At 43.3% G+C, this 144,179-nt stretch overlaps 1 protein-coding gene across 1 annotated transcript; it reads right to left on the bottom strand.

Annotated features, from left to right (window-relative positions):
• Positions 1–51,652: 51,652 nt before the first annotated feature.
• On the bottom strand, positions 51,653–117,054 carry LOC126470978 (ataxin-8-like). The gene is made up of 4 exons (XM_050099024.1): positions 116,902–117,054; positions 78,545–78,616; positions 68,459–68,605; positions 51,653–51,682 (listed from the first exon to the last, which is right to left on the bottom strand). The coding sequence occupies exons 1-4, from the start codon at positions 117,052–117,054 to the stop codon at positions 51,653–51,655; spliced, it is 402 nt and encodes a 133-aa protein (XP_049954981.1).
• Between the last annotated feature and the right edge of the window lie 27,125 nt (positions 117,055–144,179).

The following is a 144,179-nucleotide window of genomic DNA, read 5'->3' as shown; positions in this document are numbered from 1 at the left end:
GGTAAGCTTTGTCGCACTGTCCCTGTCTGTGTGCTCACATTATGTGATTACTCATGGCTCATTACTTTAGTTCGTGATACTGGATTCCAGAGATTCATCTATCTTCTTCTGTTCAGTACTCTCGTTAGCGTCAGGACAAGTTATTACTTCTCATGTGGTTCTACGTCTTTTCCTATACATTTGGCTTGGCTCACAGCAAGCCTGCAGAGCGCTGTATAGTCTTAATTTCTGGGCTGACAGATTACCAATTTTTGTTAGGAGACTGCCTCGTATGTCTGTGTTTTATAAAGAATATGAGTGATTTATTTACAGTTGTGCGTCTGTTACTGGTCTGTAGCCCTATTTGTTCCCTTCATTAGTCAAGTTATTTATCTCAGCAATCGAATCCTCAGCTATAAGAGAAATTGTCTAGTGTTTCTACGGTTCACGGAGCAGAGGATTCACGGTAAGGATATTTTAATCTGGTAATGGGGGAAACTGTGAGAGGCAGAACTCCTCGCTTCTCTCAATCCGCCATCTCACACCACGCTATCTATAAGATTATGGGCAGTTGCAAATCGCTTCTCAACTCAGCACCAAACACGGCTGTCACCTGTAGTACTACACCAGTCTTGGTTCGTCTTGGAGAGTGGCGGAAGTCGTGACGGTAGCCACACTCGTCGAGTTCCAGGTAGCGATTGCTTATATTTAACGTACCTGTTAAAATTCTGATAATGAGTAGAACCTACTATGTCAATAATAAACAATCAAGACAAGACAATATTCAACCCTAGGAGACATCACGCCAATACCGTGAAACGCAGTTTGTAGCCGTGATAATGGTTTCAGTTCGGCGAGGAAGAGAGTCCACAAGTATCTTCGGGTATGCCACTTTCACCCGAAGCCGTGATGATTCGACACTGTTGTTGTTGTTTTGAGCTTTAGTCCAGTGATTGGTTTGATGAAGCTCTCCGAAGTACTCTACATTGTACAAGCCTCTTCATCCCCGAATAGCTACTGCAACCTACATCCATTTGGTCCTGCATGTTGTATTCATCTCTTCGTCTCTCTCTACAACTTTTACCTCCCATACTTCCCTCTAATACTAAAATAGTAATCCCTTGATGTCTCAGAATGTCCTTTCGCCCGATCCCTTCTTTTAGTCAAGTTATGCTACAAATTTCGTTTCTCCCCAATTCTATTCAGCACCTACTTATTGGTTACATGATCTACCTACCTATTCTTCAACATGGTTGTGTAGCACCACTTTAAAAAAACGTCTACTCTCTTCTTCTCTGAACTGTCTATCACCTGTTTTTCAGTTCCATACAAGGCTATATTCCGGAAAAATAGCTTAAAAAAAGACTTCCCGGCACATAAACCTATATTCGATCTTAACAAATTTCGCTTCTTCAGAAACGGTTTTCTTGCCATTGCCAGTCTACATTTTATATCCTCCCTACATCGGCCATCATCAGCTATTTTCCTGCCACAAATAGCAAAACTTATCTTCTACTTTAAGTGTCTCGTTTCCTAATCTGATTCCCTCACCCTCGCCTAATTTAATCCGGCTAGATTCCATTATCCTTGTTTTGCTTTTGTTGGTGTTCACCTTACATCTTCCTTTCAAGACACTACCCGTTACAATAAACTGCTCTTCCAAGTTCTTTACTGTATCTGATAGAATTTTATTGACATCGGCAAGTCTCAAAGTCTTTATTTCTTCCCCCTTAACTATAATTCCTTCTTCAACTTGTCTTTGGTTTTCTTTACTGCCTCCTCACGGCACTTATTGAACGGCGTAGGGGATAGATTGCAAACCTGTCTCATTCACTTTTCAACTACAGCTTCTCTTTCATGCCCTTCGACTCTTAAAACTGCCATCTGGTTGCTGTATAGTTTGATAATAACCTTTCGCTCGCTGTATTTTACCCATGCTAACTTCAGAATTTCAAAAAGTGTGTTCAAGTCGACACTGTCAAAAGCTTTCTCCTAATCTACCAAAGCTGTAAACGTAGATTTGCCTCCCTTAACCTATCTTATAAAATACGTCTTTGTGTTAATATTGCCTTGGATGTTGCTGATTTTTTCCAGAATCCATACTGATCATCTGTGAGGTCGGCTTCTACCAGTTTTCCGGTTCTTCTGTAAATAACTCATGTCAATGTTTGCAACCATGACCTATTAAACTGACAGTTCAGTAATATTCATTCGTGTCAGCTCCTGATTTCTTTGGAACTGGGACTGTTACATCCTTCTTGAAGTGTGAGAGTATTTTGTCTGCATCATAAATCTAGCACATCAGATGGAAGAGTTTTGCCATGACTGGCTCTCCCAAAAATGCCTGTGTTTCGAACAGAATTTCGTCTACTCCACAGACCTTAGTTGGAATGAGGCTTTCAGCGCTCTGTCATATCTCACTATCGTATCTCCCATTTCATCTTCATCAACGTCCTCTTCCATTTCTAAAATATTGCCTCCAAGCGAATTTTCCTTGCACAGCGCCTCTGTATACCTGCTTCCATTTTTGAGCTTTCCCTTATTTGCCTTTGACTGGTTTTTCATCATAGCTCTGTTTCTCTTTTTTCGAAATGTCTCTTTAATTTTCCTGTAGTCGGTATTTATTTTCCCATTGTTGTATACATTTCTGTAGCTTTGCATTGTCCTCTAGTTATTCCTGCTTAGTTATTGTGCATTTCTTGTCAGTCTCATTATTTAGTTTGTACTCCCTTTAACCTGGTGCATTTGCTACATGCATAAATCTTCTTCTTTCATCAGTTAAATTCAGTATCGTCTGTGATATCCAAGATTTGCTACTAGGCCTTGTGTTTTTAAGTATTTGATGCTCTCTTCGCTATTTCATCTCTGAAAGTTAGCTATCCAGTCGTCTTCCACAATATTCCTTTCCCCAGTTTCAGTCAGTCGTTGTTCTCCCTGAAATTCTCAGCAGCCTATGGTTCTGTCAGGTTATCCAGATACCACCTCCTTAATTTTCTTCCTTTTTGCAGCTTCTTCAGTTTTTATCAACACTTCATAACCAATAAATTGTGTTAGGAGTCCACATCTCGCCCTGGAAATGTCTTTCACTTTAAAATCTGATTCCGAAATCTCTGTATTACCGCTACATAATCAATAAGAAACCCTTCGGTGCCTCCATGTCTCTTCCCCGTATCAAACCTTCTTTGATGATTCTTAAATCAAGTGCCAGCAGTGTTTAAATTATGCTCTGTGTAAAATTCTCCCAGAAGACTTCATCTCCCATTCCTTTCTCCAAGTCCATATTCACCTACTACTTTTTCCTGTTTTTCTTTTTCTACTATCGAATTCCATTCTTCCATCAGAATTAAATTTTCTTGTCCCTTAACTATATGAATAATTTATTTCATCGCTTCATACATTTTTAAGACTTTCATCATTTGCGGAGGTAGTTGGCGTATAGACTCATACTACTGTGGTGGGAGTTGGCTTCGTGTCTATCTTGGATACGATAATGCGTTCATTACGATGTTCGTAGTATCACTTCGTGTTCCAATTTTCTCAATCATTATTAGACCTATTGCGGCCTCACCCCTGTCTCATTTTGTGTTTATATCCCTTACTCGCCTTACCAGAAGTCCTGTTTAACATGCCACCAAACGTCTTTAAAACTACTACATCCAACTTCAACTTCTGCATTTCCCTTTTTAAATTTTGAAACCTACCTGCTCGATTATGGAATCCAATATTCCACGCTCCTTCCCGTAGATTCCCAATTTTGTTTCTCCTGGTGTCGACATCATCCTGCGTAGCCCCCACCCGGGGATCTGAATGGGGGACCATCTGACCTCCGGAATATTTTATCCAAGAGGATGATATTGTCATTTAACCACACAGTAGAGCTGCATACCCTGGAAAAAAAACGGCTGTAGTTTCCCCTTGATTTGAGCTGTTCACAGTACCACCACAGCAAGGCTATATTGGTTGATGTTGTAAGCCAAAATCAGTCAATTATCCAGGCTGTTGCCCCTCTTCAGGAACCAAAGGTTTGTGTTGTATCACAACAGATAGCCCTCCATTGTGGTTGCACATGCGATACGGCTATCTGTATTGAGGCATGCAAGTCACCCCGTCACCTCAAGGTCCATGGTTGATACACTTACAATTCGGGAAGTTTTATTCACGGTGCGGTCGTCGGCACGTCCGAGTAAGATAGCCCCTTCTGCCATTCTGTTGCGTCACCGCGTCGACCTATCTTACCACACTGGATTGACTCATATAAAATGTTGAATCCTGCGTAGTTTTCAAAGATGGGGTGTCTAGGAAACCTGCTTCTCGGATCTCTAGGCAACAATTCAAGCAAATCGTATTAAAGAGTTTTATTACGAAATGAATCAATAACAATACTTAAATTTGACAATAACACACAAGTGTCGCAAGCAAAGGGTGACATGCAAATAAGAAATCTCTTCAGTATATACAGTTCCTAAGTCGCTGGTCTTGAAGTGCCTAATCTTGATGCTGCTGTAGAAGTGGACCGCGACCAGTCGATCCGACGCTTATATCCTCATCATACAGGGGCCGCTGTTGTTGCGTTGTCGTCCTCGAGAGGAGTCTGTCAGCGTGCAACTGGCTGACGCCTTTTCCACAGCCCTCTCTGCTCTCTCGTTTCCGACTTTACGTCGTAACATACATCACTTCACTGCCATGACTTACGTTAGCGTCAGAGTGACATCACCGGTAGGTACCAATCCTACAGCGTCGCCAGTGTTTCAAAGCAACCAGGATGCCCTTTTAAGCGGGTAATAATTTGTCAGGTGGTTTTAGGTTCCACGTTGGATCTAATCACAATTTTGCTAGAGTAGGATTCGTCAGCAAGAAACACCACGTTCGTTGATATCCAATAGGAAGCTATTTATTTCCGCGCTGCTCTTATTTCCTTTTTAATTTCATTGTTTCAGTCATTTGAAAACGTTTAGTAATATCCAATAATATTCATCTATTGCCTCACTAAGAAGCAGCCTCACAACTCCGTCTCGCTACCTGTTAGGCACAGACAATTGCTTACCGGCAATATATTCGTGCTTGAAGCGTATTCGAGTCATTCGAAAACAACGACACGGAGGCTCGGGACTCTGCATTCGTTCCATCTCGCAGTAAGTAATTCAAGAGTTACTTAGGGCAAACTGTGGAACATTTTCAGCTTTGAGCCTGTTGTGGAGAGTACTACTGTCAGCAGGCCTGCCCTAACGTGTCGCGCAAACCTGGAATACTACAGCAAAGTTAAGTATAGTACAATTAGAAACACTTCGTCCTTTAAATATGCTGACGGAAAAAAATTGCAGCAAAAAAAAGAAAATTAATGTACAGTAATGATATTTCGCTAGTACATCAGTCTAGGTAACATATGATTCAAAAATGGCTCTGAGCACTATGCGACCTAACTTCTGAGGTCATCAGTCGCCTAGAACTTAGAACTAATTAAACCTAACTAACCTAAGGACATCACACACATCCATGCCCGAGGCAGGATTCGAACCTGTGACCGTAGAGGTCGCCCGGTTCCAGACTGTAGCGCCTAGAACCGCACGGCCACTCCGGCCGGCAGGTAACATATGTCAGTGATTAACGTTGGCCGGCCGGTGTGGCCGTGCGGTTCTAGGCGCTTCAGTCTGGAACCGCGTGACCTCTACGGTCACAGGTTCGAATCCTGCCTCGGGCATGGATGTGTGTGATGTCCTTAGGTTAGTTAGGTTTAAGTAGTTGTAAGTTCTAGGGGACTGAAGACCACAGATGTTAAGTCCCATAGTGCTCAGAGCCACTTGAACCATTTTTGATCAACGTTGCAAGATCAAAGGTTAAGAGGGGTAGTAGGAGTAATCCATCGAACTACAGACCTATATCATTGACGTCGGTTTGCAGTAGGGTTGTTGAGCATATACTGTATTGAAACACTATGAATCACCTCGAAGGGAACGATCTATTGATACGTAATCAGCATGGTTTCAGAAAACATCGTTCCTGTGCAACGCAGCTAGCTCTTTATTCGCACAAAGTAATGGCCGCTATCGACAGGAGATCTCAGGTTGATTCCGTATTTCTAGATTTCCGGAAAGCTTTTGACACCGTTCCTCACAAGCGACTTCTAATAAAGCTGCGGGCCTATGGGGTATCGTCTCAGTTGTGCGACTGGATTCATGATTTCCTGTCAGGAAGGTCGCAGTTCGTAGTAAAAGACGGCAAATCATCGAGTAAAACTGAAGTGATATCAGATGTTCCCTAGGGAAGCGTCCTGGGACCTCTGCTGTTCCTGATCTATATAAATGACCTGGGTGACAATCTGAGCAGTTCTCCTAGGTTGTTCGCAGATGATGCTGTAATTTACCGTCTAGTAAGGTCATCCGAAGACCGGGCTACACTCCATACAAATACTTTCAGAAACAACTTCCTGACACTTAAATCAATACTGGATGTTAACAAATTTCTCTTCTTCAGAAACGCTTTCCTTGCCATTGCCAGCCTACATTTTATATCCTCTCTACTTCGACCATCATCAATTATTTTGCTCCCCAAATAGCAAAACTCCTTTACTACTTTAAGTGCCTCATTTCCTAATCTAATTCCCTCAGCATCACCCGACTTAATTAGACTACATTCCATTATCCTTGTTTTGCTTTTGTTGATGTTCATCTTATATCCTCCTTTCAAGACACTGTCCATTCCATTCAACTGCTCTTCCAAGTCCTTTGCTGTCTCTGACAGAATTACAATGTCATCGGCGAACCTCAAAGATGTAGATGTAAGCGCGAGAAAATCAATTCCAAATGTGAAATGGTGATACATCAATAACCGCTGTAACCGCCAGTATGTTCAATGTGAACGTCATGCATTGTATCGTGCAGGTGCCGGATATCAGTTTATCAGTTTGTTGGATGGAGTTCCATGCCTGTTAATGCTGGTCGTGGATGGCGCTTGTGTTGTCGTGCAAAGATGTCCCATACCTACTCGATTGGAGACAGATCTGGTAATCGAGCAGGGCAAGGCAACCTGTCGAATCATCAGACGTACGTACAAATCTGCAGTCTGAGTGCGTGGAATAACCGTGGAGAGCTTTTGCCGTCATACGAAATCGCACCCGAGACCATAATTCCAAGTGGAACCCCAGTTTGTCTTGGCTGCAGACACGTTGGTTGCCAGCGCTCACGTGGCTTCCTTCGAACTAACATACGGCCATCAGTGGCACCAAGGCAGAAACGGCGTTCATCGAAAACACAACAGACCTCCACTCCGTCCTCCAATGAACTCTCGCTAGACACCACTGACGTCTCAAACGGCGGCGGCTTGGAGCTAGTGAAATTAACCATGAATATATGGTCTAGTTAGTTCGCAGCTTACTTTATTAGTCTAGAAACGAGTTATTGGCTACAAACTGATTTTCTTAGTAACAAGAAACATTTAAAAACATGGTTACAGTAACGCGAGCTGTTTTGCCTATTTCAGCAGTCTTCGTGATGACCGTATATGAAATATGAATAATATATTAAAATATTAGCGTTTTTAAGTCTCGAAGTGGTCGCAGGCAAGTTTCAAAAACCATCTCTCTCCAACAAAGCTGTCACCTTCACATAATAGTAGGGATTGAAAGTTGGATGAAACCCTAAGTTAGAAGCAGGTAGCTTTTCAACAGTATGTGAAATATATATTAGAGAGAAAAATTAAGATTACCAGGAGTTAAGTGTTTATATCCACAAGTAGAAAAATTTATGTCTAGCGAGGTCTATAATACGTACTCCCAACTCAAACACGAGAGTGGATTTGACTTGATAATAAGATGTTTCTGAAGAAGGAAGAAAGACTTATCAGGTTTGAATGTACTGTCAAAGGCAATGTCATTAGACACAGAACTCAACTCCAGATAGTGCAAGAATTGGGAAAGAAATCGGCATTTTATGTTTTAAAAGAAACATATGGGTACTTGGCGAGATTGAACTGAGGAAAAACTGAGAAATGGAAACCAAGATGGCCAGTTTGGGATTTGTACTCCGCTTCTCCTAAGACATCATTTAAGTATATGTAGGTAAGCCCACGAATCGACCTGAAATAGGTTGTACGGCCTGAAATCAGTAGTGGGGAAGGCGAGTGGTTTACTAAGAGTGTGCGATGCAAGTGTAATGAAAACCACGTACAAAATGTTAATGCGACCAATTATGAGGTACTGTTCCAGCTTTGGGAATCTTTATCTCTTACGTATAACAGTAGAAATCAAACTAATTCAGAGATGCACTGCTACAGTTGTAACAAGTCGGTACCGCCCTTACGCAAGCATGATAGACATGCTGAGACAACTTAGAAGGGATATTTGTGGGAAGGGAGAGACTACAGTAGTACCGCCTCCATCACGTATCTCACATGGCGATTGTGAGAACAAAAACTGTCATTAAAGATTTTGTGTAAGGTGAAGTTGGAAAAATACATTGATTGTGTTGTGGCTATGAATCTTCCACTCGTATGTGGAACGTTACAACAAATTTTCTGCATAAAAACGAAATGTGGGGAAAGAAGGAGACAACTACACAACTGGGTATATGGGAGGTGAAAAGATACAAACCAAGACAGCAACAGACAACGTACAGATCAGATTCAGTAGGCGACGAGAAAAAAATTATCTGTTTTTCCAAAATACCTGAAGGAGAAGAAACACTCATAGTTGCTTAAATACGTACCTTCGTTTATAACTGCATGTGTACTCCTGAAGACACTGTAAGGAGGAGGAGGAGATTAGTGTTTAACGATCTGTCGAAAACGAGATCATTAGTGACGGAGCGCAATCTCGCATTAGGGAAGGATGGAGAAGGAAATCGGTAGTGCCCTTTCCACTTAACCACTGAAGCGATTTAGGGGAATCACGGAAATCTAAATCAAGATGGTCGGACGAGGCTTTGAACCGTCGTCCTCCCGAATGCTAACCACTGCGCCACCTCGCTCGGTGCACGACACTGTAACGTGGATGGTGGAGAGTAAATCATATCAATATTATCGATTTTCTTTTGTATTCGATTCGCATACGGATCGACGAAAGAATTACTCTTTGTATAACTCCATCACTTCCATGATCCATGCACATTGCCGAAGTGCCATGAGTACCTTGACAATACAGATAGCGGCAATGTAGGTGCAACCACAACGAAAGAGTATACAAGGAGAAAAGAAAACATGTAATTCCTGAAGAGGGGCAGCAACCTTATCAGTAGACTCCACTGGAGAGCCAAAAGTAAAAAAATTGGATGGACACAATCATCTGTGATGTAGCCATGGCGTAACAGTTAATAATAACGAAACTATCTATAAACCTCGTTTAACGTTGGAATTTTACAGAGCATAACTAAATAGCTTTTTGGGACCCATAGATTGTCTGACGTAAGTCCGAAATCGATTATCTTCAATGAAAATAAAATAGTGCAGCTGTGTACCATAAAATGCTATTTTAATCTTTTTAGTAGCTGCAGGGGCATCAATATGGATGACTGAGCTGACCTTGTAACGTAAGCCGATGCAGCCTTGCTGTACTGGTAGTGCGAACAGCTGAAACACGAGGGGAAAACTACAGCCGCCACTTTTCCGATGTGATGCAGCACTTCTGTATGGTTATATGATAATGGCGTCCTCTTGGGTAAAATATTCCGGACGTAAAATAGTCCCCCATTCGACCCTCCGAGCGGAGAAAATAATCAAGAGTATCTTATCATCAGAAAAAATAAAACTGTCAGTCTACGGGTCGAAGCTCGGAGTGTTAGATCCCTTAATCGAATAGTGAAAATACTGAATTTGGAACCAGGAATGGATAGGTACAAGTTAGATATAATGGGGATTAGTAAACTACGGTAGCAGGAAGAACAAGACTTATGGTCAGTTAAGTACAGGGTTATAAATACAAAATCAAATAGGGGTAATGCAGGGGTAGGTCTAATAATGAATAAGACAAGGAGAATTCGGGTAAGCTACTGTGAACAGTATCGTGAATGCATTATCATATTCAAGATAGACACCGTAGCGCTTCCACTATTTTTTCGCTTGACTGAGGAAACACCTCTGCCGCAGCTACGCAGTAGGCCATGGAAGAGGATCAGATCGGACGCGGCGAGACACAGTTAGTACAGGGGCCACCTGTTGATATTGCAAGCACTGTCTCCCTGGTGTCCGGTCGATTACTACGTTTTGCAACCGAGTGAAGGCACCAGAGGTGTAATAGCACTGACACAGCAGAAACCCAAAGTCACTGCGACCTGGGTGACCTAGTTGCCTCACATCCGAGCCATGATTCACTGCGGCTTACGTGACAGGAACTTACTTTGTAGCAGAACAAGGAAAGTCCGTATAAACACGCGTAAATTTTTGTTAAAGTTACCACAGTCTGACAATCATCAGTCTAACGAGGGACTACGAAGTACTGCGAGTCTACAAAGGTCCACAAGTCACCGCCTTTGGACTCTGCCGCTGCTAGCTGCTGCCCTGCTGCTTGTGCCAAGTCCGACGTTGTAGACTTGGCACCCTCGAACTGGAAACCTACCTGGGGGCCTACTTCAGCTGCTCCCGGACTCCTACCCTGGGGTCGACTATCGAGCCCGACGGCGGGCAGCCACTCAGCCGCCATCGCTTGTGCGTGGAAGCTTCATGTGACCTGCCTTTGCTCGTGTGGGCGGACAATGAAGCTTCTGTGGACCATGTCGTCCATGCCTGAACGACGGCATGATCCCGAGTGCCTCATCGCCCCTCGTCCGGTGCCGCCAGGCATCCTTTAAGGCAAAATCTCTCAGAGTGGAACTGCACTGCAGAGAGCTGCGCAGCACGAGGTGGCCAAATATTCTTTATAAGAAATCGTATGAGAGAAAACGCACTACGCGGCAGCAGAACTGCGTCACGCAGCGCTGCGAGGCAAAGTTGACAAACTGGCCAACTTTGACGCGTTGTGCTGCGTCGCATAATTTCGTTGTCGCTAATGCGGTATAGCACACTGCACATCATTCAAATCGTAGTTCTTCTGACGTGCTAAAGAACCAAAAAAGCAATATTTGGAAAGAAATTTCAAAGGAACTGGGAGTAAACAACGAGCGAGTAACTCTCTCTCTCTCTCTCTCTCTCTCTCTCTCTCGCCCTCACTCACATTTTCTCTCTATTCGTTTAGTCGGATCCGACTTTCCGTGAACCTCATGAGCTAAAGTACGCCAATTTCTTCTGTCCTGCACTTTCTCCCCTAGGCTTCTCAGCGTGGAACACATTACTTCTGCTATGCCATCGATCCATCTCATCCTCTGACGCCCTCTTCTAATAGTGCCTTCAATCTTCCCCAACATTAGTGTTTTTTTGGCAGTGAAACTTATCTTCTCATGATGTGTCCAAAGGAGGTCAGCTTCTGTTTCAGTATCAGACCTTCCACAGACCACTCTGGTTTAATTGCTCTAATATTGACCTGTACGTTCTCTTTGCTGTCCATGGAACTCTAAGAAGTTCCCTTCAACATAACAATTCAAAGGCGTTTATTCTTCGCCGTCCCACCTTTCTAATGGTCCAGGCCTCACATCACAATACAACAGCATTGTATCTTGTCTGAGGAAACTGTACAAGGCGCAAGTGGCAAGGCCGGCCTCTGTCGAGCGGTTCGAGGTGCTTCAGTCCGGAATCATGCGGGTGCTACGGTCGCAGGTTCGAATCCTGCTTCGGGCATGGATGTGTGTGATGTCCTTAGGTTAGTTAGGTTTAAGTAGTTCTAAGTCTAGGGGACTGATGACCTCAGATGTTAAGTCCCATAGTGTTTAGCCATTTGAACCATTTGAACAAGTGGCAAGAATCACGTTCTCTACATATTCAGAACTGTCACAGTTCTTGCGATAGTAAATCCTGGTTCCAAAAGCGCTTTTGAAACTCTTCAGGATCTGTTATGTCCGTAACTGTACACTTTTTTCGATTGGTCATCTAATAGTGCGCCAGGATAATTTATCATCAAACCGGGTTTTAATGGAAAAGCTTCGTTTACAATTGTCACATGAGGCAATCGAATCGTCGTGCCCATCGGGCCTAGTATATTCAAGGCATTTGTTTCCAGTTTCTTTGCAAAATCTGAAGGTGAGAAAGTTCCCTCATCGCTATTCTTTTCAAAGATCACCAACGTTTACATATATAAATTCATAGTCTTCTTCCTCACATAACAAAGAAATGATTATCACATCTATGTTACTTTCACCCATTTTGCTCGGAGATTGCTGAACGATCTACATACAGTATTTAGTACGAATTGCCGTGCCGCTGCAGTTCAAATGCGATATACTACACCGAAGTGCCAAAGAAACTGATATCGGCATGCGTATTCAAATACGGAATACGGAGTTATGTTAACAGGCAGAATACAGCGCTGCGGTCGGCAACGCTTATATAAGACAACAAGAGTCTGGCGCAGTTGTTAAATCGGTTACTGCAGCTACAATGGCCGGTTATCAAGATTTAAGTGAGTTTGAACATTGTGTTATAATCGGTGCACAAGCGATGGGACACAGGATCTCCGAAGTACGGTAAAGCGGGGATTTTCCAGTACGACCATTTCACGAGTGTACCGTGAATATCAGGAATCCGCTAAAACATCAAATCTGCGACATTGCTGCGGCCGGAAAAAGATCCTGCAAGACCGGAACCAACGACGATTGAAGACAATCGTTCAACGTGGCAGAAGTGCAACTATTCCCTAAATTGCTGCAGATTTCAATGTTGGGCCATCAACAAGTGTTAACGTGCGAACCATTCAACGAAACATCATCGATACGGGCTTTCGGAGCCGAAGGCCCACTCATGTACCCTCGATGACTGCACAAGACAAAGCTTTACGCCTCGCCTGGGTCCGTTAACACCGACACTGTAGTGTTGACGACTGGAAACACGTTTCCTCATCGGACGAGTCTCATTTCTTATTGTATCGAGCCGATGGACGTGTACGGGTATGGAGACAACTTCATGAATCCATGGACTCTGCATATCAGCAGGGGACAGTTCAAGCTGGTGGAGGCTCTTTAATGGTGTGATACATCTGCAGTTAGAGTGATATGGGATCCCTGATACATCTAGATACGACTCTGACAGATGACACGTGCGTAAGCATCCTGTGTGATCACCTGAATCCATTCATGTCCATTGTGCATTCTGACGGACTTAGGCAATTCCAGCAGAGCAATGCATCACAGTACATGTCCAGAATTGCTATAGAGTGGCTTCAGGAACACTGTTCTGAGTTTAAACACTTCCAGTGGCCACCAGACTCCCTAGATATGAACATTATTGAGCATATGTGGGATGCCTTGCAACGTGCTGTTCAGAAGATACCTCCACTCCCTAGTACTCTTAAGGATTTATGGCCAGCCCTTCAGGATTAATGGTGTTATTTCCCTCCAGCACTACTTCAGACATTAGTCAAGTCCATGCCACGTAGTGCACTGCTGCGTGCTTGCGGAGGTCCTTCACGATATTAGGCATGTGTCCCAGTTTATTTGGCTCTTCAGTATAAACAGAGCCACGCTGCTCTGCTGCACTGCAGTTCCGCGTAAATGCGGTCTTACCTTTAGTGCGCTGTGCTGGCAAACCGCTCGCCGCCCGCTGCAGTGGCAGTGTAACTGGTGAGAACGGAAACGATACTGTGTTGTGCACTATACTCACCATGTCTTCCCAGCTCTAAACAAGGGAGCAATGAAAAATCAGAACTGGAAGGCCAATAGGAAAGCACTATGTCTCACCCGCTTGTAAGTAACAACACCTGATTTTTTTACCGTCCATAGCACTGCTGCTTCTTTGAAAATCTGTCTACTTATGTTTAGCGTTTTTTTCTTACTGCTGTTTCAAACAGTGAAATCAGGTAAGCTATGCGCGTATGAAGTGAATGTGAAATGAAATGATCTTATGGCGTTGTTGGACGGGAGGTTTCATTCGGGTTCGGTCGCCAAGTGCATGTCTTATTTCAGTCGGCGCCACATTGGGTGACTTGCGGCCGATGATGAGGGTGAAATGATGATGAGGACAACGCAACACTCAGTCCACCTGCGCAGACAACGTCAGACGCGGCGGGGAATCGAACACGGTCCAAGCGCATGGTAGCCAAGCACGTCACCATACAGCTAAGCAGGCGGACAAGTGAATGTGAAGCTCCTAGAATAGTTTCTACCAAGACCGTTGAACGTTAGCGAAGTGGTAAAAACAAGTCCTATATCAGGAATGCCACCAAATGGGCACCAAATAAATTATGCGAAGTTCAATTATTTACACACATTGAAAAATGTTATGTAAAAACTGGTATTTTTCGTAGTAATGTATGATACATGCCGGGATGGTTCCCTTGAAACGGTCGATTTCCTTCCCCATCCTTTCCTCATCCGAGCTTGTGCTCTGTCTCATTGTTGTCGATGGGACGTGAAACACTAATCTCCTCCTCCTCCTAGATTTTGATGCATTTGTTGTATCAGATATTTTTACATTTTGATTGACATATTTGGTTAAAAAATTATTCTGTTATGAAATGTAGACTTTAGTCACTTAAACTGTACGTCTTGAAGTTCCTTAAACTGGCCCCTTACTTCTTCACGTTTAAAGCCTTCCTGTATTCGTGTACACTCTTATTACCTTGGAATTCTCTTGCTGAGAGGTTTCGAAAAAGAAAATGGAGTCCATCTAAAATAACTGAAGCTACTGATGTAGTTCAGAAACAGGTGAGTTGGAAGAAGGCCAATGAACTCCCATGAGAGCGTCCAACATGAAGTACAATAAACAGTCTGAGGAAGCAGCAAAAACTAAACGAGGCAGACCAACATTTCTGGGTAAAGATCTTGAAGAGGAGCTACTTTAGTGTTTCGTTGCTATGGAAGCTTCTTTCTTCATGTTTACTAGCAATAACTTGTGAAGAATGCATATACAACTGACAGAGAAAAATAACATTGAATACCCTTTGAAACGTCCCCTTATAAAAATTATACATGACTGTGCTTAAACTGACCCACAATATTTTTCTAGCGCAACGCAATCTGACTTTCAATAATCCCTACAAGACAATGGCCCTGACTAAATTAACCTATACGTTTCACAAATCACTTACCTCACAAAAATCTTCGTTACTCGAACTACTGCAATACAGCGAGCGCCACTACTGCCAGCTAAATACAAGATTCAAACTACTAAAGGCACTAACTACTGATAGGCATAGTTAGCAAAAGAAAGATTTTGATAGAGAACAAACAATGTATTTACTTTAATAGTGTTCAACAGTCATAATATATATATCAGTCCATGAAATCCAATATTACAAACTTACTCTTTCTGATGGACACACGTCCAGATTGTCCGCTCTCAAAATTCCGCCATCTCTCTCCCCACATCCACCACTGCTGGCGGCTCACCTCCAACTGCGCTACGCTACGAGCTGTTAACAGCCAACTGCCCAACACTACAATAGCGAATACTGCAACAATGCCGACCAGCCTCAGACTGCACACAGCACAGTCAGTGATTTTCATATAGAGCGCTACGTGGCGTTACCAATAGAAAAACCTATTCAGCCTACTTACACCTTTCGAAGACGTAATTGACGTTCTTAAAAGATACAAAGTCAAACTATCAGAAATAAATCCCTCAGGGCTCTTAGGTTCAGCAAAGAAAACATACGGGAGTTCTATAACTTTTTGGAAGATGTTATATTATACCTACTTTGAAACTAGATTATGTTTTCTCCGATTTAATACCTTTTTCCAATTTTGTGTGGTGTTATTTTGATTATTTGTACATGGGATTCGATTTTGGCAGCTATTTTTGGAACTCGCTAAGTGTAAATTTTTTAAAAGTGTTTTTTCATAATACCTTTTTGTTTATTTTCTCTTACTAAATTGTTAATGGTACATAACATTATAAAGTAAATATTACACACTTTTAAAACACAATTTGAACTATTTTCTAATTTTTTAAATAAAAACGAAATGGGTGTCCGCTTTTAGGCACTTTCCTCTCCAAACGTCATTGCTACTTGTTCACTCGCAATATGAGGCTTCTAAATACACGTCCAAACGTGACGTTAGATACGAAGGAACAAAGTTATTGTTCATGTTAGGATATCCTAATAACTTTTTCCGTCGACGTGTCGTTAGATGATATTTAATTATAAGTAATCCTACCAAGCGTGACATGTTTGTGATAAATCTTCAATGCACCAAAAACAACTTTTCTAAAAAACGAATATAAACCGGTGCTCGAGTGAAACGCTTTTCGACTGACCTTCCAGTCCTGATGTTTCATTGGTCACGTGGTTAGAGGTGGCACGACGTGGTGGCGATACTGCAAAATACTGTGTCGCTTCTGTTCTCGCGCTTAACTGCGGGGTCGCTGCCATCATCGCTGTACCATCCGCGCTGACGCTGCTGACGGTCGCATGTCCTCACACCTACAACTTTCGCCCAGGAGACGTTGACTCATCTGAACATCATCAAGACTGTTGTAGAGTTTGAGTAATAAATGAATTTACCAACGCATATATTTCATATTGATACGTCAGACGACTGAGAGGCATGCAAGCACACCTCAACTACTCCCCCGCCCACGACGGTGTACTATTGACTTCCTGACACTAACAACTCCGTTCCAGCACCCATCGCAGTGGCCATTCACTCCTGGCCATCACAACATAAAGCCAAAATCCACAACAGCAATACAAGTTTACATAACAACTAGGAGAGATCCAGGAAATTATTCGAATAGTTAACGGCGATGAAATTTAATTGTGATAAGGGACTGGAATTCAATAGTAGGAAGAGGAAGAAAATAAAAAGTAGTAGGAGAATTTGGACGGGGAGGGGGGGGGGGAAGGAATTTTATCATTGATAACTCTTGGTTTAAGATTCATGTAAGAAGACCGAGTAGGTGAAAAAGACGTGCAGCCACTGCAAGCTGTCAGATTGATTATATGGTAAGGCATAGATTTCAAACTATAAGTCACTTCCACGACTAGATGTGGTGTCTAACCATAATTTGTTGGTTATGAACTCCAAGGTGAAACTAAAGAAATTGCAGCTAAGGGAACGGGTCATGAACAAATTCAAATAACCAGAAATTAATGAGAGTTTCAGTCTGAGCATAAGGCAACGTTTGAATGAAACAGGGAAAGGCAATCCAGTTGAAGACGAATGGGTGGCTTTAAATGATGAAACAGTGAAGCGAGCAGAGAATCAAGTATGTAATAAGACAAGGCCCAGTAGAAATGAGTGAATAACACAGGAGACAGCAAATTTAATTGGCTAAGGAAGAAAGTACAAAAGCGCAATAAATGAAACAGGTGAAAGGTAATACAGACGTCTAAAAGATGAGGCTGGCAGAAAGTGCAAAATGGCTATGCAGGAATGATTAGAGCTGTAAAAGAATGTGCATCTAGAGGGAAGATATATACTACCCGTAATAAGAGTAAGGAGACTTTTGAGAAAATGAAAGCAGCTCTATGAATATCAAGAGCTAAGACGACAAGCAAAGATGGAGAAGCTGAAAGGTAAAAGGAATATATACAGGTTCTCTACAAGGGAAACGTACTTGAAGACAGTGTTATAGAAAGGAAAGAGGAAGTAGATGAAGATGAGATGGGAACTGTGAGCAGAATTTGACAGAGTGTAGAAAGACCTAAGTCTAAACAATGTCCCTGGAGTAGACGACATTCCCTCAGAAACCTGGGGTGCCCGGGCCATGACAAAACTGTTCCATGTGGTGTGAACGATGTGTCAGACTGGCGAAATACCCTTAGACTTCAAGAGGAACGTAATAATTCCAGTTTCAAAGAATTAAACTGCTGACATTTATGAATATTAGCAAACTATCGGCTTAATAAATCATGGTTGCTAAATATTAACACGAATTATTTACAGAAAATGGAAGAACTGATAGCTACCGACCTTGTGGAATGTCAGCTTTAGTTTCGGAGAAATGTAGGGAGAAGAGAGGCAATAATAACCATACAACTTCACTTGGCTGATAGGTGAATGCGTTTATATCATTTTCAGACTTTGAGAAAGCTTTTGGAAATGTTTACTCTGATACACTGTTTGAAATTCTAAAGGTAGCAGGGATAAAATACTAGAGTGAAAAAAAGTTGTTTACAAATTGTACAGAAACCAGACGGCAGGTCTGAGTGTCGTAGAAAAAAAAATGGTTCAGATGGCTCTGAGCACAATGGGACTTAACGTCTGAGGTCATCAGTTCCCTACTACTTAAACCTAACTAACCTAAGGACATCACACACATCCATGCCCGAGGCAGGATTCGAACCTACGACCGTAGCAGTCGCGAGGTTCCAGACTGAAGAGCCTAGAACCGCTCGGTCACAACGGCCAGCGAGTGTCGTAGATCGTGAAAGGGTGCAGTGGTTGAAAAACGAGTAAGACAGGGTTGTAGCGTCTCCACTGTATTATTTAATCTGGTCATTGAGGAAGCAATAAGGGCAACCAAAGAAAAAGCTGGAGAAGGCATCATAGTACAGAGAGAAGAAATAAAAATTTTGCGTTTTGGCGATAACGTTGTAAATATGTCAGAGACAGAACTGAATTGACAGTTTCTTTAAAGGAGGACATAAGATGAATATCAACAAAAGCAAAACAAGGGTAGTGGAATGTCGTCGAAATAAATCAGGTGATTCTGAGGGAACTAGATTAGTAAACGAGGTAGTAAAAACATTAAATGACTTTCTTAATTTAGGCTGTAAAAGAATTGATAGTGGCCGACGTAGAGAGGATATAAAACACTGGCTTGCAATGGAAAGAACAGCGTTGCTGAAGAAGAGTAACATCGAAGATACGTTTAAGTGTTAGCAAGTCTTTAGTGGAGGTATTTGTCTTGAGTGTAGTCTTGTATGGAAGTGAAACGTGGACGACAAACAGTTCACTCAAGAAGAGAATAGAAGCTTTGGAAATCTGGTGCTACAGAAGAATGCTGAAGATTAGATGGCTAGATCATGTAACTAGTTAGGAGCTACTGAATAGAATTGGAGAGAAAACAAATTTGTGGAATAGCTTGACTAAAAGAAGGGATCAGCTGATAGGACACTTTCTGAGAAGTCAAGGCATCATCAGTTTAGTATTGGAGGGAAGTGGGGGAGGGCAAGAGATGAATACAGTAAACAGGATCAAATGGATGTAGGTTGCAGAAGTTATTCGAAGATGAAGAGGCCTGCAGAGAAGAGAGTATCATGGAGAGCTGCATCAAAACAATCTTCGGACTGAATACCACAATGACAACAGCAACAGCAACAGATGCATCTGTATGTTCCCTAATCTGTCGTATCTTATTCTCACTGTCCCCATGCGAGGTATACGATGTTGACAGCATAATGGTTGCACTGTCTTTCGTCTCATAAAGGTTATCTAATTTTACCCAGCAGAGTTTTCCGAGACCTACGTTGTTTTTCTTCTAATGTTTTCCTTCAAGGTACCCGAGCATTTCTGTCATACATCAATATTTTACGTCTCAATATAGCGGTTGAATGTTCGAGTAACGTTGCTATGGTTTGCGCCAATTCGGCAGGCATCTTCCAGTGTCTGTAAGACCTGTTTCCCTGCAGTGACTATGCGGATGCGATTTATACTTGAAAAAACAACTGGAGGTATGTTAGAGAAAACTGTGTTCAGAAGCCGCATTTTCTCGTTTAGGACTGGAGGCATAACGTGCTCTACTAGGCAACATGGAGAATACAGGCTGACTTCTACCTCCATTACACAGGTAGTGGTATGTAGCAATTTCTTGTGGTTGAAAAGTATTGAGATAGAGGTTTCCTATAGAAAAATAATTAAAAAAAACAATGTAAGTCATGATGGTGTGAAATTTTTCAAGTAGCTTAACACATAAACAAGAATGAATGTGTTTTTCATTCAGATCAAAGTATGAAGCAGATTTTGTTATATCCTCTTGTGTAGATGGAAAAACCAGAAGAATGAAATAGATTGAATTAATGGCGGACATATAAGTAGTAATGTGTGGATAATGCTTACCGGTAATCAAATTCAACAATCCTGTTGAAATATACGCACTTGTAAATCTTATAATAAAACAAAGATACATCCTTCACTTGTATTACATGATATACTAACATCATCACTATATAATGGGTGAATTGCAAAATGCAAAGAACAGTAAAACAAAGCGTATGCCAGTTGCGCAGACGCTTAATGTACTGTGATTTATACTCACTCTAAAACGTTCTTGCACTGCTACATAACCCATTGCGGTGTTGTTAGCACCACTCAGCGACACAGCGCATTCGCTCTTTTCATCAGGGACTTAAGAGCAGCAACACTGTCATCAGAGCAGCGTCCTATCACCTCTAGCCACAGACCTATGAAGTTAGTTGCAACAGACCAAGAGATGAATACAGTAAGCAGGTTCAAACGGATGTAGGTTGCAGTAGTTACTCGGAGATGAAGACGACGCTGTCACAGAATAGAGGAACGTGGAGAGCTGAACCAAACCATTGTTCGGACTGAAGAACATAACAACAACAACAACAACAACAACATGTTACGTTATACCATAAATTACTTCTATACTCGAACAGATTTGGCACCACTTCATTAACCATCTGAAATACGCAACTTAACGTCAACATTCTACTCACCGAAAATTAAAAATATTTACGTGCCATCTAATGATTTTTAAGTAAGTACTTATTTCTATTGCTTATATTTGGGAACATTTCTATTACTCTGAATCTGTAATGGCCTAATGATCACAAATATTATCAATTTATAAACGAGTCCGTGGGTGACAATCCTTGGGTATATTAACACTCAAGAATTTTGTACATTGTTGTAAGGATTGAGACTGCCTGGTAGTTACAGTCATCTGTGAAGTCCCCTTTCTTATACGGAGTCCTAGCAATTTCATATCTTAATGGAACTGAGAAAATACACTGTGTTAATAAAGTATTACATATGTGACTAGTTACTATCATAGTGCCATAACCTTTTTCTTTTTTGTTTGTAATGATGTCAACTCAGTAAAATCTTATAATTAATGGGTTCGTGACAATTCGGGCTGATGTGTGTGAGGAGTTTTCATTTCAATAAATTCCCTGCGTATTTCTACCTCGTTGTACTGTTTTTCATTATCTTCTGAACTTTTGCACCAGTTTCCTTACCAATCTCTAAATAAGATTTATTTAAAATAATTGTTTTGTATAGATTATCTTTCACAATGTTGCCATTCACTTTAACAGAAACAGTCATTCTTTATGGCTTCTCTCCATGTCTCTCTCTCTTAAAAATATTCCGTATTGCTTTGGTTTTACTGTCTGCTATGTTAGTTTGTGACAAGATGTGCATATTGATTGATTTTTCAAAACTTTTCTTAATAATGTACACATCTGTTTCAAATATGACAATACCTCTTGATTATCTATTCTGTCTGCTTTGTAGATCTCCCTCTTTCTTTCTGAAGGCGCTCTGATATCTGCAGTGGTCCGTGGATTCTCTGAAGACTTCCTAGTATTGCATTCAATTATGTTTTTAGTAATTTCTTCCCAAAGATGAAATACATAAGTATTTAGAAATTGGTTTAATGCAGAGCTGGCATTAGGCTTAGTCTAAACTTAAACCCAGTTTCTTAAGCTTTTTCTAAAACTATCACTTGCTTTGACATTAATCATTAATCACCCTAATATCTGGACTCTACATGAAGGTAAATAATGTAATGGACGTAGCTATCAATCAGTTTCTGAAAATTCATCTCATACAGATACATTGATGTAATAATAATAAAAATAATGTTATTAAATTTATGTAATTCTAACACCTAGATGAGTGATATGCTTCATTTAACCATTTTGCTATATGTGAAACAATAAAACTTAAATAAAATAAAACTAAGTTACTGGTTAGTGTGTTACGTTAAAGTGCACTTTATTAGATAACAACTGCAGCAGTCTTTCAGTCTGCCATGTTTTGTCAAAGTATTAGGGGTTAGATCTCTTGAGATATTTTTGGTTTGTACTAGAGAATTTTGTCTGTCCTCTTTCGATGGATGGCGGAAAGAATCTGGTTCGATTCCCGGTAACTCTTCAGATTTTTCTTAGGTAGAGAGGTATGGAACGGGGTTCACCCACCTACCTGAGATCAACTGAAAAGCTGCTTGATAAAGAAGCAGTAGAATCATCAGGATTCATCTACTGACAATAACGGTTGTAGGGATTGATGGCATGCTGATCACATGTCCCACCATCATAGATCGATCTCCGTACTGCCTTGTAGGCAGCAGTCACACAATCGGAACGGGCTTAGGACCTAATCCTAGAGTGATCTTTACGTTACACTTACTGTAAGATTTAATTTTTAGAAAACATGTATGAGTAACTCACACAGCTAATCCTAGAGTGATTTTTACGTTACACTTACTATAAGATTTAATTTTAGAAAACATGTATGAGTAACTCACACAGCTTTGTAACTCTGATGCTATGTTATATTCTAATTTCGGTTTACATATTACGGTTGTGTAATGTATAATGAGAGAAAATAAACTAGACTGCTGGCATTAGTAAGAAATTATTTGCATTTGCTCTTCAGTGCGCGATATTTATCGATCTTGTATGGTGTCCTTATTGTTTGGCAAGGTTCATCAGAATCGATCATCAGCGGTAGCGCACGATTTGATTACTAATAAATTTTCCGCGGGATACAAAAATGGGGAAACTCCTGCACGATCTCCAGAAAAAGATTAAATATGTTTCGAGCAGTGGAAGGAACGAATACAGAAGCTTCTAGAATCAAGTAAGTTCAACCACTTACTGCAAGTATTAACAAGTACAACAATTTGGTCCACAGTATCGTTTCATTGTAATCAAACACGTCGCATTCTGCATTATACAGTTCACAGTCGAAACACCGTTCAAGCGTAAAACAAGAAGAAATTCTGAATAACCAGCCAAGTCCACCTCAGGTGTTAGTCTTCAACGGTTCTATCATCCCAGTTCCGGTCACAAGTGGTGATTTCATACGATCATAATGAACAATGGAGGAATTACAAATAAGAATGTGAGTCATTCAAGTAATTACTTATTTCTCCTTAACTAAGTCATCAGCATACACAGAATCAGTTTCATGTCAGTGGCAGTAATGGAATAACATAGATATTATGTCTGACATATTTGCGTCTAAACGTACCCAGAAGGCAAGTTAGTGAAACACCGAACAAAATTACGTATTCTGATTTTTTTTCATTTTAAGGTCTTAAGATGCACAAAGTTTCTGGTTTATAGGTCTAGTGGACATACGGATATCGTAGACTTTTGCTTAGACATTCATGGTTCCAAACATCTTGACGGTGTCCCTGCTGGTTAGAAGAAACTATAGGACAACAGTACCTCATTAAATCGACATTGAACGAAATCTAACAGTTATTTACACATTGAAATCGTGTTCCGAAACCGTAGGCCTCATGCTGATAAAATTTCCGCGGTTAGTCGACCTTCCATAAGATGGTTGGTAAGTGAGTTTCCTCCAGAAGCGCTCACTGAAGTGGCTTCAAGTCGAAAGGCTCGCACCTGGCGGCGAGTATTACTCACCGATTTCGAACTGGTGAGCTGTCCCGATGTGACCGAAGCCAGCGGTTCCGCTGGGCCCGTATAATTGAGCGGTGCGTCGAATATTGGCAGGAGCGCGCAAGGGATTCAATTTGGTGCGCGGTCGGCACGCATCTGAACTGTGGGCGCGGCGAATCGGCACACTGTCGGCGCTGTGGACGGCGGGGGCGGCGGCAGTGCCAGCGCCGGCACACACTCTTCGGACGCGGCTATGCCTTCCATTAATTAGCTCGCGGCGCAAGAAACTGTGAACCGCAGCCTCAATCGATTTGGGAAGCAGCTGCGTGAAGAACTGTAAGTACGCCGCGCCGCGACCCTGCTGTGTCATCCTTCAAGTGGGCCGCTGGGAACCGCTGCCCGCTCGCCCGGTAAGGTCCAGCCACAAAAACACGGCGCTCCAATTAGGCGCTCGCCGCTTAAATCATCCTGTCCGATTCCAAACTTTAATTATGAATTATGAAATCTGTGTCTCAAAAGTTGTTTCGTTACAGTATCTATACAGCCGTTGTGGGAGAATGTGTACGCTAGGTAAACACTGCAGCTTCCGGGCCCGCTTCTAGTGCTGTCGTGTCGCTGCCACGATACATCAGGATGTGCTAGTCGTAGACAGCACGATTCTGTATGTTTCTACTCTGATCTCCACGTTTTACACTACTGCTGAGGGAAACGTACAGTTGCCCCTACCGATATCATTTTATGCAAAGCGCAATTCTATGTCTGGCCACCAAAAACTACGCAAAAGATTTTCATATTCTCCCGCCCGCTACGCGATAACTGTTACTTCAACAGAAAAAATGAAAAGGATTTTTTTGTAGGGAATATAATATTGTTAAATTTTGTACCCAGGTACGTTTTCTCTGAACGCCAAAGTTTTCGAGTTAGTCAACAAAACGTAGAAAAGTGACTTTAAACGCACCTCTACCAGACACTCATTCCTCAACAGTCAGGACTTCTTGTACATGGGGCGTTCAGTAAATAATTCAACATATTTTCTTTCCCGGCCAATTTCAGTTGAAGGAATGCGGAATTTGCTGTGGGAAATCTTGGAATATTTTCACTTCAGTTTCATGAATTTCCAATTGGTGCCGGTGCCTTCAAAATTGTGTCTGTAACGGAGGTGCATTCTAAGCAGAGAGCTGTCACTGAGTTTCTTTTGGCGGAAATCCAGAACATCGGAGATATACATATGTGCTTGCAGGATGTCTGCCGAAACCTAGCAGTGAACAAAAGCAGGGTGAGTCGTTGGGCGAGGCTTCTACCATCATCGCAATAAGGTCGCGCAAGCCTCTCCGGTCTCCTGCGTGCTGGACGACTGCACAAACCAGTGGCTCCAGCAATGTTGGAACGTTCGGACACACTCATTCGAGGTGATCGATGGATCACAAGCAATCACCTCGCTGCACAACTGGACGTATCTGCTGGCAGTGCTGACATACTCGTTCATCAGTTGCGTTACTCAAAGGTTTCTCGCCGCCTGACAAAAGACCATAAAATTTCCATCTGTTTGGCTCAATGAAGGATGCACTCCGCGGGAATCAGTACGTGGATGATGGCGAGGTTATAGATGCAGCAAGATATTAGCTGCGACGTCGACCAGTAGAGTAGCACAATGCGGATATTAGTAAGACGGCATAAGGCCGTCGCATTGAACGGCGAATATGTTGAAAATAGGGTTTTGTAACTGAAAGAGAGGGGAATTATATAATGTACTGGAATTCTGAAGAAAACCAACCTGCTATCAGAAAAAAAGAGTTGATTACTTATTAAGCGCCGGCCGCTGTGGTCGAGCAGTTATAAGCGCTTCAGGCTGGAACCGCGCGACTGCTGCGGTCGCAGGTTCGAATCCTGCCTCGGGCATGGATGTGTGTGCTGTCATTAGGTTAGTTAGGTTTAAGTAGTTCTAAGTTCTAGGGGACTGATGACCTCGGATGTTTAAAGTCCCATACTGCTCAGAGCCACTTATTAAGCGCCCCTCGTATGTTGTTCGTGGCACTCTTTCCTATCACTGGAATTTCCGAATACAGGACTGGGTTCAAATGGCTCTGAGCACTACGCGAATTAACTGATGAGGTCATCAGTCGTCCGAATACAGGAGCTGTTCACGATATTCAACCTTTTTTTTGGTCTCTATTGATTGGGCAATTACGCTGCCACAATAGTCGGCTGCTTCGTTAGCGTTATTACTTTAAATGTGTCCGTAAACGTTGCGCTAAAACTAATTACGTTGAAAATTCGATAGAAACTCAGCCCTTGCAATCACAGCAGTTATGTGGTCAGTAGGCTTGACGAATAAAACGATGTAATTCTTTATTTTATGTTGTTAGAATTCAGAACCTTGACAGGTGAAATTTACACAAACATTAATTTTACAATATTCAAGTGTCAAATAACTTCATGGAATTCAGCCAGGTAACACTTTCAGCGACCGCCGATATTTCGGCGGGAGAACACCCCACCATTTTCAAGGCAAACTGCAACGGACAGGCGGCGTACACGCAAATTTAAAACCTCGGTTCTCGGACTGAAGCAGGAAAGATAACACACACACTGAACACTAGTGCCACCAAAGATGACCGAAGTCAGAGCTATCGATAGTGAGACTATGAATTCGCAGGTGAGGTAGCATTGACTCTGTACCTCTGTTTTTTGACAAGGGAGAGAGCCGGATTCCAAACAGAGTTTAAACAGAAACCTCCATCCCTGTTAACGACGTTGGTCGCTAATTTAATCTCAACAACCTCCCTAATAACACTATCCCAATAGCTGGACGTGCATGCCAATATCTCGGTGTTATTATACAGGGTGTTACAAAAAGTTACGGCCAAACTTTCAGGAAACATTCCTCACACAAAAAGAAAGAAAATAACTTATGTGGACATGGGTCCGGAAACGTTTACTTTCCATGTTAGAGCTCATTTTATTACTTCTCTTCAAATCACATTAATCATGGAATGGAAACACACAGCAACAGAACGTACCAGCGTGACGTCAAACACTTTGTTACAGTAAATGTTCAAAATGTCCTCCGTTAGCGAGGATACATGCATCCACCCTCCGTCGCATGGAATCCCTGATGCAGCCCTGGAGAATGGCGTATTGTATCACAGCCGTCTACTATACGAGCACGAAGAGTCTCTACATTTGGTACCGGGGTTGCGTAGACAAGAGCTTTCAAATGCCCCCATAAATGAAAGTCAAGAGGGTTGAGGTCAGGAGAGCGTGGAGGCAATGGAATTGGTCCGCCTCTACCAATCCATCGGTCACCGAATCTGTTGTTGAGAAGCGTACGAACACTTCGACTGAAATGTGCAGGAGCTCCATCGTGCATGAAACACATGTTGTGTCGTACTTGTAAAGGCACATGTTCTAGCAGCATAGGTAGAGTATCCCGTATGAAATCATGATAACGTGCTCCATTGAACGTAGGTGGACGGCGAAACTAAAATGAGCTCTAACATGGAAATTAAGCGTTTCCTGACACATGTCCACATAACATCTTTTCTTTATTTGTGTGTGAGGAATGTTTCCTGAAAGTTTGGCCGTACCTTTTTGTAACACCCTGTATAACATGGGGTGACCAGTATCCAAGCAATGTTTGGCAATAGCAGATCCACTTGGCTGCTGTAATCGTGTGCCGTTTATACTCAGTACAACGGTCCTCCACGGTCCTGATAGTTTGACCAATATATGCCATGCCGCAGCTACAAGGAATACGATATACACCCGCCTTACGCAGTCCAAGATCATCCTTAACGGAACTCAAAAGTGCTCTAATTTTAGGTGGAGGTCGGAAAACACATTTCACATCGTATTTCCGTAAAATACGACCGATCTTTTTGGACGTGTTTCCTACGTAAGGCAAAAAGGCAGTAGACTTAGATGTTGACTCAGAATTGTCATCAATCACCCGATGTACAGTTGGTCGATAGCGCAACGCACGTTCAATCTGTCTATCACTATAACCGTTTTGACGAAATGTAACTTCAAGATGGGACAGCTCAGCTGGCAAAGTCTCAGCGTCAGAAACGACATGTGCCCTGTGTACCAAGGTACAAAGTACCCCTTCACGCTGAGCCGGATGGTGACAACTATTATCCTGTAAGTACAAGTCGGTGTGAGTACGTTTCCTGTAGACTGCATGTCCCCAAGATCCATCATCCTTCCTCCTAACCAACACGTCAAGAAAGGGAAGGCAACCATACTCTTCCACCTCCATCGTAAAACGAATGTTCGGGTGGATCGAGTTCAGATGTTCTAGAAAGACATTAAATTTTTCCCTACCATGAGGCCAAACAACGAAGGTATCATCAACGTATCTAAAGAAACAGGCGGGTTTCAAAGGCGCCGACTCCAATGCACGCTCCTCGACGTCTTCCATAAACAAATTTGCGATCACAGGAGACAACGGACTACCCATCGCAACTCCATCTGTCTGCTCGTAATACTGGTCATTAAATAAAAAGTAAGTGGATGTCAATACATGCCGAAAGATATTAGTTAATTCAGCATCAAACCTGGCCTCAATTAACCGCAACGAATCAGACAGAGGAACACGAGTGAAGAGAGAGACTACATCGAAACTCACTAAAATATCAGAGTCATTAAACCGCAGTCCCCCCAAACGACGTAAAAAATCAGCTGAGTTCCTGATATGATGTTCACACCGACCTACTTGTGGACTCAACAGAGAAGCAAGATGCTTGGCTACACGGTATGTCGGAATGCCGATGTTACTCACTATAGGACGGAAAGGAACCCCTTCCTTGTGAACCTTCGGAAGGCCATATAACCTAGGGGGAACAGCATTATAGGTGTTAAGACTCTTGATAGTGTCCTGCGCCAAACCACTTTTCTTCAGGAGACTGTTGGTCTTTCTCTCAACACTTTTTGTGGGGTCAGCATCGATTCTACGATACGCTGAATCAGATAGTAAACGTTGCATCTTTAGTACATAATCAGGTTTATTTAAAACAACGGTGGCATTGCGCTTGTCCGCTGGTAAAATAACAATATCAGAATCAACTTTGAGAGAGCGTAAAGCAGCCCTCTCTGCTGCTGTTACATTACTCTCGGGTGGACGAGCCCTAATCAAAACACGGCATGCCTCCCTCCTAACCTCCTCTGCAGCGTCAGGAGGTAGTTTACAAACTGACTGTCCAATTGAACTAATAAAATCAACTACTGGCATACTCTTCGGAGCGGGTGCAAAATTTAAACCCTTCCCTAGCACGGATAAGGTTGCGTCGCCAAAAGATTTCTCTGTGAAATTTATTACAGAACGTCGAGATATAACATCCGACTCTACGCGATAAAAACGTTCAAACTTTGCCAAATGCCGGGGAGTGGCGGAGTTGTATTCCCAGTCAGCTTGAGTCCATGAGGCACCGTCCAACCAATCCGAAGTGAAATCAGACACTTCAGATGCAACCATCAAATGAAAACGATACAATTCTTTGGAGACAGAATCCAAACGTCGACGTATTCCTTGTAGCTGCGGCATGGCATATATTGGTCAAACTATCAGGACCGTGGAGGACCGATGTACTGAACATAAACGGCACACGATTACAGCAGCCAAGTAGATCTGCTATTGCCGAACATTGCTTGGATACTGGTCACCCCATGTTATATAATAACACCGAGATATTGGCATGCACGTCCAGCTGTTGGGACAGTGATATTACGGAGGTAGTTGAGATTAAATTAGCGACCAGCGTCGTTAACAGGGATGGAGGTTTCTGTTTAAACTCTGTTTGGAATCCGGCTCTCTCCCTTGTCAAAAAACAGAGGGACAGAGTCAATGCTACCTCACCTGCGAATTCATAGTCTCACTATCGATAGCTCTGACTTCGGTCATCTTTGGTGGCACTAGTGTTCAGTGTGTGTGTTATCTTTCCTGCTTCAGTCCGAGAACCGAGGTTTTAAATTTGCGTGTACGCCGCCTGTCCGTTGCAGTTTGCCTTGAAAATGGTGGGGTGTTCTCCCGCCGAAATATCGGCGGTCGCTGAAAGTGTTAACTGGCTGAATTCCATGAAGTTATTTGAAAGTTGTATACGCCAGGAGAAACTCAGGTCTCACAATTTTCAAGTGCTCTCCTACACTCGTGGCATAACAGGGTCATTCAGTGAAGATCAAGAATTGTCGAATATTGGAAAGAATTAGTGCAGTGGCAAATATTTGGACAGTTGTAGGAGGGAGTGCTATGAACAACATACTAGAAGTCCTGACCAGTGGAGGCTGAGTGTGGGCGTGGGGGTGCGCTTGAAGGTCAATTTCGTACATTTTTCTCGAATAACTCGAAAACTACGGCCCTTAGCGGAAACGTATCTAAGTACAAAATTTAACTACATTAAATTTACTAGAAAAAAGTCCTGTACATTTTTTCGGTAGAATAGAAAATTAGCGCATATCGAGTCAGAGAACATGATAATATCGGGAATTGCTTTTGAAGGCCAGCTACAAAATTTCTGGTTGCATGAAATAACATCGGTAGGGGCATCTGAATCACCCTGTATACGGGATGAATGAGAACGCCAGCGACAAGAGTCCGGAGGTTGTTCAGGAAACTTTTCAGAGTGTCTTGGTATAAAGGACCAGAGTCTCCCGTGGCTCGTTACAGAATAATTGCATTTCGTTTGATATCCTGTATCCATTTATCTTTGTATCTGTGCTGCACTGGAAAAATCTGTACGCAGTTCGTAGTCTAATGGCTAGCGTTGCTACCTCTGGATCGCGGGGTCCCGGGTTCGATTCCCGTCCGGGTTGGGGATTTTCTCTGCCCGGGGACTCGGTGTTTGTATTGTCCTCATCGTTTCATCATCGTCATTCGTGATAGTAAGTAGATTGACTGTGAAAAATTTGGGACTCTGTACGGGCGCTGATGACCGTGCAGTTGAGCAGCCTACAAACCAGACACTGAAAAAAATCTAGACAATCGCGCAAAATTTGATAGTATAAGCTATTTGTTTTTTTGTACAAACTTCCATTCATCACGGTACTTGCAGCTGACAACAGTAACTCCCACTTTACTCTTCGCCCTCAAGCATGCATTCCGTTCTGCTCAGATTTGTCTCTGGTTTGCTTTTTCCGGCAGTGTTGGCTGCACGATAACATTGATACGGGGCTGTAATGACAGATTTACCAATGAAGAGTTGGCCGATATGCATTTGGTAGGCGGGTCTAGTGAAGGCAGTTAGAGCGGCACATTGGCGCTGTGCTGAGCTGTTACCGCAGCGACGGCAACCCCATCACGGTAGTGAGCGTTATCGTATTACTATGTGCTGTACGTTTTGGTGACTGCATATTGGAGACTTCTTCACTGTTGTGAAGGTATTTCCTTGGTAACAGAGCTGACTGGGGTAACAAACTGAATAAAATATAATTACATTATTACTCGGCAACGAGCCACCGGGGACCACGTGTTCCTTACGACAATGTTATCAAAAAATATCCCTGAACAGCCTTCTAAATTTTGTCTCTGGAGTTCTGGTTCACCCCGTATACGCACTGTACGTCGTACAGGAATGGTTTTATACACTGTCCCAGAGGATGGGCAATATTCCGACGTTTGAAAGAAATAATCCCAACAGGCAGAACGATTGATACAAACACATGCTTTATTTCGAATCGTACAAGAGATCGGGGTTCGTAAACCTATATCATCATTATGAAATGGTTTTGTGTTGGTACTCAGGTTAAAAATAAGTGCGGTCACAATATACATCCTCGCCCGGAGACTAAGTCGGTAAGAGTCAAGCTATAAATAGAAAGTTCGGTGTTCAGTCCTACGATATTTTCTGTTATTTATCATTTCTTTTACTTCTGTGGTAACCGTTAGTTAAACAAGTTAAGTTGCACCGTGTTTCGGAGTTCATGATAATGTGTATGTCCCCATATAACTGTCCGGGTAATTTCATTCAATGGCTGGAGGAAGATAACGAAATACCATCTCAAACAGAAACAATGCTTTATAAGGCATTGCCTCGCTACCTTCTTCAAACCAACTTCCTGTCTACGGAGAGCCTTATATAATTATCTTCTCCAAAGCATTGAATATCATTCTTTAACCTTACATTTTCGGCACCTATATGTAGTGTTCCACGGATTTCTCTTTTATTTCTGAAAGAAATGGTACAAATTTATCTGATTTGTTATTTTATTACTTTACGTCTAAAGCAATAATCTTCGCTCCTATTTTTGGACTCATTCAATAATACGGTTGAATAGGTAGTAATGTTGTTCAACACTTTACCGTACGCGAGCATACAATCTGTAACGTACCAAAAATAGTCCATCCGTGAGATAAAGAGTTTTTCAGAAATTTTCCGAGAGTACTGTAGAGGATGTTGTTCGGCACTTAAATTACCTCCTCACTAACCTTTACACCAGCTCCAGATACAGTTTCGAGAGCATAAAAAACAAAGATTCACGAAATAGTTTTACCTGGCCAAAATAAATTTAGAGCAGTTGGTATCTGACAACATAAGCAACGCAGCTGGCTGTGGTTGTCTCACTGGAAGGCTGCTCGCAACCGTCGTTAGAAGCTACTGAACTAAATCTTCGATAACTGGTTTCTCAGCTTCAATGCAGGTAAGAACTGAGAATTTGCACCTCAGAACAAACGTTCAAAAAGTCTACTGTTAACTTCAGTAATCTTTTGTACTGAAACCTGCAAATATTGTCTTAATCAACCTATTACGAGGGTTGCCCAGAAAGTAATGCACCACCATTTTTCTTCAAAAATTTTTTATTGAACATAATTACATTATTACTCGGTAACGAGTCACTGGGGGCCACGTGTTCCTCCTACACGAAAGAATGGCGTTTTATCTACACACCCCATTTTTCCAAGTAATTTCCATCCCGTTCTATGGCCTTCCTTCGGCGCGATATAAGGGCGTGTATGCCCTATCGGTACCTATCCTTGCCCTGGTGGCGGAGCCAGTACTTCACTGTGTGAACTTCCTATGCTGACTAACATATATTGCCGGCCGGTGTGGCCGAGCGGTTCTAGGCGCTTCAGTCTGGAACCTAATTTAGGTTGCTGGTTTGTGAATTTTCATGTTAGTAGTGATTTGGGGATTTTGATCCCGAATTCTCTTGCGTTGTAGTTTCCAAGGGAACTTATCAACGCATTCGGGGATTGCCTGGCTCCATCGTAGAACGCTTCGGCGAGATTTTTGAACCTGGTTTTAAGCGGTTTTATGTTGACGGCAGCTTGCAAGTCTGCTGTGGGGAAACGGGAGTCTACATGTATGGCTCTTTTGAAGGCTCTGCTATGTATTCCTTGCAATATTTTGATGTGGGTTTTTGCAGCTTAGCCCCATACAGGGCAGGCGTATTCGAGGATAGGGCGCATTAGACTGCAGTATACCCTAACCCCTACACTGGCTGCTAGGCTGCTCTCTCTGTTTAAAATGGGGGCCTTTGACTTTATTTTAACCTCAGGGCTTCTATATGCCTACGCCATGTAAGGCGTTGGTCCATAGTCACGCCGAGGTACTTTACATCGGGCTGTCACTTAACGTTGCGCCTGTGGAGACGGAGGGTGGTGTGTGGGCGGCGTCGCGGAGTCTCTCTCCTTTCCTGTGCGTAAACATAATAGCTTGAGCTTTTTCACTGTTCAGGGCTATGTGCCATTTCTTGGCCCATCTGTCTGTTTTGCCAAGGACTTTTGTAATAGTCTTGTGCGAGGTTCCTGTTTGAGCTCTGTGTGAAAAAGGCAGTGTCATCATCGTATTGCGCTGTTTCTACTGCTGGTTCGGTGGGGGTGTCCGCTGTGTACAAATTGTATAGAATGGGACGTATGACGCTACTTTGGGGTACTCCTGCTCTGATGCTTCTTTTTGTTGAGTGTGTGTTGTCGACTTCTACTGCGAAACTTCTACAGGAGATTAGCTTTTTATGAGTTTGACTATGGGCCCCCTAAAACCCTTCGTGTACAGTTTACACAGTAGTCCCTCGTGCCAGGCGTATGAAAAGCTTTGGATACGTGTGGTAGGACCGTTCTACAGTAACCTCTGCGGTTGAGGGCTTGGGTGACCGCCTCTGTCACCCTCATTAGTTGTTGTGGGGCAGCATAGCCTCTCTGGAAGCCAAACTGCGTCCTGGGGAGTATCTGCTCACCTGCTATGTGCTGCTGTATGGGGAGAAGCAGGAGGCGTTCGTATAGTCTGCTTAGTAATGGTAGCAAACTTATTGGCCTGTAATGCTGTGGAAAGAGTGGATCTTTGCCTGGTTTCGCGATCGCGATCACTTCTGCATGTTTCCATTCCTTAGGACTTGCGTGATCTCATTGAAGATTTTCGCGATGTGCGTAATCGCTACCGGGGGGAGTTGTCTCAACAGCTCGTTTGTGACTTCGTCGTGGCTAGGCGCCTTGCTGTTGGTAGCGATTTTATGACTGCTACTACGTCTTCTGCGTTGAAGAGTGGCAGCGAGTTGTCTTCATGGTCTTCTGCTGCGAGGAAGGTGGCCAAGTGCCTCCTGGAAATGGCGTCGTGTTCCATATCCTGTGACTCTGCCGGTTGGAATTATTTTTCGAAAACGTCTGCGAGTACGTTAGCCTTGTCAGCAGCACTGAACGCGAGGCCTCGCTTACCGTGCAGAGGGGGCATTCTTGCGCGTCTTTCCGTAAATTGTTTGGTTACCTGCCACAGGCTGTTGTCTTCCACCATAAGATTGGAGAGAAGTGCGGACCATTCCTCATTTCTGTGTCCTATGATGGCTGCTTTCAGATCTCTATGGAGCTTGTTGAGCATTCTTCTGGTGTCTGGGTTTCTTGTTGATTTCCATTCCTTCGCGATCCTGTTTTTGTGCCTAATCTAAACAAGCAGGAGCGGTGGGAGCTGTTTAGAGTGAAGGTCGCTTTCTGCAGGCCTGGGTGTGGCTTCCTGAACTGCTTGCAAGATCTTTCCGGTAAGGTGGTGCAGTGACTGTTCTGTGGTTTCTGCTGTGGAAGGCAGGGTGTAAGCAGTGTCCGTGGCCACGTCGTCACTGAATTGCTCACAGTTGGTGTGTTTGTATGAGTACTCACTCTGCGTTATGGGCAGCCATTCGCCTACGTCGAGTTCGAGGATGACGGGATTGTGGTCGGATGACAATCTGTTAGTGAACTTGCGTTCACAAAACCCGGTACCCTCTTTGTCATGGCTATGTCTAGGAGGAACAAGACTTTTGGTCAGGTGAATACAGGGTTATAAATACAAAATCAATTAGGGGTAATACAGGAGTAGGTTTAATAATGAATAAAAAATAGGAGTGCGGGTAAGCTGCTACAAACAGCATAGTGAACGCATTATTGTGGCCAAGATAGACACGAAGCCCGTGCCTACTACAGTAGCGCAAGTTTGTATGCCAACTAGCTCTGCAGATGATGAAGAAATTGATGAAATGTATGATGAGATAAAAGAAATTATTCAGGTAGTGAAGGGAGACGAAAGTTTAATAGTCATGGGTGACTGGAATTCGAGAGTAGGAAAAGGGAGAGAAGGAAACATAGTGGGTGAATATGGATTGGGAGCGAGAAATGAAAGAGGAAGCCGTCTGGTAGAATTCTGCACAGAGCATAACTTAATCATAGCTAACACCTGGTTCAAGAATCATAAAAGAAGGTTGTATACATGGCAGAATCCTGGAGATACTAGAAGGTATCAGATAGATTATGTAATGGTAAGTCAGAGATTTAGGAACCAGGTTTTAAATTGTAAGACATTTCCAGGGGCAGATGTGGACTCTGATCACAATCTATTGGTTATGAACTCTAGATTAAAACTGAAGCAACTGCAAAAAGGTGGGAATTTAAGGAGTTGGGACCTGGATAAACTGACTAAACCAGAGGTTGTACAGAGTTTCAGGGAGAGCAGGAATGGGGGAAAGAAATACAGTAGAAGAAGAAATGGTAGCTCTGAGGGATGAAGTAGTGAAGGCAGCAGAGGATCAAGTAGGTAAACAGATGAACGCTAGTAGAAATCCTTGGGTAACAGAAGAAATATTGAATTTAATTGATGAAAGGAGAAAATATAAAAATGCAGTAAATGAAGCATGCAAAAAGGAAAACAAACGTCTCAAAAATGAGATCGACAGGAAGTGCAAAATGGCTAAGCAGGCATGGCTAGAGGATAAATGTAAGGATGTAGAGGCTTATATCACTAGCGGTAAGATAGATACTGCCTACAGGAAAATTAAAGAGACCTTTGGAGAAAAGAGAGTCACTCGTATGAATATCGAGAGCTCAGATGGAATCCCAGTTCGAAGCAAAGAAGGGAAAGCAGAAAGGTGGAAGGAGTATATAGAGGGTCTATACAAGGGCGATGTACTCGAGGACAATATTATGGAAATGGAAGAGGATGTAGATGAAGATGAAATGGGAGATACGATACTGCGTGAAGAGTTTGACAGAGCACTGAAAGACCTGAGTCGAAACAAGGCCCCGGGAGTAGACAACATTCCATTGGAACTACTGGAGGCCTTGGGAGAGCCTTTCCTGACAAAACTCTACCATCTGTTGACCAAGATGTATGAGACAGGCGAAATACCCTCAGACTTCAAGAAGAATATAATAATTCCAATACCAAAGGAAGCAGGTGTTGACAAATGTGAAAAGTACCGAACTATCAGTTTAATAAGTCACAGCTGCAAAATACTAACGCGAATTCTTTACAGACGAATGGAAAAACTGGTAGAAGCCGACCTCGGGGAAGAACAGTTTGGATTCCGTAGAAATGTTGGAACACGTGAGGCAATACTGACCCTACGACTTATCTTAGAAGAAAGATTGAGGAAAGGCAAACCTACGTTCCTAGCATTTGTAGACTTAGAGAAGGCTAAGGTGGCAGGGGTAAAATAAAGGGAGCGAAAGGCTATTCACAGTTTGTACAGAAACCAGATGGCAGTTATAAGAGTCGAGGGGCATGAAAGGGAAGCAGTGGTTGAGAAGGGAGTGAGACAGGGTTGTAGCCTCTCCCCGATGTTATTCAATCTGTATATTTAGCAAGCAGTAAAGGAAACAAAAGAAAAATTCGGAGTAGGTATTAAAATCCATGGAGAAGAAATAAAAACTTTGAGGTTCGCCGATGACATTGTAATTCTGTCAGAGACAGCAAAGGACTTGGAAGAGCTGTTGAACGGAATGGACAGTGTCTTGAAAGAAGGATATAAGATAAACATCAACAAAAGCAAAACGAGGATAATGGAATGTAGTCGAATTAAGTCGGGTGATGCTGAGGGAATTAGATTAGCAAATGAGACACTTAAAGAAGTAAAGGAGATTTGCTATTTGGGGATCAAAATAACTGATGATGGTCGAAGTAGAGAGGATATAAAATGTAGACTGGCAATGGCAAAGAAAGCGTTTTTGGAGAAGAGAAATTTGTTAACATCGAGTATAGATTTAAGTGTCAGGAAGTCCTTTCTGAAAGTATTTGTATGGAGTGTAGCCATGTATGTAAGTGAAAATGGACGACAAATAGTTTGGACAAGAAGAGATTAGAAGCTTTCGAAATGTGGTGCTACAGAAGAATGCTGAAGATTAGATGGGTAGATCACATAACTAATGAGGAGGTATTGAATAGATTTGGGGAGAAGAGGAGTTTGTGGCACAACTTGTCAAGAAGAAGTGACCAGTTGGTAGGACATGTTCTGAGGCATCAAGGGATCACTAATTTGGCATTGGAGGGCAGCGTGGAGGGTAAAAATCGTAGAGGGAGACCGAGAGATGCACACACTAAGCAGATTCAGAAGGATGTAGGTTGCAGTAAGTACTGGGAGATGAAGAAGCTTGCACAGGATAGAGTAGCACGGAGAGCTGCATCAAACCAGTCTCAGGACTGAAGACCACAACAACAACAACAACGACAACAACAATGTCTAGGACGTCCGAACGATTTCCGTTGAGGGATGTGTGGGTTCCTCTGGGTCCCACACATAGAAGTGGTATGTGCGTGCAAGTAGGTGGAGCTGGCGGCCAGCTCTGTTGGAGGTTATGGAGTGCCATTCCGGTTGTTTAGCATTGAGGTCTCCTCCAATGAGGAGTTTGCCTCTTAGTTGACCCAGTGCCGCGATGTCTTCATCTCATATGCTCTGGGAGGGTTTGGTGTATACTGCTATGGTGGTCAGTGGCCCTGTGGCCGTGTCTATCTCTATGGCAACTGACTCTAGCTGAGTGTCTGGGGGGTGAGCTTGGTGGTGGGGGATTCTTCGTTTTACAAAGATGGTTACCTCGCCTCCTGCTGTTGGTCTATCTTGTCGGTAGCTAGAGTAGTTTGGCACCGATGTTTTAACGCCTTGCTTCGAGTGAGTTTCCGATACCAAACATACGTCGATGTCTTCGTCTTTTAGGAATTGTCTGAATTCCTGAAGCTGATGACCGAGACCGTTTGCATTGAAGATGCAAAGGTTAGGCCTTGGATGTGTGTTCTCCCATTCATGTTTGTGGGAGGTGGTATTTACTGGGGTTGTAGCAGCAAAGTGCTAGGACATGACTGCTATAGAGGCTGAAATTTGCGGAAGTTTCATTGCTAGCTCCTGCATCACGTCAAGAGTCTTGGTGACTGCAGACATGATTGTGTTCATTGAACTGGCCAGCTGTGCAAGCTGCATGTTCGGTTGGAAGTTTGGAGGGCTACTGCATGCTGCAGGACCGACAGCGGCTGTTTGTTGCGGTTGACAAACTGTGTCGTTCCCGGGCGGTCGTACTTGCATGCCTTCTGCGTCCTTAGACTGGCGTACTGGTTCGGACGAAGGGAATGTGGAATGGTGCTTGTCAGCTGGTCTGTTTTCCCGTCCTGGCGGATCGGTTCCAGCTCTAATGGATACTATTTCGACGTAGGTTGGCGATTGCCTGCCACTGCTCCGTGCTGGTGCGGTTGTGGTGGTAGTTGGAGCTTGCCTAGTGGGTGCTTACCTAGTTGTGTTGTTCCCTGTCCTGGTTTGGGAGTGTGTTGCTCGGTTGCTTGGTTTGTGGGTGTTTTGCTTTTTTTTCCTGTCATGCGGTCTGTTGCCCGCAGCCTCGGTAGCTGGCGGGGTGTTCTGTCTGTTTACAATTGACACAGTTTACTTTGTCCCCCAATTATTCCGTGGGGCAGTCTCGTGAGGGGTGTTGTTCTGCACACCGCACGCATTTGGGAGGCATGTCGCAGTCTTTTGCGACATGTGAAAGCCCATGGCAATTGTAGCACAGTCTGAGGCCTGTTTTTTGTCTGACTGCCTCTACAGTCACGTCTAGAGCCATTACTCTGTTGACTTTGAAGATTCTCCTATTCTGAGGGGTGTCAGGGACTGTCGCTACGAACAGTGGCGTTGTTTTCCTCCTCCCTGGTTTTTTGAGTAGCCCAAATGGGCGTACTTCAAAACCTTGGGAGATGAGGTCTTTCTTGATGTCATCAGTGGCTATTTTGATAGGTATTCCCCTCAAGACTGGCTTTAGTGGCTTTTCTGTGATTATACTAAACGTATAATGAGGGATGTTTTACTCTTTTAGCGCGTTTTTGACTGTGAGGTAATGTTCTGTATTTGGCAGGGTGATTTTGATCATATCTGCCCCTGCTGACTTTGGCGCGCCTGTTGCCGGCACGGAAGATGGCACAATTGCATCGAACCTGTTTTCGGTAGGGAGGTGGGTGTGGGTTGTTCCTGGATGTGACGCGCGGCGAGCCGTTCTTCTGGGCATTTCGAAGGGCGGCTCGTCATCCTCCTCGTTGGCTTGCTCGCCGTCGAATGACAGGCTAATGTCTGCCTCTGAGACCGTGTCGTCCACTATCGGCATGTCCAAGGGTGCTTTTGTGGGGGCTGTTTCCTGGGCGCCTCGCTTGGCTGCGGGGGACTTTTCTAATGAGTTTTCCTACTGCGTATTTCTAAGCACTCCTGTGGCTATCTCTTCCGATTTCCTATCATGCCTGTTTCGTTTGAGGGAGCCTTTCTCCCTGTCAAGCGATTGCTGTCTGGGTGCCTGATCCCCTGATCCCTGTCTGACGTCTTGGTGTAGGCGTCGTTTTCGGGGAATGTTCCTTTCTGTTCTGGGGGCGGGGGGGGGGGGGAGGAGTCATTGTCAGTTACTGGCCTTTCGAGTGTTCGAGTGGGAGTTGGAGGAGGCGGGAAGAGCTCTGATGGGTTGACGGAGTGTTGTAGAGGATAGGGTGGTGGGAGGGACGAATGATGGTGATGACGATGGCGGTGATGTTGATGATGATGATATGCTTGGAGCTGTGGGCTCCCTGCTGACGCGTTCTTCTGGGCATTTCGAAGGGCGGCTCGTCATCCTCCTCGTTGGCTTGCTCGCCGTCGAATGACAGGCTAATGTCTGCCTCTGAGACCGTGTCGTCCACTATCGGCATGTCCAAGGGTGCTTTTGTGGGGGCTGTTTCCTGGGCGCCTCGATTGGCTGCGGGGGACTTTTCTAATGAGTTTTCCTACTGCGTATTTCTAAGCACTCCTGTGGCTATCTCTTCCGATTTCCTATCACGCCTGTTTCGTTTGAGGGAGCCTTTCTCCCTGTCAAGCGATTGCTGTCTGGGTGCCTGATCCCCTGATCCCTGTCTGACGTCTTGGTGTAGGCGTCGTTTTCGGGGAATGTTCCTTTCTGTTCTGGGGGCGGGGGGGGGGGGGGGAGGAGTCATTGTCAGTTACTGGCCTTTCGAGTGTTCGAGTGGGAGTTGGAGGAGGCGGGAAGAGCTCTGATGGGTTGATGGAGTGTTGTAGAGGATAGGGTGGTGGGAGGGACGAATGATGGTGATGATGATGGCGGTGATGTTGATGATGATGATATGCTTGGAGCTGTGGGCTCCCTGCTGACGTTCTCTGTGTTGTATAGAATTGCGATCGACAAACCTTCCGATTGTGGGACGACTGTCGGGCCTATATTCTGGTTAGGGTCCATGACCGGAGCGGGAAGACGAGGCACAACTGCCAAGAGAGTACGGGGTTTTGCCTTCGTTGTCGCCGTTATACGTTTCGAGCATCAACACCGGCCATAACTCCCTACCAAACGCGCGTGACGCCAGCACCAGGCCCTGGCTTGGGAAATGCCCTACGCCTCGGTTGAGCTGGTGGAGTGCGTGCGGCAGCAGTTAGACTCTCGAAATGGCCGGAAAAGCGGGCCGCGGCAGCAAGAAGGCCCGCGCCAAACCGCGCCGACCCGCGGCTAACAAAGCACGACGACAATTTTGCTCACCAGCTGCCGCTACAGCCGCTGGTGGCAACACGATCTGAGCGATCGTCTTAGCTTTAAGAAAAGCATAACCGAAAAGACTCCTGGTTTGTCTGCCATACAGGTGGGGGCCTATAGCTTCGTGTCACAGGCTGACGGAGACAATGCTCAACACCCGACTGCCACTCAGCGAATGGTCTCTCTCTCTCTCTCTCTCTCTCTCTCTCTCTCTCTCTCTCTCACACCATTTACTTTCCCCTCCTTGGGGAAGTGTATGGGGAAGTTTGTAGCCTGTTGGATTTTACTCCACATTGTATGCTTGTGTGTGTGATTATCTTGGACAGTTTTGGCTGTCTCTGTCTGTGTATTGTGATGGTGTTCCGGTTGTGTCTTGTACGTGCCTGATGTTGGCGAGATGTTGGGTATTTTAAGGATGAAGAATTGGTACTAGGACTTGGAGATTTTGGGATTTTTCTGTTCGACATAGTCGTCGAAGATCGTCATAGGGCGTTGTGCTTATCGCGGAACATATCATACTCACCTAGGGATTGGATGAGGTTATTTCCAGATCTGGAAGAGCTCTCATAGAAAGCCCTTCCCGGATCTTGGAATCTTTCTTTGAGGAGGGGGATTTAAACAGTGGCGTGCGAGTCGTCTGCTGGAAACCGACGGGGTAGGTGCAGAGCCCTCCTGAGGGCGCGGTTCTGCAGCCTTTGGAACTTGTGCAGGTGCTGTTTTGCCGCATACCCCCAGGCAGGACATGTATATTCCATTATTGGAGGTATGAGTGTTTGGTATAATTCATCCCTATCGAGCAGGAGAGAGTGCTGTTTGTGTTGAGGATTCGGTACAGGAGGGACATTCTGGCACAGACTTTCCTATGGACCTCGTCTATGTGGGGCTTCAACGTTAGTCTCGAGTCCTAGGTTACGCTGAGATACTTGGCGGATCTGTGCCAGGTGAGTCGGGTTCCATGTAGGTGTGGGTGAAACGGGGTAGAGGGGGTTGAGGGGGTCCACATCTCCCGAGCCTCCACGTGATCAGCATAGCCTGCATCTTTTCAGGGTTGATAGAGATGCGCCACCGACAGGTCCTTATTCACATTACGAGTGTAAAAGGTTGTGTCGTCAGCATACTATGCGGTGTGCACCAGGGGGGTTGTGGGGGTGTCCGCAGTGTACAGACTGTACAAAACGGGACCCAGGACTGACCTGTGGCACCTGAGCGCGAATATGCCTTTTGGTAGAGGTGGTTGTTTCTACCGTAACACAGAAAGTTCTGTTCGTGAGAGAGCTTTGGATTAACTGGACTATGCTCCCGGGGAACCACTGTGTGTATAACTTGTATAATAGCCCTTCACGCCATACTGAGTCGAAGGCGTTCGCTACATCAAGTGGCTCTATCCCGCTGTAGCCTCTGTGCTTCTGTCGGAATCCGAATTGGAAATCCGGCAGATGTCGCTCGTTGGTGATGTGATCTCGTACGGGTATTAGCAGGAGGCACTGATAGATTTTGCTGAGAGTTGGTAAGAGGCTAATCGGTTTGTAGTGCTGCGCGAATAGAGGATCTATTTTTTAAAAAAACTTTATTAATACAATGCAATAATGATGATACAAAACACAATACAATAGATGCTACAATACAATACAATACAATACCATTCAATATGATGATACAGAATAACCCACCACCTAATTAATTAGTGGGACTTTTTATAATACAAAAAATCAGGAGCAGCTTGTAGTTAATTGATTGGCACAAAGCCATTAGCAAGTTAATCCAATCTGTTAATCTACTCTCATGCTAATCTACTCTGCAGCGTTACAATTGTGCCAGATGATCTATAAACCTCCTTTTTTGGCCTGCTCATCGAGATAATCCGAGTGAGCGTGCCCCTGGCACTGGGGTGGCCGAATCACATAAAAAACCGCTGCAGTTCCTACCCGTGTTAGTGGTGTTAGTGTTCTAAGTTCTGCCTACAACTACTAGTAACTAATACCTAGTTGGAAGTGTACATGTCTCTTATTGGGGATTTGATACACATGCCTGCCTGGTCCTGTAGTGCGGCGGATCCCGGTCGTAAGAGCGACCAGCCAGTTCCGCACCCGGCGGTATTGGGCAGGTGCACCTCAGTCTTCTTCGGTTCTTGTGTTGTTATCCATTTTGGTTTCTAATAAAATCCCTCGTTATATTTTGTGATATCGTGTTTGCCAAACTGTTGAGAACATTAAAGGTGGCAGCACGTCGTATTAGTGCATATGTGTCGCTATTCGGTAATTGGATTCTTAATTCATCTACCACATCATCATATAAATGGCGGTCATAGATGTGTTCGGGTGTACCATCCTGAGCGCCACAGTCACACGCCGGCGTCGCCTGTTTTCCAGATCGACATAGGTATGTCGGATATGGTCCATGTTCTGTGAGAAAGTGTAGCAGGCCCCTGCTAGGCTCAAAACAGCTCATCTCCAATCTCTCCTTGACGTTTGGCAGCAATGGAAATACCCTTCTCCCAGTTTCCTCATTTTACCATAATTGTTGCCATAACTCTCCCCCCCTTCTTCTAATATCAAATTTATCCCCTGCCTGTACCCCCATAATTTCCCTAGTCCTTTCTACATCCCCCTTGGTGACCCAGTACCACGCTGCCTGCTCCCTTATTTTTATGTCTAATGGACATAGCCCCATTATTAACAGTAATGCCCCCCCCCCCGCCAGGAATCGTTCGGTATGCTCCAACGGAACGCAGTAACATGTTCCTCTGCACCCTTCTCACAGTCATGGCAGGCATCACTCTCGTGAGCCTGTGTGTCGAGACCCCACATGCATATCCTACTATTGACATGAGAATGCTGTTATGATGGAGTCTGATTAAATTGGGTGGTAAATGGAGTCTTCTGTGACCTATGTTTATAAGATTATTTAGGACTTCTAGGGCTCGTTGTGTTGTAATGTCTATGTTTGGGGTGTAGTTCCTTTTCTCCTCAATTATCACACCTAGATATCTTGCCTCGCGGCGCCGAAGATCTGGAGTTCCTTCTATTCTAACTGTTGGGTTTCTAATTAGACTGCCTTTCAGCAACAGGTATGTAGATTTATGTGGTGCGACCTTCATTTTTGGTTCTTGGCACCACTCAACAAGTGATGTTATTGCTCGTTCCACTTCTGGCTCAAGGTCTTCACGGCTACGGCCGCCAACCAACGGAAGAAGGTCGTCAGAGTAGGCTATCACGTCTAGCACGTCCTCGCAAAGTTGTTATCTCTCTAATAGTGGTTCTATGTTTACATCCCAAAAGAGGGGCCCCAGAACGGATTCCTGGGGGCACCCCTTCGTGACGGTTTTACATATCTAGGCGATGATAACCAGACCTCCCTGTCCATGCAATAGCTCCTCAGACAGCCAGAGATGGGCCCTGGGCACTCCTTCTCACGCAAGCGGAAGAAGAGGAAGGGGCCACCACAGGTGTCAAAGGCGCCACTGATGTCCACCATGATGCCTACCACACACTTATGCGGGGCTGAGCTGCAGACCTCATCCGCCAGGGCAATTGCGTCAGACGCCGATCCCCTCGGCCGGAAGCCGAACTGCCTGTCGCTCATCCCGCGCAGTATCCTGTGTGCTGTCTGTCTGTCAGCCAATAGCTTCTCAAACAATTTCCCCAAGATGTCCAGGAGACATATTGGCCTGTAGGATTTGGGTTCCGTAGGGTCCTTGCCTTTTCCCTTCTTTATAATCACCACGTTCGGCTTTTTCAAATTTTTGGGAAATTCCCAATCCTGAGGCATTTATTGAATAATCCCGTGAGAGATGCTATTAGCTGAGGGACGAGGAACTGTACAACCTCCGCTACTATACCGTCTGGACCTGGTGCCTTTCCCCTTTTGAGTGCTTTTATGTGTGCAGCAACTTCTTCCTCAGAAGTCTTTCTCTGGTTTATGTTTTGCGACCACTTTCGCTTGTTTACAGGAAGCTGGGAACTCGCGGTTGTGAGTAATCTCGTTGAAGACGTTCGCGAGGTTTTCGACAGCCGAGGCCGGAAGATTTTTAACTAACTGGTTGGTGACACTGTCGTGTCCTGTAGCCTTTTTTGTAGGAAGGGGCCTTATTACTTTTGCGACATCCTCTGGGGCGAAAAGTGAGGGTTTGTCTTCTGGGTCCTCCTCAGCGTTGTGGAAGACAGCCAGTTGACGACGGACTACCTCTCCATGTTCGTCATCCTGGGGTTCCGCCGCTTGAAACTGCTTCTCGAAGGAGTCGGCGAGGGCGTTGGCCTTTTGAGCATGGCTGTAGGCCAGATCCTTTTCGCTGCGCAGAGGTGGAATCCTAGCGCGTCTTTTGGTGAATTGCTTGGTAGCTTGCCATAGTGTGTGATCGTCTTCTTTGAGAGATGTGAGGCGGTTTTGGCATTTCTGGTTTTTGTGCTCATTGAGTGCTACCTTCAGCTCTCTCTGCAGGCGACTGAGCAGCCTCCTGGTGGCCTGATTTCTGATGACTTCCACTCTTTTGCCACTCTGTTCTCGTGTCGGATTTGGGCTAGCAAATGTTCTGGGAGTTGTAGTTGCGGGGGCGGGCCGTCTCTTTGTGGGGTATGGGCATCTTTCGCTGCCTGTAAGATATTACATGTTAGGTCTTGTAACATTTGTTCTACTGTTTTGGCAGTAGGTGGCAGAGCGCGAGCGATATCAGAGGCGACAGTTTCTCGGTATCGCTCCCAGTCTCTGCGTTTGTAAGACGTCTGGTACCATGGGAGTGCTACCTGTTCTCCCACATCGACCTCTAAAATCACAGGGTTGTGGTCGGAGGACATTCTTTTGATTGTCCTTGAGGCCAAAAACCCCGCGATCCTCCAAGTGAGGTCTATGTCTAGCACGTCGGGCATACCTCCATTTCTTGGAGAATGTGGGGGCTCGACTGGACCCCATGTTTCGAAGTGGTGGTCGTGTGCTAGTTGTAGCAGTTTGGCGGCTCCTCTGGAGGTTACTCTAGAGTTCCAATCAGGGTGTTTAACATTGAAGTCGCCTCCTATTATGAGAGCAGCTGTGTGTGCCTCGTCTATCTCGTCTTGTGGGGGTTGGTAGACTGCACCAAATGTTAGGGTCCGGTGGCAGTGGTTACTTCCACTGCCACTGCTTCGATTTTATTGGTAGCTGGTAAGAATACCTGGTGGTGGGGGATCCCTCTTTTTATGTCTATGGCCACTCCTCCGCCTTGGGTTTGCCTGTGTTTACTGTAGCTAACGTATTTGGGAAGTGTCGCTTTCATTTCCGGTTTTAGGTGGGTTTACCCCATCATGCGTATGTCGATGGAGAACTCCTTCATGATTTCTCTGAATTCGACCTCTTGATTAACAATGCCGTCTGTGTTAACGATGCACATTGTCAGGCGTTGGATATTTAGTCGTATATCCATAATGGGGTTTTGAAACTACTGAAGAAGTAGCAGAGGGGAGCGACTGCTCGACTGCTGCCTGAAGGGCAACGAGGATCTCAGTGTTTTGCTTCTGGGCCTCCATGAATTCCTTCATCATTTGCATGACGAGGTTCATGGTCTGGACCGTAATGCCTAACAACTGATCCAGGGGGTGGACTGAGTGTGGGGTTCCCTAGTTCTTCCTCTGTCTTGGTGGACCTGGTCGTTGTTGTGTTTTTCCCGGTGTTGTGTTTTTCCCGGTGTTGTTTTTGCAGTGCTGTCTGCTCATTATCGGTGTTATTTATGTCCGTCAGTCGGGCTTCGATTCCCTGCGCCGACGGTCCGATTGCGGCCGCCGATGCTTCGATTGCGGCAGCCGAGTTCGTTTGCGGGGCCGACCCAGGTCCGCACCGTCTCTGGCGTCGTGCCGGGTGGTGGAAGATGCAGAATACGGTGGAGTTTCCACGGCGCCCGTCGTGGAAGGATTTTGTGTCTGATTGAGGCGTGACTCCTTAATTGAGCTAAGTAATGGTTTCCATGCACTACTGAGTTGAAGACCTGTGTCTCGGTTTATGAGATTGCCCGTTACGCGAATTTCAAGGGCCTCCTTGAAGATGCTGTCCCAGTAGAAGCTGGTAGAATCCAGAATCTTGGTCTCTTCATATTTCGCTTTGTGTCCAGTTTCAGTTGCTCGCACCGCTAGTTCCGTAGCACTTACAGTTATTCTATTCTGTCTAGCTAAGACAATTTTCAGTCAATCCTTTTAATCCCAGAAAAATATCCTCAACTTATCCTTGTGGAGCAAATGTCAACTGACAAAAACTCTAATATTGTAGACTACCTCAGGTGAGGTTGTCAATACCAGAGCAGAGAGAGAGCAGACAGACCATTCCATCAGAACCACCTGATGATGGTGGAAACGTTATTCGCCGAAATAGCGTGGTGTTTCAACGATCGCATCCGGCTGGACACCCGAGAGCCCTGGAAACAGCACGCAGGATGCAAGAGGCATATTATCACAGACAGTGAGAGAATTCGTTACTTAAAGAGAATCTAATGTTATCAAACTAATTTGAGGTAATTTCTGAGAAAGTATGTCTGGACTACGGCGTCGTACGAACGAAGATCATGGACTGCGGAAAATCGGAAAACTAGAGACTGGAAGTGTTTGTGCCGTGGTATTAAATGAGGGCGCTGAAAATTAAGATGAATGGTAAGTTAAGGGAAAGGAGGCTTTGTGGGGAGTTGTCGAAGGGTTAAATACTAACTAGAAGAAGGGACATGGTGGTAGGGCATGTCTTAAGACATTAGGGAATTAATCTGATTATACTAGCGGGAACCATAGAGAGCGTAAACTGCAGGGGAACCCAGTGGTTAAAGTAAATACCGCAAATAATTGAGGGCGGTGGGGCGTGTTCATGCTCTGAGAGGAAGTGATTGGTACAGAAAAAGAAACTATAGCGGGATTGCGGGATTCATAAAGCAAGTAGAATATTTGTGTCAAACTGGCACATTTAATTACTACATAACCTAATAATTATTTTTTATTAAATTCACTTTAATGCTTTCAGTTTCCAGGCAGATTGATTAGGCATGTTGTATTTATAAATTGATATTCTCGTAAGGAAAAGCTACTGTATTGAGATAAGTCTAGATTTTGACGCATTTATTTAATTGTTACCTAACATTTAGGGAGAACTACCGGATGTCCGCAAGTTGCTGCCACGATATTTCGGTGCAGAGTCTTCTGACATCTTAGGTGAATACTGACAGGAAAGCCACTGAGCACACGTATTTAAGACGCGGCCGGCCCATGTGTTTAATGTCCAGTTGGCGTTACACATGCTCTGTGGTAAAAGCTGGCTTCATCGATAACAGATCGATTGTTTTCGTACGGTAAACGACGCGGGCTACGCGGAGCACAAAGTGTTTCTATGATGGAATTCCTTGCAGTATTTAATCGAAAACCGCCGTCTCGATTAATAAGGGACTCAGACGGTCGTATTTCCCGTGATGCATTGATGCTGGAACTGCAAAGTACACAGAGCGCTACAAACGTGCAAACGAAAAGACATGCAAGAGGATGAGACAGCTTTATTTCATGGACTAACATTTTCTGAGACAAAAGCTTTGACGTTACAACCATTTCCACATGAAAACCAGGATTTTTTTTTTTTTTTACTTTATCGTATTTGAAGATATAAGCAATGAGAATGATTTAAGTACTCTAGATGAGGAGAGTACAATCTGCAATATGATAACTGCTTGACAATATTCCTCATATTAAAATAAAGACACTGACTAAGTGACTCAGCCGGTCTTTGTGACCGAGCGGTTCTAGGCGCTTCAGTCCGGAACCGAACTGCTGCTTCGGTCGCAGGTTCGAATCCTGCCTCGGGCGTGGATGTGTGTGATGCCCTTAGGTTAGTTAGGTTTAAGTAGTTCTAAGTCTAGGGGACTGATGACCTCAGATGTTAAGTCCCATAGTGCTTAGAGCCATTTGAACTAAGTGACTCACATAAGATACCTCCTCACATTTTAGTGACATACACATACATATAGTTTTGTTGAATATAAATACAAAATAAAAGTAACATAAGAGAACAGATGTAAGGACAACATATGGTAACATATGAAGAGGACAACACGCATGTCACGTTGCCTGCACTATTGTACTACCTCGAAATTTTACGTGCAATTTACAAACGTAGGATGAATTACTGTGATGAGCGCTTAATACGTATGAAGTCAAGCAACAAAATTATATTTTCCATTCATTTAAATTCTGTGTTGAGAATGAAAAACAATCCGTAGAGCTTTGGTGGTGTACTGCACGATGCAGTGACATTGATTGGAGTAGATGTAAGACTGGAAATGGAACGAGCATGTTAGGTCAGTTGTACGGCAAGGAGTATAGTGAACCGCAGAGAATGCAAGAAAAGTATGAGAGACTGCTAGTGGTTGGGAGTAATTCAAAAACGTGCTGCCAGCGGGGACAATGAACACGCAAGTATGAAGAAAATGTAGGGAAGAAAATGCAAAATGCAATTAAGAACTAACATTTTCAGAACGATTCTACTGGCTGCAGCTTAGATCTTGCATGATAACTGCGAAGACGAGAAATCTGCATGTACGGAATGTTCCATGTTTGCCTTTCTTGTGTCTTTGTTCGTTATGGAGATATGACGAATAGTATACTTTTTTGTTTGGAAACCCTCTTCCTCTCCTCACTGCGTACCATTCACATAAACATCGTGTTATTAAAACCACACATAAAATTGACCTTGATTCTTTTATACCAGCATACAGTAAAGGTTCCCTCAGAGTCCACTGATAGCATTGAGCACTTGCTTGGGAAGCAGCAGACAACATAGCTATACTGCGAGGGTAGCTCGCGTGTCACCAGAGTATCACATACGTTTATGCGCAAGGACGTGCCAAGCAACTGGCACCCGTTAATTGCGTGATACGATCAACTCACACATTACAAAATTTGTCTCATTGATATTCCTACAAAACAAGTAGTTGTTGCTATAAAAACAATCAACGTTTGTATGAAGTTTCTATAAACCATTTTGGAAAACTGTGGAACAACGGAAATTTCAGTACAACGTATGAGTTGTATAGCGTCAGGTTATGAGGCGAAGGCTTCTGGCACAAGCGTTTACTATATCGACTCAGTGAAGTATTATACAATTGGAGGTTACAATAAAGCGCTTGCACCTATGTCAGCACCTGAAGACTAAGTGGGAAGACGGAAATTTAATGTGAGTTAGCTATTATTAGGGAAGCTGTTGCTGTTTCCTATCTATGTATCATCAACACAGTTTATATGCACACATTCCTCATTGTCTTTACTTTCAAAACGTCGTATTTCTTATTTTTTCTATACACAGTGTTCTGTGAATCTTCTTGTTGTCGCAGTTACAAAACTAAACCAGCCGGAAGACTGATATTAAAAGTGAGAGCATCTGACTTGTGTTACTGCACATGTCATCAAGATATTTTGTGCTGATGCATACGTAACTCTCTTCAGCTTCAAAATATAGGTACATTACTGGCCATTAAAACTGCTAAACCACGAAGATGACGTACTACAGACGCGAAATTTAACCGACAGGAAAAAGATGCTGCGATATGCAAATGATTAGCTTTTCAGAGCATTCACACAAGGTTGGCGCCGTTGGCGACACCTACAACGTGCTGACATGACGAAAGTTTCCAACCGATTTCTCATACACAAACACCAGTTGACCGGCGTTGCCTGGTAAAACACTGTTGTGATGCCTCGTGTAAGAAGCAGAAATGCGTACCATCACGCTTCCGACTTTGATAAAGGTCGGATTGTAGCCTATCGCGATTGCGGTTTATAGTATCGCGACATTGCTGCTCGCGTTGGTCGAGATCCAATGACTGTCAGTAGAATATGGAATCGGTGGGTTCAGGAGGGCAATACGGAACGCTGTCCTGGATCCCAACGGCTTCGTATCACTAACAGTGGAAATTACAGGCACCTTATCCGCGTGGCTGTAACGGATCGTGCAGCCACGTCTCGATCCCTGAGTCAACAGATGGGGACGTTTGCAAGACAACAACAATCAGCACGGACAGTTCGACGACGTTGGCAGCAGCACGGACTATCATCTCGGAGATCATGGCTGCGGTTACTCTTGACGCTGCATCACAGACAGGATCGCCTGCGATGGTTTACTCAACGACGAACCTGGTTGCACGAGTGGCAAAACGTTCTGTTTACAGCATCATGATGGTCGCATCCGTGTTTGGCGACATTACAGTGAACGCACATTGGAAGCGGGTATTCGTCATCGCCATACTGGCGTATCACCCTGCGTGATGGTATGGGGTGACATTGGTTACACGTCTCGGTCACCTCTTGTTCGCACTGACGGCACTTTGAACAGTGGACATTACATTTAAGATGTGTTACGGCCCGTGGCTCTGCCCTTCATTCGATACCAGCGAAACCCTACATTTCAGCAGGATAATTCACGATCGTATGTTGCAGGTCCTGTACGGGCCTTTCTGGACACAGAAAATGTTCGACTGCTGTCCTGGCCAGCACATCTCTCACCAACTGAAAACGTCTGGTCAATGGTGGCCGAGCAACTGGCTCGTCATAATACGCCAGTCACTACTCTTGATGCACTGTGGTATCGTGTTGAAGCTGCATGCGCAGCTGTACCTGGACATGCCATCCAATCTCTGTTTGACTCAATGCGCAGGCGTATCAAGGCCGTTATTACGGCCAGAGGTGGTTGTTCTGGGTACTGATTTCTCAGGATCTATGCACCCAAACTGCGTGAAAATGTAATCACATGTCAGTTCTAGTATAATATATTTGTCCAATGAATACCGGTTTATCATCTGCATTTCTTCTTGGTGCAGCAATTTTAATGGCCAGTAGTGTATTTATAACTTTACTACCAACAGTCTCACTGCAATTTTTCTCAACACTATAGAGTTAAGAGAACCTTCTTCTTCGTCTTGTAGATGTAAAACTTAGCTAGAATACTGTGGCATCTCCATCTGCAATCTGTCGGTGAAGAAAAGATAATTCAGTAGTCTGTAATGGGTGAGCCACTTACGAAAATGTTGAAATCAGTAATGATAACCTAGTGTGGATTTCTGCGGATAGTGATTTTAAGTTGAATATGTTCTGGCATAATAGCCAATCATTATAGGTTTAAAGATTACAAGTACTTTTTTCCTTCTTGTCTCCCAATTTTGACCAACAAAGTGTGCGAGCTTAATTGGCTACTTAAGCTAAATATCTCACTTGTCTGTAAATCTTCCCTTCTGAAGCCAAGTGAGATCAGGAAAATGTATACGAACACCAAGAAAACATCCCTATCGCTGTCTGACGACATAAGTCAATGGTAATCAACCTACACTCCTGGAAATGGAAAAAAGAACACATTGACACCGGTGTGTCAGACCCACCATACTTGCTCCGGACACTGCGAGAGGGCTGTACAAGCAATGATCACACGCACGGCACAGCGGACACACCAGGAACCGCGGTGTTGGCCGTCGAATGGCGCTAGCTGCGCAGCATTTGTGCACCGCCGCCGTCAGTGTCAGCCAGTTTGCCGTGGCATACGGAGCTCCAGCGCAGTCTTTAACACTGGTAGCATGCCGCGACAGCGTGGACGTGAACCGTATGTGCAGTTGACGGACTTTGAGCGAGGGCGTATAGTGGGCATGCGGGAGGCCGGGTGGACGTACCGCCGAATTGCTCAACACGTGGGGCGTGAGGTCTCCACAGTACATCGATGTTGTCGCCAGTGGTCGGCGGAAGGTGCACGTGCCCGTCGACCTGGGACCGGACCGCAGCGACGCACGGATGCACGCCAAGACCGTAGGATCCTACGCAGAGCCGTAGGGGACCGCACCGCCACTTCCCAGCAAATTAGGGACACTGTTGCTCCTGGGGTATCGGCGAGGATCATTCGCAACCGTCTCCATGAAGCTGGGCTACGGTCCCGCACACCGTTAGGCCGTCTTCCGCTCACGCCCCAACATCGTGCAGCCCGCCTCCAGTGGTGTCGCGACAGGCGTGAATGGAGGGACGAATGGAGACGTGTCGTCTTCAGCGATGAGAGTCGCTTCTGCCTTGGTGCCAATGATGGTCGTATGCGTGTTTGGCGCCGTGCAGGTGAGCGCCACAATCAGGACTGCATACGACCGAGGCACACAGGGCCAACACCCGGCATCATGATGTGGGGAGCGATCTCCTACACTGGCCGTACACCACTGGTGATCGTCGAGGGGACACTGAATAGTGCACGGTACATCCAAACCGTCACCGAACCCATCGTTCTACCATTCCTAGACCGGCAAGGGAACTTGCTGTTCCAACAGGACAATGCACGTCCGCATGTATCCCGTGCCACCCAACGTGCTCTAGAAGGTGTAAGTCAACTACCCTGGCCAGCAAGATCTCCGGATCTGTCCCCCATTGAGCATGTTTGGGACTGGATGAAGCGTCGTCTCACGCGGTCTGCACGTCCAGCACGAACGCTGGTCCAACTGAGGCGCCAGGTGGAAATGGCATGGCAAGCCGTTCCACAGGACTACATCCAGCATCTCTACGATCGTCTCCATGGGAGAATAGCAGCCTGCATTGTTGCGAAAGGTGGATATACACTGTACTAGTGCCGACATTGTGCATGCTCTGTTGCCTGTGTCTATGTGCCTGTGGTTCTGTCAGTGTGATCATGTGATGTATCTGACCCCAGGAATGTGTCAATAAAGTTTCCCCTTCCTGGGACAATGAATTCACGGTGTTCTTATTTCAATTTCCAGGAGTGTATATCACACACTGAGTATAAAAAAAAAGCTGATAACTTTCCAAGTTCACGATTATGGTTGGGCATTAAAGGAAATTGTCAGATTTTGCAATAACATGAATATAAAGGGTTTCAGAAAATTACCAAAAATGTTTGAAAAGAATTATGCAGTCATAAATTGTGATTGAAAGAACAATACTAATTGCTTCCAGTGGTCAATCATAACTTATTTTTACCCTGCAGATGATAACACGAGTCGTATCTAGTTATATTCCATATTCAGATGCATTAAACTTTTTGAACATTTTATTTTCTACTCAACAGAAAAATGTGGAAATATTTGGGTAGAAGAAAGAGAATGTATACTTGATGTGTACGGTATTTAGTGCTCTGAGCCTGAGCGGATGAATATTGATGGAACAGAAGAACATGAAGGAAAAATTTTTAAAAGGATTCCATTACATTTCACAAAACACCATAATTATGAGAAACATGTGAATCTGCTAATGCTGCCAGTTAAAAACATAGAGATGTACCACTTCTGTTACTTAGACACGTTTTAGAGGCTAGCACATAGTTACATTACTGTTCATAACATTCACTTGAAGTATCTAAGCATTGTGTGTGCTATCCTCGCTCTAAATAGAAAAATCTGTAAATTTAGTCGATTGCTCGCAACGAAAACTATTCAACAGCATCATGCTCAAAGTGAAATAACAATTCATACAATGGGACTCATATAACAAACAATCAAAGCTACTATTTGATATATAGGTAAACATCGAATGCTTGCTGCATTCAGCCGTTAGTAAAGAAAGTTGTGTCCACATATTGTATAGTACTGCTCCCGGGGCACCTCCTAGTGCAAACGACGCGGTGGATCCGCCCTCATAGCAGGGTGATTGGCGGGTGGTAACGCGTTCGCGTCGCTCGAGGCGGAGGGCCGATGTGGAGACTGGCCGCCTGGCCTCACACACTCACCCTGTGAGTGGACAGGTGGCCACTCCTTCAGCAAAGTCCGAGCAGTCACACGGGGGGAGTGCTTTACTGGTTATTGGGAGCTCCAATGTTAGGCGCGTTATGGAGCCCCTCAGTTCGAATGTAATAAACTTTCTTGAGACTAAGAAGTTTATGCCCTCGAATGAGCATGGTTTTAGAAAGCATCGCTCGTGCGAAAATCAGCTTGCCCTTTTCTCACATGATATACTGAGGACTGTGGATAAAGGGCAACAGGCAGATTCCATATTTCTAGATTTCCGGAAAGCATCTAACACGGTGCCGCATTGCAGGCTGTTAACGAAGGTACGAGCATATGGAATAAGTTCACAGATATGTGAGTGGCTCGAAGACTTCTTAAATAATAGAACCCAATATGTTGTCCTCGACGGTGAGTGTTAATCAGAGACAAGGGTACAGTCAGGAGTGCCGCAAGGAAGTGTGACAGGACCGCTGTTGTTCTCTATATACATAAATGATTTGGCGGACAGGGTGGGCAGCAGTCTGCGGCTGACTGCTGATGGTGCCGTGGTGTACGTCAAGATGCCGAAGTTGAGTGACTGTAGGAAGATACAAGACGACTTAGACAAAATTTCCAATTGGTGTGATGAATAGCAACTAGTTCTAAATGTGGAAAAGTGTTAGTTAATACAGATGAGCAGGAAGAACAGACCTGTAAAGTTCGGATACTGTATGACTAGTGACCAGTTTGACACAGTAAAGTCGTTTAAATATCTGGGCGTAACGTTGCAAAGTGATTGAGGTGGAACGAGCATGTGAAAACTGTGGTAGGGAAGACAAATGGTCGACTTCGGTTTATTGGAAGAATTTTAGGAAAGAGTCGTTCACCTGTAAAGGAAACGGCATATAGGACGCTGTTGCGACCTATTCTTGAGTACTGTTCGAGTGTTTTGGATCCGTACCAGGTCGGATTTGAAAGAAGACATCGAAGCAATTCAGAGGAGGGCAGCTAGACTTGTTATCGATAAGTTCGAACATAACTTAAGTGTTACGGAGATTCTTCGGGAACTCAAATGGGAATCCCTGGAGGGAAGGCTGCGTTCTTTTCGGTAAACACTATTGAGAAAATTTAGAGACTGCATTTGAAGCTGACTGCCGAACGATTCTACTCGCGCCAACATAAGACAAATTAGGGCTCATACGGAGGCGTACAGGCAGTCGCTTTTCCCTCGCTCTATTTTCGAGTGGAACAGGAGGGGAAATGACAAGTAGTGGTAAACGGTACCCTCCGCCACGCACCTTATGGCGGCTTGTGGAGTATCTATAGTAATGCATATTATATGCAGTTCAGTTACACGAAGAATATTCAAAGTTTCAGCTGCACTGAGGTAGAGATTGTATGGAATAGCTTAGCAAACAGCTGTATCTGTTTACTGAGTAAACAAAATTATTGTTGCAAAACTAGCAGATGATTAATAATGCCAAAGAGGAGGAAGCATTTCAAACAGCACCAGGCTGCCATATCTGAAAGTAACACTTCAAGAGAAGTGATTTGAAACACGGATATAACTAATTCCACGTGCAGATTTTGAGAAACTGCACGTGATCACTGTAGTTTAAATTATAGACTTAATTTTATTGTGCCTGTTGTGTTTCACAGTCTGGCGAATTGCGATACATATTTTATAATTATGAACCTATACGAATGAGTGGAAGAAACTAACAGTAATGAAACGGTATTCTGGAACCGCGCGACCGCTAAGGTCGCAGGTTCGAATCCTGCCTCGGGCATGGATGTATGTAATGTCCTTAGGTTAGTTAGGTTTAAGTAGTTCTAAGTTCTATGGGACTGATGACCTCAGAAGTTAAGTCCTATAGTACTCAGAGCAATTTGAACCATTTTTTTGAAACGGCAAAGTGAATCGAGAGCATCTTTGGCTCTGAGCACTATGGGACTCAACTGCTGAGGTCATTAGTCCCCTAGAACTTAGAACTAGTTAAACCTAACTAACCTAAGGACATCACAAACAACCATTCCCGAGGCAGGATTCGAACCTGCGACCGTAGCGGTCTTGCGGTTCCAGACTGCAGCGCCTTTAACCGCACGGCCACTTCGGCCGGCGAGAGCATCTTTCTGCGATTGTTACAGACATGTAAAAGTACAAAAAATTATAGATTACTTCAACTTTCTGGCATTCTCTCGAGAAAAAAATGTGTCTTATATTTGAAACTTGACGTGTTGAACATAACAAGAAAGTATTACCTCAACCATGAGCAGTGTACTTTGATCAACAAGAAAGACATATAAATGTGTAACAGATGAATTCATTTTGTCTAAAGAACAGTTGCTGCCAATTTAAACGTTCAAAAGTTTGCTTGCCTGTTAAACAACGATCAAAGATTTGGAATACCAAAGATCAGGCGAAGTGTGGTGTTTATCTGAATGGAGGACATTAGGAGACCACTGTGACTTACATCCGAAAACCGAAGTCTTGCTTTTGGCCTAAGTGTTGGAAAACTTCCGCGCATTCCGTCTTAAAAAATACAGACTAGATTCATCTCATTACGTAACTTCTCCTGGCTTAGCATGTGATGCATTTCGGAACTCCACTAATGTAAATTTAGAGTTATTGTGGACATAGAACAGTAATGATTTGTTGAGTGTGGTGTCAGAACTGGTAATGTTCACTGTTCACGTAGACATGCAGTTGCCATCAATAGTTTGTGAACAGTTTTGATGTAATGAGCATACAAGGTGATCCAAACATACGCTGCCTTTGGGTTACGTGACGCCGATCAAATGCATTAACATCACTCGTCTTGCCAATATCGCTCTCAGCAGTCACACCATCTGCCCGTCATGTGACGTCTAAAATTTCCATTCTCCTGAAAGAAATGAGCGCACGCTGTCCAATAGAGAAGTTGTCTGTTGATCACGAATGTAGTATCCTTTACCTTACATTAGATATCGCAAACACTTATTTCCGTATAGCATGATACGAATATCTACAGGGGGAACTCGAATTCCACCTACAAAATTTCGATGGTTACTAAGTGATATTTTCCGAGTATTTTGGCATAAGTGACATGTGATCGCTGGTATCTCATTACACAGAAATTTCGTTCCATTTCATTTGTCACCCCCTCCTCCCATTCTTCTTTGTACCTCTACTGCTCTGTGATGCATAGCATTATAGATAGGTTTACTGATGAAGAGTTAGACGGTATATAACTCGTGCATGGGTTCACTGAATGCAGTGGACGATCAGCACAACGGCGCTGTGGAGAGTTACTCGTATACTTGGCGTCACATAACAGTACTACTGTATTTATACTTAGGCGCCTACGAGAAACCGTATCTTTTGTGTTAGAGTGGAAGATACTGGCTGCACGAGGTAAGCCAAAGCACTGTAATAAGTCATCGCAGACCATGAGTCCATTGCGCCAAAATACTCAGGAAATATTGCTGAATAACTTCCGAAATTTCTTCGATGTTATTTAGGTTGAACAGTGCTAGTGTCAATGTATCTTCGTACAAGTGCACTACGTCGGTGGGTATATAAATGATTAGAGTTGTCATTTTCTGTGACAGGTAGAATGGCCACCTGAATGCATTAATTTTGTTCGTCTACAGTGTTATTACTAGGCCCAATAAGATACGTGAGGAGTGTGAACACCGTCAGATGTTGAATGATCACTGTGAAGGACGCAAAGAAGCCGGGTACTTGTGAGAGAGAGCGTTATCAGCACCTGGCAGAGTTACAAAGGGGGCCCATTGTGGCTCACAGTTTGGCTGGCTGGTCGAAGCGTGCTATATACAGATTTGTGGGGCGTTAGGATGTGCCATTGGCCTAAAGTTGGACTGCATGGAAAAGGGGGGGGGCAGGCATATTCGGTTTCAAGGCTATGGTCGACCACGTCTGACCACCACAAACGAGGATCGCTCTACTGTGCCCCAAAAGCATCGTAGAGCTGTCACATCTGAGCCTGTCATCCGAGAACAATTAGTGGGCTCACTGCAGCAATCTGTGTCATCCCGAAATACTAGTTTTTGACTAGCAGCAGCCGGTCTAGGTAATTACCGTCTCTTGCGTACGTTGCTATCAACGCAACAACAGAAACGACTAGAGCGGTGTTGTGACCGGGAGACATGACGGCACACTGCGTTCAACGACAAATATTAGTTCTACACTACCGTGTATGAGTATCGTTGGCGAGTATGGCGGCGACCTGGGGTGAGGCATAGCGGTATTACTCTTCCCGTTATTGTGTGTGGAGCCACCTGGTGTGGCTTCAGATCACGGCTGGTAGTGACTAAGCGAAATCTGACGGCACAACGATGTGTCACAGACATCCTGATTCCTAATGTGTTGCCTCTCATGCGACAGTATCGTGTTGACGTTTTCCAACAGGACAACGTTCATCCACACATCGCACGGTTCTCTATGAACAATCTGCGTTATGTTGAGGTACTGTCGTGCCCTACAGCATCGCCAGATCTGCCCCCGACAGAATATCTTTGGAGCAGCTTCGGACGTAACTCCGTCCCACTGCCAGTATCCAGGATAAAAGGACGAGTTACAACAGTTGTGGCCTGCCTAGCCCCACGAGAGGATACGATTGCATTATGACACACATTCCAACCGAATCAGTGCATACACCCAGACCATGGGGTTTTAACGTGATACTGGTAAGTGGGCTCATACTATCAACTTCTTTGTAAGTTGGACTCGAAATGGTAATCACTGAAATAACATAAAAATGCTCTCATCCTGAGATATAACAAATAGCGCTGACAGTCGCTTGTGCTAGCTACTGGGACGCTGTAAGGTGGACAGAGAACAACGGCGTACCAGCTGCCATGCCCGCCAGTCGCTGTAGTTATCAAATGTAAGTAGTCGTTAGGATTTTGTCATATTTCCGAAGTTTAGCTGTTGATTCATTGTGGAATTTCAAAAGTTAATAATGGAACTAGAGGTTGAGTTACTCATCCAAGACTTCGCATTTTTCCAAGCCAAGTAAGTACGCCTACTCACGCGCTTTGTTTGTGAAGTCTCTGTTCCTTAATGTAAATGTTTCATATCGCCGATGACCACATATAATGTCTACATATGCCTATACAGTAAATTATCCTTACACCATACTTGTAGGCTAAACAGACTCCTTTCCTTGGATATTTTAATTTAAATCTCTACCTCTGCATCTACAATCCGCAAGCCACCTTACGAAGAGTGGCGTTGGGTAATTTTGGTACCACTTGCTTCCACTCACTACTAGAACGTGGAACGAATGACTGTCCATAAAGCTCCATGTGACATCAATTTATCAGATTTTCTCATCGAGGTCATTTCTTAAGACTTGCGTGGAAGAAGTAATACGCGTGTGTTACCCGACTCTTTTGGAACGTACGCTGACGAATTTTCAACAGCAACTTCTACGTGATGTACAATGAATCTCTCGTACCGTCTGTCACTCCTGTTTTTGAGCCGACTTAACAATTCCGTGGTGAAACGCGCCGCTCTTTGTCGCATCTCACCTATTTCTTCTATTAATACTACCTCGTAAGGATCCGAGACCAGTTACCAATACTCAAGAAACGGACGAAAGAGTGTTTTGTATGCCACTTCTTTCTTGGATGGATTGCATTTCTTTAAGATTTTCAGAATGAATCTTTGTCTGACATCTGCTTTTTCAGCTATTTTCAGATGGTGATCCCACAACGTTCTAAACGGGATACTAGCACTAAAAGACAGCCTGGGTGGCTGACTAGTTCGATAAGGATATCATGTAAAACAAAGCGGGAATTATATCAAAATGTTAGAAGTAGTCACAATCAAGCTACAGTAGTCCATTACAAACACTGCTGTAAGGTGTTTAAAAATGTTATTAGGAAGGCAAAGAGTATGTGGTACGCATATAGAATAGCTAATTCACAGAATAAAATTAAAACCATATGGTCAGCAGCACAAGGTCGACATTACAAAGTCAGTTCGCCCGGCGGAGGTTCGAGTCCTCCCTCAGGCATGGATGTGTGTGTTTGTCCTTAGGACAATTTAGGTTAAGTAGTGTGTAAGCTTAGGGACTGATGACCTTAGCTGTTAAGTCCCATAATATTTCAAACACATTTGAACATTAAGTCAGTTCGTAGTAGAAATATTTCTGTTACTGAGAAATCAGATATGTACAGTATTTAACTATCACTTTCTGAACATTGCTGGTGAATTAAATAAAAATTTATTTTATACAGGGAATCATATAAATCTCTTGGCAAATGCCTTTCCGAGATTGATGCCTGAAGTACTCCTCTGTGCTACAGACATGGGGGAGATTGAGTCAATAATTATATCACTGCATACTAAGGACTCTCATGGATATGAGTTCCTAGCAGAATATTAAAGACCTGTGCTGGACATGTTAGCCCTGTACTTTGCCGTATTTGTAATTTTTTCTTAAGGAATGGTCAGTTTCCTGAACGATTTAAGTACTCAGTAGTAAATCCGCTTCATAAAAAGTGGGAAAGGGATAACGCACTCACTTTTAGACCTATTTCTATGATATCAGTGTTTGCTAAAGTTATTGAAAAGGCTGTGTATGTAACGATAATTGATCATTTTATAACACACAATTTGCTATCAAATGAACAGTTCGGCTTTAGCAGTTGTTTATCAACTGAAAATGCTATATTCTCGTTTCTCTGTGAGGTACTGGATGGGTTAAACAAAAGGTTTCGAACGCTAGGCATAATTTTTTATTTAACTAAGGCATTCGATTGTGTTGATCACAAAATATTGCTTCAGAAGTTGGACCATTACGGAATTCGGGGAGCAGCTCACATTCACCGCTTACTTTAACAACAGACAGCAAAAGGTCATTATTCACAGTGTCGAGAATGGCTGTGATGTGGGGTCTGAGTGGGGTACGATCAAATGGGGGAGAGGGGGTGAGGGTGCCCCAGGGATCAGTGTTGGGGCCACTCCTGTTCATTATTTATATAAATGATATGCCCTCTAGTATTATCACGGGTACCTCTAAAATATTTCTGTTTGCTGATGACACTAGCTTGGTAGTAAAGGATTTTATGTACAACATTGGATAGGTTTCAAATAGTGCCGTTCATGACATACGTTCATGGCTTGTAGAAAATAAACTAACCCTAAATCACAGTAAGACTCATTTTTTTCAGTATCTAACACTCAATTCAACAAAGCCCGACATTTTAATTTTACAAAATGGACGTATGATTAGTGAAACTGAACAGTTGAAATTTCTAGGTGTTCAGATAGACAGTAAACTGTCGTGGATCTTGTTCATAGACTTAATGCTGCCATTTTTGTTATTCGAACGCTATCTGAAGTGAGTGATCGTTCGATACGAAAATTAGTCTACTTTGCTTATTTTCATTCGCTTATGTCGTGTGGTATTATATCTTGGGGTAACTCTTCCCATTCTAAAAGGATATTTTTGGCTCAGAAACGGGCGATTCGGGCAATAAGTGGTGTAAGTTCGAATCGAGAACCTCTTGTCGATTCCTGCTCACTACTCTGGGTATTTTGACATTGGCCTCTCAGTATATATGTATTCTTTACTGTCGTTCCTTGTTATCAATATCAGTTTACTCCCAAGACTAAGCAGCTTTCACTCAGTTAACGCTCGGTAGAAATCCAGCCTGCATTTGGACTGGACTTCCTTGACTCTTGTGTAGAAAGGTGTGCAGTATACTGCTGCATCCATTTTCAATAAGTTATCCCAAAAATTCTATATCTAAGAAGTAATCACCACGCTTTTAAATCGAAACTGAAGCGTTTCCTCATAGGTCACTCCTACTCTGTTGAGGAGTTCCTTGAAAAATTAAGCTGATTCATATGTTACATTGTTGATTGCATTTACTTAAACTTATGGGTTGACTTTTTTGGTTTCATAAACATTTTATCTTTATCTGTTAGTTCTTTTATGTTGCAATTTCATGTACTCAAACGTTCCATGACCTTGGAGATTTGCTCCTCAATTTGGTCATACGGAACTTGACGTGTAAAAAAGTAAATAAGTAAACAAACTGTAGGTTATTTGTACGGTAGTTATTCTAGTCGCTAATGGCGTAATGGAACAGTTTTGGATTTATGAGCAATTTGATTTTGTTGACGTACTAATACTGTGTCGAGCAGATAGCGGACTGTCGGCAGAGTTCTTGTTTGAAGGTAACACAGCAGGTTAACGGGAAGGTACGAACCTCAGATCGGTGTAATATTTATGCAAGATAAGTGTTTCTTTGTTTTGTTCTGACTATAACTTCTGGTAGCAGCAGGAAGGATAGACCAGCATGATTTTAGATTTCTATGGTTCTCGCTCCATGTACGTACCGAGGCCATGATGAGATAAGCCCCCGCTAAGGGCGGAGGCATAGAAGACGCCAAAAAAGAAGATGTAAGAATTAACCGGGAGAACTACGTAAGTTCTCCTGCCTCAAGTGTTCCTATCACATGCCGGCGGGAAGATGTCTTCCCCTCATCACGCGGCTGTAAAATCACGCTGTTGTCACAGAGTTATTTCTGTAGCGTCATTTAATCCAAGTACACAGGTGTGCAAACCTTTAGGACAAAAGTGGCTGTCACTTGATATGTTTCTGCCAAGGAACACAGATTGATAACAGTGGACCATACATAGAAAGAACTGCTACGCTATAGTACAAGACTTAACTGAAAGAAATATGCAACAATTGAAAGGAAATAACATACTTACTGAAACACAGAAACTATAATTAAGTCATGATGGTCTTCTGAACACTGCGAAATGCGGGACATTGTTTTTAATAAGGTGTGTGATGTAAAATTTGAAATTTTTTCCGGCGAATCAACTGGTCAAAAAGATTTCGGGGTTGCAGCCGGTCGTTGTAAACTTCATTGCACTATATTTCGGCTGGACAACTGCCAGCCATCTTCAGGTGAGCCGAACAAGGACTGACGAAGACGTTTTTTTTTTTTTTTTTTTTTTTTTTTTACTTTATTGTGATTTTAATACCTGAACAATCAGGTAGGCTGGCAGCGGCATACAGCGCCGCTCTTCAGCCAGAGGATACACAAAGAGAAGAAACACTGAAAAGACACATAAGTTACAGAACGGTGGGCAATAAAACAGTAGACACATAAAGACAAACACGAAGCCGTTCACACTCGACGATAATCCACACTGCAAACTGTTGATACGACGCACAAACACTGAAGAAGACGATGGCACTGGTGAACGATGGAGTGTGACGGTGAAACACTGAACACTAAACATGACGGCACACACGAAACACTGATGGCGGTGATCTCCGGCGCGCGAATGTCCACTGAGCGTGTGCGAGTCCGGGGACTTGCCAAGAGGGGAACAGGGGTGAGGTGGGGGGGAGGGGAGAAAAAGGATGCCAATGGCTGAGGAGACGGGGGCAGGAGGAGAGGGACAGGGGTGGGGAGGCCCAGGGGAGGAGGGGGGAGAAAGGAAGGAGGGAGGGAAAAGGGAGAGAAGGGAGGGAGGGTGCCCAGAGGAGCAAGCACAGGAGGAGGGCGGGAGGATCACAGTTGATAGGAGGGGTATATGGAGGGGAGGAGGGCATCATGAGGGAGGGGGAGCTGGAAGAAGCCACCCTGGGAGAGGGTAAGGAGGGTGGAGAGACGGAGACCGGGTGGGACGAGCGAATAAAGGCACGGCAGCGGGCGGGGGTGGGAGAGGATCGGGGAGACGAGCGGGCGGGGAGGATCGAGCTTGCGGGAGGTGTACAGGATCCGTATCCTTTCAAGGAAAAGGAGGAGGTGCGGGAAGGGGATGAGATCGTACAGGATCCGTGTGGGGGAGGGTTGACGGATGCGATAGGGGAGGCGGAGAGCATGACGTTCAAGGATTTGGAGGGATTTATAAAAGGTAGGGAGGCGGAGATCCAAGCTGGATGGGCATAACAAAGGATAGGGCGGATGAGGGATTTATAGGTGTGGAGGATAGTGGAGGGGTCCAGACCTCACATACGGCCAGAGAGGAGCTTGAGGAGACCGAGTCGGGAGCGTGCCTTGGCTTGGATTGTCCGGAGGTGGGGAGTCCAGGAGAGGCAGCGGTCGAGGGTGACGCCAAGATACTTAAGGGTGGGAGTGAGGGCGATAGGACGGCCATAGATGGTGATATAGAAATCAAGGAGACGGAAGGAAGGGGTGGTTTTGCCTACAATGATCGCCTGGGTTTTGGAGGGATTGACCTTGAGCAACCACTGGTTGCACCAAGCGGTGAACCGGTCAAGATGGGATTGGAGAAGGTGTTTGGGGGGCGCTGTAGGGTGGGGGCAAGGGCAAGGAAGGCGGTGTCATTGGCAAACTGGAGAAGGTGGATGGGTGGCGACGGCGGCGGCATGTCCGCCATGTACAAAAGGTACAGAAGGGGGAAGAGGACGGAGCCTTGGGGCACACCGGCGGAGGGGAAAAAGGTGTAGGAATCGGAGTTATGGATGGTGACATAGGAAGGATGGCGGGAGAGAAAGGAGCCGATCAGACGGACGTAGTTGATAGGAAGGGCGAAGGTTTGGAGCTTGAAGAGGAGACCGGAATGCCATACGCGGTCATAAGCACGTTTGAGGTCCAGGGAGAGGAAGATTGCGGAGCGACGGGAATTAAGCTGTTCGGAAAGGAGATGAGTGAGGTGAAGGAGAAGGTCGTCAGAAGAGAAGGACGGTCGAAAGCCACACTGGGAAACGGGAAGGAGGCGGCGCTGGCGGAGATGCTGGTGGATGCGTCGGGTGAGGATAGATTCCAGGACCTTGCTGAAGACCGAGGTAAGGCTAATGGGATGGTAGGAGGAGACAGCGGACGGCGGTTTGCCAGGTTTAAGGAACATGAGGATACGGGAGGTTTTCCACAGGTCGGGGTAGTAATCGGTGGACAGGACTACATTGTAGAGTCTGGCCAGGGTGGAGAGGAAAGAGACAGGAGCTTCACGAAGGTGACGGTAAGTGACACGATCGTGACCAGGAGCGGTGTTGCGTTTTGTGCGGAGTGTATCAATGAGATCCTGTGTAGTGATAAGGGCATTGAGTTCCGTGTGTGCAATGTTGTCCAAGTACTGGAAACCAGGAGCGAGGGGAGGGATAGAGGTGTCAGTTCGATTGCGGATATCCGGGAAGAGGGAGTAATCGAACTGGGGATCATCGGGGATGGAAAATACATCGGAGAGGTAGGAGGCAAAGTAATTGGCCTTACTAAGGGTGTCAGGGAAAGGGTGATCATCATGGAGAAGAGGATAATAGGGGGAGGGTTTAGTTCCGGTAAGGCGACGGAAGGCCGACCAGAACTTGGACGAGTTTATTGGGAGGGTAGCATTTAAACGGGTGCATGTCTGTCGCCAGTCCTGGCGTTTCTTAGCCGCGAGCAAATTATGAATGTGTCGCTGTAGTTGCCGGTGGCGTCGTAGTGTGTCCGGGTCACGCATGCGGAGGAAGGCACGGTAGAGATGACGGAATTCACGGAGGAGGAGGACGGCCTGTGGGGATAGGGTAGGACGGTGGGGGTGGACGGCGACAGTAGGGACGTGGGCCTCCATGGCCTCAGACAAGGTCTACTGGAGAAAGGAGGCGGCATGGGTAACATCGTCAGGGTGGTGGTAGGTGAAGGGGTGGCTATCGACCTGGGTGGAGAGGGTATCCCGGTAGGCATTCCAGTTGGCACGGGAATAGTCATGGACGTACTTGGGGGGAGGGTCATTACGAGGGTCGGGGCGGGGGCGACGACCGTCTGAAATGGTGAGGAGGACAGGGAGATGGTCGCTACCAATAGGCTCCAGGTCATCCACCGATATGCGGCCAAGGAGGTTGGGGGAGGAGAGGATAACATCAGGACTGGAGTTGGATTATGGACGGGTGTGCTGGAGGATGGGGATGAGGTCGCCTTGAAGGGAGGAGAGGAACCGATTCCACCGCCGTAACGGGGCAGCGGAACAACTATGGATGTTGAGGTCGGCGGCGATCACGTAGGAGGAGAAGGTGCGGTCAATGTGGGAGAGGAAGTCGAAAGGAATAGGGGCGTTGGGGCAGACATAGATGGTGGCGCAGGTAATGGTAAGGCCGGGGAAGAAGAGGCTAAGGATCAGGTGTTCGGTGGGGTCGGGAAGAAGAGGTTGGAGCCGAACGGGGATCTGGCAGTGGTGACCAATGGCAACTCCGCCACGCGCAATTGGGAGGGGATTATTGGAGCGGTGAAGGAGATAGGGTGAGGTGTGGATGGAGTTGTGGGGTTGGAGGAAGGTTTCATTGAGGAGGAAGGCATCCACGCGGTGGGTGGCAAGGGTATGCAGGAAGAGGTTCTTGTTGGCGGGAAGGGAGCGGATATTGTTGAAAAGGATACATTGCTGTCGCACCATGACAGGGATTTAGACGAGGGTGTCAAGACGGGAGAAGGTGAAATGGGACTGGTTGTGGGAGTAGGTGGCGTACATTTTGAGTTGGAAAATGGAACGGGCAGCGAGGGAGATCCGTTGGAGGGTGTGGGGCTGCTGAAAGGGATGGACATTCTGAAGGATGATGGTGATGAACCTGATGATGTCCTCAGCGGTGGGGGGGGGGACGAAGGGAATTTCCAGGAGGGGTGGGGGCGTCCAGAGGACGGACAGGGACGGTGAGTTCAGGAGTGGTCGGAGGGGGTCGGGCTTTACACTTTTGGGAGTAGGTGGGATGGGGGAGATTGCAGGTATTGCAGAAGGGAGGGTCTTGAAGGTTAGGACACTGCCGGAGGAAGTGCACTTGCCTACAATGCGGGCAGGTGGGGGCTTCGTGGCACTCAGCTGTTGGGTGTGCGTTATAGCGCAGACACTTCTGGCAGCACAGGGATTGAGGAGGGGAACGGGAGGGGTCGACCTTGTAGCGCTGGTTGAAGAGGAGGGCACCCTCCTTCAGGAGACAGTCAATGGAGGGGGCATCCTCAGAGAAAACCCGCATAAGGCGGGTGGGGCCGGCCGAGTTGAAAATGCGGCGGATCGCCCGCACCTCCAGCGTGGGATGCGCCTTGAGCTCCGCCAACACCTCCTCCTCCGTGATAGACGGACTGAGCCGAGTGATCATGGCCGTGAGGGTCGGTGGGCAACGCGGGGGTTGGGGTTGGTGGGTAGGAGATGGAGAAGGAGCAGGGGCGATGGAGGTGTTGGGGCCAAAACGGGTGATGGGGAGGCGGGAGAGGATGTCAGTATGGAGGGTTGGGCGGGGGAGGAGATGAGAACAGAATCCCGTCTGGGAGTGAGGAGAGAGATGGGGGCACCAGGGAAGTGATGGCGGAGGAGGAGGGAGAGATTCCAGGCCTCGAGAAGGGAAGGATCAGGATGGGAGAGGAGGTATTAGTATAAGGAGGGGTGGAGGAGGAGGCGGTGGAGGGAGCAGGGCCAGGTGGGGAGACATTCATCCTGTGGGGGGGGGGGGAAGGAGGACGGGGCGGGGCCTTTTTGGGAGCGGAGGAGGTGGTGGTGCCACTAGGGCGTTTAATGGCGGCAGAAGGGCGGGTGGTGATATGAGGGTCGGGAGCTATAGGGAGGTGGTGGGAAGGGACAGGTCCCAGTGCGGACGCAGCAATAGGCGCCGGAGATGGTGACGGTGAAGGCGACGGCGACGGCGACGGCGGCGGTGGCGGTGGTGATGGCGAAGGCGATGGGGAGATCTGGGCATGGACAGTGGCCCGACGGGCCACCACCCTAGCTGGAGCTGCAGTGACCGGCTGGGGGAGTGGGGGGAAAGGATCAGACCGAGAGGAGCGGGAGGACGAAGCTGGAGAGGGGGCGACAAAGAGCGAGGGCGAAGGGAGAGTGAGAAGAGGCGGGATGGAAGGAGGGGGGTATGACTGGGCACACCATGTTATAGTGGTGGAGGCGGCGGAAGGAGAAGTATAAACTATGGCGGTGGTGGTAGTGGTGGCGGTGGTGGTGGGGGCGGACATGACGATAAGGAGAAGCAAAAATGCACAGGATGAAAAAGAAAGGACGAAAAAGAAAGGACACAAACCGGGGACAGACGAAAAACGGAGACGAAGACGGACGAAGACGGACGAAGACGGACGAAGACCAGGGGCGGACGGCGACGGCGACGGCGGGGGGCTGGAACGCCTCAGCTGCTGCTGCTGCTGCTGCTGCTGCCGCGGACGGGGCCGGGGCGGCGGCTGCCGCTGCTGCTGCTGCTGCTGCTGCTGGCTGGACCGTTGCTGCTGGCGGGACCGCTGCTGCTGGCGGGACCGCTGCTGCTGCTGCCGCAGGAGGACTGGCGGGCTGCTGCTGGCTGGACCGCTACTGCAGACCGGGACCGGGACCGCTGCTGCTGCTGCTGCTGCTGGCTGGACTGCTGGCTGGCACCTGCAATACCTAACGCTTCGATTAAACCGAATGGTCAATCGAAGGGCGGTATCCTACCGGATTACCGCCGAAGATGCCGGACGAAGACGTTCTCCGCTCCAGCTTATATAGCGACAATACCGACGGCAGCTGATTACTGCAGTTCCACCAGCGAGGGAGCTGCCGCTGGTCGGTGTGGCCCTTCTGTCTCCGCAATTGCAACACATGCGCGGCAGCACTATCAGCGCACTATATAAGCTGGAGCGGAGAACGTCTTCATCAGTCCTTGTTCGGCTCACCTGAAGATGGCTGGCAGTTGTCCAGCCGAAATATCGTGCAATGAAGTTTACGACGACCGGCTGCAACCCGAAATCTTTTTGACCAAGGTGTGTGATGACCATGGGCGGCTATGCATTCGCTGTAACGTTCTCGATTGCTGGCCATAACGTTGGTAACAAGTGCTTATGGCAGGCGTTCCATTCCTCCGCCAGCGTGGTTAAAAGCTACTGGGCGGTCGTCTGTGTATATGGACGTGCTGCAGTACGTCTCTCTAACACATCCCGCACGGGTTCGATAGGAATGAAGTCGGGAGAACGGACAGGCCAGTCCATTCGACGCTTATCCTCCAGTTCTGAGAGCCGGTCCACCTGCGCCAATCGATGCGGTATCACACCATTAGCATGAAAATGGATTCAGGGAAGAATACACCCGTGAAAAGTTGCGCATGGGGCAGGAATACAGTGTCACAGTAACTTCGACCGTTCAGTGAAGGGTGTTCGAAGATCTGGTGGTCAGTACGCCCAATCAACATTACGCCTCCCTGCACCATAATACCTGGATCTCCAATACAATCAAATTCGATAGTGCTGGACGTACTCTCATATGGCGAGAGGTGGTATCAAATAAGGCACCGAGGAACTTTATGGAACATAATAGCTTTTGTAGTCCGGGTGTTATGCTGTGGGGAGGCGTAATATTGCATGAGCGTATTGACCTCTAAATTTTGGAACACTGTAGACTATCAGGTCAGCGTTACTGTCACATTGTACTCCTTCACCAAGGGTCTGACTTCGTTTTTATGGGCGACAAAGCGCGACCGCATGGAACTGCGCAAACGGAGGAGCGCTTGCAACGAGAGGACATTCGGCGAATGGACTGGCCTGCCGTTCCCTCGACTTAAATCCCACAGAGCACATGTGGAATTCGTTGAGCAGACGCATTTCAGCACATCCATATGCACCAACGACCATTCGGGAGCTGTCAACCGCTCTGGTGGAGGAACAGAACTCTCTACCACAATAAATCGTTACCAACTCCGAGACAAGCACGGGAGCACGTTTCAGAGCGTGCATTGTCGTCTCTGATGATCGTACACTCCATTAGGAACTATGTCCGGGCTTTTGGAACGTGCACGGGGCCGCTATGAATAGCGCTGACTTAAATGTCATTATTGTCTTCAGATAAGAGCGTCATTTATCTTCGGCTCACTGCGTATTTCTTTCAATTACCTTATGTATGGTCCAAGTTCCATCGAGGTGTGGTACACTGCAGTGGCACGTCGTCGGAAAGGTACTTTCGTACTCATGTTGTGCACACATATGACTACTGTCGAATAAGTGTCACAAGAGTTGTGTGTCAACAGTGTTCTTTCTTCATACAGCAGTCGCCTACACACCTCTCTCTTGTTCAGTAATTGAGTTTTTGGTGCTGACGGTTTTCTAGTATCTTGACGGCTGGCTAGCGGGTGCTGAAGCAAATATGCTGTTTTATCGAAGGATGCCAATTTCTGCCAACTGAGGACTGGACTGCAACTATTTAAATAAGACTGCTTCACTGAATTTTGTAGAATAATAAGTGAAACAAGAAAAAAATGTCACATATAGCACACCATTTCATCTCATTTTAATTTCCTGTCAACAACGACTTAAATGAGAGTTCTATATTTTATTATGAAAAGTATGTAGCAGATTTTAGTTTCAATTGTAACTGAAATATCAACAGAGTTGAGGTAGTTAACGATATAGGAGCTAACAAAGTCAGCAGAAAGAGCTGATGAAGAGCAGTGGCAAAGTTCCCCGTTCGGAAAATTTGAATTTATTTTACGAAAATGTGGGTGGTGAGATGCAAATCCAAACATCTAAATGGCTGTGAGAATATTTATGACAACTCCAGGGACTGCGGCATTTTGTCAAAGCAGTTCCAGGAAATTAAAGATGATTAAAAACTTACTTAAGGTCGAGTGCATGTGAATCATACTATCAGATTTATCTATCTAGCCGATAGAATGCAATGCACAATCAATGAGTATGCTTCACTTAAAGCAAGGAAATGGAAAGTAAAATCATTAAAAAAACACAATTCTTGGAAATTAATGTGTTATCAGTACTTAATTATAGCCCAATTTCTTTTATTTCCAATTATTGATGTACGAACTATTAATAACTTATAAAGAGCAAATAACATCTGTTGATTATTATACATCATAGGAAAACCAACGTATGGTAGGTGCCACAACCAAGAAGACACAGATTTTGATTTGTTTTCAATTATTTTAGAAATTTCCTACCGTTTGTTATTTATTTACTGCAATGATACATTTCATTAGTTGCGAGCATGTTTTACAAGTATAGAGCTCATTTACTGAATATTTTTCAATAACGATTCATGGTTACTAAATCTAACTCACAAATTACTGCGTTGGTAGTTTTTCCAGGGTTGCAGGATCACCTAGGTACGACTCTGCATATAGACACCGAATTTCACATTAAAATTAACTGGTTTTCACATATTTACGTTCACACGAACGGGTGCACTCTTATGGAAGAAATAAAATATTTCAAATTGATGGCAAAGTTATTAGAAACAGAGTGTAGCTGCAGCTAGGACAGGATAGGGGAAAAATCAGTTACTTATTTTCTGAGTAACCATTATAGAATTCGCCTTAATTGGATTAGTGAACCCACGGAAAAACTGAACCTCGGTGGCTACCGACACAGCCAGACAGAGACTCGTCTCCTCTCCCAGCTTGCTGTGCAGCCCATTTATGACGAGTCCCTAATCTCTTCCCTTTGTCATAAACGAGTCCCGTTTCATAATTATATATCCTAATAAAAGCGGCAGTCAAACGAGAGCGAGACAGATTGGGAAAAGGTAAGTAAACTGTTTAATATTTCAAAAATAGTTGACATAACGATTAATAAATTTATCCCTCTGAGTCAAAACGGTCAGTGCGTTAATAGAAATATGTTTTCGGTTGTCTGCGGAACCATAATTATACCGAGGCGTGCACTTCTTCATCTGAAGCCAATCGACGTCCACGAATGACTTTCTACAGGGCTTCAAAAATATGGAAGTCGCATGTGGAGAGGATGGAGGGTGTGTAAGGGTTTTATAGCGAAAATTCTGCAGCGTGGTGGAAACAACCCTTGCAACATATGGGCCTGCCGGAGAGAGGTATCTTTAGCAGTATGACGCATCTGCCCTGATCAACCGCGAACTACTATGAAACACTTTCACCAAAAATGCAGTAATACTATGTAACAATTAACATCGTTAATGTCGATCAGTAATTTCTTATCACAGATTAGCTGTTTTTGTAGGTGTGATGATCAAAATTTACATGTTTTTGAAATGTAAAATCTTCGTCTAATGTATGGTATCTTTATCATCTGGCTGTCGTAGAACTTTCTATTAGGGTCCAAACAGCCGTGTGGGTGTCCGATAAATAATGGCCGCAGTTTTGGCGTGGCGCGGGAAACGAGTCGGCCAGAGAGAAGTGACGGATGCTCACCAGCCGCGGGACGCGACGTCACTTCATCCGTCAGGCCACTGCAAACCAGTTCCGTCGCTCTTTTGTTCTCCGTCTTAGAAACTCGTGCTCATTCCCTTATCGATGTATCTGCCGCAGCCGCCTTTGATAAATTCGTCCCCGGGATATTCTAGCCGGGTCGCGCGAGCACGCGAGCGGTTTTTTGTGGGCGCCGTAATATGACAAAAAGAAGACAGAATTGTGGCGGGTGTTGCGACTCAATTGAGCAGCGCGGCAGGTTTCTTGTTCTATTTGCCTTCCCCCACCGCGAGATTCTTCGTCGCCCGGCGCAACTCCGGCCGTGTTAGTATTTATTGCCGCCTATACATGGTGCATAACATAGTCGTCTGTAGGACTGCTGTTGGCAGCCGGCAGCCGGCAGCCGGCAGCCACATTCTATTGGCAGCGTGGCGCACGTGAAATAGTGGGGCAAACGGCTCTTACACCTTACGGAGAGTCTATTCTCCGCTATTCAGACGGATCGCGGCCGAATAAATTGTGAAGCGGGAAAGTCTCTCTGCCACCACAAAGCCTCAGTTCCTGTGAAATTTAACTTGATACCAGGGCGATACGTAGCAGGCTAAGTGACTGTTGTGTAGGACAGGTTTGCTCTCTGGACTTGAAGAAACTGCTTCAAACAGAAAAACACGCAGGACTTTCACGTTAGCGGTGTCGCTTTCACCGAGACGTTAAATATTAATTTATAAAACCACCGCAATTGCCAGAGAGAGGTAGAAACCGCGTGGAGACAGCGAAACGTAAAACATGTCTTTGACGCCGAGGTTAATTAGACCACTTCGGCGAATTTCGCACTCATGTATCGAATTTTCTCGCTGATCAAGTTGCATCTTGTCTCAGTTAAGGATTTTCACTAGTAGAACCGACGTGACAGTGGCTATAGCCTTCATGGAGCCTGTGGCTGGACGCTGGAAACTGAGTGTTCACAAGGAACCAAATTTAAAGACATCGTTTCAAATGAAAGTGATAGAGGTAGGGTGGTTTTCTTTCTTTTGCACCTCAATTCTGACCCGTGGTTCAAATTGGTTCAAATGGCTCTGAGCACTATGGGACTCAACTGCTGAGGTCATTAGTCCCCTAGAACTTAGAACTAGTTAAACCTAACTAACCTAAGGACATCACAAACATCCATGCCCGAGGCAGGATTCGAACCTGCGACCGTAGCGGTCTTGCGGTTCCAGACTGCAGCGCCTTTAACCGCACGGCCACTTCGACCGGCTACTGGCCCGTGGTAAAAGAAAGGTGCAGGAGGGTGTGGTGATCCTCCTTTCGCTGTCCTTTCGCCGTATTTACACATACAAAAGCCAGTCACGTTCGAGATAACGTCGCTACGCTCATAGTAAGCAAGACCACTACAGTAAAAGTTGAATGCGAACACCACCCGAGTTGCCCACGTCTATTTCAGAATATTTTGGATGATGGACTAGTGCTCTCCGGTAGCTCGCTAAAGAGTAATTACATTCTTTTGTTTACTTACCCTCATCTGTAGTTGTATCTATACTGAACTGGAAACAATTGCACAATAGTGAAAATTCGATAGTATGGGCTGAATGTCTTGTGTGGAAGCAAAGCTGCTCAATTCACTCACGGCACTTGCCGTTGACAGCAGTAATAGTCACTTTACACTTCGCCCTCAGCACTGCTCAATTCTGTTTGGAGTTTTTCCGGCAATATTAGTTGTTAGTTAACAGCGATATATGGCAGTATCGATAAGTTTACTGAAGAAAAGTTGGCTCATATGTGTCTTATGTATGGATTTACACAACTCAGAGCAAGATGCTATGATAAGCTGTTTCCAGGAACCACGCTACAGGACTTTTTCATCGGAGGGTTACGTTTTGTGTTTTACGTTTTGGCGATTACAAATTAAAGGCTTTCTGACTGTTATGAAGGAATTTTCACACTGTGAAACGTGTATGGGGTACCAAAACGAATAAATCATAAACACATTATTACTGTGTAACTCTCCTTCCGAGGCTATAGGTCCCTTATATCAAAATACTCAGAAAATATGTATATCAGGCACAACCTCCGAAATTTTGAGCTGGAGTTCGGATACACCCTGCATAAGAAACACACTTCAGTACCGTCAATAGCTGACGAAGAAGATTGTAACTACGAAAACTCGAATTGTTATTCAAGTGTCATAAATCGTGAACGCTGATAACTTTTTGTAGATTAAATCGGTGTCAACGATTAAGGCATACTTGGAGGAATAATCCCAGCAGTCAGCTGAAAAGATAAGGAAAGATACGGAAAACTTAAGATGCGTAGACAATGCTTCGAGGGTCCTTCTTTGAAGTAAATGCACCATTAAACTAATTCACTGCCAGTGCGTAGCGTTGTGACGAAACTGGTGGCTCCCGCTTTGCTTCAAAAGATACAGACGACCGCTTGACAAGTGATAACTGCTAAACGAAGAAGGTGCAATTTAAATAAACTAGCAAGCGTGAGTATAGTTGAGCATCGTCGTATTCCTGTAATCGTCCTGCCGACTTATTGCTCACCAGAAACATTTATCAAGCAAACTAATTATTTCCGGTCCCACCTTGAGACGTTTTTTGGCTCTAGATTCGTGTAGATTAAACATTGCTAGTTTGCATTATCTGCAAGAAAAAATAATCGGTTTACAACCGTCGTACAAAATTTCTAAGGTTGTGCTGTACGAAGGTGGCACAGAAGCAAGACATGACTCGTATTCTAAAGGACGGTTGGTTCAAATCCCCGTCCGACCATCCAGTTTTACGTTTTGTGCAGTTTCCCTAAATTGTTTGAAGAAAATGCGGGGTGGCGCCTTTGAAAAAGACAAGAGTGATTTAGTTTCCCATGCGTCCCCAGTTCAGTTTTCTCCTCCTCCATTAATGATATCGTCGCCGATGTGGAACCCAAATCCTCCTCATTCCTTTCAAAAGAATGTAAGAACTAAACCGTATTGCCACATGAAATCATCAGTATCCTTCCTTGTACTAGATCTGTTATTTGTCGGGTGAATGACTGAGCTCAAACGTGTACAAGGACTAACTGGAGGTAAATAAAAATTATTACCACGCTAGACTTCGTTTGTGACTCCATTCAGCATTCACGAGACACAGTCTAAAGCGCTGTTAATATCGATCGTTCATTAAACATATTAATAATGTTCGAAACTCGATGTAGGATGCACAGTTAACTAACGACACAGGATAACAACGAATATTTAAACGACGGGAGTGACGCTACGACTACTTCCACTGTTCTAAGAATTGTCACAACTGAGGGCGCTGCCATAGCTACTGCTCTCCGTGTAGTTTCGACTCTTTTATCGAATCTAAGCCTTCATTTATAACTTTAGAATACATTTTACCTTTTACGCTTGACTCTACTGAAAGGACTGAGAAAAGATTGAGGTCGAAGGTGCGTAGTGCCTAACCGGAGGTTCTGATCTATTGCCGGCCGCTGTAGCCGAGCGGTTCTAGGCGCTTCAGTCCGGAACCGCGCTGCTGCTACGGTCGCAGGTTCGAATCCTGCCTCGGGCATGAATGTGTGTGATGTCCTTAGGTTAATTAGGTTTAAGTATTTCGAAGTTTAGCAGACTGATGACCTCAGATGTTAAGTCACATAGTGCTTAGAGCCATTTGAACCATTCTGATCTATTTTTGTGAGGACTACTAATTTTTTGACTTAACGTTGCCTTCATTTCTCTTTCTCTCGGGGGTTAGGGCGTCACGATCAATTTGAGCATGTCATTCAGCCTGCACCTTTAAAAATAATTTTAAATTAAAATAGTGGAGAGCCTGTGTTGTTAAGAAGTACGATGCAGTGTTCCTCCGGGCATAAATGTGTGTCCGAAGAAAATATTGCATCATACTTGTTAACAACACAGGCACTGCACTGTCGTATCGACCCGCCTGTACTAGGCAGCTGCATTCAGTTAAAAATATCCACCCCTGTACGGGAATTACATAACGTGTACGAGAGCAGGTTGCGACGCATATATTCAGGTTTGGGTCTGGCCGTCGCTCGTGCTCGGATAGACAAAGAGATTAAAGCAATCGCTTGCGTAAAGCGGGAAATCCAGGTATGGGTCTAAGTCCCACATAACTCTTCACCGTCGTCATTCCATTATACACCTAATTGTTGTCCATATTCGCAAATGGGAATACGTTTCATGTAATTTTTAATTAGACGGTATTTAATCCCCTAGTGTCATTCAAACCCTAAAGGCATCAACGGGATGGGAGAATCTGGACAATTGTTATTGCTGCAGTATCCTCTCCAACGACAAATAAAGTTCTGGGTCCCATAAATCGATTAAGACGACCGTCTCAATTGTTTATTTTAAAAGAGTTCAGTCTGTCTCCATACCCTTCTTTGGTCTAGACGTTTTTAGCTGCTTCTCTTATGGCCTGATCGTCTTCAGGACGTTATACTCTATTCTTCCTTACATCAGCCGTACTTTCTTTTGTCAAACCTATCTTATCTTAGGGTATATGCGAATAAATTAATGCTGTTGACTAATACGCGTAGCCGATAAGAACTTATTGATGATAAGCGTCAGCTGGGAGCGTTTCGTGATGCTCTACATTTTACGTGACGTCTACCACTAGAATTACAGCAACAAACTGTTAATAAAATTATGCGCATTTTAAGCAGAGTTTACGGTTCACCTATATTCATATAGGCTTTACAGGGGAGAGTCACAAAAATGGGCCTTCTGAGATAAGTTATCATAAGTAAATGACAAGTCAGTAGTTCGGAGTACCTGCACGAAATGCTCTCATAGAGCAATGGAAAGAAAGACAAGAGGCCGTCCCTGTATCGAAAGAACTGAACGGCACGTAATTCGTTCTTGCAGTTCTCTTACGAGATCGAGCAATAGCTATTCGATGGCTTTTGCTGCGAAAACAATAGTTTTGAGTTTTTCAAAGGTTGATTTTTCTGTGTTGTGTAGCACCTAGATGACTTCCTGTTAGAGGACGGAAGAGAAAATGCTGGAGACAAAAAGAAAGCATCTGGCCAACGTATTTGTATCTTGCTCAATACCTGGAAATGCTCCTCAGTTGCGAGAATCAGATTTTCGACAACAATTATAAAACTTGTTGATGTTTTCAAAGAAAATTCCTAATGTAATCCCCATGAGATACAGTTCGATATTGAGACCTCTAGCTGAAAGAAAAAGTTATCACGTGTTTTTATGGAGTTTAAATTTACTCATTCTGTCTGTGACTTGCAGCTTTTGAACAACTAGTGTAATTTTTAAGGTTTTTGGCTGCACCTAACACCGTCTAAGACGATTCTGGTAGAGGGGGAGTGACAGAACGTGAGAATTACTATACTTCGTTTCATTTATGATAATAGTAGATGCTGGAGGTATACTAAGCAGCGATTATGTAGTTATTCTAACGAACAAAACGCTTATCAAACTAGTGCCGCAACTGACATTGCTAATTCCTCATGAGACCTACTAAATAAACTCTGCGGAACTGTCACCGTCTGATATTAAACCGTCAGTCTAACAAACGTAATTACTGGAACCCCTTTCAAAACTTAAAGCGTTTGCTGCATCTAAATAATTCAATTCTTCTAGATATCTTTAGCGCTTAGTAACGTGGCAACAATACAAATGTATAATCCCTGGCAGACATCTTAACCTTGGACTTGAATATAATTCTCCATATTTTATCATGATTTAGCGCTTGTAATGTATAGCGAATACATCTGTCGTATATCAAGACACCTCATTTTCGTTTGATGAAAATCACACGCCAGAATTTAGTCCCAACAGTATCTGTTAAAGGCGCTAATTCGAATAATTATGGTTGACTACGGAACAGAGATATGTTGTTTCAGACAATGCGGTATATTCTGTGCTACCAGTTTCATGCATGGTGTTGTAAAAAATACAATCTCTGTGAGAAATATGGCATAAACAAAAACGAAAAAGGTTTTAGTTATTAGCATTTAAAATGCGCAAAGGAAACATACACATCCAGTTCCTGTTAACTCCATATCTTGTGCAACTTACCTGTGATGGTGACAGAGAGCGCGTTGCTGGTCTCACTCTCCTCCCAAGCTCCTTTCTGCGCTGACTGCAACTCTGCCGGAAGTATGGCACTTACTTTTAGACTTATTGACATCATCATTTGAAGCAGTAAGACACATCAACTTAGGAGCTCCATTGGCGGTTTGTATCAGGCTTTAACTATTGAAATATGTTCTGATTTAGAACCTAAATTCTATGCCGGAAAAAGCTGATTTATGCTTTGTTCATAATGTGTCACGTGCCTACATTTTTGAAATGAATAACATTTCTTTTCTCTGTGACGTCAGTACGGGCTTATCTGCACGAGCCGGATAGAAAACTCCGAGTGTCAGCCACACAAAATGTATCAACTCGGGTCAGAATAATTGACCCAAAAGACTTTCCTGAGTCCATATCAAAAAATATAATATTCCCTTCAATACATGTACTTCAGTTCATTATAATTACAACAGAAAAAATTAAATGTACCTTTGAGATTCTGGCAAAGAGTAGAAGGTCTTTGGCAACATGAAAAGCTTTCGACATTGGCTTGAAAAATAAGTGGTTTGTGACTGATTGTTTTTGATCCTTACAGAAGTCTTTTGAAAATGTGTAATGTAGAGTAAGACTCACTTATCTGGCTGTAAACAATTTTTATTTCTGGCTTTATATCAATGTTACTACATGAGACGATGCAGTGGTTAAGGCATTAGGTAATGGATATGCTTTCTGCAGTAATACGGATGAAATCCCCATCCATCTATGCAGATCGAGATAATTCTTGGTGTCTCTAAGTCAGTTGACGTATATACCTGGCTTTTTCCTTTCAGTAGGATATGGCAGGTGACTGATACAGCTACATTTCCCTTTCCTTGGTCCTATCACGTGATTACACACAATGAGTACCTCTAATGATGTGACGCAGAAGTACCACATTTGCACGGGGCACAGATGGACCATAAAGTTGGCCGCAAGATGGAGGTGGTTTCAAATACCCGAGGCTTTACTAAGCATGGTTGTGTTGGAGGTGGTTGCCGTTACTAAGATCCGACACTTGACGATTTTGCCCTGACATTTATTGGGAGAAGAGTTATAGGGAAAATTATAGTTTAATGTTAAATCCTATCCGTGACTGGGAGTATCTCTGGAGAGGTGGAGATCGTTCGTTGGTACTTATGGAATTGTAGCACATAGCCCTTGCCTCCCATATCAATTTTGTATGATGTGATCCTCCCTTTTTTGTTGTCCTCGTGGTTCCTCTTTTCACGTTCTTTTTCTTCTGTTGGTGTCAAGTGGCTGGTGAGCTTTCAGGAACCCAGCGAGCTGGCTTGACGTCGCTGTTCTGGGTACGGACCGCGTCGGGACGGCCTTCAGTTTTCCGGCTTTGGGCAGTCGACGTGGCTGCTATTACAGCCCTCATCATTATCTCAGCAATGACTTATGGCAGTCTTTCGACCAGTTTTGACACCCGGTCGAGCGCAGGAGCCCGGGAGGCGACCACTTGAAAAAGCAGTAACTGTGCCGCGACGAGGACGCATCAGTGCAGTCGATGGCTGTAGCATGGCAGTGACGTTGTCTCCCTCTCAAACGCTGACTAGTGATGTAACTTGGCATTTTTCATACATAAACATTGTTATTAAAGACGAAAAAGGTGACAAGTAAGAGAAAGTGATCTTGCACCTATTGATGATTAACCCAGGAACTCTAGAGTTATAGGCTGATACCAGCCCTTTCTCTGTTTCACTTTTTTGGGTTTTCATCATGCAAAAATCTTGAAAACTAAAATTTTCTTACAATCTAAACTATCCTTCAAAACTAAAATTCTTTTGAAACTACAATTTTCTACAAAATTTTAATGTTCTTGGAAAATAATCATTTTTAAACACCGAAATTTCCGCAAAAATTAAAATTTTCTCGAAAAATAGCTGATTATCTCAAAAGCCAAAAATCATCTAGAAATCCAAAAAACTTCAGGAAACCTAAAAAGCTTCCCGAAAAACTAAAAACTTATTGAAAATCGAGGGAGCGCGTGCTATCGGTACCTCGCCGCGCCAGTCCCCGTCTGGAAATTGGCAGTAGCCCACGTGATTACACCGCGAATCTACGGACGATTCCAAGACACACCCTGTTCAGCCCGTGCAGCCAGCGCCACCATGGAGCCGAATTCCTCTGGATCTGCTGTTATTCAAGTTAAGTAAAAAAGTTATCAAACAATATGTGTGCGTCTTATTATTTGCTCTCTGTCCTAGATCCCACCATCTCCTTGTCATACATCACCAGGATGAAACACAGGAACTAAAATCGACTAACAAGGGAACATTCCCAAGTGTCCATAAAAGATGTTGTTGAAACCTGGCGGGAGTACAGAGGGGGAAAATATTGCAAAAATTATTTATTTATTTATTTATTTTTGCTTTGTTCAGTTTCAATTTTAAGTGGTAAAACACATCTCACAAGGTAATTTGCCATTTTAGGTTTAGGGGGAATAGCTTCGAAACGATGATACATAAAAAATGTATTTCATATAAAAGTTGACATGTAATTAATGATCTTGATAAGTGTACAATCAGCTTTTCTAATAATTTGAAATTTTGTAAAATATCCCACCGCCATTAATTAATTTTGAAAAATGGAAACTTCGGTACATCGTCAATTGAAGAAGCATTCAAGCCACATACTCCCTGTGTAATGAAACTCTTTCCTGAAATACTATTTTCGAAAAATAGTTATGATGATGAGTGATAGATGATGAGGTCCCTACACATTCTGTTCGTCAGATGACACGTTGTCCCAACCCAACATTCCTCGGTAGATGGATCAGCAGAAATTGTCCATTTCTTGTCCACCAACGTTCCTGCATATTACCCTTTTTAGTTGCTTGACTGTGGGAATGGTTGAAATGCGGAATATGCAAAGAGAAAGTAATCACAAGAGATGAGTTGACGTTCGGATTACGAGAAGTGCTGTCCTCATAACACAACGCTATGACTATACAGTAGAGCTACATTTGCTGTTTTCAAGATATTAAGGGGCTCTGAGCACTATGGGACTTAACTTCTAAGGTCATCAGACCCCTAGAACTTAGAACTACTTAAACCTAACGACATCGCACACATCCATGCCCGAGGCAGGATTCGAACCTGCGACCGTAGCGGTCGCGCGGTTCCAGGCTGTAGCGCCTTTAACCGCTTGGCCACTCCGGCCGGCAAGATATTAAGAAAATACACTGCAATCAGAAGTATAATTCACGAAAATCAACTTTGAAGTAAATCTTTTTTTTTTTTTTTTTTTTTTTTTTTTTTTTGTTTAACAGCTTCTGTGAACTGTAAAGTGCTTTTTTCAAAAAAAAAAAAATGGCTCTGAGCACTATGGGACTTAAAATCTATGGTCATCAGTCCCCTAGAACTTAGAACTACTTAAACCTAACTAACCTAAGGACATCACACAACACCCAGCCATCACGAGGCAGAGAAAATCCCTGACCCCGCCGGGAATCGAACCCGGGAACCCGGGCGTGGGAAGCGAGAACGCTACCGCACGACCACGAGATGCGGGCAAAGTGCTTTTTCGACCATATTTCTAAAAAATGTGTGTTATATTTGCGTATGCTTCACAACACCTCATCAGGATGCTTAGAAGAAAGGGCTTGCCACACAAATATATGCCAAGCTACCAGCAAGAAATAGTACGCAAGTGGTGCTGCAAAACCATGCAAGCCGAATGCAAAGACTAAATAAAACAGAAGCTCACTGATGATGGCACAGAGGTGCTGAAACATGTTTGGGAATTTTGAAGAAAACAGTGTTATGCATAACTGGCGGACATTACATCCAACAATTTTAGCTGCAAACACGAAAAACACAAAGAGCTGCAAATCCAAATGATGGATATTCTGTGAGTATTTCTTCGGGCTACCTCCTAACAGCTGTATGTCCGTAACCAATAAAAAATTGGACGTATGTTTTAGGGAATGTTTTATTCGAATTCGTATATACTACTACCTCCTAAAATATTTATTATTGCTCCATGTACTGTATAACCCTTGGCACATTTGGTGCAGTTTTTTTTTTTCTTGCACTCTATCTGGCGTCGTGGCTTGAGTCAGGAAAGTTCATCCACGTGCAGGAGTCGAAGCCTGGAGAGACATCTCGCATTGTTGAACCACGAAGAAATTTCCTTGAGCTTCAAAAACATGACGATTTTCTTACTACAATTTTCCATCTAAATTTTACATCATACTCTTCAGAAGATCCATATCTCCAACCACCAAGTTTCTCTCCTTCTCTTTCTGAAACCGTCATGTGAGTTCGCGAACCCACCATCCGCTTAATTACCGGGATTTTGTAGGCTTCCTCGCTGAACGCAAACGAGGTGGTTACCCCATCGCTTTTCATAGTGGATTCTATGTAGAACTCGTGTCGAAAAGTACTCTCACATCTCAAGCAACGTTGAAGTTTTCACTTGTTATACGGTATCTTCATAGCCATTAATGGATATTGAAGTAGTTAGTACATCTACTTTCGTCCTATTACAAAAGCGAGCTGAATTTCACACTATTGGTGCCTCTGGATTTCACCTTTATTCTTGCATATTAGCTGTTTTATCACCACAAATACGAATAATGTTATAAGCAGAAAGAAAACCAGTTCCATTATTCTGTAGGTCATTATTTTTGCGCAACCGTGAATTTCTTGAGATATTAAGCAACCTGGGCCATTCTTTTTCAAATGTGAAGAAATTTTGAAGTGGATTTCTGAGTTGATTTACATTTTGTTGACAATTGCACGGAAAAATAAGCTCCACTTCTGCCGAATGATCCTTTCACCGTTATGGTAATCTGTGCGATATCTGATAATGTACCGTCCTTCTCCAGTAAAGGCGTATGAACCTCCCCTGTGACTATTCATGTGATCCATATAAGGTGCAAGACATGTAATTTTATTAAAATAAAATGAATCATATACAAGAAACTTTTACTGCCTAGACCACAATTTACAATAGACAGTTAAATCATGTTGACCACTTTAGGTTTTGCACTAAACCCATATTCATACCTGTAAAACCCAGAAAAAGAAACTAAATCAGAAGAATTCCTTACACATTAGTATACAGTTTAAAAAGTTTCTGCTAAAATGTAAGCTAGGTTATCGTCAATTGCAAGACCATATTTCTGATGATAAATTTTACCATAAAATGCTAAATATTTGTAGGCCAATGATACATCTAGCAGTTCGATTTTTAATCTACACGAAGTTTTCTTATGCGTCAGTAAATTACTATTTGTAAAATTAAGTGACTCTTTAATGGAAACGTTGGTGTATAAATTGGCTATGTCCAAAGACGCAAATTTAGCCTTCTCTCGCAGTGACTAATAATTTCGTGTTTCAGTATAGAATATATCTCAAGAGTAATGCTTGGAAATTCTATTACATGCAGCTACAGCCCATGTGGGTGGTTTACTTTTATGTGTAGTTTTCGTTTTATTTGATACGGATTCGGTAAGTAGTCATGTTTTTTTTATGTTAAATGGTTCAAATGGCTCTGAGCACTGTGGGGTCATCAGTCCCCTAGAACTTAGAACTACTTAAACCTAACTAACCTAAGGACATCACACACATCCATGCCCGAGGCAGGATTCGAACCTGCGACCGTAGCGGTCACGCGGTTCCAGACTGAAGCGCCTAGAACCGCACGGCCACACCTGCCGGCTTTTATGTTAATTCATTGTGATATATTAACAGTAAAAAATAATAACTGACTTTATTTTTAGTAATCAGCTATTATGTTTCCTCATACGAACATTGTACGTATGTTAAAATTTATTATGTGTTCGATTCACTCCATGTAAATGCACGTACTCGTGCGCCAACTGACATTCGTGTTGGTCATTTCTGTCGGGCAATATGAGTCCTTGCACAGTTCAGTTGTTCTCAGAATGGGAACGACCTGCTAGTCTGGCTGAATGATTTCATTTTATTTCTGTCATAAACGAGTACATGTAATGTAACGATGGCTATTTTATTTGTTGTGATGGATTACTCCCTTGTCAACCAGGGTATGGTTTTCTCCTTATTTTTGTGAATGTTGTTAACATATGTTCATCTCTGAATATTACTACGTACTGTTAGGACAATTTTTTTTACAGGTGTGGAACAGTTATCAATTCTTGTGGCCGTTGCATATATGAAACGTCCCCTTTTGAACAATTTATACACGACTGTCCTTAAACTGACATACAATATTTTTAGCGCAACGCAATCTGACTTTCAGAATTCTCTACAAAAGAATGGCCCTGACTAACATTAAACTATACCTTTCACAAATCACTTACCTCACAAAAATCTTCGCTGCTCAAGCTACTGCAATACAGCGAGCGCCACTACTGCCAGCTAAATAAAAGATTGAAACTATGGAAGGCACTAACTACTGATAGGGATAGTTAGCAAATGAAAGATATTAATAGAGAACAAACAATGTATTTACCTTAGTATCATCAAAAGTCATAATATATATAAATATAGCAGTTCATGACAAATTTCAAAACTCCGCCATCTCTCTCCCCACATCCACCACTGCTGGCGGCTCACCTCCAACTGCGCAACGCTACGCGCTGTTCACATCCAGCTGCCGCTGCCCAACACTACAATGGCAGACAACAATGCAAACTAGCGACAGACTGCACACAGCACAGCCAGTGATTTTCATATTGAGCGCTACGTAACGTTGCCAATAAGAAAACATAAACAGCCTACTTACATAGAGAAAACATAAACAGCCTACTTACATAGAGAAAACATAAACAGCCTACTTACACATAAAGCTTTCTCACTATATTACCTGTTCTGAAAATGCATTTAATGGGTGACTGATACAATCTTACTAGTGCAACTGCTTCCCTTCCCTTCTTTACCTGCGTCTCACAAGATTATGTTATGTGTGTATTTTTTGTGTTTCACTGGAATTTTAATGTGTTCATGTCATTTGACAGTTGCTTAGAACGGGTTTTTTATACGTGGAATGTTGTCATTTTACTATGTATGTAAGATTCACAGTCTTAATTGTGTTCTCCTTCCGTTACTTTAAAGTTTCAAGATTATGTAGATTCATGTACGTTTTAGTTTCTAAGTCAGTTGTTTATTTAAGCAGGTTTACGTCCTGGCTCGGTCTTGATGACGCTTTTAACATCAGTATTGTCTTCGTCTCGTTTTTGTAATACGAACGCATGGGTTTCCATGATGTTCATTACTGATACTGTTCATATGCATTCACCTGCATTAACGGTGTGACCGGTAGGTTATTTTGAAAGCAGTAAATTATTATTGTGTTCAAAAGTTCAAATGTGTGTGAATTCCTAATGGACCGAACTGCTATGTCATCGGTCCCTAGACTTACACACTACATACTATCTTATACTAAGAACAACACACACACCCATGCCCAAGGGATGACTCGAACCTCCTGCGGGAGGGCCGCGCAGTCCGTGACATGACGCATGAAACCGCGCGGCCACTGCGCGCTGCAGATTATTATTCACCCAACGCTTTAAAGTAGATTGTAATGTATTTTCATTTTATTAATGGAGTAGGCTTTCCTTAATATTTTTTGCCGGCCTTAACATTTTTAAACTGTGTATTACTTCGTAAGGAATTTATTTGGGGTGATTTCCTTTTCTACCTGTTCAAAAAAATCTGACGATGGTTGTAGTACAAAACCGGCACTAGTCATATTTTGATTGTCTGTTGTAAATTGCGGTCTAGGCAGTAAAAGTTTTTTGCACAATGATTTAAATATTATAGTAAATTGCGTTAAGACCGGTGTCTCCTTTTCTGACAATGACAGGCTGCACACACGCAATTTTGATTCACTAGGTTCCAAGGAAAATGTTTTATCACCGTGCCCATAAACTATTTATGTACTCCTAAATTTGAGAAAACGTTTTAGTAACGATCGTCATCTTCACTTTTACCCATGAGATAGCTAAATTAGCCACAACTCATAAGGCACTGATTTGAGTCGTGTTACTATTGGGAAAAAAAAGGAAAAGAAAAATTGTTGGATCAGACCGCTGGTCCACATGTTACTCACTACTAACAGTGTCTAATTAACAACTTGAGTGGTTCCTTTGTTGGACTGTAGGAAAGAAAAGCCTCGTTCTAATAGAATGTACAAAAGTCAAATATTCTCAGAAAAAAACAAGCATAAATATTTCACAAAAACAACGCCGATTGTTTACAAAAACGGCATATTTCATTCCTGTGAGCAAAGCTTTTATCGGTATGCTATTAGCTATACAACTGAAGAGAGGGCTGCCGCTTGTAAGTAACTACAAACATAGAAAAAAATCATAATATCTCGGCTTTGGGAGAAGAATTACCTCTCCATGACACTTCCCAGTCATCCCCTTCTCCCTTACACACACACACACACACACACACACACACACACACACACACACACACACACACACATTTGGTGAAGCAGTGGTTTAGACACTGGACTGGCATTCAGGAAGAGTAAGGTTTAAATTCCCATCTGGCCAATTAGATTTCCGTTTTGCAGTGGTTGTTCTAAATCAGTTAAGGGGAATGGTGAGATGATGTCTTTGAAAAGGTACAATGCCGACCCGAATTATCTCGTCCTCGACGAGGGAGATGCTGAGTGTCATTTTTCCCCCATTCCTCCACTCAATGCCAGCATACACACTACATTCAGTAGAAATTTATGAATGATTCCAAGCATATCTAATTAGGGCAACTTCAGAAAAAATTTTAACGTTGGTCCTTTCAGCTGATATGTTCTGTGGTAAGAGAAACAGAAATTTGATCAGTGATACTCGTTGCCACTGAGTCTGTTTCGCTCCTGATAATTGCCACTTCTGTTTGGGATTGCTATCTGATAAAATATCTCATTGCTATTATGTACTGTCTGAATTCAGAAAAGTATCTATTTATGTCATGAAAAACGATATGACACTTTAGGTCAATAAAAAAATGTTTGGCCGGCCTGAGATGTTAAGTCCCATAGTGGTCAGAGCCATTTGAACCAAAGAAATGTCTGCAAAACAATTCTACTAGTGCTGCGTCTATTACCGAGCAGAAAATAGTCTCGGAATACAGAAAATCAGAGGCGTCTTCTGACTGTGCAGACAAAGGCAGCCATTCTTATTCATGAACAAATAAGACGTACTTCTGCGAAAAGGCTATGGAACACTATCTACAGTCTCACGTCAGTTACAAGAGAATTACACCCATGCTGCAACGGCATCAGGACCAGCATTTCAAATGCATTTAACACTCATTGAATTAAAATAATGATTAGACAATTTCCTTCTACAAATGTGAGTTTGCCACTGGTTCTGAAACTACCGAATGAATCCGAACATCAACAAAATTTCGGAAGTTATTCAGGGATATTACCTGAGCATAGCGGGTCGGTGATCTCCAGTGGCTCGTATCAGTGTAATTGGTCTTCATTTCATTTACCATCCTCATTTAAGTTTGTATTTGTATTACACTGAAACGACCTGTACAAGGTGCCAATGTCGACGGTACGCACTGTGTGTCTTTGTTTTGAAATAAACTTGATCCATACGCTGTTGACAAGTATAAAGCCCTCTTGACTCTCCGCCCCGAAGTTTGCCCTCAGTATTGTTCGGTTCTATCTGGGGTGTGTGTGTTTACCTACAGTGTGAGTTGTACGTAGCAGTGATACACACCAGTATGGGTAAGTTCACTGATGAAGAGTTGACCGATGTTCACTTAGTGTAAGGGTTCACTCAATGGAACGGGAGAGCGGCCCTGGACTCTGTGATGGGTTGCTCTCTTAGCGACTGTAACCACAATGCCTACAAGAAACCATATCCTTCGGTCTTAGAATGGAAGATACTGCCTGTGCGATGTGTGACAGAGCACCTGACTTGAAAGAGAATGTGATTGGCGATAATCATACCATAAATATTCGACGAGCAGCGCGAGCTCTGTGGTCAAGCCAAAGAACTGTTCTGAGAATCTTACACGAACAACTGCACCCGCACCGTCCACAGAAGTTTTAGTCATTGCAGCTAGATCACTACCCATGATGAGCGCAGTTTGTACAATGGATCTTACATAAATGTGCAGAAAACCACATTTTTCCTGCTGTCGTGTTAGGAGAGGAGGCCACATTTTCAAGAGAGGACTTTTCAACAATAGGGATAGTTACAAGTGTGATGACGAAATCCCACAGGAACTGATGTGTCGAACCTATCAACACAAGCTCGCTGTGAGTGGGGTGGTATTGTTCACATTACGAACATTACGATAAAATGAAAGGATTCGTATACAAAACGCACGCTCAATATGACATCTTACAGTTCCTGGATGATGTGCCGCTGATAAATCGTCACCCTATGTGATTTTAACATGAAAGTGTTCCAAGCAGAGAGCCATTGAATTTCTTTTGGCGGAAAACCAGAGCACTGCAGATATTCATAGGAGCTTGCAGAATGTCTACGGAGACCTGGCAGTTACCAAATGCACGGTGAATCGTTGGGCAAGGCGTCTATCGTCATCGCAACAAGATCGCGCAAACCTGCGCACACAGCTCCTACAATGCTGGAACGTGTGGACGCTGTTACTCGATGTGATCGACGGATCACAGTCAAACATCTCGCTGCACTACTGCACGTCTCTGTTGGTAGTGCTGACACACTCGTCCATTAGTTGGGGTAGTGAAACGTGTGTGCCCGTTTGGTTCCCCGCCGCTAAGAGAAGATGATAAAGAGCAACGAAGGACAATTTGTGCGTAACTGCTTACGCGTTACGAGGATGATCATGACAATTTTTTGTTGAACATCGTCACAGTCGATGAAACATGGGTTCGTCACTTTGAACCGGAAACAAAATGGCAATCTATGGATTAGTGCCGGCCGGAGTGGCCGTGTGGTTCTAGGCTCTACAGTCTGGAGCCGAGCTACCGCTACGGTCGCAGGTTCGAATCCTGCCTCGGGCATGGATGTATGTGATGTCTTTAGGTTAGTATGGTTTAATTAGTTCTAAGTTCTAGGCGACTGATGACCTCCGAAGGTAAGTCGCATAGTGCTCAGAGCCATTTGAACCATTTTATGAATTAGTGCCACACCACCTCTCCTCCGAAAGAAAAGTTCAAAGCCGCATGTTCAGCCAGTTAAGTCATGACCATGGTCTTCTGGGACTCTTATGGGGTTGTTCTGTTCGATGGCCCCCCTCATGGTGCAACGATCAACTGTGGAGCGTATTGTGCTACCCTCAGAAAATTAAAGAAACGACTTCAGCGTGTTCGTAGCCACAAAAATGCTATCGAACTTCCCCTTCTCCATGACAACGCAAGGCTCCACAGAAGTCTGCACACCCGAAAGATCACAAAACTTTATTGAACTGTTCTTCCTCATCCACCCTACAACCAGAATTTCGCTCCACAGAAGTCTGCACACCCGAAAGATCACAAAACTTTATTGAACTGTTCTTCCTCATCCACCCTACAACCAGAATTTCGCACCTTCCGCCTTCCATCTGTTTGGTCCAATGAAGGATGCATTCCACCGGAAGCAGTACGTTGATAATGAGAAGCTTATTGACGCAGCAGGACACTATCTCCGACGTCGACCAGTAGAGAGGTACCATGCAGCTATTCAGGCTCATCATTAGATGAACGTCGGCCGAAGAACCCGAGGCAGAAACCAATAGGCAGTTTGTCAACAAGTGGCCACGAAAGCCTAAACAGTTTTGTAAAGTGTATTGCATTACTTACCGAACCCCCCTCGTAGTTGAGTAGCTACTTGACCGAATTTGTAGAGGCATCAGTTGTGCTAACACGATAACAGCCAGGACTGCGTTGTGCCCCGAGCGTCACGCATATGACGTCATTGACTGATGGATGGCACGGCGGTAGGTCGGTTCCAGTTGACTCGTCTGTGGCCAGACCGGTCGAGCTTATTTCTGCGTAAAATTCTGACTGCAGGTGTGTCAGAGAGCACGAATTGAAGAAGGTAGACGTCAGGTGATGCCCATTGCCGTGAAAGGCAAGCGCTCATCAGGTGCAGCACTAGCGTCGAAATTGTTTTATAAATATCGTCGGCCGGGGTGGGCGTGAGAACTGGGTCGGCGCTCGCAGTATGCTGCATAAAATGAAGCGATTTTATTGGCCGCGATGGTGGTTTATGATAGGGCGACCCGCCTAACGAGTGGCGCTCGTCATTCCTCGCGGCTAACGAACGCTGCGTCACGCTCTGCGACGTCGCGTCACAGCGCTGGGCGCGCAGCGCTCATTGCGGCCCGCCGGCTGCAGGTAAATCCCGCACGTCGCAGAGATGCGCTATCGAGCCGTCGTTACGGGCCGCGCGCCTCACATAACTCGTTACGTTACGGCCACTTTTATCGCCACGCGGCCGCACTTCGGCGTCAGCGCGTCGCCACCAGTTGACGCTTTAGCATATCCGACGCGCGGCTGCAATGCTTATGCGCTTCACACTCCGGGCGTTATGGCAACGGGTTCTTCTGCACCCTGTTTCAACAGGGCACAGATTCGACCTTGCGAATCCTGTCGAAACTAAGACAACGTGGTGGTGAAAAGGTGTTAATGATTTCTAGCGTCCGTGGATGCTACGTTTTTAACGCCTTGGACCTTCACAATTTTAAAGAGTGTGTTCCAGTCACCATTGTCAAAAGCTTTCTCTAAATCTACAAATGCTAGAAACACAGGTTCTATTTCCTTCTGTCCATATACTAAGAAATGTACGGGGGCAGTATTGCCTCACGTGTGCCTACATTCATCAGAAATCCAACCTGAAACTCCCCGTGCTCGGCTTCTACCAGTCTGTCCATTCTGCAATAACACTTCTTGTAATTTTTTTAAACTACTATTTCTTATACAAATGGTTCAGCTCCTGCCTACGTACTTTGAAATTGGAGTTATTACATTCTTTTTAAAGTCTGAGAGTATTTCACCTGTCGCATATCTTGCACATTGGTGCTCCCAAGCCTCTCAGTAACTCAGAGGAAATGTCAATTCCAGGGACCTTGTTCCGACTTAGGTCTTGCAGTACTTCACCAAATTCTTCCCGCAATTTCATACCACCCATCTTATCTCCTCCAATTTCATTTCCTTCGAACAGCCATTTTATATATCAAATGGTTCAAATGGCTGTGAGCACTATGGGACTGAACAGCTGTGGTCATCAGTCCCCTAGAACTTATAACTACTTATACCTAACTAAACTATGGACATCACACACATCCATGCCCGAGACAGGATTCGAACCTGCGGCCGTAGCAGTCACGCGGTTCCGGACTTTTATATATCATTTACACCTTTCAGCTTTCCCTACTTAGCTTAGTACAGGTCTGCCATATTGCTCGCTTTCGTCCAAATGTGTCTTTAATTTTCGTATAGGCGCTATCTATCTTTCCCATAGTCTTGCATATTTCTACAACTTTGTATCTCTCCTCCACCCATTCCTGGTATGCCATTTTGCACTTTGTCAGTTCCTATTTTAGACGCTGCATTCCTTTTCGCCTACTACATTTCCTGCATTTTTCTGTTTTCTCCCCTCTTGGCTCTGAGCACTATGGGACTTAACATCTTAGGTCATCAGTCCCCTAGAACTTAGAACTACTTAAACCTAACCAACCTAAGGACATCACACACATCCATGCCCGACACAGGATTCGAACCTGCGACCGTAGCGGTCACGCGGTTCCAGACTGAAGCGCTTCTAACCGCACGGCCACACCGGCCGGCTCTCCCTTCTTCGAGTAAGTTCAATATGTTATATGTTTCTGAAGGTCTCCACAGTACTTTCTTTGCGATTTTGCGTATTTCATCCTCCACAGCTTTCAGTATTCAGTCTCTCAAAGGTACCCATTCGTCTTCTATTGTATTCGTTTTCCCTGTTTTAGTCCAACTTTGGGTATTGCTCCCTCTGAAATTATCAACAACCTCGGTTTCCTTCAACTTATTCATATCCCCGGTCCTTAATTTCCTACCTTTTGGCAATTTCTAGAGTTTTAATTTGCAGTTCAGAGCCCATAATTAATGATCAGCGTCCACATGTGTTCCTGGAAATATTTTTAGTTTAAAATCTTATTTAGAAATTTGTATATAACTATTATATAAGGTAATTTTCCGCGTTCTGAATCGGGTCTGACCGACCGCAGTGTCATCCTCGGCCAGCAGCATCATCGATGCGGTATGGAGGGGCATGGCGTCAGCACACTACTCTCTCTGTCGTTCGGCATCTTGACCTTGGAAACAACCAGAACTCTCTCTAGTATCTCGTCAGTTGGCCTCACGAGGCTGGATGCACCCTGTCCCAGTTCTACCAACAAGGAAAAATCCGTAGCAGCATCGGTAATCGAACCCAGGTCACTCGCATGGCTTTCAGCTCCGCTGACCACCCTACTACGGAGGCAGACGACCATTATATAACGTGTCCGAAACTTTTAGCTTATCATACATATTTATATACATACGTAACAATATTTGGGGAATAGGAAATTGTCAGGCCGTGTGATCTATAACGGTCTATGGCCTAACATCAAATGGATGTAAAACAACTACTCCAACTAAAATCTGAATTATTCGCTACTACGAAAGCCTGTTCACAACAGGATCGTAAACGATACGTCACAATTTCGTAAGGTCTGCTATTTGATGGAATCGATCTGATTGCAGCGAAGAAAGTCACTTTTCATCAACAAGGAAACAATTCTTAATGAGTCGTACACTGCTCGCGATTAAATATGCGGCACCAGGAAGAATAGAAAATCCCAAAATTTTACTTATTGTGCGTGTACAGTACAGTAGGAAGGCTACATCATTTAATTTATAGATATGGAGGTAAACAGAATGCGCAATTTCATAGACAGAGTTTCGATCTCTAGCAGTAACGATGGCTCTAATCCAGCTGGACATCGAGTCAAAATGAACGTAGATGATAGATATACGCAGCTGCTTCAGCTCCATTACAGCGACAGGTGAATAGTGGGTGGCATGCCGGTTTCATGGCTACCCATGACCAAATGCTTACAGTGCGTGTGCTCACCAGGGGATCGTTGGGAAAAAAACATTGTCACTCTGTCTAAGAGATTTTGGATAATTAACTTCGATATCTGATTTAGTCTTGCTTATATTAATTAAAGTATGAGTGCGAGCTGTAAAGTATTGGCTCTGAATTTTTATGTGAAAACTCAAAGATTTTTAAATAAAACAAACGTTATTAACAGTCTAGATGTTTATTCTTCACGTCTACATATTTGCTGCATTCTGACCCTAGAGGGCTCCGAACTGCAGCGTGTAACATGGCGGTGTGTAACGAAACTATGTCTGTGCATGAGAAACAGTGCACTGTAATCTAGCTTCGAACTCGACGAGTTCGTCCACAGATGGAGCACCCTCCCTTTCACTATGATAATGCTAGGCAACACACGAGAGCTACGAAACCTGCAATAATACGACTTCTTGAGTTCACTCTTATCGATCATCCTCCTTGCAGTACAGTTCATCTGTTTCCAAAGCTTAAAGGACACATTCGAGGTCGTCACTTTGATAGTGATGAAGTGGTGCAAGTAGAGAGACGTTGTGGTTCCGTCAATAAAGTCAAACATACTACAGTGACGGTATCAACAAACTGGTCTGGCGTTGGGAGAAAGGTGTTAGTCGCCAGGGTGCCTATGCTAAAAAATATATATGTAGACACGAAGGATAAAGATGTAGAATGTTAATAACGTTTATTTAATAAGCTTTAAAATTTTTCACATAGAAAATTCGGAGCCTTTACTTTTCAGAACGCCCTCGCAAATAGCGGGAGCAGGTGCCGTATATAAAAAGTATGGCGGAAGAGCATAGTGATAGCTCTTGTCGAACTGTGGAAGCAGCCACACTGCAGCCAACATTTTAGGCTGTTCAATCTTTTGAAAACGGCTGCATACAATGCTTCCCGTTAAAACTGCAACAGCACGGAGGATAGCGAAAAATGAAATTTTGCTTATTGTGTTTGTAGGGTATATTAATAAATTTGTAGGTTATTCAGGGGAATATAAGAGTGCAAAATTTAGCAGGGCAACAGTTGTAGTATCGGTGCTGGGATCATTGAAGCCAGTGCTGGGAGCGGTCAGAGATAATACAAGACTCGCTCACCTGCAGCCGTAGCCACCAACGGCAAAGATCACGTTAAACGCTAGAGCTGGCCACGGTCGAGGGCACTGAAGGTTTCTCAGAAGAAAAATTTTATTGTTGCGGGTGGAAGCAGCGTGGTACGTTTGTAGGCTGGTTCCTTGGCGGTTTAATATGAGGCACATAGGCAGTTGATTATTGGGTCTTGGGGGTCAAGTTGCGTACTACGCCTTGACCAAGTTGTGCCTATAGCGTATCGGATCCCGAACTGTAAGTTCCCCCTGAAGAGGATTGTGAATTGAATTGCTGTCTTCGATCTAATCTGAAGTTTAAGGTTGTTGAGTAAGCTTCGAAAGTTGAAAGTTGAAATAGAGTCGTCCAATCTACTAGTTTCATTCTGTGTGCATTAAGCGTGTTAATGTCAGTTTAGCAGGCGCTGACACGGGTTTCTAAGTCATGGTAGAAAAAAAAACAATGTATGATGTGTAGTCTTCCCAATTTTCTCAACAAGAAACATCACCGTAACTGCTTGTACTATCTCTCCTACTACCTCGTGTTGCAGGGGGAAAGCTTCGTTTGGCGCTAGTCTTACACGCTCTACACGGTTGGTGGAGATATGACATAAAGTTCCCATTTCTACTGAGTGGTCACCATGCGCTCCTGTTGCATTAACTCAGCTCGTCCTGTTTCCCTACAGGATGCAGAAGGTCTTAGATATAGTGCTCTCCGACTTCCGTACAGGTCAGTAGACTCAAAACCGCTTTTTATGCAGGGTGACGGTAACGTAGTAGCGACGATAGTGTTTTTAATAGCACAGTCCTTACGCGAAATGTATGTTGTGGGCTGTAGAATCCCTCTGTGGTCAGCTTCAAATGTCATTTGTCAATAGTGTTCCTCTAAAAGAACATCGTGTTCCCTCCACGGATTCCCATTTGACCTACCTGGTGACTGTAATCCGACTACAGAAAAAAACCAAAAACTACTCGCCATGCAAAGTGACTCGCATGATCAATTTAATTTCGGAATAACGAGGACATTCTGCGATGATTGATAGTTTTCACATCAAACTAGTGGAAGTTTTTTATCATGATTTTAAGCAGGGTGGGTATGTCTCTGCTGATCATTTGTGATCGGTGGCGGTACACTGTGCTAGACGTCACAAAATAATGAGATGCGAGTGCAGTCGAACGTAAAAAACTATACCTATTTTGCTCATAAAACTAAATGAAAATGGACTCAGGTCCATTTTCATGGAAAGAGGACATTTATTATCGTTGCCAATGTTGTTTTTTCTCTTTTTTTACACTGTGCTAGACGTCACAAAATAACAGGAGTAGAGTTGATGTTAAATAGTCCAGTGCAGAACGGCGGGCGAGTTCCCTACGAGACCGTGGCTTTCCCTCGCTCCCAGCTGGAGCGTTCTCCGGAATTTCGTTGTTCCAAAGGGCTCCTGTCATTCAGAGAGATACTTTTAACAGATTGCAAGAAAGAGTTCTTGACGTTAAGCAGAAGTGTTTTCCATTGCAGAACGAGAGGCTTATTGAAGGTGTTGGGGGGCCTGTCTAGTCTGTTCCAACAGGTGCGCCCCCTAATCATTAGGACACTGGACTCGCATTCGGGAGGACGACGGTTCAATCCCGCGTCCGGCCATCCTGATTTAGGTTTTCCGTGATTTCCCTAAATTGCTCCAGGCAAATGCCGGGATGGTTCCTCTGAAAGGGCACGGCCGACTTCCTTCCCAATCCTTCCCTAATCCGATGAGACCGATGACCACGCTGTCTGGTCTCCTTCCCCAAAACCAACCAACCTAATCATTAGAGGCGGCTGTGTCACTATACTTAAGACGAACAAGATGCATTTGAGACAGCTGCCCTTTTACCTCCTATTGTTTAGTTGACTATACGCGTTGTTGAAGAACCATCGTCTCAAATCAGACAGTGACCATCACATGCCGTGAGGCTGCTGGTGGAGTAGTTCCCTCCCTCTGTCCATCCACCCTGTGGTGGAGTAAGGGGAGACGGCCTAGATTTTTGGCAGTTTGTGATTGTACATCGAGGAGAACGCAAGTTCAACTACCACCTCCTGTGCAGTCTTTTAGGACGACGATTTTCCCCAATACATGTGGTGCATTATGACCCGTTCAATACGAGTGCTGGCTTTCACGACAATTTCGAAGTGTAATTAGTATTGTGACGCATTTTATTCCATCAGCTGTGATAGCGTGTATTGACTTCGATTACATGGGCTGTAGGGTGATTTTTAGTAGGCGTCTGTAGCGAACTCTGATGTCAAACAGCGATAGATACTGTATGCTTGCAGGTAATACACTTTTTAAACTCCTCTCTGTCAAACACTAGCATCTAATCAGTTGAACATATTTCCCACCAAAAAGAATAAAGATAGTACCTTACACCCCAGCCTTTTCCCGGCAGCTTGTAGGTGTAGGGTAGAGTGAGAGTTTCTGTCGCTGGTTTCGTGTGGTACTGCGAAATTTTTTCCTGGTAGGATAACACCAGTTGTATGGTATCGTCAGTTTTTGCAGTATATTGCGCTTTTTGCTGTCCTTGTGTAGCGCTATGCATATAGTTGTGTAATTCGGACCGATCTTTGTGTTTAATTACGTAATTAGAATCGATCTTTGTGTCAGTATCCCGACCAAAATAAATAAAATACACTAACCAAACCTTCCTCTCGTGCACCTAGACAGTTTCCATGTGTTGGGGGTGCACTTGGGCTTTCTGTCCAGGAGTAGCAGGGTTCAAGCCACTGAAACTGCACCATCATTTATAATTTCGCATCAATTCAAAACGCGTCTGGTGGTTTAAATGGGTTAGGGGTGGTGCACTTGGCCTTTCCACCCAGGAGGACCAGGGTTCGAGTTTTGGAAAGGGTACTGCCAGTTTTTAATTTTCCTGGTAGGCGTGGGGAGGGATGTCAGCACAGCCCTGTGATAAAGAAATTCCCACCAAAACTGGAAATTCCAGCCAGTAGGGTAGGTTGGCGGCAGGGGGGAGGGAGCAGGGTGGGAAAGGAGGGCTGGGGCACACTTGCAGCTGGGAAAAACACGTGACGTCATCCGGGGTGTGTGTCGTCGGGGGAGGAGGTGGAAGTGATTAATTGACCTATTTAATTTTCATATCAATTTGATATGAAAACTTTGCTCATAACCCCAATGCCCTACTACTTACACGTCTTCTTAGATGTATAATAAAGACAATACAACACCAAGTTGCCTGTAGTTATATTGTCACGTGTATTACACCAAAGTTTAAAGAAATCGTTTGCCTGTTCGCACTCCCAATGTGCTGGTAAGGTAACTGATTCCTGGTAATTTTCTGTGTCAGATGCGTAGGTTGCTTATTTACTAGTACAAAACAGTACTTTTTTGGTGGTGTTCTGAGTTGGAAGATGGTGACACTGACTAGGCAGTGTAGATGCTATACACCCGGTATACAAACATGTAGCTCAGTGGATGCAACGTTATGACAATTCTGTTTAGTTTACTATGTTCAACGGACTAGCGTGCCTCATTATAGGTTCGGTAGTTGCTATTAAACGGAGCTACTTGTCGATTAATTGGTGCATGTTGCACCTCGAGTGGAGAGAGTACTTAGACACACAAACCGTTCCAGGTCGGGTGTCAGGATAGTCTGAAACCCCACATTGTGACGGAAGCTACTTTAGTGACATCGGTATTTGTTGTCATTTACTTCGTATTAGATCAGATCACGTAGCGACATTATTGATTAGTAAACTCTTTCTGCTTGATTGCAGAGTTGTTTTCTGCAACAACTTATTCTAGGACTGCTATTACTCAACCGTCTTTAATAACATAGCTTTTGCAATAACAAGTAGATCTCCTGGAGGATGAACATTTTTGTAACTCAGACTGCGCTTCTCCTGGAACCAAAAAATGTTTAGTTTTACTGCAGATCGCGAAAAGAATACGTTTCATTGTTTTGTATAATCTTACAAAAAATCGCGGAGGTTGACTGTATAGTCTATCACTGACTGAAATACCCGATTAATATTAGTATTTCTTGAGGATCACAGGAATGATTCTAATAGAGAACTGCAAAAATTTTAGCTTCTGCTGTTGTAAGCAAGTTAATTCGTTATGATACTTTGACGTCTTCCTTAAAGCTAGTGTTGTTTTAAATTTTTATTCTACCTTTGTGTCGCATGACGCAAATATCTTCAGTTTTCGATCTGTTTGATGAACAGCTTCACGTCTTCTTGCGAAGGATGAATGAATGGTTGAAGTGATAAGATGCTTACAGACCTTCCAGTTGCTGGTACGGCAGAAGGGTGAGTAGTATCACACATTTTTGACATATCTGTCACTTTCAACGATAGGTTATTGGTTGATGGGATCACTGCCTCCCTGGTAGAATACACAACCATAATCTAATCTAGAACGTCTGCAACTAACCAAGACAAGTAAGAGGTCGTATGTCTACTATCTCTGTCTTAGGGATCGTTAAACTTTTCAACTGTGTGCGTCTTCTTCAGTTTGGCTGTTTAAGTGAGGAGTGAAATTCGATCGCTAATCAATAACAATGACCAAAAAATTACTTGAAACTGGCAGTCGCCGAATAGAGTTATTCGCTGATTCCAATCTTCCAGGGGAAAATATTAGATATTTCTAGTCCATCAGATATTTCTAGTCCATTTTCCAAGATCCTTTGATCAAATATACAGACTGTGTGAATAACGTCGTCTTGTATCTCCGAGTTATGAGGTTGATGATAGCTTCTTGTTCCAGGTCCTTCTGTTAGTATTTCCTCGAGATCGCTTAACAACAGCTAAATTATCTGCCCTCATTTGATTCTCAACAACACCAGAAGACTGCAGCGAAATGCAGGAAGAAGGATGATTGTTACAGGGAGAGGAAACAGAACCTGAACATAAATAACGTGTTTCGCATAAATAGGCAGAGAAATCCACTACAGTTCTGTCACACTGTTGACAATAAATAATGGGAAAAGTAACTACCGAAAAATATGTGAGAATAACCATCCTGATCGATCCACATTCCAGTGGCTACATTAAAAAAAGCTGTGGGGAAGGAGATGCTAGGCTGAGATTCACTAGGCGAATCTGAAGCAAATAAAATTCATCTACGAAAGAATTGGCTCATAAAACATGTTAAGAGAGATTCTTGAGTATTGTTCGTCCCTCTGTTACCCTTACCAGATGAATTAACGGAAGAGGCGCAGAAGATCCAACGAAGAGCAGCGAGTTTAGTCACAGAATCGATCGTCTAGGCGGCGAGACAGCGATACGAGGAAGTTCAACAAACTCCAGTGGCAGGCGCTTCAAGAGAGGCGTTGAGGTGTTTACTGCTGAAATTCCGAGAACGTACGTTCCGGAAGAACAAGCACAACAAATTTCTTCCTGCCACGTACATTTCGTGAAATGACCACGACGAGAAAGAAATTATAGCTCATACCGAGGTTTATCGACAGTCGTTCTTCCCACCCGCATTTCGGAAATGGGAGAAAGATTTTGAAACCAGAAGTATTCTCCACTACACGCCGTAAGGCGACTGCAGTAGAAAAAATATACAGGCGTCGGACAAAATTATGGGAAATATGAAAAATATGGAAAATATGAATGCTTGAATATAAAAGCAGATAGTAACCAAGCCAGCAAGTTGCCTTGTTGTAGTTTGACAGGAGTGATGTCCTCAATTGTTTCAAGTGTTAGTCGTGGTCAGCTCATACGGGCAGCTAGCGAAGGTGGTGAAGGCTATTGGAGTCGAGCAGGGTGCAAGCAAAGCTCGCAGTCTGCAGCTTTTTGCCTAGAATTGATCGGGGTCCTTTGCTTTCGAGCCGATTGGAGGGACTCAACCAAAGGCTTCGTCGACTCTGTGGCGGTCTTGACTGTAGACTTATAGACCTACGTTATAGGGTAGGGATTCTTAAGATTCCACTTGATAGGTCAGGGGTGTTCTACACAAGAAAAACAGCTACTCGGGTAGCAGCGTACTTTTTGAGTGCATATGAGGTTTTTTTTTAGGCTAGAAGGTAGTTTGAGGTACTCTCATGAACACTGGTCAGTCGTTTCGTCCGTCAACATTTTAGCAGTAAATTGTCGTAGTATTCGAAAGAAAGTTTCCGAATTTACTGTCCCCCAGGAAAGTTCTCTCACTCGAATTATTCTTGGGACAGAGAACTGGCTGAAACCCGAAGTCGTGATGACTGGGTGTTGTGTGATGTCCTTAGGTTAGTTAGGTTTAAGTAGTTCTAAGGGACTGATGACCACAGATGTTAAGTCCCATAGTGCTCAGAGCCATTTGAACCATTTAGCGATTCATGGAACGTATGTCGAAAAGACAGATTAGGCGTCGTAGGAGAGTTAGTGTTTATTGCAGCTGATTAAAAATAATGTCTCTTTCGAGATCGAATTTGAGTGTGACAGTGAAGTTATTTGAAATAATAGGCCTAGGAGAAATCTAGTTGCTTACAAGGGATGAACTCAATCTGCTGTTGAAATTTGTTACCAAATTCACGCCATCGGTTTAACCAAAGATGCTTGCTGGAGGCAGATTACTTATGTGGACTCTGGATGTTTCTGAAAACCATAACACAGTTGCTTCTCTTCCTCCTGTGATCTAAGCCTCAAGTAGAACAGACGTCTATCTCGGGGGTGCAGAGCCTCTGGCTCTGTGCCCAAAGAGCGGCTACAGACAGAATCGCCTTCCCTTCCGTTGTCCATTTTAATTATTTTGCGCGACTCCTAGACTGACCTTCACCTGGTAACATCCTACCCTAGGAGCGCGTTTGTATCCCGTACACTAAAATATATTCTCTTTCTTTGACCAAATTTCCTGTTGCATCATTTAACGTCAGCACCGGAAGCCCAAGTGGTAAATCCTGACTGCTCGACCTCCTGTACATTGTTCCCAGAAGCGGGATCCAACAACTTCTCCTTCTCTCCTCGCGCTTGTACATGGCGACTGAAGGTATCACTCGAGTCTTCCCTGCGGTGATGTAAGACAACAATAGTAGGAATACTTACATCAGTTAGTCGGCACAAGTGTACGATAGCTTGTCCTTCGATATAGAGTCCATTTGTTAAAAAATGGTTCAAATGGCTCTGAGCACTATGGGACTTAACATCTATGGTCATCAGTCCCCTAGAACTTAGAACTACTTAAACCTAACTAACCTAAGGACATCACACAACACCCAGTCATCACGAGGCAGAGAAAATCCCTGACCCCACCGGGAATCGAACCCGGGAACCCGGGCGCGGGAAGCGAGAACGCTACCGCACGACCACGAGCTGCGGACCCATTTGTTAAGAACTGTGTCACACGACAGTGTCTACAGGCTGTTATTCATATTGGAACTGGTAGTTATGACCCAATGTGGAAGTATCTTGAAATTTTCTGTTCACTTTTTTAGAAAACATTCTAGATACATTATGTCAATTCCGGAGATTGTTTTCTAACTTATCTGTAACTCACTGTTGTAGTTTTTCGTTTTCCTTTTGCGCCAAAAGTGTTCAGTGGAAATCTTCTGAACCGCTAGAATATGTATGATAGTTGTAGTAGTTTGGCTGTCGTCATATAATTCTTTGCAGAATTCTGATAATAGCAAATTTACAGTACCTTGTTCATTACTGCATTTGTAACAACAGCAGAAGATGTGCCAGGAACGTCTAAATCATCAGTAAGTAGTGCCATGACAGTGTTCAGAGTCCACATGTGAACATCGTATGCCAAATTCAGTTGTGGAAAAATACTAAACCTGCAGATACATACAGAAGGATATTAACCACAGGTGCTACATTTAGTAAGAGACATCACCCACCAGGAAGTGGATACTGAAATTAATGAACACCTAGAGAATACATTGCCAACGAAAAAATTACGAAGGGACGTGTATAAAAGGAACACTCGTGACAGATCTGTTGACGTCAGAATTCTCGTAAACTTGTGAATAAAAAGCAGAGGCCTTATCTGTACAAGCACCAACGAAAACAATTACCATGGTCCGATCAACTATTTCCACCGTCGTACGACTCGGAGTTAATCACGCCACGTTTCCTCTGCGGCCACATGGAATCAACATTTACGATTCTCGTGCATGTGACTGACTAAGTTGGAAGCTGATGTGAACCCCATCTTGTTACGTGAGTCAAACCTAACTTTGTATGGTAGTAATATTTGAAGATGCTGATGCGTATGAAATACTACCTACCACAATCAGTGTCCTCGGTTTGGTTTACTAAGGATATTCACCTTTTGTAAAATTGTTGTTAATCACCTTAACAATAAACTGAAAAATCTGTAGGATGTCAACTCCAAACGCCATCTGTGTCGACGAGACGTTAAACCCTAATATTTACATATTTTTCTGTAAGCTGTAATAGTAATCATTTTATCATTATCATGTATCAGTTATGTTTTAATTTAAGAAATAATGCGAATTCATAACACAAAAATGTGTCATTTACTCCTAGTGCTATTTTTTGTAATTTGGTATGAAAAAATTGTGACAGTTTCACTTTCTTTACCTGTAAAGATGCATTTATGTTTCTCTTTGTACATTTTTTTTAATGCCAAGTGTTGACCTGTACCATATTATGTGGGTTGTTCATCCATTCTGTGCTATAGAATCTCATTGTAACTTCTAATGTACGTTTAGTATATTTATTTACGATAACGTATGGAAGTTATTAAGCGCAGTGACACGTTTGATGAGAACTATGAGTTTATCTACATTATTTTTAGTATTTGTTTATCATGCTCATTAGGAAGAAATTTAGAAATATTTTGATATTCATGCTAGTCCCCTCCGTAATGTATATCGTATGCTTCACTCACTTACAGCCGTTGTCCGATATCGTACTGAATTATTACAAACTTCTGTTTGCAGTCCGGTGTCAACCACTCAATGAAAGAAGTTTCCCGTTATTCCGGGTAGGGACTCAGTGCTATTGGGAAACATCTTACAGTATTATATGGAGAACGGTGCTGACTGCCTACTAAACGCGAAGTATTCTGCCGTATTTTGAAATTGTTTAGAATGAGAAAGGGAAACAAAATAAAATCGAATAAAGCCATGTACTACTTTCATCCCGAGAAACGCCAAGGTGGACGGCGAGTAGTAATAATAATAATAAAAGTACTAGCAGTGATAATTGTAAAGAAACTGTTAGGATAATCTATTTTAAAGAACCACTAAACACAAGCAAAGCGTAAAATATTTACTCAAAAAACACCATAACCGATTTAGGATTTAAAAATAAATCTTCATATGGCTGCCAGAGGTATTTTTGTTGAGTTCTAATAGTGTGCTTTAATAATAGTGTGACAGAATTGCGTGTGTTAGTGGCTGATATCATCGTTGTATATTACGAATACAGCTTCCCAGAAAGTAGTTTGGTGCTTGTTGACGAGGCTGTGTCTTCGAAATCTACTTAGAAATAGTGGAATTAGCATAATATTCATTTGTGCTACATCACACGCTATGACGGATACTCAGAAGATTTGTTCCAGCATCACATAATAAATCAAAGCAACCATCCCTGAAACAGCTTTTTGAAGGTGATTTTGAAATCTGAATCCGTTTGTGATGAGTTTAAAATATAATGGTTCCAGAGCCACGTCTTTTCAGTACGTCTGTTTTCTCAAGGCACCGATATACCTTCACTATATAAAGCGCTATAGTTATGTTTGGAAATTAGCCGAGGGCACTGGCAGGCAGACTGGTGAGCAGGAAATGTACGCCGACATATTTCACTCCGTTGCCGGCTGGTGACATTTTTTTCTACAACAAAAATTTGCACCAGCTGCCTTGATTGTCTAACATCATTAAATAACACTGGTTTATGGATTTAATTCCCAAAGATAACTATTTTAACTTCAAAATTCTATGGGCGAATTTGTATAATTATCGGGTTACTCCAGAAAATTCGAAATTTGTAAATTTCTTTACATGATTTGTTGGCAGGGGTATTCATACAAAAACATTTTGCTGGTATGCCACATCTTTGAATTTAATTGTTCACATTAAGTATACCTGCGAAAAGAAAAGTAAATAAGGTGGTAAGTGATAAATTATTGAAGCTTTCATTTTGTCCCTGTTGGTTTAGTTGAGTGTGCATTATAGTTTTGCCGTTTAGTACATCGCATAGTAGCTACCAGTATTGTGGAGGGTTGGGAATTGAGTCACTTTCACATTTTTCTATGGAATAAGAATTGGAAGGCAAAACACTTAGAGTACCTATTGTCTTTGTCTGTAAGTCGTTCGAAGATATGAAAAAAAAAACGCTCAGTAGTGTACTTGTATAAACTTTGCGCACATCAGTTAGAAGTGCTGCAGATTATCGGCGTTTTTTGCCTAGCGTCTCAGCTGCCTAATACTTGCGTAAAATCGGCGGACGAAACAAGCGAGCACTTTTCTCTCGGTGATCGCAGCGCACCTTTATTTGAAATGGTAATGCTGGCGATATTATGCGTTACAGGATTCGTTATTTTGCGTACCGACGGCCCGGTCGCACTGCCTGTTCATTTTGTCCGAGAGTAAGTAGGACAGCGGGCTGAATTGTTCCCTAGATCAAGGAATGCTGCGGAGGTCAGGTGGTTCCCATGGCAGTGACCCAGACAGCCGACGTCGCTTGCCTCTGTAATTTACAATTTAAATTGTACGTCGTAGGAGGTGCACCACTATGTATAAGTGACCTGAGCTATGATTATCATTCTTGCTCTGTGCTTGGGAGGTTTTATTTCCGTCCACACGAAAATGTAACAACTATGATTACGAGAGGCCCTACTTAAATAGATGCTGTATTGATTGCTACGCAGATTGACATATCCGCTGTAAACGCGGAACGTTGACAGAATCTTACCTGTGTGGAGCGACGGATTAATTTTCAATGCCATGGGAATGTTCGCGAAACGATACGACTCTGGGACTGAGTCCGAGGTACTTGCCTTTGAATTAGCAACGATTGTTTGTTTTTCCGAAAGCCTGATTACATGAAATGATCCTCCCACGATGTTCCATTGCAGCGAGCCTTTTTTTTACGGCCCGTGAGATGTTCCTGCGTGGTACGGCACGAAAACTGTTACAATAACGACTGTGTACAAGGATACGAGCGACAAAAGCAAGCCGGTATTTTGTTTAGCAACTGTCGTGGGTTCGTTTATGTGATGTTATCTGTAGGCGTAAAAGAGAAACAGTGGTTCCAATGTTTTGCTGATTTTTAAAGTTCAGTAGTGAAATACTGAAAGTATGTTGTTTAATTAGAAAATATTATTATCAAAGGTTACAACAGCTTTGTTCTATAAATTAATTCAGCTAGAGTGAAATATTAACCTTGTTTGAAGAACGTAATGACGCAAGCTGTACTTAGAGTGTGTCAGAAACAGTTTCACAAACTGTTAAAGCGGTTTCGTAATACCTAAACTAAAATAAATCCTACAGATAAAGACACCTACGTAAATTCTCTGTATTTCTGTTATTAGTGAAATATTTCACAAGTTCTCAAGTCAGAATCCCATAACAAATATCAAAATCTTATCTGCTTGCTTCTACACAAACAAGAAGCCCTACAAAATTTACAGCTGGATAATGATGTTCTTGGTAACATCAGCAGTACACACCTAATGTATGGGTAACTTTATTGTCCGGTCCTGCATTTTTCCAGCACATCCTACTGGTGCTGCCTATAAGGATCTTGTTCAGAACACTCTTCCAAACGATCTACAGGCTCTGTGTCTGCAAATAACATAGATGTAGCAATTGGCTTCTTTAACTATACTTTGCTAGAAATAGGAATGACGACAAGACATTACAACATATAGAAGTACATAAGATATGCCATTGATAATGGACTATGCCCAGACATCGGTCGGGAAATTTAATACATTACAAGCAGCTCTTGGCGAACAGCAAGATGTCTTAACCACTAAAGATATTCACCAACACCACCAATTTCACAGAAAAAAGTTATATTTCAAACAGATAAAGGACCAAGCTACCTTTGGAAGTGAACCATTTGAAAATGGTAAATGAATTTTTAATTGAAAAAGTGTCACGATGATCGCTCCAGTGGCAAAAGTTTCCAAATTATTCTCCCATTCGGACCTCCGAGAGTGGACTGTGAAAGTGGAGGTAACCACGAGATAAAAACTGAATATGCAACTAAAAGATTAGATTCTACGAGTATGTGCGTGGAATGACAGAAGATCGAATGTGATATGGGAGCTAGAAAAGTGTCAGAAGCAGAATGCAAAGATTCAGAGTAGATATAGTGGGGATCAGTGAAGTGAAATGGATGGAAGATCAGGATTTATGGTTGGACGAATATAGAGCTATATTAGCATCAGCAGAAAATGGTAAAAGTATAAAAAGAATCGTCATGAATAGGTATGTAGGCCAGAGAATCAGTTAATGTGAACAGTTCAGTGATAGGACTGTTTTCATCAGGATCTACTGAAAGTTATTTGCTCTGATTCGATCGTTCGTTCGTTTATGAACATTAAAATGTTTGCCTGATTATGATTCAAAACTGAATTTATTGTCCTCTGTTATAAAATGGTTGAACTGAAATAACTATTGCTAACAGCGTATCTCAGTGTACACATTTACATAAAGACATGAATCTCATTCACTGTGCAGGAAATTAAAACTGTTACCCAAAAACCACTACCAAAATCAAACTTGGCATTGCCCAAAAAATTGAAACAGTGAAATTACGTAGCATCAGTATGAAACACACAGTTCACTGGACCATTAAAAATCTGAATTACAAAGAAAATGCTCAGAATTTGCGCAATGGAAGCATGAGGCGAGAAACGAAAGAACCAATAAAATGCGAAAAGAATCTCATCTGCAAAATTACAGCAGAACCAGCAGCAGCTGCACAGCATGAAGAACTAGCGCCAGTTTCAATATGCTAGAGTAAAACTAAACTATTGGGAGAATGTTGGGATGATTTTCTCACATCGGAACAAACTTCTTACTTGAAATGAAAATACTAAACCCTTCATTATAATGACAATGCTGTATTTTAAACTCTAATTTCCCAAGAACATCGAACTCAAAGAAAACCAAAAACTTTACTTTCCTTACCAAAGTCTTACAAGGAAATGCCTTAACGTTTATGCAAATTAAAAAGAATTAATCTGAAATGACCTAAACTGAGGTTGGGGGGGGGGGGGGGGGGACTGTTCTATTGAAAGAATCGCTAACATTATCAGTACGCGCCAGCAAAAATTATTACCTTAAAACATATACATAATGTAAATTCATTCTCTCTGTTACCTAAATACTGCGTCTATGTGTTATTAATAATTCCCAACAATTTTCTTCAGCAAAATCCTCCTCCAATATGTACTACACTAAAAGTTCTTCCAGATTACTCTATGTCCGACACTCAACTACTCTCCGCTCTAGAACTGAGCCAAAGATAAACAAGTTCAGAGATACTACTGTAACTGTCGACTATTCCACGGATGTCACATGCTACTCTTTCGCTCTCGTAACATGAAATTTCCACTCATTCTGAAACAAGCCGCAAATAAATGTCCAGTCCACCTATATACGTCCACCTATCACTACAGCAAATAAGGCCAACAACAATAGGTCAGGTGTACATGCTGACATTACAAGCTGAAGATTATGTGACAGAGAAAGTATAAGAGTATAATGAACGATATATTCAGTATTTAAAGGGAAATGCTATTCTAATAATCATGGTGGATTCGACTGGGGCAATAAGGAAAGGATTACAAGAGAGGGATATGGGAGAATATTTGTTTGTTAACATGACAAGAGTGGCAAATAAATAATTGAACTCTGCAATAAATTTTATTCAGTAATAGCGAATAAAACGTTTGAAAATCACAAGAGGAAGAGGTGTACTGAGAAAAGGCGTGGAAACACAGGAAGATTCCTGATATATTACATCTTTGTCATACAGAGATTTCGAAATCAGATATGCAAGTCAACAAAGTCATGTACCTAGGAACAAATATCGTACTGAAACTGAAACGTGATGCAATCGACAAAAATCTGGTCTATAGCGTATTTAAGAGTCTACCTGTTACAGTATTACTCTACTACATAGCAATAATCAGTGAGTGAAATCAATTAGTTGAAGTATTATGAAAAATCAGTTACAAGTTGAACACATTTTTAAATAACAGCTATTGAAAACTAACACCAGTTTTAATTTTGAAGGCCGGCAAAATTGTTAAGACATTGAAAACCTCAGTTCATTTACAAATAACATATGGTCCATGCCAGAAAACCTTCTCTCGATTAAAGGTACAGGATGATGCACGACCGACGTGGTATAGCTTAACCGCCCACACGTTAGATACCTAATTTTAAAAATATGTAGAATTTGACTCACCATAAAATTCAGTAAGTGAAGAATTAGCAATACCTGCCAAATAGGTTTAATATATTATACAGAGTGTGAATGTGTAGATCTCATATTATTTACAGATGCTGCACAAAACACAACCTCATTTCTCACAAGAACAAAAACAGTAGAAAATGCCGGAATCTGCTTATGGCGGCCTCTAGTACTCATTCCTTTAAGTGATTCTGAAATTAGTCACTGGATCGAATCATCGACCAGGGAACATCATGTGTTCCTAGGTACACTATCGTCACAGTACGACACTATCCCCTACATGTTCGTTAACAAACACTGATGAGCTAAAACATTATGACCACTGCCCACCACGAGGCTGAATGCTACCTCGTGGCTTTGCGAGCACGTGATGCAGTAAAGAAAGTATATAAGTAGAACACATACGAACTGAGAATTATTCTAGCGACTATACGGGCCGCAAACTGGAAAATTCTTACTTAATCAACTTTAACGAACGACAGATGTTTTGGGCTCTGCGTTTAGGAACGAGCAGCTCAGATATTATGGAGCTGGTCCGGTCGGCTGTTTGCCCGATACTCACGTGAGGTTCTGTGGAAGGTGGTTGAAGGACGGTGAAGAAGACTGAAAGAAAGGATGGGTCGTGTGTGGTAGCAACCCCCTCCCTTCCTCCAACCGTCGGTCTTAACCTTTAATAAATTAATAGACCATGGATCATTGGTAACTTCGACAGAATGTGTCTGCTTGGCTCGTTCAAATAACTGAACAAAATATGGTCGCCAGTATAATGCTTTTCGGCCATTAATAAAAAAGGGAAACCACAGATTCATTGAAAGTATTCACAGAAATTCTCTGGATCAAAGCCCATAGGATTGATGCTACTTGAAATATGCGACAGCAGTATTGCATTCGTGAATCGTTTTCAGAAATATAAAATGGGTAGAGAGAGTGGTACACATTCTGTTAACTGAGCTAGCCATGAAAAAGAATTTGTGAACACAGCAAGAATGATGAATGCTGCGTATATTCTTCATTAACAACTTGATGGGAGACAAATTCTCAGCCAAGATCGAATTTGTAAAACCTTTATTACCGATTAGTAGTTTCGGTAAAACGGTCTAATCAGTGAACAGTACACATAAAATGTAAAATATTAAAGAAGAAAAAATAGTATACAATGTCGTAGTATAATACATAGAGTGAATTATTATTAAACATACCTCGGTAAAGGTTAATGAAAATACCCAATTATTAGAGGTAAAGAAGTACTACGTACCTTAATGAGCTGAATAGGTGACGTAAGATGCACTGGCATGTCAAATTTAAAACCAGTATTTACAATATGCTCCGCCAAGGGCATATTACAAGTCACACAGTTCCCTGAGGTGACAGAACTTATGATACTGACATGCACATATACAGATGGTAGTGGTATCGTGTACACAAGGTATAAAAGGGCAGCAGATCGTACACTTTGTGATTTTAGATGTTATATAACACAAATTCAGTTTTATTACTTGACATTTTTTGAGAATTTTAGAAAAGGAGAAAATAAAAATCATAAAGAGTACAAATGCATATATACAATTTTGTTTAAACTTGTTGCTAACTTAGATGATGATACTAAATAAGCAACATAATATATTGCGAATGTATTTTAAATTAAAATTAAAAGCGTGTTTAATGAATGAAACAAAAGATGGCAGTTTAACTTAGGTATCATGTGGCAGTTCTTCGCTTTACGCCTTCTATGTAAATGGCTACATCCCTTACATATGTTGTCTTGACTGTGATAAAACTTAATTAATAATTTATTGATTAATTATGTTACGTTGTGTTTCCGAATTCAAGGTAACATTGAAGATTTGAAGTTGATTTAATACGTCATAGTCAGCTGCGTTTGATGCGAGGGCTCGGTAAAACTTCGAGCTAGTTACACCTGATGCAGCAAAATAAGAAGAAAAGTCACATCTTCAGAGAGTGTTACATGCTATGATATTGCATAACAACCAACTATATAGAGAATTACATTTTCAGAATGATTCGATTTAGTCTTGAAGTACCTTAACTTACTTTTGCTATGTTTGTGTGTCTATCTCATCTTCACTTCCTACGTATGATATAGCATGCGAGTCAGTGTCTGTGTCTGTGTTTGCATCAGTGCCGTTTACTATGTACTGTTGATCTGTCAGATTTCAGGCACGTATTATTCTAGCGTATGATCTCTCCCGTTTGTACTCCACATGTAGTGCTCGCCATACTTCGTCTGCGATGTTTTTATAGGGTTCTAGTCATCTGCCATGTATCAATTCTCCACTTGTTTCATTTCCATTTGTCCGTTATGTCTTGTCCAGTTATTTCTCTTATTTTGTCGCGTCTTCCCCTCTTCAAACAGTAGGCCGCTTCTCTGTTAGCGAACTGCAATATCTATAGTGAAAACTCCCAGTACCAGACACAGTACTCAACCGAAGTCGCGCCTAAATCCCCCGAGATTCTGAGTAGAACACTCCTCTGGCCGCGCCTCACAATGGATTTATGCGTCCTAAGCATAATCGATATGCCGAAGCACTACCCGCAAAACAAGTTATTGACTCGAAGAGTTCAAAATGGTTCAAATGGCTCTGAGCACTATGGGACTTAACTTCTAAGGTCATCAGTCCCCTAGAACTTAGAACTACTTAAACCTAACAAACCTAAGGACATCACACACATCCATGCCCGAGGCATGATTCGAACCTGCGTCCGTAGCGGTCGCGCGGTTCCAGACTGTAGCGCGTAGAACCGCTCGGCCACCATACTCAAAGAGTGCTGTGTAATATGTTCTCATTGTCTGTAGGTGTAATCTGTATCTTACAGTGTTCAGTCTTGCAAGTTTCTGCATGACTTTTGTCGCTTTGTCAATTGCTAGCCTTCCACGTTCGTTAATATGTAAATGTTCGTCGATATACTATGCCGAAGTATCTTGTCATAGCTTTACTTTCTATAGATATATTGTTTAACTTTATAATTGGATTTCTTTTCAGCTTGTCTCTTAAAAGTAGGTAAACAGTTTTGTTAGTTGCTATTGTGAGTTTGTTGTTCGTGCACCATTCACCGGAGAACGCCCGGAGCCGCGTGGCCTTACTCTCTAATTGGGATCTGGAGTTTGCAGAGACAGTGACCCTATGGTCATCAGCGTACGTAACCACCCTATTTGCCGTGTCGTTGTCTTCTAGTGCCTGCCACAGAAAAGCGATCCGCATATGGATAATTGAGGAAAGCCCCTCGTTACCTCTTTTTTTGCGACTGAAGTCTGCCGCACAGCAATCCTTTCTGTACCTTTGCCAGAATGTCAATGAGTCATATTGGTCTGTATGTCTAGGGTCTGTCGGGTCTTTGTCCTTCGCTTTCTTGGTTATAACCGTATTTGCCGTCTTCCATATATTCGGCATTCGTCGTCCTAGTAGAGCATCATTCAGTAAGCCTGTCAGTTATGGTATGATAAGTGGAGGAGCTCGTTTGATGCTTACGGGAGGGATGCCATCACGGCCTGGAGCCCTTTTATTCTTTATTTTATGTACTGCCAATGCAACTTTCTCGTGAGCAGAGGGGATGGTGACACCTTCGTTTTCATGTTTGTCCTGAAGTGGTCTGTGAAGGGTGGTATGAAGCTGGTTGTCCTGAGTGTGGTCATCGTCAGGAAGGAGCCTCCTTTGATAGTATCATCTGGTTTCTTCAGTGTTGATAATATTTTAGGCGTCTTGATACGTTCAGCCTGCATTTTAAACGGTTTCTCCTGGATGTTGCTTTGCAATTTTTTCCTACCACATTGTGTCCTGGTCTTATGTAGGTAGTTCTTGAATAGTGTTTCAGCGTCGCGGTAATGTTAAAATCTAATTTCTATTCCATGGGCTGTATTTGAGTTTTGATAATATCGTTGTTTATTACGAGTGTCTTTTTTAGCTTTGATAATAGTGCTGACCATGATGCCCTTTGTTTTGATGCGACGCGTGCTGCAGGTATTGCTGTAGCTTGCGCTCTATGTAAGACGGCCGTAAGAACGTGAGCTCTGTAATCTATGCTCCCTTGTATGACACACAGAGGAAACTCTTCAATCACGTGCCTCAATTTTAGCCGGTTTGCTTTGGTAGTAGGAGCCTTTGATGTTATGATGTCTCTGTGTTTGTTTTAGTGTATACAGGGTGAGTCACTAACCATTGCCACCAAGAATAACTCCGAAAGTATGATAGGAGCTGAAAAGTTTGTAGGACAAAAGTTGCATGGGACAACGGCGGTCATAATACGACGTTGGTTTTTTGTTACTAGGTGGGGTCGCGTCAGAGATATGAAGGTCATTTTTTTTTAACGGGATGCTATAGTTTGGTACTTATTTTCTGATAGCGGCTATCGAGACGAATTCAATGAAGTGTAACAGTAAGGTTTTTGAAGGTCAACGAAGGTCAGAAAGATGACATGAAAATCCATTTACAAAAGATGTTCGAAAGTGATGACCATTGCTATCAATGTAGTCTTGTTATCACGGACTGAGTAGTATTCCTTATCACATCGACACTTATCAAAGAACATGCTCTGACAATTCTCTCTCGCATATCTTCAGGTGTAGTTGGAACGTTTTTATAAAGAATGTCTTTTACGAATCCCTACAGGAAAAAATCCAGAGGCATCAAGACTGGCGAACGAGCCAGCCACGACACATCTCTTCCGCATCCAAGCCAACGATTTGGGAATTGTCTCTACAACTCATTTCTAGCCATCAGCGAAAAAGTGCCAGACATCCATCGTGTTGATACCACATTCTGTTTCTTGCTCCTAAAGGTATTTCTTCCAATAACAGACTAATGTTTCTTGCAGTAATGTGGTGTACTTCCTACCATTAAGATTTCCTTCGATGACATAGGGGCCTATAATTATGTCCTCCAGAATGCCACAACATACATTCACCGGCCACGGTTTTTGGTGTGCAACTTGCCGCAGACAACATGGGTTTTCAGTTGCCTTATAATGCATGTTATGCAAATTAACATTTCCATGGTTCGTCAGTAAATAAAATAAAATTAATAAATGTGTCATCCCCCTGAATCTAAAGTTGAGCCCATCGGCAGATTTCAGTGCGACGCATGCAATCCGTACCAGGTAATTGTTGGCGAAGACTGATATGGTAAGTATGATATTTATGGCCATGCAGAACACGAACAACACTGCTCTGAGTCATGGCAGATTCCCGTGCGGTTTGACGCGAACTATTACAAGGATCTCGAAACACAGTGGCAAGAGTACAAATTTCCGTTTCCTCGTTAGTAACTTTCCTTAGCCTGATATGTTTCCAATGAGTTAAAGATCCAGTTGTTCTCAATTTGTCATACACATATTTAAATGTACGACGTGTAGAGTGGGTACGTTGAGGATATCTTTCAGCGTATATGTCTCTAGCTCTCACTGAATTTCGTTGGCATTCCCCGTAAATGAGAAGCATATCGACTTGTTCCTCGAAGGAACACATAATTCACATTCGCTTGATTCGACGACACTAGTCTTACCGTTCCTATTAATGTTGTACTGCGAAACCGTCGAATGGTGTTTACGCGTAAATGGCACGTTAGATGGATATGCCGTATTCGGTGAATATTCACTATTTGCACGATATACGAGACAGAATTGTCAGAGCATCTGCTTCGATAAGTGCCGAAGTGATAACGAATATCCATGATAAGAAGACTGCAGCACTGCAATGATACCAATGGTCATTATTTCGAACACCTTCTGTAAATGGACGTTCATTCCATCTTTTTGATCTTCTTTGACCTTACTGTTACACATCATTGGATTCGTCTCGGTAGACGCTATCAGAAAATAAGTACCAAACTATAGCATCCTATTTAAAAAACAAAGCTGTCCCTCAGATCTCTGAAGCGAACTCACCTAGCAACAAAAAACCAACGTCATATTATGGCCCCCGTTGTTCCATGCATTATTTTTTGTCCCACAAACTTTTCATCTACTTTCATACTTTCGGGGTTATTCTAGGTGGCAATAGTTAGTTTACCTCTTGATGTAGTTTCCGACTTTGGGTGATGTGATGTCTGGTCAGTTGGAGATTGTTGCAATTTTTCAATGTGAACTTTTTGTGTGTTCGTGTTATTCTTTAGTATCCATACGGCTTGTGGTCACCTTTCGTTGTTTGAAGTTTTCTGTTTGAGTTTGTTTCTCACTGATAATTTTTTCTTGCATCTAATTTGTCTATTCGTGCGTATTTCCACCGTAGACAAAATGTACAGTTTGCATGTATGGTTTACATTTTGATCTGTCTTATTCATATTTTTCTGAAGTTGTCATTTCATTACACGGTAACCCGTCCTCTGCTGAGGAAGGAATAAATTTACGTTGATGTTATTACCGTTTGTGCAGATGTAATGGTGTTTCGTCTGTGTCATGATCCTGTTTTGGTGGGCGTGAATGTGTGTCGGATATCTCTCGTCATTTTTATGTACTTCCGCTGAGTGCTGCGAGTTGTTTTTAAAATCTTCTTTAGTAATGGCTTCCTCTTACAGTTGTTCTATTCCAAGAAAGATCGCGGTTACGAGTGTTGCCCTCCGGAAAAGTTCGTGTTTGATATTGTAGTCCATGGCACCGTAGAGTCACTCATCGTCGATGTAATCCGCTAAGCTAAAATATTTTTCTTGCACAAACTCGCAACTATTGAGGGGATTCATGTCCGCTGGAAAGTCTGCGATCAGCAGCAGCCCAAGTTGTTGCCTCCAGACTACTGCGCGTCGCCGTGCTCTTGTTTTGTTTGCTGGTAATTTTTGTTTGCTTCTGCATCGTGGGATGCTGGTGTTCGTATCTGTGTTCCGTTGAGAGGACGTCTGTTCATTTCCATTGTTGATATTTTGTATAAATATCCCTACCTAATTTTCCAAAGAGTGTTGTTGTCTCATTGCTTTTGTTTTGATGTGTGCTAGCTGACATTGTTGGCGACATCGTACTTCAAATGTTCAAATGTGTGTGAATTCCTAAGGGACCAAACTGCTTAGGTCATCGGTCCCTAGACTTACACACTACTTAAACTAACTTATGCTAAGAACAACGCACACACCCGTGCCCGAGGGAAGACTCGAACCTCCGACGGGAGGGGCCGCGCAGTCCGGGACATCGTACTCTGTTTCTCCTATTTGCCTTTTGTGGAATTCTTTTGAAGAAGGGCATTCTAATCGCCCAGCTTTGTTACATGTTATTTACCTGTTCTTGCAAGGAATACAGCCAACAGCTGTCTCTTCATGACAACTTTCGAATTTTGTATGACCAGGTTTCGCACATTTTCCGCAGATAGCTTCCCTATTACAACTTTTCGACGAATAGCCGGAATCCCAGGAGTTGAAGTACTTTTGTACTGACACATAGTCCCTAAGACGTAAAGATTCAAATTTTATGTCACCCCGATCCCTCTGTAATAGCAGTAATCTGACCCTTGGTGCCACTTTTAGAATATTATTTACCGATCTTTCCCTTTCGGACCTGATTTGAATCGTATTTTGACTTCGTCTTAAAATTTCTCTTTGATAATGTGGTCGCTGAGATTTATTTCAAAAAGTTCGTCTAGAAAGTTTTGATCTTCAAGTGCTGTTGGAACGCTACGTACTGACAGTAGTGGTCTTTGTTTTCTGGGTTCTTCGCAGCGAATCTCGTTTAAGTTTGATGGCTTTTTTTCAGCTACCTTCCTCTTGTCTGCTTGTGTCTCAGTTGCAAGAATTACTGTGTTTGCTGTATTCCTTAATTTTTATGTTATCATGTCTAGGGTTTATTGCTTTAGTTAAGGCTTCCCTTACGGCTTTAACATCCTGGTTGCTCTCTGATTTAAAAAAGAAGACATTTACCTGTTTACCTTTTGCTAATTCGATTTGTTCTTCAACCCTGTTTTTCGGCTTAGCAACTGGGTCACCTGCCAAGAGTGCAGCAAAAGTCAATTGCGTTGGTCTCGTTTCAATGCGTAATTTTTGATTTTCTTCCTTTAGGGCTGCCATCTCCATTTTTGAATTCTGTCTGTTGCGTCAGGGACACTTGCTGCAGGTAATTCCCTACGCAATCTTTCGTTTTCAGTTCGTAGTTCATCATTTTGTTCATGAAGTCTGATTTGACCGAGTACTAATGCCTATGTTTTGTTTCTGACTGGTTCAGTAATTGTGGTGCTTTGGTTCTAATAGAAAAATCGGTGAGAATTCCATCTACAGCTGCTATCAGTTTTTATTCCATGTTTGTACGTCTGGTTGTTACAACCCCCATTGAACTTGTTCGTCAGGTCACTTCTTGCTCTCGTGTTGGTATGTTGTCATTCCCATTTCCTACTGATGTTACTGTAATGCTTAATTTCGGCGCCTGGTCGCCTTCACCGTTGTCTGATGCAACCGATGCCAGCTTGTCCCACGATGTTTGCTCCAGAGTCCGCGTGTTTGAGCGGAGTTGAGCTAGAGTGAGAGGTGGCATGAGCACCCTCTCATATTTCTATCTTACTCTGAGTAATTCGACTTTCCTCTCTAATTGCATGCGGTGTAAAGTCGCTATTCCTTCACACGCGTACTTCCCACACAGCGTCTCTCGTCACCCGGGTGGTCCGGTGACAGGCGGGTAATGCTGATTTTGAAAAGGTTAAGCTGACGGGTGTGAGGGAGTCGAGTGGATGCTTTTCAGACGCCGACATTGTCATAAGAGCAGACGCGACACGCCTACAGGGGTCTGACGGAGCGGTTGGGCTAGAGATTCCGTTACTTCGCAGAAACTTCGTGAAAACACTTTCTGGCTGGCTACCTGCGAGGCGTGGGAATGACTTGTGTTCCCAGGCTGTCTTGGTGGGCAAATTCCCGCGTTTTCTGAAAAATCATAACTGTGATTGGCTTGCCCAGGGAATAGCTCCGTGACGTAGCAAAATCGGCGCAGCAATTGGCGCCAAGTATCTCCATTGGTGGAATAGTACTGCGTCGGCAATAGAGGGGAATTTTCCGCCGATTTTCGAGTTGCTGATTGGAACGTTTAACCACGACCACTGTCGTGGGGGCGAATGTTGTGTGTTCAGCTTGTACACGTGCTCTTGAGGGAGTCGGCTCTCGGCTTTCAGTCGGAGTAGGTTATAAGACTGAGCTCTTGCTGCTGTGGACAGCCTGCCTTCCGTTGGCTGTCTAATATACTTTCTTTAATTTTAACTGTTTGACGAAGTTGCTGAAGTTTCGACTTCAACTAACTTTCCGAGTACATCTACATCTACATCATTACTCTGCAATTCACATTTAAGTGTTTGGCAGAGGGTTCATCGAACCACAATCATACTATCTCTCTACCATTCCACTCCCGAACAGCGTGCGTGAAAAACGAACACCTAAACCTTTCTGTTCGAGCTCTGATTTCTCTTATTTTATTTTGATGATCATTCCTACCTATGTAGGTTGGGCTCAACAAAATATATTCGTATTCGGAAGAGAAAGTTGGTGACTGAAATTTCGTAAATAGATCTCGCCGCGACGAAAAAACGTCTTTGCTTTAATGACTTTCATCCCAACTCGCATATCATATCTGCCATACTCTCTCCCCTATTACGTGATAATACAAAACGAGCTGCCCTTTTTTGCACCCTTTCGATGTCCTCCGTCAATCCCACCTGGTAAGGATCCCACACCATGCAGCAATAGTCTAACAGAGGACGAACGAATGTAGTGTAAGCTGTCTCTTTAGTGGACTTGTTGCATCTTCTAAGTGTCCTGCCAATGAAACACAACCTTTGGCTCGCCTTCCCCACAATATTATCTATTTGGTCTTTCCAACTGAAGTTGTTCGTAATTTTTACACCCAGGTACTTAGTTGAATTGACAGCCTTGAGAATTGTACTATTTATCGAGTAATCGAATTCCAACGGATTTCTTTTGGAACCTATGTGGATCACCTCACAGTTTTAGTTATTTAGCGTCAACTGCCACCTGCCACACCATACAGCAATCTTTTCTAAATCGCTTTGCAACTGATACTGGTCTTCGGATGACCTTACTAGACGGTAAATTACAGCATCATCTGCGAACAACGTAAGAGAACTGCTCAGATTGTCTCCCCGGGTCATTTATATAGATCAGGAACAGCAGAGGTCCCAGGACGCTTCCCTGGGGATCACCTGATATCACTTCAGTTTTACTCGATGATTTGCCGTCTATTACTACGAACTGCGACCTTCCTGACAGGAAATTACGAATCCAGTCGCACAACTGAGACGATACCCCATAGGCCCACAGCTTGATTAGAAGTCGCATGTGAGGAATGGTGTCAAACGCTTTCCGGAAATCTAGAAATACGGAATCAACTTGAGATCCCCTGTCGATAGCGGCCATTAATTCGTGCGAATAAAGAGCTATCTCCGTTGCACAAGAACGATGTTTTCTGAAACCATGCTGATTACGTATCAATAGATCGTTCCCTTCGAGGTGATTCATATTGTTTGAATACAGTATATGCTCCAAAACCCTACTGCAAACCCACGTCAATGATATAGGTCTATAGTTCGATGGATTACTCCTACTACCCTTCTTAAACACTGGTGCGACCTGCGCAATTTTCCAATCTGTAGGTACAGATCTATCGGTGAGTGAGCGGTGTATATGATTGGTAAATAGGGAGCTATTGTATCAGCGTAATCTGAAAGGAACCTAATCGGTATACAATCTGGACCTGAAGACTTGCCCGTATCAAGCGATTTGAGTTGCTTCGTAACCCCTAAGGTATGTACTTCTAAGAAACTCATGCTAGCAGCTGTTCGTGTTTCAAATTCTGGAATATTCCATTCGTCTTCCCTGGCGAAGGAATTTCGGAAAACAGCGTTCAATAACTCCGCTTTAGCGGCACAGTCGTCGGTAATAGTACCATCGGCACTGCGCAGCGAAGGTATTGACTGCGTCTTGCCGCTTGTGTACTTTACATACGACCAGAATTTCTTCGGATTTTCTACTAAATTTCGAGAAAATGTTTCGTTGTGGAACCTATTAAAGGCATCTCGCACTGAAGTCCGTGCCAAATTTTGCACGTCTGTAAATTTTAGCCAATCCTCAGGATTTCGCGTTCTTCTGAACTTCGCATACTTTTTCCGTTGCCTCTGCAACAGCGTTCGGACCTGTTTTGTGTACCACGGGGGATCAATTCCATCTCTTACCAATTTATGAGGTATGAATCTCTCAATTGCTGTTGCTACTATATCTTTGAATTTGAGCCACATCTCGTCTACATTTGCATAGTCAGTTCGGAAGGAATGGAGATTGTTCTTAGGAAGGCTTCTAGTGACACTTTATCCGCTTTTTTAAATAAAATTATTTTGCGTTTGTTTCTGGTGGATTTGGAAGAAACGGTATTGAGCCTAGCTACAACGCCCTTGTGATCACTAATCCCTGTATCAGTCATGATGCTCTCTGTTAGCTCTGGATTGTTTGTGGCTAAGAGGTCAAGTGTGTTTTCGCAACCATTTACAGTTGGCAATTGAGCGTTCTGCGTACAAGCAGCCTATGTTGTCCGTCTTGAGCAGTTTTGGCTAAAGTTGACTGTACCGGAGCTACTGTGTGACTTCACTTGTTAAAATCACTCACTGTACCGTCAGTGATTGTGTGGCGAGCCTTCTTCGTCTCCCTCGGAGGCGTATTTGTGTTGCTAGGAAGTCTTTAGTCTGGAACAACCAGACCAGGAGAATTTGTTTCGGGTTATACTCACGACATTATCATCACCACGACGGGACGTCGAAGCAACCAGCCATCGCCTCCGGTATGTCAGATCGTGTCCTTGCACTTAAGGAGACAGCTTAGTAATGTACGTCCGCAGCACCGGCAAATCAGGGAATTTTGCTAGGTGATAATCAGAGCTCAGCAGAGCGCGCCTGTTCGTCTTTTCTAACTTTGCTCTGTCTTGGGTGTTCCTTGTCTGAGTTATCACTACTGTAGCAGCACTTAATGCTGGGTTGGCTGGGTGTTTATCTTAAGATTTGAGTTGCAAGGAATTGGCTCCACATACCACTTGGTCATAAATGTCACAATCTAGTTTATGGACAACTTCACCTTCACAGCATTTATTTGAGTATCCAATTTGATGTATTGTAAATGTTTCATGTGTTTTGTTTATTATTTTGAGTTTAGTCATAATAAATCAAATTGTTATTTTGGATAGAACTTCATTACGTTAATGAAACTTTCCTTTATCTAATTAATTTCTATCCAATTAAATTATTGCATGTGCCAAACTCTTTTCTACTCCACTTGCAGGGTCGATTGCAGTCAGTTCGCGTTTCTTCTTAATCCATGTGCAACAGCAAAAGTCGGAGTTAGAAAAAGGGGGGGGGGCTTAGAGCATCATTTCCATATGAAGACTCGAGAAGAATTTAGTGTTAAATACACTGCTAGCCCCACCACCTCGCAAGAGCCCGATATGCACGTGCTCTAAATCTTTCACAAAGTGGGGTAGAGGGAGCCGACACCGGGCGGTACTTGGTAAGCGACAGCCAGCTCCCGAAATCTGGAGCTAATGTAAGCGAAAAACAGTCTTAGTCCTGGTAAACACTGTTCACTCGACTTTCGCGTTTAGGTAGAGTGCCAGTGCCAATTTATTTATTAATTTATTTAAAAAATAATTTCAAAGAGCGTGAGGAAATAACAACAGTCTGCCTGAAAATACTTGCAGCAAGCTTTCTGCAGATCGCGTCTGCAGAGTCGGTCGCTGTTGTTTGGGACACCTGACGCAACATACAGTTGTAGCTCGCGCAGTCAGACATCGCCTACAGCACCGCTCCTCGGGTCTAGACGACTGGAAAACCATGGCCTGGTCAGATGAGTCCCGATTTCAGTTGATAAGAGTTGATGGTAGGGTTCCAGTGTGGCTCAGACCCCCGAATCCATGGTTCCAGGTTGTAAACAATGCACTGTGCAACTTGGTGGTGGATCCATGATGATGTGGGCTGTGTTTACACGGAACTGAACCGATCGCTGGTGAGAAATAGTTACGTTCGGCTACTTGGAGACCATTTGCAGCCATTCGTGGTCTTCCAGGCTACAGCTGTTCGCGATTGGTTTGAAGAACATTCTGGACAATTCGAACGAACGATATGGGTACCCAAGTCACTCGACACGAGTCCCATCGAACATTCATGGGACATAATCGAGAGTTCTGTTCGTGCACAAAATCCTCCACGGGCAACACTTTCGCAGTTGTGGAGGACTGTAGATGCAACACGGCTCAAAATTTCTGCAGGATACTTCCAACGACTTGTTGAGTCCATGTCACGTCGAGTTGCTGCACTATGTCTGGCAAAAGGAGGTCCGACACGATATTAGGAGGTGTCCGTGACTTTTGTCACCTCAATACACATCACTGACATAGGAACGCCGCTCAACTGAAACTTGGCGAGAGCTATTAAGGAACATGTTGACATGTACTGCCGCTAGAGGTCACTTGTGCATTCATTTAATCGTCAATTGCATACATAAAGTATGATTTTCATGAAGTGTGGTAACTGGGTGCAACTGTATCATCCTGTATATGCAGAATGAATAAGTATACGGAGGTGTGGTTTTCGCCAAGCTATAGAGGACAATATGGCAAATTTCGTGAGGTTGGCAAGTATGTTTTATCGTTTATAGTCGCTGAATTATGAAACTGTTTTAAATGGAACCATATGCCTTTTCCTGTGGCGCTTGAAAAGAGCTTGTAAGAGAACTTCAACAATCTTGACGACGGTTGGCAAGTATGTTTTATCGTTTATAGTCGCTGAATTATGAAACTGTTTTAAATGGAAGCATATGCCTTTTCCTGTGGCGCTTGAAAAGAGCTTGTAAGAGAACTTCAACAATTTTGACGACGTAACATATACGGGACTTGGTCAACTAGTTCGAGATAGCAGCGCCGCAAACGACTGTCCCGCCGTCAGGAGAAGAACTTCCACGAACGTCTGCCACACCAAATGTAAGAAAACGCATTCCTCAGGTACTGTTAGTGTGTTTATGATTACGGGTGTCATACCAAGTGCTGCAGATGTTGACTTTGAGCATTGCTACACGCTGTAAAGTGATTCTGTGGAAACATTAGTGCACGTTGAATTTCCTCTGGATATAACGGCAGCACAGGCCCGTGTTATAAGGAATTTCACGCCTTCAGGTGTGATATTTCCTAGTAGACCTCGTATTGTAATTTTCGCGATAGGTAAAAGTATAGACGTGTTAAGTTTGGTGAGTGTGCAGATCGTTCAGCGTTTCCAAAGAAAATGGTTCAAATGGCTCTGAGCACTATGGGACTTAACATCTGTGGTCATCAGTCCCCTAGAACTTAGAACTACTTAAACCTAACTAACCTAAGGACATCACACACATCCATGCCCGAGGCAGGATTCGAACCTGCGACCGTAGCAGTCGCGCAGTTCGGGACTGCGCGCCTAGAACCGCTAGACCACCGCGGCCGGCTCAGCGTTTCCAGAATGACTCTTCTCATGCTCTCCAAATTCTCTGAAGAGGGTCTGTAATTACATGTGCGGAATGGAATGGGCGTTCGTGATGTTGGTATGACACTGAATATGTCCAATGGAAGGTCCTTCAATAACTGCGACAGCAGCATGTCTTAAGAACTCGAGACACTCTAGTGTATTTAGATTCCCGTGAGTAAAATGGGGAGCAATGATGTGGCTCTTGAAAAACTCGCACAAGATTTTACTAGACCAAGAGCATTTTTTTCATCTACATCTTTGAGTCAGAGTGGATTTTCAGCTGACAATTACTGCATGTTGCGAAGACTGAAGTGTCCATGGTTTGTAAACAATGCTCCTTCCTTGAACAATATTTTGCATAGGTATGTCACATTATTTCGCACTTTTCGTAGATAACATTCGGAGAACTGGAACCAAATTTGGAAGTTACTGTCATGAAGCTGTAGATGCAGCGAAAATGTGAGAAGGGTGGTATGCGATGGAATGTAGTGTCCGCAGAACACTTGTTTGGCTTATCCCTCTCGTACTGCCGAGACGGCTCTTACTGACATTTACATTGTGTGTTACTGCTTCTGAAACGTTTGTTTCATTTCTTTCATCAATTGTTGTTCTTTTTCAGTTGCGTATTTTTTTGTACACTTCCACTTTCTAGAACACTTTTTATTATGTTTGCAAAGACAGATCGTGAGTGCTCGGTACGATCTGGATACTCTTCAACGTACAACCGCACCGCTGCTCTTGTACACACACCAAAGAAAGTTTTGCATCACTCCAGTTCCCAGAATTCCAGAAGATAGACGTTGACTGTGGTCATTGTATCACAGACACAGTGTCTTTGACTGTTCAGAGATGTCACTAAACCATCCCGAAGATGTAAAGAAACATGCATGAGCAGGGAGGAGATCCGACAGCCGATCAGTTCCAGTCATTCCACCAGGAAGGAGGTACACAGCTCGTGTTGTTTGTAGTTCAGCCATGCCTAGATGATCAATATCCCGGTTCAATCGCGTCTGCATTGTTACTTTGTGCCAGGAAGGGCTCTCAACAAGGGAAGCGTCTAGGCCCCTCGGAGTGAGCCAAAGCGATGTTCGGACATGGAGGAGTTACAGAGAGACAGGAACTGTCGATGACCTACCTAGCTCAGGCCGCCCGAGGGCTACTACTGCAATGGATGACCGATGCCTGCGGATTATGGCTCGGAGGAACCCTGACAGCAACACCATCATGTTCAATAATGCCTGGGATAGATTGAAAAGGGCTGTTTATGGACGATGCGACCCACCAATCATTCTGAGGGCTCTACGCCGAATAGCCGTTAACGAGTGGGACAATCTGGACCAACAGTGCCTTGATGAACTAGTGGATAGTATGCCGCGGCGAATACAGCCATGCATTAATGCAAGAGGACGTGTTACTGGGTATTAGAGGTTCCGGTGTGTACAGCAATCTGGACCACCACCTCTGAAGGTCTCGCTGTATGGCGGTACAACATGCAATGAGTGGTTTTCATGAGCAATAAAAAGGGCGGAAATGATTTTTAATTTGATGTCTATTTCAATTTTCTGTACAGGTTCCGAAACTCTCGGAACCGGGGTGATGCAAAACTTTTTTTTTGATGTTTTTAGTTTAGCAATATTTACCACAAACGCTAGTCGCTTTTGCGTCTCTCGTATACATTGTGAATGTCTTAGTAGTTTTATGAGCAAGTTATCAGACTACTACAACAACGAACACAGAGTGATAGTATTTAAGTGCATAAGTAAACACAACATGTTACCTGAGTTATATGTCTACTTACATTTGTTAGAACAGGGCACATGCTTGCGGAAGCTCTTCTCCCGACGGCGGGACACTGCTTTATGGCGCTGTCATCTTGATATTATTTGATTAAGTCCCATACATATTACGTCGTTGAAATTCTCTTACAAGCCTCTTTCAAATGCCACGGAAGAAAGTATATTATTCCTCTGAAGAAAAGAAAAACATGTCGGTGTCGTTATTCGGCGACTATAAACGAAAAAAATAACTTGCGAACGTCAAATTTGCCATATTATCCGCTATAACTTGGCGAAAACGCATCTCGATATATTTATTTATTCTGGACATATTTTGGATGACCTGTCTTAGCTGCCTCATTCTGTTTATGTAGATATACATGCAAAAGCTGCTCCACGTTCCTCCGTCGAGACTAGCTAAAGGTGACAGACATTGCAGAATCTTATCCCGACGCCTATGTTGGGAGATAAGCGTAACATGTTGCGGGTGGGACATTTAAGTAGTTGGTTGAAAACGGGTGGATGCATGTAGTTAAAATTCGAATCAGCCAACAGGAGGATTGAAAGCTGACGGTGATGGCAAAGCGAAAGCCTTGGGGCATACGTAGGAGTAGCGCATTTGTCACGGAGGCTACAATTAGCGTGGAATGCGCTCGCCTCGCGTGCCGCCTTCCGTGAGAACCGCCGATGCGCTGAGCCCCCCCCCCCCCCCCCACCTCCTCCCTCCCCCATCCACCAACACACACCAACGCCCAAATCCTTCTTCTTCACGAGCCTCTGGGCTCTTAGGGGGCACTAATATTACCTGCCACTACAAAAGCTACGGAAGATATATATATATATATATATAGTGAACAGCAAACTCTTACAGCGTTCGGTGTAGTCTCTTGACTAGGAAAGTATCGGAAATGATTTTCAGGAAAGTAATTCAGAATAAACCGCACAAATTTCCACTTCTTAAAGTGAATCGCATCTAATCTTTCGCAACGGTAAGAGTCTTTGCTTGTGAGATACGTGGTTGAGCCAGACTTGAATCGAAGCTGTGCACTTGATTAGTTACACACCAACCTGTGCAGGTGTGATTTTCAGGTGATTTCCCACACAATACGTTTACTTATTTATTTATGCCGATCTTTTCCCTAGAAAACTATGCACTTGAGTCAATCTCCTGTGTCTAATGAGTTATTCTTAGAAAGTCTATTTGCATTTTTTTTTCAATGCATATAGGTCAGGAGCTCTACATAAGAACAATTATTGTAAAATAATAATAGTAATAATACTAACGGAAATAGTTAAAGTAACGAAAATAGATATTACAGTAATGTCAGGCTTATGAACATTGTGTTAAGCACGTTTAGAACAAATAAAGTTCCCCTGAGTTGGGAGTAAAAATAGCCTAACAGTATTCCTTCTTTTAATCAAGAATTCGATTTAGTGTCCCCTCTTTAGTTACTCGCTCTACCCATCAAATCATCTGCGTTCTTCGGTAGTGGTGCTTTTCAAAAGTGTGATGTTCGATCCTTGTCTAAAATACCTATCGTCGGCGTTTCACTTCTGTGCAAGGCTATACTCCAAACAAATGCCCTCTTATAAGAATTTCTAACACATAAATTTATATCAGAACTTAAAAAAGCTCTCTTTTCATAAACGATTTTCTTGTCATTGCCAGTCTCCATTCAATATCCTCCCTACTTCGAGCATGGCCAGTTATTTTGCTCATATAGTACTTTCAATCTCTCGCTGCCTTTTCTAATTCTACAAGTATCACTTGATTTAATTCGAGAACATCCCATTGCCCTTGGTTTACTTTCGCTGATACTCATCTTGTAGCCTCTTTTCAAGTCACTAACATTCCGTTCAGCTGCACATCCGATTCATTTGCCGTTTCTGATAGAACTTCAAGGTCATCGACAAGCCTCGCATGTTTTATTTCTTCTCCCCGAACCTTAAAGCCCTTCCCAAACGTTTACTTGGCCTCCTCCACTTTTTGATCAATGTCCAGATTGAGTAATGTTGGGAAGAACTTCACATTACTGCTTCTATTTCATGTTCTTTAAGTCCTATTACTGCACTGTGCTTTCTGTACAAGTTGTAGAAAAGATTTTGCTCCCTATATTTTACCCTTGCTACCTACAGAATTTCAAACTGCGTTTACCATTCCACACTACCAAACTCTTCCCCTGAGTGTACAAATGCTACACTGTAGGTTTGCCTTTATTTTACGTACCTCTTAAAGTAAGTCGTAGCATCAGTAATGCCTCACGTATTTGCACATTTCTTTGGCGCCCAGCTGATCTTCCACGAGACCGGTTTATTTCAGTTTTTCAACTCCTCTGCAAATAATTCAAGTCAGTATTTTGTAATCAAGACGTGTTAAACTGATAGTTCTGTAATAGTCAGACTTCTTAGCACCTGCATTCCTTGGAATTTGAATTCTTACGATCTTCTAGAAATCTAAGGTTATATCGCATTTCTGATATATTCCCTATGCAAGGTGGAACATCTTTGTCATTACTGCCTCCCGTAACTATCTCAATAATTCTGCGGGAATGTTATCGACTCCAGGCGAATTGTTTCGGCCTAAGGCATTCAGAGCTCTTCTTGTTACCATTAGCGTTTTTCACGTGTTCGGCAATTTTGCAGGTGGAACTATTCCGGAGTAATGTTTTTGTCAAAAGACGTTACAGAGAACTAGGCATTGTATTATGGGTATGACCCACAAACTAAATAATAGTCAAGCCCGTGGAGGACTGCTTCATCACAGCGACCAAAGAAATCAAATACAGGAAAATTCTTATTGCTTGCAAATACTAAAGCGAGAGCGTGAGGCACTGCAGAAAAGTAAACATTACATTGTAGCGACCAGAGAACCGGCTGTTTCGTAACGACACCGGTCTTTGCCATATAGCGTTAAGACAGAAGCATTTTCTACGGAAAAACTACGCGCTCAGCCTATGATTGGTAAAAAGAGCAGGTCGTTTCCGTTTTCAGTAAATATCGTCGAACAGGTACGCGAAACTATAGGCTTTTATCTAAATGAGGATAGTCTGTTGTAGAATTTTGGAGTATGTTCCTTGGCTGCGTATTATGTCATTTCTGAAGACCGAGACTCTCCTCTGTAACAATCAACATGGGCTCTGAAAACAATGATTGTGTGGAAGCCGTGTCGTTCTATTCGTCCACGAGACCCAGAAAGCAGTAGACATCGGCTCCCAGGTTGATACCGTGTTCATTAACTTTAGGAAAACATTCGCTACAGTTCTGCACCGCCACCTAATGAACAAGATACGAGCGTACGGAATATCAGACCAGTTGCGTGATTGGACTGAAGAATTTCTTGCAAACAAAACACAGCAGGCCATATTTAACGGAGAGAGAACTTCAGACGTAAAAGTAACTTTGTGTAAGTCCAAAGAGAAAGTTATACGACTATTACCTTTCAAAATATATATAAACAAACTAGTGAATAACTTGAGAAATTCCTTGAAGCTTTTCGTGGATGATGCTGTTGTACACAGAAAAGTTGCAACGCTGGAAAATTGCAGGGAAATGCAGAAAGACCTTTGGTGGATCGACGCTTAGTGCAGGGCTGGCAATTGACACTCAGCACAGACAAATGCAGAGTATTGCGTATAAACAGGCAGAAAGACCCAACACAGTATGATTACACGATAGTAGAACGATCACTGGAAGCAGTCACACCTATAAAAATCAAGGAATATGTGTATAGACCGATTTAAAATGGAACAGGCACATAAAACTAGTCGCAGGAAAGGGATCTGCCTGAGTGAGATTCATTGGAAGAACGCTCAGGAAGTGTAGATCACCTACAAAGCTTAGAATACCCTCGTTCGACCTGTACTTGAATACTTCTCGTCAGCCAGGGATCCGTACCAGACAGGATTGATAGAGGAATCGGAATGATCGGAAGAGTGAAGTAAGCATGAAAGCGTCACGGAAATGCTCGGCTATCCCCAATGGCAGACGTTGCTAGAGTTGCGTTCTGCACCACGGTGTGGTTTGGTTTACCATTTACTTTTCGGGAACATGCGTTCCTAGAAGAGTCAACCAATCTATTGCATTCTCCCACGTATATCTCGCGAAAAGACCAAGAAGTTAGAATTATACAGATTAGCTCACACACGGAGGCTTACCGGCGATGGTTCTTCCCGCGAGTTATTCGTGATTGGAACAGGAAAAGGGAGTGACAGGGAAAGGGTGTGACAGGAAAAGGGAGTGACAATGGTGCACAAAGTGTCTCTCGCCACACACTATAAAGTGGCTTGCAGAGCATAGATGTACATGCAGAACTGACTGGAGTTACGTTTCGGAAGAATGTAATGCATATTCCCATTCAGGTACACTAACTATGGTTTCTGTGGTTACTTTATATCACTTTTGGAGAATGTTTTTGGAAATTTGTGGTAAGAAATTAGAATTATATTAATACCTTCAGCTGCTGAAGGTGAAAATGTGCGCCCCGACCGGGACATGAACCCGGGATCTCCCGCTCACATGGCAGATGTTCTATCCATCAGAGCCACCGATGTGACAGAGGAGAGTGCCACTGCAGGGACAATCTCGCGCACGCCTCCCGCGAGACCAACAGTCTCACCTTGTATGTCCACACACTACATTCGTAGTGTCCCACTCCAACACACTCATTACTTATGGAAGGCATACTTACCAAGTCCCGTAAGAGTTCGGGAAATATGTGTGCATCCGCAAAGAAGAAGGTCATGGCCGGTATTGCCAGAGCTATATACTTATATGGGAATGGTGTCTGTTCGTTCGGAGATATCCGTTCATCGTTATGATTATACTGCGTGAACATTAACAAAACCGACAAACAGCAGGGACGGATTCCTAAATGAAAATAAAGGTAAAATGTCGTATGAACATGTGTCCGGCAACGCATCGTTGCCACGGTAGATGGCGCTGACGAATGAAAGTTCCTCTGACCACATTCCGTGTTTTCTTGTGTATTGCAGGCTGTGTAATTGACGCAGCGTGCTGTAAACAGCAGAATGGTCCGGTATTCATGTTAGGAACAAGCTGAGATGGTGTTTGTGTACGGTCAAGCAGGTGGAAACGATCAAGAGACAGAGTGGCTATACCAGAACAAGTACAGACACGAACCTCATCACACAACATTTCAAGCCCTTTTTGGCGTTTGTGTGATTATGGGTCCTTTCAGTCAGACGAAGGTGTAGGGAGGCGTCAGACTCTGCGTGCATCAGATTTGAAGGACCAGGTTCTACAGCACATTGACACGAACTCCAGTACAAGCTGTAGGAAACTGGCCCGCCAACATGGTGTAAGCCAAAGTACGATTATGTGTATCCTGCACGAGAACCACGAGCATTGCATCCCCTGGAAAATCACTTTGAAAATCTGTTGTGACGTGGATGCGATGCAGCTCTGTATGTGTTCCGAGACGATTTGTTGCCGTCGCACGACAACCTTCCATTTCCGGACGTATGTTCATAGGACCTTTTTTTCTTCAATTCCAGTCAAGATTCCGTCCCCTGCAGTTTTTGACTTTTATTAATGTTCACCTTGTATACCGAAGACACTGGTGTTGAATTTACTTAAAGATGGATAGCTTCTTCGTCACGTGCACAATGAGCTAATAAGAACTCCATACCGTGCGACCGAGCGAGGTCGCGCAGTGGTTAGCACACTGGACTCGCATTCGGGAGGACGACGGTTCAATCCCGCGTCCGGCCATCCTGATTTAGGTTTTCCGTGATTTCCCTAAATCGCTCCAGGCAAATGCCAGGATGGTTCCTTTGAAAGGGCACGGCCGACTTCCTTCCCCGTCCTACCCTAATCCGATGAGACCGATGACCTCGCTGTCTGGTCTCCTTCCCCAAACAACCCTACCAAACTCCCGTGGGGCACCTTTAGAATGTCCATACCGTGCAATCTCATCGTCTACAAGGCTTCTGTTATACAAGCATTTGTCAATAAATGTTACTAAGCGATTATTTTGTCTTGTACGTGATGTTGTACATAGATAGGATTTTGAAAAACGACTTCTGCTGTAGTTTTAACGTCATGTCATGTTTCTCGACTTATTGTTTTACCACTAAATAATTACGTATGCGTTTTCTGTCTCTAGAAAATACCTGAAGGGTACAGATCTTCCTCTGCTACTCCTCTATTAACTTATTTCTGCCACAAATTCTGCATTTTCAGGAGAGAATCCCGCTAGAATACCCACTGGCTTCCCCACTGCATTCCCATGAATGAAAATACTTCGAACAAATCTCACACCGTAACCCACTACTCACAAATCTACGAGAAAGCCCACACTTCTCACTCATGGTAAAATATTAACAATTCTTGAAAAAACTAAACGTCTACGTTTCTAAGTCCAGTTACTACATTGGAACGGTTTAAAGAAGTAACTATAGTGATCTCAGATTTCGCTCTCTACTAAGAAAGCAATTACTATTAATACTACTAAACCACAACAACAGCAATACCACAAAAGCTTCATACAATTTATCTGAAACCAAAAATTAAAGCATTCAGTAGAACCCTCAACAATATAAAACGCAGTGATCGAAAGATTTTACTGAAATATTTCACTAGAAACAGTGAGATATGCCGACTGGAAGCTTCCGCACTAAATTGAATGAATGACTTCAACGCACAAATGACTTTAAAAAAACAGTGAGTGAAAGTTTCCCAAAATTTATTAAATACTTATTTCACCAGAAACAGCTTGGACACCGTTGAAAACTTAAAATTTAATACGAGTAACAAGGCTCAAACAACTTTGTCACTACTTAGTTTTAGAACCGCTATAGCTGGAACTGCAACTGCACGCCGCGAAATGTGAACACGCTCCTTAGACTTCGATGAACGACGTAAGCACACTAACGAATAACAGACGGCTCGAATGAGTAACACAAAAATAAATACTGAGATGAATGAATAAATGGTTCAAATGTCTCTGAGCACTATTAGACTTAACATCTGAAGTCATCAGTCCCCTAGAACCTAGAACTACTTAAACCTAACTAACCTAAGGACATCACACACATCCATGCCCGAGGCAGGATTCGAACCTGCAACCGTAGCTATAGGTACACTTTTCTTCATAAGTAAGAGAGATCCTACGATGAATTTTGCACAGCACACAAACAATACCAACAGGTGTATGGAACTCTAGCATTTACTTAATTTATGAAAAATGAATGAGCTGTTACATATTAAACGTCATGTTTAAAGAAAAACACTAATTTTATAGTTAATTATCTTAATGTTTACCACAGTTTTTAATAGATTTGGAAAATTCTAGAGCTTCATACACCAGTAAACATGGTTTGTATGCTGTGCAAAATTCATCGAAGAATCTGTCTTACTTATGAATAAAAGTGTACCTGTAGCAACAAATGCAGCCAACAGTAAGTGAAAAAATAATGAAATTTCACATGTAATGAAAGTATTATTTTCTTATGTTTTTGAAATTCCACTGCTATGAGTGTGAATCCTGAATCCTTCCTGGTCCTGCTGACCACGTTTTATGAACTTAGCCGGCCGGAGTGGCCGAGCGGTTCTAGGCGCTACAGTCTGGAACTACGCGATCGCTACGGTCGCAGGTTCGAATCCTGCCTCGGGCATGGATGTGTGTGATGTCCTTAGGTTGGTTAGGTTTAAGTAGTTCTAAGTTCTAGGGGACTTATGACCTCAGAAGTTAAGTCCCATAGTGCTCAGAGCCATTTAAACCATTTTTTTATGAACTTATTTGTAAAAGTAAGGACAGTGAAAATAAAAATGTCCTGCTACAAGTCGGCAAGTTTGATGTCTTTCCACCCCTAATGTAATTCTCCATTTCTTCCTATCTTGTGTAAAGCTTCTCATTTTGGTCAACGTACTATAAACAGGGTACCTACACTATAATCAGTTTCAAATTTTTATAAATTTACTTGCCATGAAATATCAATATCCCCATCCGTCCTCACCCGTCCGGCCTCCTTCAGGAATGACGTTTGTACAAAGACAGATAGCCGTTACCTCTGTTATGACAAATGAAAATACATGCTTATGACAAGACACGTCCTTTCCTCAGTACTGTAGCAAAGCAGTGTGTAATATGTGAAAATAAAAGATATCACCTCAATTTGATATCAAAGTTATATTGATATAAACTGTTTTTTATATAAAATACGAGACATCACTACTGCTATGACATACAAACTCAAAAAAATACAGAATTTTCTTTATAAATCGCAAATTAGTAATTTTCTGAATGAAGAGTCATACAAAATCTAAATGAGATAAATCAGCTCCTTACCCGCTTTCAAGTGGCGCTAATGTCGAGACTTCTGGAAGGGCGTTAAAGCCTCTTCTAACGGATCAAAGCCCATCCTTAAACACAGATGTCACTTCGTGCAGTCAGTACCTTGTAATTATGTCATTTACTATACTTGTGTGCATTCATGTGCATCTAACTTCCTCTTTTTTCTCTTATGAGTAGTCCACATACCTCATTCTAGTACTTGCAAGTTTCACAGTACTTTCATTCACTTGATTTTTAACGGAATTTCAAATGCTTCCAACTTCTATTGCTTCGGATTTCGCAGGACCCACGTAGACTGATCAGCCAGTACTTTATGACAACCGGCCTACTATCGATATAAACCCGTCCAGGCGATAGCGGCGTCACCTAATGAGGAATGACTACTAGTCAGACACACGCAAGGGTGCATACAGTATCAGTGACGATGCTGTCCATGTATAGTATGGGGAGAGCACACGATCTGACTGAATTTGACAGAGGGCAGAGTGTGACGGCCCGGAGGCTCGGCACGAGCGTTTTGGAAACTGCACGAATTGTCAGGTGTTCGAGGAGTGCTGTGGCGAGTGTCTTCAACACGTTGCGAAACCAAGGTGTAACCACGTACAGACGTCTTGGGAGTGGGCGGTCATCCCTCATTACAGATGTCGGACGTCGTAGACTGAGTAGTCCGGTAAAACAGGACAGGCGGTGGAGTCTGTCTGAACGCACAGTGCAAGGAACACTCTTAACGATGGACCTTCGCAGCCGGCGACCCATGCATGTGCCAATGTTAACACCACTACATCTGCAACTACGACTGAAATTTGTTCGTGACCGTCGGCACTTGATATTTCCGCAGTGGCAGAGCGTTGCGTGGTCCGATGAATCCGATACCTTCTTCACCATGCCGATGGGAGGGCGCGTATCCGTCGTCTAGCGGCGGTTTTTTTTATGCTCTGGTGAAAGTTCATGTGGGCACCCATGAGTTTAGTGGAGCTCGTGCAAGGCACCATGACGGCCAAGAAGCATCATACACTACTTGCAGTCCACATTCATGATGATAATGTTTTCTGACTGCAGTGGCATTTTTAAACGAGATAAAGCGCCACGTCACAAAGCCAGAAGTGTGATGGACTGGTTCGAGGAACACAGTGGCGAGTTCCAATTGATGTGCTGGTCCCCAAAAGCATCAGATTTGATCCCGACCGAACTTATCAGGAGTGTGATTGAACGTGGCATCAAAGTTCATCGCCCGTCTCCTCAGAATTTAAGGGAATCAGGCGACGTATGTGTGCAGATGTGGTTCCAGCTCCCTCCAGCGATCTACCAAGGAACCATTGCTTCCATGCTACAACGCGTCTCCGCTGTTATCCGTGCAAAGGTGGACATGCCGTTAGTTAGGTAGGTGTTCATAAAGTTCTGGCTGATCAGTGTATGACTTACACACAATATGACAGCATGAGGAATATCATCTTCCCTCTGCTATTAGTGATGGTCTTTCGGCAATGCAGGATTACTTCAGTGTCGACTCAGTATGCTTCTATTACTTCCTTTACATCGCCGTCTTGTCCAGTCCTGCTTGCTCATTGTCATCAAGTTCTAATCTTCAGTAAATCATCGTCTTTGTTTTGTTTATCGTAAACTGTTTTGTTACTTAAGAAAACGTTTATCTATGGCTCCCTTAGTTTCGTTTAGAAGATATTTGTCATCCAGAAAAGCTACACTTTTATTTCTGCTTTCAAATTTTCGTTCATTTCGTTCACTGCTTTACCGACATACAATCTCTTTTCACAGTTCTCATTACTAGGTTACTTTCTTCATTCCCCACTTTCCCCATTTCCTTCGCGTTTTCGAACACATTATTCCACCTTACATTATTCAAGACGTTCTATATATCCACAAATGTCGCGAAGGTACCTTAGCTTCACTTTATTCTTCCTTTCATTACCAACCTCAAGGAAAAATTGTCCCTCATATTCTCCTACCTTTTATAACGGCTATCTCATCTTCGTCACGTCTTTAATATTCTCTTCCGTACATATTTATATTATTACAGTGAGTAGCTTAAATGCGTGAGATTTCAGACAGATGGTCCAATAGTCCTTGTATTTTCCCTATCGTACTGTTGTCAGCACTGTAATGACAATGCTTTTCTGACAGTCTCATGTTGTCTCCCTTGTTTCAAATATTCTGGGTAATCTTCTAGATGCTATACCCTCCAATGATTTCTTTTATTCTAAGATTCTTCTCATTTACTCTTGCTGACTTACTGAGCTCGAAGAACAGAGTGCTCTGATCACATTCTTACATTGCGTACTGCTGGCCCGTCAAGCTCCTTCTGTTTCATCATCGCGCTCCGGACACCTTCGTCGTATAGGCTTTTCATACAGTACGCGGTTTATTTCTCCATTTCTGCCGTACTTAGCTATGGTTACTAAGCTACACATTCTGTGTTAACAGGTTTACTTTTTATTTCCTCGAAATTATGTTTAATCATCGGTAGGCAGTGTGAGTTTTCCTGCGATCCTATCTGTTTGAAATTACTTTTGTCCATTTTAGATGATGAAAGCTACTTGTGTAGCGTAAACTGAGGATAACTACAGAGTAGACAGCAGCCAGTCACGAATTTTCTTGACCGTTTATTATCGCATTAGCTAGCTTTGGAACCTCGGCAAGCTCATCTTCAGTTGTCGCTACTGAAACTTGAAAACTAGCTAATGGAGAAATAATCAACTTAAACGTTCGTTGCTAGTTGCTTTTTTAGCTTAAAATTACCCTGTTTTAAAATTTTCTGTTCATGGTGCTTTCATTCATTCGGAATTTCGTTCCTTGTCTTTCTGCAGATTACATTTCTAAACCGCGTATCATACTAGCTTCCTTCGAATTTTTGTATCCTTACTATTCCTTCTTTTAACGAAAAACTGTACTATTTTGTGGATTATATACAACTTTATCGTCTCTGTTTTCATTGCACGTATATTGAACATCTGGCGTTAACAATGTTTTAGTTTTTTACATTGAATTTTTCTCTACTGAATCCTACACAACACTTTCACTTACGGCGTGGTCACTGTTTCATTCTTACTTAATTTATCAATATCCCAATTGCTCATAATTTCCCCCTTCTTCATTAATATTCTTAATCTCAGCCTACTCTTCATTATCACTAAGCACGATCCTAATACATATCTGCATTTGTGTTTATTTTGCGATTCAGTATTTGGATGCTAAATCATTATGTGGCCGTGATGTAGTACATATCTCTCTGACTCGCCTAATGTTTACCAAGTTCCTATCTCCACTTGCTACATTTTAGGAATAAGCTCCCTACAATAAGACATACCTAACTGAGAACTCTGGATACTTTTCGCCCCTGTGATTTATTTCCTTATCTAGTACTATTCTTTCCCTTCACTACTACACCACACTAATGAAGGAAGATTGTTAGGTATTTGTCCCATTTCACGCCACTTGCCTCCTGAATGTTGGCTCACAAGAGATGAGAGTGAATGACTTACAGTCTCATCTCACCAGACTATCCTTCTGTTTACAGAGATAAATCACAAATTTCTCCGCTTTCTTTCACTGAGAGAGGGTATGCGATACTGTCAGTGGTCATCCGACCGTCGTCTGTGGAGATGAAATTTACATCGCCCCACCCCCTTCCCACTGCCACACCACGCTCAGCGATTTACTTATGTGCTAATTAACAGAAGTAAGCTGTGTCAGCAGCACATTTCACCCATTAACCTACATTTACAGTTATCAAATATAGATCGTAGCCGGCCGGTGTGGCCATGCGGTTAAAGGCGCTTCAGTCTGGAACCGCGTGACCGCTACGGTCGCAGGTTCGAATCCTGCCTCGGGCATGGATGTGTGTGATGTCCTTAGGTTAGTTAGGTTTAGTTAGTTCTAAGTTCTAGGCGACTGATGACCTCAGAAGTTAAGTCGCATAGTGCTCAGAGCCATTTTATAGATCATAACACTATAGCCTTAACACAGTCGTCCTGTTCCTCAAACTTAAACACTTACATTTAAAGATATTCCTCTCTTACTATTGAAAGTAAATAGTTTTAAAACGCGTAAAAGAAGTAGCTGAACGCATCCTTCGAGGTTTCTCAGCAAATACATCATTACAATTTTACACTTTTCACGCATTCGACCTCTTCCTCAAAATTAAACTTTAACATTTAAAAATATTCCTCGCCTACTTCTCAAAACGTATAGTACTAAAACGTGTAAAGAAAGAAAACTTTTCCCTCCATTTGTTTAACCCATTCTTCGTGACTTCCCAGCCGAATACGCTGTTGTTGTTGTTAGAGAACCACTTTGTTGCCTAGATGTTGTTATTGACCTATTGACACCTCATCAAAAATATTTCGTATTTCCATTTCAGTTCCCTAATTCATGTTAACTATAGCTTAGTGAAATTGCGTGTTTATGGAATATCGTCTCAGTTAAGTGACTGGATTTGTGATTCTTGTCAGAGAGGTCACAGTTCGTAGTGTAAGTAGGCTGTTTATGTTTAAAATTGTTCAAAGGGGACGTTTCAGTAGTAATTGACGGAAAGTCATCGAGTAAAACAGAAGTGATTTCTGGCGTTTCCCAAGGTAGTGTTATGGGCCCTTTGCTGTTCCTTATCTATATAAACGATTTGGAAGACAATCTGAGCAGCCGTCTTCTGTTGTTTGCAGATGATGCTGTCGTTTATCGACTAATAAAGTCATCAGAAGATCAAAACAAACTGCAAAACGATTTATAAAAGACATCTGAATGGTGGGAAAAGTGGCAATTGACCCTAAATAACGAAAAGTGTGGTGTGATCCACATGAGTGCTAAAAGGAACTCTTGAAACTTCGGTTACACGATAAATCAGTCTAATCTAAAAGCAGTAAATTCAACTAAATACCTGGGTATTACAATTACGAACAACTTAAATTGCGCCGGCCGGAGTGGCCGAGCGGTTCTAGGCGCTTCAGTCTGGAACCGCTCGACCGCTACGGTCGCAGGTTGGAACCCTTCCTCGGGCATGGATGTGTGTGAATTCCTTAGGTTGGTTAGGTTTAAGTAGTTCTAAGTTCTAGGGGACTGATGACCTCCGCTGTTAAGTCCCATAGTGCTCAGAGCCCGCCGCGTGGGATCAGCAGAGCGGTCATGGACTGTGCGGCTGGTCCCGGCGGAGGTTCGAGTCCTCTCTCGGGCATGGGTGTGTGTGTTTGTCCTTAGGATAATTTAGATTAAATAGTGTGTAAGCTTAGAGACTGATAACCTTAGTAGTTAAGTACAATAGGATTTCACACACATTTGAACATTTGCTCAGAACCATTTTGAACATAAATTGGAAGGAACACATAGAAAATGTTGTGGGGAAGGCTAACCAAAGACTGCGTTTTATTGGCAGGACACTTAGAAAATGTAACAGACCTCCTAAGGAGACGGCCTACACTACGCTTGTCCGTCCTCTTTTAGAATACTGCTGCGCGGTGTGGGATCCTTATAAGATATGACTGACGGAGTACATCAAAAAAGTTCAAAGAAAGGCAGCAAGTTTTGTATTATCGCGAAATATGGGAGAGAGTGTCACAGAAATTATACAGGATTTGGGCTGGAAGTCATTAAAAGAATGGCATTTTTCGTTGCGACGGAATTTTCTCACGAAATTCCAATCACCAACTTTCTTCTCCGAATGCGAAAATATTTTGTTGACATCGACTTACATAGGGAGGAACAATCACCACAATAAAATAAGGGAAATAAGAGCTCGTACGGAAAGATATAGGTGTTCGTTCTTTCCGCGTGCTATACGAAAGTGGAATAATAGAGAATTGTGAAGGTGGTTCGATGAACCCTCTGCCAGGCACTTAAATGTGATTTGCAGAGTATCCATGTATATGTAGGTGTAAACCGTGTAATCATATTAATTTTTTTCCAATTTCCCGGCAACATACATACAGCTGACGTTCAACACCCCGAATTTGCGTTCTTCGTGGTCTTCCTGCCATTCCGCTGTTGATCAACTGTCACTCTGTTGTCCGAGTGATCACAGGTTCTGAAGCCGTTCGCAGATGTTGCAGTTATCTACAAGGAAGCAGTAACGCCAGATTGCAGACTGCAGAGGTCGATGGTTGCTACAGGGACTGACTGTTGACACTGAATGTAAATAAATGTCACTTTATGTGCATAAATAGGCGAAGAAACTCGCTACTTTACTATTACACTATTAGTGACAAACTACTGCAAACAGTAACTACCGTAAAATGGGGCTTAGCTAGGGAGACCTAAAGTGGAATCATATATATCATGTCTCAATCGTGTTCTTTGTCGGTACGCCATATCTCCCGTATTTATTAATCAAAATTAATAACTAAGACATAATGTTAAAGTTTTCGTTTACCACTAGTCACGAAAAATACACAATTAGTTTAAGGTTATAGTTTTCGTTAAAAAACATTGGTTTGAAAACATTTTTATGAAGCCAACGAAGAAGGTGTCATCTATTGAGAAACTGTTTAGCTAACATGCACGACAGCTCTTGCAATTTTCTAGATTCTTTATGTAAGCGTAGTCTATCCCACGATTTCGGTCATACAGGTTGAAGTAAAGAATTTGGGAGGTGCCATCTATCGACAATCTGATTTTACTATTAAGCACAACTGCGCTTGGAGTTGTTTACTTTCTTTAAGCAAGCGCTCCGTACTGGGTAAATAAACTGAATTACGTCAACGTTCATCATCATAGATAAGTAGCGTTTGCTTTTGTAACTTAATTCATTTAACTTTTGATTCGTCATTACTTTTCATCGCTTGCAACGTTACGGTACACTTCTTCTAAACTACATACCATTAATCCGTAAGAAAATTCCTAAACACTATTTCTGTAACAATGACGGTTTTATTACCACCATATCCAGTGCCACAGAAGTCAATGAACAAATTGTTTTGCATTCCTATTCACGGGCGATTCTATGTCCAATAAAGGATGGTCATGGGACAGTTAATGAATATGCCATTTCCAGTGTGTTACCTGAAGAGACAATGGTTCACCTCCGTTCCGATTTTGCCCAACATGAAGAAATATACAACGTTCCATTGTACCCCGTAGAATTTTTTAACACTTTAAGTCCATCCTGTTTATCGCCTCGTTAATAGCTTTTAAACAAAAATGCTATTATTATGTTAATTTGAAACGCTAATCCGGCATTAATTATTGTTGCAAGATTAAAGGTAACTCACACGGGCGAATACATCGTTACTGCCAAATTCATTGACTCCGATAAAACCGTGCTCATACCCCACTGTAACCTGACACCTTTTGATCCTATCATGCCTTTCCAAGTCATAAGACAACAATTCCCAATAAAAGTAGCTTTCGCTTTGACCATTAATACGGGGCCGTATTGTATTTACCAGAAACTGTTTTCTCGCATGGAGAGTTATACGCGGATTTTTCACGAGTTCGCACATTAAGTGATATTTATGTTTGCTCTGAAACACATACAGCCAAAAAGAAAACGATGATCTGATTGTAAATGCTAACATTCTTTTCAAAGGAGTTTTGTAAAATAAAGTTAATCAGACTAATACAATATCTGCTTTTTGTATGTTTTACAATTAATCATGGTTTTCATAGTGGTATCGATTATCTATAGTGAGACTAATGTTTGTTACCACTATTCAAAATAAAATATCCTTTATTAATAAACTTGCATATACTTACTTCTCCAATAGTATACTGCATATTGGTGGCTGATGAGGATAGAGTGCAACTTAGGGTTTCCACTTCGTCGTCAATGGAAACCATACCTTATATGTCTGTGCTCTCAGAGGAATTATATTTCTGAGGACTCGCTACCTAGCATTCAAACACCTACCCTCCATTTAATTACTGACCACATAATTTGTAAGCGCTTTGGATTTGAAGACACGTGAGTTTCTCTTTGAGATGTGTTACTACTGCCCCTTATCTAACTTACTAAACATAATTATAATCTTTCTACTTGTTTTCGCTGCCCTTTTTATTTTAGTAATCAATGCTGCTTCATGGTCACAGCCGGATGGAGTGGCCAAGCGGTTCTAGGCGCTACAGTCTGGACCGCCATACCCACACCCTGCCATCGGATCGCTACATTGTGTACCGTGATTCGTCACTCCACGCAACGTTTCTCCACTGTTCAATCGTCCAATGTTTACGCGAAGCGTCGCTTGACATTTACCAGCGTGATGTGTGTCTTATGAGCAGCCACTCGAACATGAAATCCAAGTTTTCTCACCTCCCGCCCAACTATCATAATACTTACAGCGGATTCGGATGCAGTTTGGAATTCCAGTGTGATGTTCAATGATAGATGTCTCCCTATTACACATTACGACCCTCTTCAATTGTCGGCGGTCTCTGTCAGTCAACAGACGAGGTCGGCCGGTATGCTTTTTTACTATACGTGTCCCTTCACGTATCCACTTCACTATCACATCGAAAACAGCAGAACTAGGGATGTTTAGGGGTGTGAAAATCTCGCGTACAGACGTATGACACGAGTAACACCCAGTCACCTGATTACGACCGGCCTATGTGGCCGAGCGGTTCTAGGCGCTACAGGTTGGAACCGCGCGACCACTACGGTCGCATGTTCGAATCCTGCCTCGGGCATGGATGTGTGTGATGTCCTTAGTTTAGTTAGGTTTAAGTAGTTCTAAGTTCTAGGGGACTGATGACCTCAGAGGTTAAGTCCCATAGTGCTCAGAGCCATTTGAACCTGATTACGTTCGAAGTTTGTGAGTTCCGCGGAGCGTCCCATTCTGCTCTCTCACGATGTCTAATGACTACTGAGGTCGCTGATATGGAGTACCTGGCAGTAGATGGCAGTAGAATGCACCTGATATGAAAAACGTATGTTTTGGTCGTGTCCGGATGCTGTTGATGACATAGTGTACATTAACATTGCATCACGCGAACAGTTTACAAACTTAGCCGTTTCGGAAATGTTCATACCCTTGACCCGAAAGCCAATGACCATTCCCTTTCGGACGCTAGAGAAATTGCCCCGCTTCCGCTTTACGGCAACGACAGCACCATTTTTCTGCGCAGTCGGACACACTTTATATACCCTCCACTACTGGTGTTTCCACCTGCAGTCTGTGACTGGTTATTACACGTTAGTGCCAAAACTAGTTGGTGATCACATTAATGTGAGTGGGCCGTGTAGAATACGCTTGGGATTAGACTGAATACTTTTGTGGTTATGCCATTAAATCGCTACCTTGCTTGAGAAATCAGTCACAACTACGGGGTTATAATGCCGGTCGACATTTGGTAAGATCTGCTACACTGGAAAAACTCCTAAAGTTCTCTGAAGAGATGCTTCATAGTGGTGTTGAACTCGTCAGTTAACTTGACGCGAGAGGGGTATCTCCTGCTGCCTAATTTTAGCCTTCCTTAGTTATGACATTCTTTTTCGTGATTGTAATATAAACATAATGCTGTACTAGAAATTCAATGTTTACACTCAAATAACCCATACAGTCGTGAAATGGATAGCACTTTAATTCTGGATCGGCGTCACTTCACCTTGGAAGCCGTTACACGACAGTTAAATAAAAAGTTTTGCTTATTCAGTGCTTTTCCTATTCCTGTCTACAGTACGTACACTGATGAGCCAAAAAATTATGACTGTTGCTTACCGCAATACTGAATGAAGTTTGAGGGCGTTGCGGGCCAGTCGCGGTAATGAAAGTGCAGGGTGACAAATATTGAACTATTTGAAAAAAAAGACGTAAGTTAGTTACAAACTACGGCGTACACACAGTTTATTCAACATGTAAATGTCACTACAGATACTAGGATTTAGGTTATGAGACGTGCGATATGCCTGCCATCATTGGCTAACATGTGGCGCAGACGAATGGCGAAACTCTGCATGACCCGCTGAACTGTAGGAATATCGATGCTATCTTTGTCCACCTGAATTGCTGTTTTCAGTTCGGCATTGATTTTTGGGTAATTGCTGTACACCTTGTCTTTAATATAGCCCCACAAAAAGGAGTCGGATGTGTTCAGATACGGAGAATATAGCGGCCAATAGCCGGCCGGTGTGGCCGTGCGGTTAAAGGCGCTTCAGTCTAGAACCACGTGACCGCTACGGTCGCAGGCTCGAATCCTGCCTCGGGCATGGATGTGTGTGATGTCCTTAGGTTAGTTAGGTTTAATTAGTTCTAAGTTCTAGGCGACTGATGACCTCAGAAGTTAAGTCGCATAGTGCTCAGTGCCATTTGAACCATATCGGCCAATAGGTGTCCGTGCCAGCGGCCTCTGGGTACCCCAGAGCCAGAATACGCACCCCAAAGTGCTCCTCCAGGACATTAAACATTCTCCTGCTTCGATGGGGTCGAGCTCCGTCTTGGATGAACCACATGTTGTCGAAATCAGAGTCACTCTGTATAATTAGGATGAAATCATCTTCCAGAACTGTTGGATCTTGCCCACATGTCGCTTATAGTGTGCCTAAAGGATGCTGCGTTCTCGAAATGCTATACAATTCAAATAAATAAGATTAGTAATTTTATTTCTATAATGCAAATTGAGAGTACTAAACTTATATTTACAAAGGTG

Source organism: Schistocerca serialis, chromosome 3 (genome assembly GCF_023864345.2).
Source record: "Schistocerca serialis cubense isolate TAMUIC-IGC-003099 chromosome 3, iqSchSeri2.2, whole genome shotgun sequence".
In the NCBI taxonomy this organism is placed as follows: domain Eukaryota; kingdom Metazoa; phylum Arthropoda; class Insecta; order Orthoptera; family Acrididae; genus Schistocerca; species Schistocerca serialis.
This window is presented reverse-complemented; position numbering and strand designations above follow the sequence as displayed.

Coding starts and splice junctions, on each gene's coding strand:
- LOC126470978 (XM_050099024.1), bottom strand. CDS start 117,054: ATGGAGATGGCAGCCCTAAAGGAAGAAAATCAAAAATTACGCATTGAA. Junction 78,617..116,901: donor AATTAGCAAAAGGTAAACAG/GTAAATGTCTTC, acceptor TACTTCCGGCAG/AGTTGCAGTCAGCGCAGAAA. Junction 51,683..68,458: donor CGCCGTCGCCGTCGCCGTCC/GCCCCTGGTCTT, acceptor CTTCACCGACAG/ATTGCAGATGGAGATGCCAC.